We start from the raw sequence: 120,734 nt of genomic DNA on the forward strand, positions 1-120,734 counted from the left end.
GAAGATGTTATTTGTGAACTTTATTGTTAAAAAATTACGTTTCACAATTTTCGTGAACTAACGACATTAAAAAAACGACATTAAAAACTAATTAAAAGCACAACAGACGCTAATTCAATGAAAACGTAATCGTTAAATTCAACCTAGTAAGGACTTTAAATTTACCTGAACCTAACTGAACTTCGAAATCACCATATTTTGTAAGAAGTAGTAAAAATGTTGCAGCAATGTTCATTTGGATGGACAAAAGATACGAATGGTAAAACAGCGCATGTTCTAGTAAACATCAACTAACACTGGCCTCATATGAGGGTAAATCTGTAACAGTGTAGGACGGGGCTCTCAAAGGATTTGCCGCGTACAGCCATCGGCAAATATTTGTCACTCTTTGTTTCCATTCACCGAACATTCTTCACTCATCCCGCTTTTGTTGAACCTTTGTGACGGAGAAAATATTATCACAACGTTTATCAAATGTAGGTTATTGTCACCAGTATTTCTTACTCATACTAGAAATGAAAGTTTGGATGTTTGCGTTCATTTTCGTTACTCAATCTAGCTAAAATAACTCAACAAATTTTGATGAAGTTTTGCACAATGCTAGTTTTTAATCTGGATTAACGCATAGTATTTTCAAGCGGATAAAGTCGCAGGCACTTTGTTTGGTTATTAGTATTACTAAACCATCTTAACACATCTTATTATTAAACTGTTGATCTTGCTGCTTTTCCGTTGACTGTAAAAAGCAAGAAAATCAAATATAAACGTATTCTTCTTAATCTTTGAGCAGTCTATCTGGCAAAAAACAGCCGTGATACAAGAAAACTCAATTTGTTCGACAAAATACTCACAAGATTAGTAGAAACTGGTTTCTAGTATATTTACTAAGATAGGACTACATGTAGTGCACTTTGCTCCTTTGAATCACTGCAAATAAACTAAGTGCTTTGAAGAATGGATTCACTAGATGTTCACCTAGTTGTTGTTCACTACACGACACACATACTCCTTAACACCTGTACCGAAGATTGCACCTTTGTGTATGGTCTTTAAATCAAAATAGGACTAGCACTTATCCATAACTCGTGAATCTAGCTCGAGTTATGGATAACTCTCGGATAGCTCGATAGATAAAGTGACAGCCAATATGTGAATACAATAACTTACTTAAGTTAAGACAAAGATTCAGTACTTACAGTTATAACTTAAAAATAAAAATTTAGTGGTAGAGTCGGGATTTTGATTTCGGAAGGCTATTATCGGAAAATGGGTGTGAAAATAATGTATTTAGGAGCCACTGCTCGTTGAGGCGCTCATAGCCAGTTGTGCTCACCGGTCGGTGAACGATCTGTGGGTTAAGCAACCGTTGGCGCGGTCATTTCATAGATGGGTGACCGCATAGTGGTATTTGAACTGAACGTCTCCGTGCTTCAGAGGGCACGTAAAAAGTCGGTCCCGGTTGTTGTCAATTTAGATAATAGTCGTTAAGTCACTTCAAAGGCCTTTCGGGCGGCTTGAACAACTTTGACATTAGGTTAACCACTAACCATACGATAGATAGATAGACTGGTGGTGTAAAAATCTTTTTTTTTAATCCCTAAATCGTAAAACATATGCCATCAAAAACATCCTGTAAAAAACCTCAAGTCTCGCAGCTTAGTCTCTCTGCCGTAAAAAGTTGTGAGATCTATGTAATACCAAGTCGATTAATCTGTTTAGTCTTTACTTAAAGGACCTTCTGTCTTAAGTTATTACATAAGTTATTATCATGCCAATATTAAAAATATTTTACGTTTAAAACAAAAAAATTGACCTGGCCATCGCATGATTTGATTATTTGTATGTATCACTCTACACAGCACGACGGGCCAGCAACCGAATTCCTCACTAGAGTCCTTCCGAATATGATGATTGAGGTGAGTATCTTAAAGAAGTTAATGCTCCTGAAATTTGGTGGTGTAAAAATCTGTTTTTTTAATTCCTAAATCGTAAAACATATAAATAGTTTTATCCACATTATGTCATTCGTTGTGTGGCGCCTACAAGCGTTGTACCACATGATTCCCATGATATTAGCACGTAACTAAGTAACAGTAGTATGTTTACTGCACCTTGCAAAAGCTTAGAGTTTTAAGGGTGAATATTCTTCCTGTTTTTGTATGTTATCGACAGGCGGCGTTGGTGACGCGGCTAATGACCGCTGTCGACGTCTTGGTGTAACGTCACAGAGATTTATCGACACTAGCATAGGCATAGCATGACCAAGATATTTGGACGTAGTTTTACGCAAACTGCCAATTAATACGGTCATTCATTCATTTATTTAATGAGCTACATAGTCTCAGAGTTGTCTAGGCTGTCCTTGACTGGCTGTCTTTGACGTGGCTTTATGACAATTGCCATTATCATCCCTTTATCTAAATACTTAGATATCATAATCTTGTAAACAAGTTCTGCAAAATTTAAATATTATCCCTAATTAATTAAGAAAGAAAGCAATGGAGGGAAATTGTAATTACCTACACCAAAAGAAATAACTCTATCATTTTAATACTCATTTTTTATTAACGTCTTTGATAATAGTGTTCATTTTAAAAAGAAAACATTGAAATTAAACTTTTTTATACCCTTGACTCGCATATTATAATAGACAAAATTCTTTTTTACTTCAAACAAAACTAACGCTTTCCATTTTAGATAGGCTATTAAGAGCTTTTACAGCGTAACTACGAACACAAAATGAAATACATAAATCCAGTGAAATAGAATGATAAATAAAGTTTTATCTAAACATTTTGGAAATACAGACGACAGCTGTTTGCCATTACTATCATGAACAAAATATTAGGGACAGGTGTGGTATATTGATATAATTTTAACATACACGTTGATGTAGAACGCTAGAGGTGGCACGGAGTCGGTATGTTTGCTTAAACCGAAAAATTGGCGTCCCTTTCCCCACACCACATAAGCGTGGTTCCTCCGCGATATAAAGACACAACCCCTTCACTATTTGTATAAAAGAAAACAATGGCTTTTATGGCTGCATTGTTTTTTTTACACGCAAGGGTGTGGTTGCTAAGAGTTTCTCAACTTTCATCGCAGTCTAACGCTTTCTAACAAACTTCTGAGTGACTAGTATGTGAACCAAAGATAACTGTATTTTATAAGGCCTAAATTTATGTGGCTATTTCCTACCACTATCATCTAAAAATACAAAAAAAAACTTCTATAAAAGATTTGTCAGCGTTCCTAATTTGTGTCGAAGAAGTACTATTTTGGGGTGGGTCGATAATGGAATACAAATTTAATAATCCACGAGTTTCAAGTCGACTGAAATAGCAACTGCGTAGTACTTAATAGAAAGTAAATAGCACCGAATTACACATTACTCAAGCTTTTATCCCAAAGAGATTTAGCTCAAAAGCAGCGCCTAAGTAAACAGTGTCTAGAATGTTTACTATACTATCTTTTTAGGCTATGTGGTCTAGTTATATGGTTCAGTGTTTCTTAAACTGTGTGTCCACGGACCCATGAGGGTCTGTGAACATGTGAATGGGGTCCACTGTTTTATGTATGAACATTTGAATCTATACTAATATTATTAAGCTGAAGAGTTTGTTTGTTCGTTTGTTTGTTTGTTTGTTTGTTTGAACGCGATAATCTCAGGAACTACTGGTCCGATTTTAAAAATTATTTCAGTGTTAGATAGCCTATTTATCGAGGAAGGTTATATATCATCACGCTACGACCAATAGGAGCAGAGTACCAGTAAAAATGTTACAAAACGGGGAAAATTTTGACCCATTCTCTCTTATGTGACGCAAGCGAAGTTGCGCGGGTCAGCTAGTGAATAAATAAGTGCCTGCAAGTCTCGTAATGGTTACGCTTATTACTAACCTTTACGTAAAAAAAATGTTATTTTCAGATTAGATTTTTTATCGAATTTTTTGAGAACTATTTATACCTTTTTTACTAAGACTGCGATTACGATTTATTTTTAAGGGGTCAGTGTTCTGAAATATTTTTAGGGACGCTACTAGGTAATAGTATTAGTCCATTGAAATGTTACATGAGATTTACATTTCTTAGAGGACGCAATTTTATTTTTGGAACATGTAGGGGGGGTTAATAGAAGCTTAACTTGAAGTTTGTGGGGTCGCCACTCTTGTCCCCCGGCCGCCATCTTGGAAAAGGGGGTGGAAACACTTTTTGCGCTATATCTCGGAAACTATGCGTCTTACAATAAAATTGTAAAAGCATAATTTGTAGCAAATTATTTTCTTTACAAATATGTTACATAACTTTTTGTCCTAAATTAACAATTAAAGAAGTTATAAGCAAAAAAGGTGCAATTTTTTTTATAGTTATTTTCTTTATTGCTCTATAACTTTTTTTAGCAACAGCCGCGCGGATGGGTCTCTGAGGTTAAGCCACGCTTGCCGAGGTTGTTTGGTGGATGGGTGACCATCTTACACATATCGAGTTCCTCCCTGTTTCGGAAAGCACGTTAAATTGTGGGTCCAAGCTGTCATTTTCGAAGATATTTGACAGTCGTTAACAGTACTCAGAAGCTTGAAAGTCTGACAACCAGTCTTAACGAGGAGTATCGTTTTATATCCCAGGTAAATGGGTTGTGGAGGTCAGATAGGCAGTCGCTCCATGTAAAACACTGGTATTCAGCTGCATCTGGTGAGACTGGAAACGGACTCCAACATAGTTTGGAAAAAAGGCTTAGCTGATATGAATATTATAAAAAAAATAACTCAGACCAATCTTGTCGAGTATTTTTCGAGGAAAATTTTGCCCTAAATTTTTTTTTAATTTCATTAATTAGAAACTCAGTAACAGCGCTCCGAAATAGACCGGATTCGGAAAGAAAATTTTAGTAAAAAAAAATTCACTATTTTGCTTATAACTTCTTTAATTGTTAATTTAGGACAAAAAGTTATGTAACATATTTGTAGGCAAAATTATTTGCTACAAATTATGCTTTTACAATTTTATTGTAAGACGCATAGTTTCCGAGATATAGCGAAAAAAGTGTTTCCATCCCCTTTTCCAAGATGGCGGCCGGGGGACAAGGGTGGCGACCCCACAAACTTCAAGTTAAGCTTCTATTGAACCCCCCTACACGTCCCAAAAATAAAATTGCGTCCTCTAAGAAATGCAATATTCGGCCCTCAAATTGTAACATTTCAATGGACTATATCTAATTTGACAACTTCTTAGCGGCTGACATCTATCAGCATCAATTTTATTAGTTAAGAAAATAAGAATCAAACATGTTCAACTCGTAGTAGCCGTTGAAAACAACCCTAAGAACAAAAAAAGAAGTGAAGTACAGGATCAACACACTTTTATTAAAAACTTACAGTTATACAACAAATTAGTTTCATATAATTACTATTGTTTAAGGTTGGTCATCAACTTTTTCAGCCAGTTGGATACATTGCCGCATAAGTGAGATGTAGCCCGTCAAGATGGCCCGTTCTGAAACAAACAAGAAACATATTGAAACGATTCTATTTCAGTTAAGTATCTTTCGTAATATGATAAATAACTAAATAAATTAAACCCATTACTGTCCCACTGCTGGGCAGGGTCTCCTTCCGTAATAAGGGAGGAGTTAGGCATTTTCGTAACATGATGCAATTAAGCAATTTTTACTTCTCTAAATCTCTACTAACATTATAAAGGCGGAAGTTTGGGTTTTGTATAGGTATATAAATGTTTGTTACTAATAAACGCCAAAATTATTAAAAAACTTTTGGGGAAATGATGTACACTGGTAGATCATAGCTCATAATCTGGATTAACACATGGGACACTTTCGCCTTAAGTTAGTTTCATAATAATTTTATGCTAGCCATTGCATGATAATTTCAATATAAAACTCGCAGTTGAAAAGCGTATTCTTTGAAGGAGGTTTAAAACTGGAACTCCACGCTTTGTCTTCAGAATATCGAACAGTGAATGTAAAAGTACAAGTCAGGTAAAGTTTTGAAAACGTTTTACCGACTTCATGGATTTCACTAAAATTCTACACCACTTTTACAAAAGGTTTTCTCAGTAGTGTGCATACTTTATTATACTTCGAATAAAGGAAGGAATAACTTAATACCATCCAGAGAACTAGTTTTATTATCAAAGAAGGTTTATAGGTATATTAAACGGGCCGCGTGCTATTGATTAAACGACTTGTGCATCGTGCATGAAACATATTAACATATTATATACAATAAAATGTAATATTTTCTTATCAAATTTGAACAACTAATTATCTACATAATTATATTAATCATTCAGAGCGAAGAACTGACTGTTTCAGGATTTGATTGCTTTTTCCTCTTCAAAAAAATTCAAACAAATTCACAAAGTCTTACTTTCCTGTGCTATACCTGGCTATATGCCCCTGGAAGAACTCAGGTAAGAGATAAGATGGAATATTTCATAACCAAGATCGCGCGGCGAAATCCCCAAAAATATATTCCACGCAAGAATAACCACCAAAGAAAAAAATGTATAGGCATATTTGTAGACATATTCATATTCCAATAATAGTCGAGCTCGGCGCGAAAAATCGTGACATTTACGGATGTGGGTAAATCAATTCAGAGACGGGTGCAAACATTACCCATGTCAGCGAAGCGCGAAGGTCCCTCGTACATGCGATTGTTTTGCGTAAAATTGATTTCAACCCTATTCAAACGGCATAAATACTACGGCGCGGTGAGTTTACCGGGAATATTTCTGTGCGTTCATCGCGACAAGCCCCGAGCAGACTGTTGTCATAGATAACAGAACGGCCAACCCAACGACTCAGGTAAACATTGGCTTTGTCAAATATTATGCGGATGAAATTTCAAGCATTCTTTGTTTCCACCTCATGAAACGTCGCTTGGATGTCTGTTATTATATTCGCTTCCATATTTTTTCCTCTATTATTTTTGATTACAAAATTTCCCTACGTACATTATGTTCCCTTTATTGGATTTATTTATATTGTTAAGTGAAAAAGGTCGTGATTACAAAAAACAAATAGGTCTAATTAAATCCAAATAGGTTGTATTGTGTCTATTTTTAACGACTCAGTCATTTACGTCGGAATCATTGACTCAATCATGATTAAAGTACAGCTAAAAGCACTCTATTTCCATTGTCGGTCACTAGATTACGTTCAGTACATCGAGCACTGTTTACTCTCCGTTGAAAACAGTAGCGGCATATAATGCAAATGTCAATCTAGTCCACTTACACGCGGCCTAGTCCAGCAGCTCGTATTAGCGGGGTGTGAGATGAGGTGTGGCGAGGGGCGAGGGGCGCAGGGCGGGGGTAGTCCGTCAGTTGATCCGATCGCGCCGGGACGAGCTGATTGATGACGCCGATTAGTGATGCCCAACCCGCCCACGAATAAATTGTCGACCGATTTTTTGCTTCGTAAACTTAAGTCCGAGCCCGCCGTTTTATGTATGTGAACGTACGTGTGTAGGGAATTTCGTATCGTTGCCAAGAGCCTTGTACTGCTCGATATTCTATGCTAAAGGCCTTTCAATGTTGTTGTAGTCTCTAAATTGACCACGTACTTATTTGTAAATGTAACAAACGAATGACTGCTTAACCATTTTGCATTAAGTAACCTTAACATTTTCTTAGGGTTTTATTTTATTGTTCCTCCCAAAAAGTCGCCAAGGAATGTACAACGTGGACTTTTCTGAAGTTGTCAATTACCACCTAAATTATTTGTTGACGAACTTGATAATCAGTTAAAAATACATTGTTCATCAATACACTATAATTTAGAACTAAAACTCGAAAAACACACAAAACTTTTCAAATTTAACAACTAGATTAAAAGAATGTAAAAAGAACATTAATTTTAGAAATGCCGAATCATGAAATTACTGTACAAGTGCTCTCGCATTTTGAATACTTGCTAATCTACTTGAATCTTAGAAAAAGAAGTATAAATGAATGAACACCGAATTTACATCACCCTTAAATAAAAAATAAATAAAAACAAAATAGGGACGTCAAATAGGTTTTCAACAAGCACCTCTTAAAATCAAATAAAAATAAATATTTTATCGATGCAGTCAAATTTTTCAATATTTCTGGCAAAGTGACAACAAAATCTATTAGCGAATCCAATAACGTTATGCAGGTCAACATTTTCATTTAACCGTTTATAATTTATACAACAGATTGCTAAACGCTCAATTAGGTTAAGCTGACTTAGGCACGGTGAATTTATGGAACGGTCAATGGTCAGCGTTGTAAATGAAAATTCTGTTGCTTTGCTTTATACACAATATTATCCACTTTTGAATAATCGCGTAGTTACAACAGGTCTGTATTCAGGACTCAGGAGGTCCGAATTGGCCCAGCCCCACGGCTTATAAAACATTATTTAAAAAAATACCAGTCTCACGTTATCGATTTGTAGAAAATAATATTTCTCAACTATTGTTGAAATAATGCTTCGCTGATATTTGCAGAATCATCGCTGGCTATACGGCTACCTCCCTTGTGTTAAGAGTTGAAATAATTTCAGCTTTGCGCTTTATTTATTTTCCATAATCGAGAGTGATTCGACAGTTTTATACAGGTTAAACACAAACGGTGCCTTTATTTAAAATATGTTGGTCAGCTCACGAAATGTTGCTCATAATATTTGAGATGACATCAGGTTTTTGATAAGGCATAGTATACTTTTTCAGTTTTAAATAAGTAAATCTTATAAGGTGCTTCTCCGTATCTTACAATAAAAAGACAAGTTGGAACATTTTCCAATAACTTATGCTATAGCAACAAATCGATAACTAATTATTACATGGATTCATAGAAGAGCTATAAAATTTACTTGACGCTTCAATTCTTTATACCTGATCAGAAAGCACTTGGACATGAGCGTGGGATAGCCAACATTCAACAATGAAACATTTATTCAATCTCTTCGAAGTTTTTCGTCTACATAAACGAAATAACCGTTCAGACCCCGGCCATTTAACATTTGGTGGTTCAAAGCAATTCTTTATTCGCCCACCATCCCTTCCATGAGTATACAAACTATTGTGTACACTTGCACCTTCGGGAATAGGCTCAACGGTCCAGTCATTCAATAACACCGATGACTTTGATATTTTTCGTTCAATAAAACGTGTAGCTGTAAAAACATTTATCTGTATTCGCTGTACGCTCTCGATATTGGTTCTGGGAACTGTTCTGTTCTACATATTTTTAATTTTAACGAATGTAGAGCAACATAGTGGAGGGTAGTTTTATGTTTTGAATAAAGTAACGTCAATTTATAAGTACCTTTAAAGATAACCCAAATCATCATATTATATAGGTTTCGCTGTTTGCATTTTTTCTTCATGGAAAATTTTATAGTAGTAAAACGTAAAACTATTCACACTCACAGGCGCAGTAAACAGCTAAATTAGCTTCATTTCAACGCAAATGTTAATGCACATTTGCATAGGTTTGCATGGAGCCGCGTACCCAACTCCAAGTAGTGCGAGCAGTTGCGAAAACTATAAACTATCGCTTCCGACAGCGGCGTTGAAGTGAGTCGATAATAAATCGCTAACTTGCCGTGGAATTACACCTACCGTTGGCCTTAGGGTAAAGCTTTCTACTACCTGTGCATTCTTTGGAATATTTTCTTTAAATTGCCAAAAAATACAGAGACCGGTTACATAGACCTTGTACGCCAGTAAATTTGGAGTAAGTACATCGCACTATTCGATTATGTCTGGTCTGTTATTTTAATCATGAGACTCGTCTAGTATTATCATGATAAATAAACAATAATCACTCTCTCCTCACCGGATGACACGCTCCCAGTCTTCCCACTACCTTGAATGCAGTGTGCATTCTTCGTTAAATTTTAAAGGAATTTTCTACACCGAGAATCAGGATATTGATTTCTGAGAAACGTCGGAGTACCAGGACAACATAGTATATAAGTAGGTATTGGAAGAGGTTTTCCACTCACCACTATCGTTGCATCGCAAGGGCACGCACACGTCCGCCGCCCCCGCAGCCCGCGCCCCCTCGCGCCCGCCAACGGCATCCGCTGCAACAATGTTTTATTACACTAGATATTATTTACACTTTATTACGCCTCGTGAATTATGTACCTACCTTACGCTTGTTGCTCTAAGGCAAACGGGATTGGAAGACAAGTGAAATGTAGTTCTGTGGTTCTTACATTACATCTTCATATATCATTAACAATGAAGGATTATACAACTTTTATGAAAATAATTTATATATAAATAAATTTTGTTGTTAGAAAAATTAAAGTATGTCAGATTGATAGAAAGACTGTGTCAAATAGTTATAATTACATACTTTGTTTTTTTTTGCAATATTAAAATGTACCACAGAAAACTATCTACATAGCAAATAAGGCCTAATATCCTTTTACCCTTACCCCCCAGACACAAAGCACAATCAGAATCGAAACAATTATTTGTGGGTTGCACAAATTGACAAATTTAATTGCTCCAAGTGGGAATCGAACCCACGACCTCCTGCCGCAGTGGTGTTGGCGTGGTGACCTAAACCACTGCACCACGGAGGCAGTCGATCGTAGTCGGCTAATATATTATAAATTTTAAAATAAAAATGTATCTCACAGTTGACATTCCGGACCAGACCATCAATAACGTTTAATATCGCGTCACTATCAGTCATGTCGACGGCGTTGAAGATACTATTTAAGTTGTCCATGTTTTCCTCACAAAACTTTAGCAAACTTACAAAAATATTATATTTTGCTTGTATACTATATCTGTGTCATACTTACATTGATGTGACATTAATGACAGTATCGGGAAATAAGAAAAAATATTATGAAAAGGTTATAATAACATATTCCTTCATTTGGACGTAGTTTTGTCGGTAATATATTCACAAAATATGTATACAAAATATTTACCGTCTTTGCCTACCTCTGATGGTACTCATCATAAACTTAAATCAAACATATTTTTAATCGATAACTACTTTAATACGTTTTATCATATTTTATCGTATCTTTAAAACTAAGAAAGTGTATTTACGTGCGGCGTAACATGGCTGCTTGAGACAAAAATAATATTTAGAATTTTTACTTTCCCATTCAAATTGAATTAAAAATACAGTAGAGTTGGTAGAGCCACAAAATAATAAGTTTATTTATCAAAACGAATCCAGGAAACGTTATAAAACTTTTGATTTGTTAAGGCTTTCTTTTAAAGAAGTTTTCCACTTTGAAGAGAAAAACAAAACGGGACTTACAGAGGCAGCTTTGCAACAAAAACGACTGACGTTCTAGGGTTTGATCATTAAAATATCTGAATAACCGCGCTAAGGGTTGTCTACATTTTTTGTAAAATGTGTTTTTACAATATAACGCCTTTATACTTACCTACTTTTTTAGGATTGACTATCAGTGAATGTAGATAATGTAGTACGATCCGGCGAATTAGTCGAGAGATGTAGAGAACCTTGGTATGCACAGTTTATCTAGATTGTAACTAGCCGACCCGGCAAACGTTGTTTTGCCCTATAAATAAAAAAAAACACTTTGGGGGTATGAAAAAAAATGTTGGCCGATTCTTAGACCTACTCAATATGCTCACAAAATTTCATGACAATCGGTCAAGCAGTTTCGGAGGACTATGGTAACTAACATTGTGACATGGTGTAAGATTAATACTGGTATACGTATTCCTGACAAAAGTACATTCGATATCTTAAGTGCGATTATTATTATCATCGTCTTTAAATCAAAATAATTTCAACAGCATCAGTAAAATTCAACATAAGAAACGTGATTTACTTAAAGCTTAAAGCAATATTTCCTGCAGTAAATTAAATAATAAATTGCGAACAATTCCATCGTTTTAAAGATCAAAGTGAACGCTTTTGATATAGAATTTCGTGTAAAAGCCGGTGATAAAAGTTAATAAGCAGCATTGGCCAGCTACGGCACCTCGATTAATGAAATGATGGCCAATTAATTTCTGAACGATTGGGCGTAATCAAAAAGAAAATGAGGATATGTAATTGTAAAAGACGTGGACGTGGATTATATACGTTAAAAATTAAATTTCGTTTTAAGTCTCAGTAATATATTTTTTATTGCGATCAACAAAAAATCTGGAGCGCATACATAGTCCGCAACCCGCACTTGGTCAGCGTGATGGGTTCAAAGCCTAGCAAAAGGAGGCCTTCGCTCAGTTGTGAGTCGTACCACTTTTCGTCACATAAATCTATAGATACAAACATAAATTCAATTAAAACCAAAGCCGTACACGAAAAAAATCTATTTAAAATCACCACACTGTGATCTAAACTGAGTCAACAAAAAACTAGCAAGAGATACCAGAACAACATGCACCATCTATGTAGTACATAAAACTAAGACCATAATAAATTAGATTTAAAGATCGCATCGCTTACAAAGACCACACTAACCCGTTACTCGGAGTAAAGTCTTACAAACGGAGGGCCAAGATAAGCTGCACTCAGATACACGCCACATTTTCTACTATCATTCTTTAAGACTGGTTTAAAAAACTACTTCTTCTTGGAATAGTTGCTTGTATATTGCTGCATCGTTGCAAAGCACCTATAATCACAGTCCTAAACAACCGGCATTGCTTGCAGCTAAAATATTATTTTCTAGTACTTAAATGATTAAGCTTGTTGTTCGAATGACTGATAAACTAGTTTTTTTTTTTTTCAAGGAATAAATAAGTTTCCAAGAGCCTTCTTTTCACTGCCTGAGCTTGCATCATTTGTTACAAATCATTTTCTAATCACAAGAAAGACGTGTGTAATTCTTAAATATTTTTCATCAATGCTGAATAAACTTTGCTTTACATTCCGCAGTCAGTCACAAATCCACGCACGCACCATACATGACAAATATTAAAAATAAAAAGCGAAAATAAAACGAATATTTACGACATATTTTATGTTTCTCATTTTCCATTAATGAAATTTTTTCCATTCACATACATATATGAGGCAAAATGAACGTTATTTGAGTTGAAATATGACCCACCATATGGTCTCGGCGGCTTTACTCGTAATTGACTTCCCCCTAATGAAACGACGCTCAGTCACGCCGCGCTTAGCATTTCTGTAAATTCTTTTTATTCCACGTTTCAGGATTAACAGATACACCCAAATATACCCGTGTACATACTTGCATGTGCCTTTTTAATTCTCATTAAGTAATTATGTTAAGAACCGGGATTTTGATGATGTACTAAGTTTTCTCTGCATCCTTATAACATTTTTTTGTTGAATGGAAAAATCTACCATCGTCATCAACCTTTTGTATTAACTTCTTCAAATAGTCGTAAATAATTACGGGACATGCAACATCTATAAACAATGCTCATTTAAAATTAATGACAGTTACTAATGAGAAAATTATAATTTTATCATTGAGAAAGTTATCAGCTTATAGTACAAACTTATTTTATTACAAACTATTTTCACAGCTTTATGCTTTAAACTATAAAATTTTATTGGAAAGCTGACATTATTTTGCCACCCACCTCACAATTACATTCATATATGTATTGCTGGACATAAAACGTAAATGCGAAACGGGAAATGGTTGAAATTACATTAAAACGTTGTCTTTCTTTTGAAAATCTTTGTCTGGTTCATAATAATAACAAAAGGGCCAGGTGAGAGCTAATAAACAGAATGGCTTTGTCCTCTTAACGAGCTTTCACGGAAAGACTTAGCCGTGCAAATATAAATAAACTGCTATTGTTTCGTCCACTGCCGGATGAAACTGCTTTTAGCGATCCGTTGGAAAATACAGCGGGTGTACTGTTTATCTTCTTAATTACTGATTAGCCAATACAGACGTTTCCGATTCTTTGCAGCTCAGACGCTTGCTCTATGTTTCATTAGTTCGTAAATAGTAGCGCAACACGACTGTGTGTGGGTAATCATACAAAGAATTTTCTTGCTAACTCTTTAAAGTTAAGATTGCTCATTCACATGAGCAATAAAATTTCTGACATTGTTGATTGGCTCCGTTTTCTAGTTGATGGATATTTATTGTCTTGTTTTTATTCTATTAATTTATACCTACATTTTATATCATACTAGCTGAGCCGGCAAACGTTGTTTTGCCATATGAATAAAAAAAGTCACTTAGGGGTATGAAAAACAGATGTTGGCCGATTCTCAGACCTACTCAATATGCTCACAAAATTTCATTAGAATCAATCAAGCCGTTTCGGAGGAGTATGGCAACGAAAACTGTGACGCAAGAATTTTATACATTAGATTTTTTCTATGTAACCTAAGCAAGTAAGCAGTTTTTTGGTTTATCTCAGAAGTTTGAATGCAGAACCCTAACGATTTGCGAGAACTGATTTCTTTACTTCCGACACAGCCCTTAACTAGAAGTTTTTTTATATTTTAATCTCTTTATTTCTTGTTGCGTATTCAGTTGTTTTGCTTTGAAATGAAAAAAATCTAAACATCTTTCAATAAAATGACCCGGAAACAGTGAATGTTTTTGAACCAGACGGAAACCCGTTACATTTCTAATTAAATTGAAAAAAAGGGTCAAACATTTTAATTTACGAAGAAAGAAATAAAATTGTTTAACGTAATGTTTTTTGTATAAAATACGGTTTTCACTTCACTTTCCTTCAAAGTCGTACTCTAACTGATGAAGATTTGGTTATACCTAATCAAATGGTTTTATGTATTTCATGATTAAATAAACCACTTAAATTATCATAGTACCATAGAAAAAAATCATTGATTAGTTAGTCAGTTCAATAAGCAGTGAAATTCATTTACTCACATGGCAACGTCAATATTCAAATCGAAAACTACTTCGTCAATTTCATATCCAATAAAAAAATAAGCCCAAAATAAAATAGCAATAGGTATCTGTATTTGAAAATACTCGCACAAATCGTCTAACAAAAAATATTTTACACTTATCGTAATACTTTTAGTAAACAACCCATTTCGGCGCACTTAAGAGATATCGTATGACACACGCGTATAGTATACAAGACTTTATATAGAATACTAGCTGACCCGCGCAACTTCGCTTGCGTCACATAAGAGAGAATGAGTCATAATTTTCCCCGTTTTTGAAATATTTTTTACTGGTGCCTTGCTCTTATTGGTCGTAGCGTGATGTTATATAGCCTATAGCCTTCTTCGATAAATGGGCTATTTCACACTGAAATAATTTTTCAAATCGGACCAGTAGTTCGTGAGATTAGCGCGTTCAAACAAGCAAACAAATAAACAAACAAACAAACTCTTCAGCTTTATAATATTAGTAAGTATATTAGTATAGATATACATGCCGTACATGGAATATCTATTACATGGTGTATAAGCCTTGCCTGTTGGGCCATGTGATAGGGGCAGCCTGTCCGGACTGGTTTAGCTCTTAAGTACCTCTTACTGACGCTTTTAGTGAAGATAACTGCTCCACTATGTCGGATCCCTGCATGTGGATCTCTGAGAATGGTCAGGGCGGATTTTAGATTCGGTTTTTTAAATTAAATACTGAATTAGTGCTTGATGAATTAGTTAGTCTGTAATTTTAGACTGAAAGAATTTAAGTTGGTTATAATACATGGTTGATGATTGAGTGACTAATGTCCGGTTTCTGAGTACATTTAGCGATAATTTATCTTTTCAATAGCATTTTTTTTATATGACATTATAGGCTACTAAATAGATAAACTACCGCTAAACGTACCTCAGAAGGGGTAAGCTAGTTTCTTCGTTTGAGTTGCTTTGAGCATTTGTTTAGTCCCATCAGAGAAAAGAATGTCTTTCTATACATGGGTTAACAGATAAACGCAGGAATTTGGTTACAAGTTGCCAAGTATTAAGGTGCATTATTACTGTTCAGTGCAACGAGTGTCACATCTGATTATTTTCTAATTTCAATTTAGAAAGAAGAAAGCGATCACCATTATGATAAAGAAAACAAAATATTATTGCGTTCGCAGCGAATTGAGTTCTGGCCACAGTTTTTCTTTTCTATCACAATTTCATTTGGCATTTGGCCTCTTCCCCCGATCCCTATTGGTTTGTAATCATCTTTATGTACTTATGGTGTTATTGTTTTTACGAGGGCAAGTAGATAAGCAGAACATAACTATGTTTATCTTTGTTGGCAAGAACCGCACATCGAGCAGAATGGCTAATTAAAATATTTCTTTTCGACAATCATAACTCGAGATTATTTCTATCCTTCGTCTATATTTTTACTACCCTTGAAGAGTATATAATAATTTTACGTTGCGATATAAATTATAAGTAAAAGTTTTGCAAAACAAATCGTTCCGGACCTGTCATAAATCGAATTACTTGATAAATATTATTGCCTGAATGCAAAAACTTACTTTTCAACTGAATAATCAAGACTATATGGGAAAAATAATAATGAAAAAAAGAGCAATTAATGAAATAAATTGGAGGTCATTGCCAAATACATATATACAATAAAAATCTATAGGAGGCTAGATATAATTTGGGACATCCGCATATTGAGATCCCACAAATAAAATGTCCCTTTGTAATATCCTATGACGCGTGGGTGTCCTTTTAGAAATGTTTCCGTCCTTCTGCTGTAAGAATAAATTGGGAAAATGACTGTTACACCCACCAGAGTTTTTAGAAATATAGTACCTTTTGAATGAACGATGGTTAGCCAAGATGTAATTTTAAAAGAGTGATTTGATGCATGAATTGTATTCGCAATGGCATTTGTACCAGGTGGTAGTTTATTACAAGATGAATGGATGCGGATGAAGAAAAATCTATGACTATAAATGTTACATACAATATCTGTTTTCAGGGGCACTGTTCTGTGAGTCTGGTTAGTGTGTCAACCTTCAAAATAAATCATGCCGCCCGGGAGGCTTTTGACATAGCTTAACAACTGTTATTAAACAACCGGTGCCGCCTTTTTACATGCCCGGTCCATGCACGGAAACGCTCAGCTCAAACACCACTATGCGGTCACCCATGTATAGAATGACCGCGCTAAGGGTTGTTTAACCCACAGATCGTCTGCCACCGTGAAAATAGGGCGCACTTGGTTTCATAATTGTATGATTTGATGCAATATTTTGAGTATAAAGCTATTATTTTCGTCTGAGCTAATTTATTTCCATGAGTGTAATGCCTAGAGCAAATGCATTTATCGTGGCATCTTTGGGCTTACTCCGTGGTCGGGCATGCTCGGCTGCATGCTCAGCTTACAACGCAGTTACGTTGAGTGCCCACTTATGTTTAAACACTTACACAAGCTAATACTGCTTGCGTTTACATCTTGTAACGAGAACAAATCACGTAATTTTCGGTATGTTGTCTTCTTATTGTTAATGAATGTTATTGTTTGTTATAACAATAGAGATAGCTGAATATTATAGTATTTACCTCCTATGCATTGAACAAGATTTCAAAGGCAACACACCAAATCGTAGTCGCATTTCAGCATGTAACTTGTTTTGTACTAGGAAGAATGAAACTTACTATGTGGTCCAATGAAAGCTAAGTAATGCCAACATCTACTGTGATTGTAACATAACTTTCAATGTATACCTGGGAACGCTAAAAGACAAATATGAAAAAAAAGAAGAATTCAACTTAACCACCACCAAGGGTCACTTATTTCAGAACACCATCAGAGGGGCTATCTCGTATCTCAGTTGACAACTATTTGAAAGCCACTATGCTGTACATTGTTTTCTCTCTAAGATTATACTTATAAGCACGTTACGTCAAAGCAGCAATGTACTGAAAAGTTGGCAATTGGCATCAATTCGAACAGATACATGATACAGTACTTGAACCAAACTTATCTTCAGTTCTACTTGTAATAGAAGTTGATGATAGAAGTAAGCTCGCGGTGTTCTCGTATCCGATGCTCTCTCCGCTTACAATGCAGTTACTTTGAGTGCCCACTTATGTTTTACACACACTTGAATAGATAATACGACTTGCTTTACGTCTCAACGTGAGCCGAGTCTTAGTTTAATCAAGTGCTTATACTCTTAGTTTAGAGTTCAATAACTTACTGGAATTAGAATAGCTATGAGTCTTAGCAAAATTATTGTATAGCTATTTATATCACAATACATCGTTTGGGGCCAAGAAGTCGCCCTTTGGATATAATGAATGATTTTCAGGCTTTACATACTCACATGCTTATACTGCTCTGTGATGCGGTCGGTAGTGTATTCGACTGCTAATCATGAGGTTTCGTTCTCGGGTCGGACAAAGTACTATCGGTCTTTTCTAATTTATATTAGAACTAGCTTTTACCCGCGAGATCGTCCGCCACCTGAATTTTCCCTTGGAAATGCGTTATTTCCCCGGAGTAAAAAGTGGCCTATGTCCTTTCTCCGGTATCAAAATATCTCCATACCAAATTTCATGCAAATTGTTTAGGCGTGATTGAGTAACAGACAGACAGACAGAGTTACTTTCGCATTTATAATACATATTAGTATGGATACTTTTAATAGTAAAAAAGTGGCAATAGGCTCGCCCTCTATTACATGGAATTAACAATTCATATACTTTTGCCTAATTCTCCGATACAACAGACGCGACATTATATGTTTAAGTATGTAGTGCTAACATATTTTTCAAATGCTAGGCTAAATATCTACTAGAACTTTGTTATCTCATACTATCAATATTTGTTGAAATATTGAAGCAATCTGACTACAGCAAACTTTATTTCGTTGTTCGTGCTACTGGGGAATTGATGTGGAGATAAACATGAGTTTGCGTAATACATGGCTGTCTATTATGTAGCGGCAACATCGACATTTTACGTCCGACTTTCGACAGAGTCGATTTCGAAAAATGCTTCATCAATTTATCTGTTCCCGTTCAGTGCCTGTGATGGATGACAACACTCTGATATTTGTCAACGGCATCACATAAAATACGTTTTAAACTTTACAGTGTCTCTGGGAACTCGATTCCGAATGCCTCATTACCGATAGGATCGATATTTTATTCTGTTCTTTATCAAGACCATGCTAAACCATGGTGATATTTTAAGGGTCCGATGGCCTTACTGTGGCAGGTCTGAAATAGAGTGTTTACTGATTTCGAATAGTTTTGCCTTTAATCTTTGTGTAACATGAATACATTAGTATCACCTTCTTTTTTCCAGAATAGTTAGTTAAATCTACGGTGAATTATTAAACATTACAACCGCCATTGAGTTTGGAAACTAAGCTCTGTAAAGATAGTGTCATTTATTAGGAGCGTGTTATAATTAAACTAATCTATTGGACGCGTGTGTAGCAACATCTTCCATTATAACTTGAGCTGCGACTACCCGAGCTTCACATTACAGAATACGTTCTTTGTTCGTAATAGTTGAGACGTGAAGGATCTAGGTACTTTGGACGTGTGTTGTTGCTTGTCTGATCTCGTAGAAGCGCCTTCTTGTGCTGGCAGGCTCCTTTAATTAATGTCTCTGGAACTACACGAGCCACACGTATCCAATACTGGGTATAAACATGTAGGAAATTCTAAGTTGGGTAGTTTGATTGCGTCTTTCAAATATTGCGAATGAGGAAGACGTATTTATGTGCGGTGGCACGTGTTGTCGTTATTATTGAGGTTGAGTTATTGATGAATAACTGAAGATGAAACAACTTTAGATAATTACTTTGTACGGTTAGTAACGCTATTGGAGAGTCTTTCAAAGCATCGAAGTTGAGTGAATAACCATTCAGAAACTATCAAAGTATCTTAAGATTTGGAAATAGTAGTATCACTTGTACTTGTTATAACAAACATCACTGTTCCCTGCTGGACTGCCCTGTTTTAACTTATTGGCGACTTGAATCTATTGCTATCCAAACTCACGATGGACAACGTGAATGTATTTTTATTACAGAGGGATTACTTTACCTGAATACCTTAGCCTATAAGAGACTACTATATTTCCCTATACTTTATACTCCAGTCCTCAAATTCTTAAGCAATCCATTCAACATTCTACCACTTTCCTTATACCATGACACTAAAGCTTGCTAGTAATCTGATAGCAACACAAACATAACCGGTGATTATAATCGCGTTTCTATTTCCAATAAAACGAGGATTGATGGAGCACACTCGATTAATCTGCCAATGCCAAGGACAAAGCTGATAGATGGGTGACACGACATTACCTATGTACTGGGCCGATATCAATCAAACTCACCCGATTGGCCCCCGATATAATATTGACCAACATGTCATAGTAACGATGTAGTTACCGCACTATTATGATACATCGATATATGAGAAGTATGTTTATTTCGGAAGACGGAAAGTTCTTTACGTATCGTATTGCGATGATCTCTTTCTTTTTAGATCTAATGATTAACGCAATTTTTGTTATTGTGGATCTAAAAAGAAGGAAGGTTAATACGCCACCGACGCTATAACCTCTCGTCTGTAGGATGCCAAAATAAAACAAAACAAATTGAAGAAAAAAATCGTGTCTAATTTTATACTTTTCTGGAATTCTGGGAGATAACGCAAAGCTGTGAACTCTATCAGTTCACATTATGTTATGCAGATTTTCAAACTTTGAAACTAAAACCTGTTTAGCAGAAGTACATTAAATGACAAAAGTGCCGAATATTAATTTCGGGCTCTTTATATTCATTCAAACCGAGCCTAATATTACCTACTTACTTGTTAAATCTTTTGGCGATTGAAAAGAGTGGCTTTGAGTTTCTTGCTAGCTCTTCTCATAAGGCTCTGCCCCCTTTCCGAGCTAGTGGTAGATTCAGTAATTGTAACGACTATCATAAGTCATAACTTATAAACTCTCGCGTTGCATGTTTAATGTATAATAGAATACGGGAATTAACGCGAACACGCATTTTACCTTAAAATGCCTCGACTATCATAAGTGTCAATATTTTACCTAAATTAATAAATGATTTGATTTTGATTTACTACATTTATCTTCACAGGCGTCATTTTCAAGTCTTGTAACCTGAACAAAATCTTTTTAGACAAATCCAGCAAACAGATAATGCAAAACAAACATCACAGCTAATGTCTTTATCTTTACGACTCGACATTAAGGTGATGGGTGATAAAACAAAGTATGAACGAAGGCACGCCACTGAAAACTTGCTCATATCTCGCAAGTTAACTGAAAGTGCATTATAACTTCCACCTGCTCGACTCAACTTAGGGCTTAAATACGGACACGTCTGAAAGCTTCTGAATCTTTTGCACAGTTGAACAAATATGTGGGAATAATGAATTTAATTATAATATTTTGGTAGATGTTGGTAACTATGTTGTTGATGTATGGATGTGAATGAAGCAAAGGAAGTTTGTAAGGATCGTACCAAACGGCATTCTCTGGTCTCTGCCTACCCCTAGAAGGCGTGATTTTACGTTTGTATGTATGTATGTATATATTTTGGTTACTAAGCCCATTGCAGACCAGGATCTAGGCGTTTAAGTGTCTAGATAGATGCTAGTAGTTTTCGATCTTAAGATCATTGCATAATTGTCTGTTTAATATGACAGTTAGCTTTGCATCATTGTAAAAGGTTGTATCAAAAGTTATAGTTAATTTTGAACATAACAGCATAAATATTATTTTTTTATGTTTCTTATTGCTATGCAACAATTGCACGTTTGACGCAGTGGTTAACGTGGTCACCTCGCCGCAATAACCGTAGCGCCGCGTGTGGTGGTTTGAATCCCACCCGGGACAAATATTTGCGTGATGAGCACGAGACTGTTCTGAGCCTGATTGTTAATGCGCTTTTAGACGTTTATTAGTATGTTTATCAGTTACTTGGTTATGATAGTACAAGCTCTGCTTAGTTTAGAATCAAATGATCATGTGTGAGTTATCCAATCATGATATGATGATATGCCAAGCTATGCTATTAGTTAGTAACAACTAAGCTGACATAAAATGATGATCTAGTACAATGAAAAACGTGTTTGCCTACGTCAACTACCTACGTAATATACCAAATAACCTAATATCTAACGAGAAATTCACGTAACTACACGAACAGCCTAATATTAGCAAATTAGTGGTTTTATATAGAACACGACACCTACCCGCGGTTTTGTTTATTAAGCTAGCTGCTAATAATTTTGTAATCAGAACCTATTAAATACATACTAATAACAATACCACAGAGTATTTACCTTCTTACAGAGTAACTACAAGGTCGGTACATTATAGTACATAATGTATTTAAGCAAGCCGCCTTGCCTGTCGCCCACGCTTTAAAGGCGCCAGCCCATCGGTCAGGTAGCGTCTTTCTCTATAGACGGTACCAACAAATGTCGAGAATTTGACATTTAAAATGAACTGCACAAAATAGTTCTTATGGCGCCCGCTAGAGGCGCTGATCAGACTTTCATACAAAACTTCTCGATAGCTAACCGGCTGAAGATAGTATATAGTGGTAGGGAATGTGATACGATTCTGTCAGGGACAGAAATATTGCCACACTGCCACATTTTCAGAAGCATACGAATGAAATTGTGAAATTACTACTACACATAAAGTTCTAAGTAATTTTACAAGCGCTGCGCAATGTTTGGTGATGAATAGCAACAATAAAATAGACATTTTCATTAAATATAATACGATTGAAGATGTGACTGTGCTGTACCTATATATTTCTTTCTCCCTGGCTCTCTTTTAGCGCTGATGCGAACCAGGCCTTACACAATAAAAACAAAGGGCAGGTAAACACGCGTCCATATTTAAATGTCTCTCATAATTACTGTTTTTCGCCGTTTTTATTTAAGATGCAAACATTTTTAACCTTAATACGACCGCCGCCAATTAATATTTTTCAACAAAAACGACTCATTACCTGAAACATTTGGGATAATTTATTAACTTTGTAGGCAAGGAGGTTTGTTTGTGAATGCGAATTTGTAATAATACTAGCTGACCCGGCAAACGTCTTGCCATATAAATTTCTACTGTTCATGCTTGGGGCTCTGAAAAAATGTATGCCAAAATTGTCAATAGTTAACTGTTTGTCGATAGCTAGCCGTTTGTTGATAGCTAACCGTTTGTCGATAGTAGCAAAAAAACGCACTACTAATTGATAATACTTCAAACTAGATATTACATACAAACTCGTAATTGTAAAATTATCTCTATTGTACATAATACATGCATAAACCTGTTCGTATTATTTCAGTAACTTCGTCCACGAGCTCAGTACTAATTTGGCTTGAGTATTACAAGACTAGTATCAAGTATTTACTGAAATGGTACGTGTTAGGATCTGTTAGGATTTTCGTTATTAGCCGCGGTGTTAACACCTTTGCTGAGGGTTATTCGGTACCTAACTTCACACGTATTTCGAGAAACTTGTTGTTATAAGCCGAGGTCAAATGCTGGAATGATAATATGAAACATGAATTTTAGTATGACGAATATCTTCATTATAGTGTGCACTATGTATTGCCGATTAATATGAAGTATGTTTTACTTATAAGAGTAAAATAAAATATACCAAATATTTCTAAAACTACCTACCAGGAGAGTCGAAACTTATTTATATATTATTAACTTATAGCCGGGGACTATTGCAAGCAAGCAAACAACAGACATAAAGTACAACCAGACCCGCAACTACTATTTGTGGATCGCACCAATATTTGTGTGGGAATCGAACCCAGGACCTCCCGACGCACTGGTACTGGCGATGACCTTAACCGTTGCGCTACAAAAGCCGCAATAAATAAATAATAGAAATATATATAGTACTTGCAAACATACCTATACATGAGTCATATTTGATGCATCACACAACGTAGCGTCGAAAATGTAGACAGAATGCCTAGTCGACATGTATCACAATTCTATAGCTTGTTGTACACAGATAATCTCCATTAATTAGTGCTGATTACTCAAAATGAGCCGACACTGACGAATACACCTACTACATGCATGTGTAACTATGAAAGTACATATACATGTATCTGGTCGAATATGTACCAACAATACATGTAGCGTTTGTTAAAAATACATTGAAATAATGATTTTATTTACGAAAAATATAGACGACGTAACATTTCAAAGTGGAAACAACCATTAAAAACCAAACTTGAAACAACAAAATTCAGTTCAGTTACATATTTTGGCAACCGTTTGACTATCAAACTTACTTTAATTACGCATACATATTTAAACAAATAGGTAAAGCTGGTGTTTAAAACTACACATTCAACTTACGACAAATTAAACAATCAGAACAACAAAGGCAGAACATAAAACTTGACGGTACAAAGCTCAAAAATACTTGAACGGGCTGGATGTCAGTACCAACTGTGTATTTCCAGTCTATTTCCATTAGCCGGCAGACATCAACCGGCATCGGCACAATAGTAAGCAAGCTGTTAGGGCATAATGAAGGCATTGTACCCGTCCCGCGGACGACGTCATTATCTAGAGCCTCTCGCCGACTCAGCCGATCTGCCATCGTGATGTGATATATCGCCACCGAACTCGATTTATTGGTGTTTTGTGCTCAATGTACGCAGTCTCATTATTCGATTAGTCAGGCAGAAATAAGCATGAAAATCTTCGCAAAATTGTTAGTGAAAAGGTTTTTGTGGAGTAAAGTAACAATGGTCAGTGGCGTATAAATCTCTCTATTACTTTTTTATTTAAAAACCAGTCTTGTGAATGCAGTAATAGGCAAAAGGCCAAAAAACAAATGTCCAAAATAAACCTTGTCTCAATAAATCCGGTGTAATTCTAAAAACATGACTTGTTTTTCAGTTTTACTGATAGAAAATTTGTCAAATAAGGTTATAACTAGTTCCAGTTAATCTTTGATATAATACCTCCAATAATAAATCAGCTATCACCGTTCATATTATCTCTTAAAGTCTTAATTTGTACTTAGTAACGCCACAAAAAATTACAGAATGATTTATGTAAAATAAGATAATTACTGTGAAGAACTGTTATAAAGCTATGGAATGAATTAATTTATGATGAATACTTAAGACTTCACCTGATATTAAATATTAAACAATAAGATATAAAGTGCTTGCTTGCTTTTGGGGATGTCTCCCGGCTGATATGATGATGATGTTGAAGCAATATGTAGGTAAAGTAGACTATTATTATAGAGAGTAGTATTGCGTCTGATATCTGTCTAGATACCAATATTAATTTATTTAATAAGGGAAACAAAAAAGGTATATTCGCGAATGTTGATTTAACATTTATCCCTAGGATAAAGTTATCAGACTATAGAAAAAAGTACAGTACCCCGATTCTGTACCACTATCGACTACCGACAACCGGCTAGCTATCGAAATTTTGACATTTAGAATGTACTGCCAAAATGTTTCCTACGACACCCGTCAGAGGCGCTGATCAGATTTTCATACAAAATTTCTCGATGACAGTTCGGTAATATTTTGGCAGTACATTCTAAATGTCAAAAGAACAATGGCAAGTCTCCATACAAAGTTTTACCTGACATCGTTTTGGAGCGTCTATGAATGAAAAAATGTTAAAACTATAGAGTTTCTTTAACTTAAACAGAATCATTAAGATTTTTGGTTTGAGAGGGCCACAAGAAAAAAATATGACCAATTTTATATTTTGAGGTTATATCATGAAAAAACTTATGTAAATTGCTGTTCTACATTATTTATGTCTAAAAAACAGATTTAGATTACGTGAGAGCAAAGACAATGCATTATTTTACAATTTTGTATAAAAATCTGATGTATATGCAGCAAACAAATGGTAAGTAATGTTAAAAATAGATAGGTACTATACCTACCTACTTTAAAATTCTAATTATTCAATCATACAAAGGTACCATTGTATTCTTTGTGACTCACTCAGTATATATTATGATCTACCTACTTACTAATTCTATGATCATTTTTAAATCATTATCCCCGTTTGATAACTAAAGGGATACTAGAAGTGTTTAGAATGATATAAATGTCGCAGAATGAACAAAGTAAACAACTAGTGATGCTGATAATCAATCATCAATTAATCGATTATTGAAATAATTGAAGTCATAATCGATTATAGAATATAATCGAATTAATTATTTTTTAAACGATATTATTAAGATTAAAAACCAAAAAACTACTGTTATATTACGATTTACTATTAAAAATATTTTTGATTAAGGAAGTTTTTGTGGATGCTGTAATGATAACGTCAGTGATTACTGTAATGCTATTTGAGGTTTTATTTTATATATTTAAGTACATATTATTATTGCAAACAAATCAAATATGCTAATAAAATTGCTTAAAATAATAAGCTATTATAAATGGATTATTCTTTTCATATTATATATTTGTCATAATCGATCAATCGATTGTGAAAATAATTGATTATCAACATCACTGTAAACAACGGAAGGAAAAAAAATTTTTTTTAGTGCTGCCATTACACTTTCATCTAATAATACCTGACTATTAATCACAACATTAATAATAAAATATGTAACTAAAACACCTATCAATTATATTTGTTATTTTTTTTTAGCAAAACCTATGTGATTTGTTTTTAACGTTCACTTAATAATCGTTTTTTGATATTTAAAAACAAAATAATAATTTTGAAACATTTTGTAAGTGGTAATACTGACTAAAAGATTATGTCCACTGGATGTGGACGTATTCAAGTAAAAGTTTATTTTGTAAATAATTTAAGCTAGGCTTTTACCGAAAAAGTTAATTTCATCATAAAAAAGGGCTAAATTAATTACTAACTTTTGCACGTGTCCCATTTGTAGACGCTTCATATAACACTTAGGTAAAAACTTGCCATTGTTCTTTCGCTACTCGACCGTACAGATTGTACAGGATCGGGCTTCAGTTTAGTTCAACAAGTTTCATACTCGAGAAATAATACGTACAGAATGTACAGATATAACAAATTAATAATTTTATAATCGTCGGTACTTTCGCCATGTCCAGCATCGCGCTTCGGGCGCCGGAACGAAGTGGGTGTCAAGCTCTCAAGATAAATCACTTGGGTTACGATTTATTGGCACATGAGGGACTCGATTACAACGTTCAATTTAATGTAATATCGAAAATTTGGTGTTGATTGAAATAGATTCAAATATAGGAATTCTCGACTAGGGTTTGCCGGCGTAAAATTTTAGTCGTCAAATATGATTGTAGCACTCAGGGTAAATAAAAATTATGTGGGATAAAAATCGCATACGAAGAAGTTTTTTGAATATTAGCGCCTCTGAAAAGTCAGCACTAAAAAATTTAAACAGAAATCGAATCTAAAATGTCTCTACCACTGCTCGATAATTGCTTCGGTGTGAAAGAAAGGTTTTAGGCGTTGAGGTTGACATTTCGTCCACGTGCAGGTTTCTAACTTTAAATTCCTTAAAAACTATAAAACCTTTAATACATACTTCCTTAAGGCACAGCGGCAATAACTACGTTCAATTTTTTTGTCGATTCCTCCAACCCTGTTCAAATACACTGTGTTAATTTGAGTACATTTGTGCTCATTTCTCGCTAGATAGAGTAGCAGTTAGGCTGATTCTGTGAACTGTCATCATATTGCGCGCCGGCCGCTTGCCAATCGTAATAGTCAGCCTGATATCCCCAGAGGACTGCATTCTAAAGCGATCGATCAGATCTACTCATGTGTATTATTTCTGCCAATGCACTGCATGTGTATACCCCAAATAATCATTTTCTAACGCTTTATTGTTGCAGAAGAGAGAAACCACAATCTTTTTGAAACGTCTGTTAAACGTGGATTGACCAGTAAAATTTGACGATCGCAACATTGGCAAATGGTTTAAAAATAAATGAGGTTAGCTACTTTTGGTGCAGTAGACTTAAATATTGCAAGTAAACAAAAAAAGGTTAGGTGCGTAGTACTCGTAACTGGCGGTCCTGTATGACAAGATGTATGGATGTAAATGAGGCAAGGGAAGTTTGTAAGGATCGCACCAAGTGGCGTTCTTTGGTCTCTGCCTGCCCCAATGGAAAAAAGGTGTGATATTATGTATTAACAAAAAAGGTACGAGTCTCTTTTGTTATTACGGCGATAATTGAGGACTTCTGAGGTATCTTAGCTGTTTCCATCGAATTGGGTGTTCAAAATCAATATTAAATCATTAAGTCAAATATTGACACTTAAAATTGTCGTTATCATTCCTGAATCTACCACTAGTTCGGAAAAGGGGTGGAGCCATATGAGAAGAGCCATACGAGAAACATATTAAGAGCTATTAGTAATAAAAGAAAAATAACAGAGGTAAAATTTATTAAATTCGTGATCAACATTATGAATCTTAAACAACGAATACTGAACATTTCGTTTGATCAAGTTCACCAACATTTTTTATATTTCATAGTATTCATCATACACAGGGATACTTGCATGTTGATAATAATTTTATTCAGATACGTTGTCGAATACACAATTTATTGTAAAAAGATAGTTTGAATATAGACAATAATAAGCAGATAGATTACGTTGGTTCCCATTAGTTCTACTGAACAGTTCCACGATATAGCTAGTGGATTTTTTTTTCTCACTAGTTCTACGATATTTGGTGGAATGGGAACAAACGATAGATTCAATACGCTAACACAGTGTGTGATTTTGTGTAATAGTATGATTCAAATTACGAAACTATGCTGTAAAAGCTCGGAGTAAGTCTGGATGTTGAGAGATTAAAAAAAAATAGTATTTATTCTTGTTCCGAGAATATTGGACGTTGTCCCTATTGATAAGAACTACAACTGAGACAACAATTCTCTGAAACTAACGCCATATTTGTTGTAGGTAACTGTAGTTTTTTCTGAATTGTCCAATGTCCGTAACAATCCCAGTTCCTCTTATAATTTATCTACAACGATAACGTTTGTTGTTTCCTCAGTTTGAAGCTGTGGTAGTTTAGCCTTAATATTCTCATACATGTCTTGCCATTTACTGAACTCAGTACTCATTTGGGTGACCATGCTTTCTACTTCGGAGACGAATTTCTGCATCTCGATGCTTTCTTTTTCATTAGCAGAGTGCGCCGACTCCATGAGGTGAGCGAATTTCATGTGTTTCAAATCGTTATTCTTGCAATAATCTGTCTGCAATAACACGTGCAATTTATTACTCAAATGTGGTTTAGTCACATCTTTTACTTCATCTTTACGAAACTGTTCTTCAAGTTTCCGTCTTTTGGCTCTAATATCGAAGTTTCTCAACAATCTCTTGCTCTCAAAAACAACACTCAGAGATTTGTCACCATCTATCCTAGAGCCCATTTTGTAAAAAATATGGATCCGTTTTCACTACAATTTGAATTTGATGCGTGATTATTGTTGAGCCAATTTATATAAACATCACGTGAGGTGCATTTAGAATTTAATTAGAAAATAAATTTTATATCATCTGCAATTAATATCTAGCGGAACTACAACTATGACATTGTCACTGATGTCACTTTTGAATAAAAATAATATTTAATCTAACTACAAAATTCATATTTTATGGCGGTTCGTTATTTATATCACAATATAACATATTTTGGTATTTTTAATAGCTTAAGCACGAGATAAGGTATTTTTTTATTATTTGCTTTTTATTCTTGAATTTATAAAAAACGTTAAATTGATTTCAACGCCATCTACCCATTTAGACAATAACTAACTAGGATCGCAAAAATTCTGAGAGCCAAACAGGGCTCCGCCACGTGAAAACCTTTGCTACGTTTCGAATAGGGGTGTATTAAACATTTCCTTATGAAACCAGTAGATGGCGCTTTGGTCAAACAATAAAAAAAATATAGACTGGCTGAGAGTTTATTAACTGCCTATTTTTATTTAATTTTGTTTCCAGTATGTAACTAGGGAGCTTTTACAAATTATTTCTGTATTCCCTTTGATATATAGCTTTAAACAACGAGCTGAGCTATCTATATCTTAAGATACGTAGAATATAGTATTTCTGTTAAGCATTTTTCGAATAGCGGTCCTTTTACCAAATAATAGTTACTTTAGTAAAAAAACTGCTCGGGTATGAAATTCAACATTATACGTAGCTGAAATATTAACTTCCATTATAATACGCAAAAGATAAAATGCACTTAGCTAAGTCATCGATGTGGTATTGAGGACATCAATATTTAGTTGTAAAACTATAGGTAAAATGTTTCGCTGACTATTGCCAACGCAAGTAATCTAATTATTTTCCTGATAGTTCGTATATAGGTAAGAACAAATCACGTTTTGATAATATGCAAACGCAAGGTTACTAATCTTGTTCTCTACAGGGTGTGTTTTAGAGTGCACTAACAAATGCCACAAACGATGAACAAACTCATTTATTATGATTGTATATTCAATACTTAATGTACCGAAATTGTATATTATCGGTCGATGATTATGAACACCAAAGTACATGATTAACGATAGTAAAAATAATATTAACATTTTTATGAACAATAGTAAATATATGTATAACCAAAGCAAAAGTTAAACAATAAAACTGGTAATATCATAATATATGTTCAGACTATTTTCATAAATTCAGTCAGACATCCAGCGATTTTCCTTTCAAAAAATATAAATGACAACTAGATGACGAGTCTCAAGGGAATCGTAGTCGTTGCCCGAGTTCCAAGAACGATAACATAATATTAGATTGAAGCTCGATTCACAAAGATTTGAGGTACATGTATCCTTTCCTTTTATTTGTCTTGTATTTGTTCTGAGCCTGGATGTTAATGTATCTATATAAGTATGTATTAAGAAATATATAAGTATATTTATCAGTTATTTGGTTATCATAATACTATGCTTAGTTTGGAATCAAATGAACATGTGTGAGTTGTCCAATGATATTTATTATTTATTATAATTATTCCTTCCGACACCTACGACTGGATCTCTCATCTATAAAACGCGGATAATTTTCATCTCTACTCTCTTTACGCTATATAAACATTAATGAGGCGCCCACGCTGCCTGAACTGGCTAGAAAACTTATTTACCCCCAGTTTCTGAGTACATTTTTTTTTACAGCGGTACTTTATCTATTCAATAGCGTTTTTTTGTATGAGTTTTAACGCTATTGAGTAGATAAACTGCCGCTAAATGTACCTCAGAAACCGGGGATTAGAAGCTTGTTCACACGAAGACTAATCGTAATTTTTAACGAATTGTAATCGTATGACTGCCTCTGTAGCCCAGTGATTAAAGTTGTCACGCTTCGCTACCATTGCGTTGGGAGCTTGGTTCGATTTCCACGCGGAACAATTATTATGCGATCCAAAAATAGTTGTTTCGGATCTGGTTGCACTTTGTGTCCGCTGTCTGTTGCATGAGAAAGTACTAGTGCGGGAGGTGTCTTTTAAAAAAAAAGTCTTGTCGTTTTTTTTACAATTCGATATTTTATTGTAAAAAGACGGATAAAGGATACGTCTTTCAGAATCTTGAATATTTTATGACTAAGTATGACGGATCTGCTATCGTGAAAAAACTCGATTCTGTACCTATCTAATGTGATTGTACATCCGTCATGACGTATCGTGTTATTTGACGTACCGTGACGTATCCCGTGTGAATGGACCGTTATATCTACATTAGCTGACCCACGCAACTTTGCTTGCGTCATATAAGAGGGAATGCATCATAAATTTCCCCGTTTTTGTAACATTTCTCGTTGCTACTCCGCTCCTATTGGTCGTAGCTTGATGATATATAGCTTTCCTCGATAAATGGGCTATCTAACTATGAAAGAATTTTTCTCATCGGATCAGTAGTTCCTGAGATTAGCGCGTTCAAACAAACAAACAATTCTTCAGCTTTATAATATTAGTATAGATTACTTACACCTTCCAAATCGTCCGGATATTTGAGACCATAGTCCAACTGATGTAGGTAGTAATTATAATTACTCCCATTCAAAACTCATATAATGACTTATCAAGTAGGTCGCATAAAATGTTCTACGTAAAATTTGGGTCAAATCAGATCTCAAAGGTAATTCTTGGAAAATTACTTTGTTACTGTTTTATACTTAACCCTGTTATTTCATTAAAATATTCATAACTATTTTTTTTTAATGCTTACACAAACTTAAAAGAACTTATGTACACATTAAATAAATAAGTAGGTATACTTTAACTAATTAGGCCAACACAATATGAGCTTCGAAGACCGTATCTCAAAATTAAATTTACATGCTATACAAATAAAATTCATACTATGGTATGAAACATTGTCCTGGCATATAATCAAAATAGAAGCATGTACTATTGTATTCTGTCGTATGATTAGTGGTCAACCTGGTGTCAAAGTTGTTCAAGCCTCTGAGGCTGTTATCTTAGTAGACAACAACCGGGATCGACGATTTACGTGCCCTCCGAAGCACGAAGACGCTCAGTTCAAATACCACTATGCGGTCACCCATCTATAGATTGACCGGGCAAGGGTTTCCTTATTTTGTGAGAAAAGATATACTTACCCAATTACTACATTTACTAGCGGCTAAAATAATATATGCCTAGTAAATACCTAGAATTAGATATACATATCTTTTAAACTTGATAACTATTTAAAAAAAATATATTACTTTAGTTACCGGTCGTGACCACATGACAACAGAAGTTTGTATATCTCGGAGTTTCAGCAATAAGGATTTGGGAATACAATCCTGAACTACGAGAGCTACTGTACTTATTAGACTTTCTTTTGCCCAATTGCCACCAAATATCTACATGAAATAATTCATTCCAAATTGCCACTGTGCGATAAGGCCACCAGTTGTACTTTTATTTTATTTTGTTCTAGTTAATTCTAATGTGGAATAAAAAGGTTTTCATTCATTCATTTCACAACAACTAACAACAACCTGTATCTCTACACCTGTATTTATAAACATAAATAAACAACCAGAGACCGCAGTGTCTAATTCAGCTTTCTTAGTATTTCTCAAAAGTACTTAGGTAATAACATATTGTTGCCAAGTCAGCGTACATACAACCTACATACCTAAGTATTATATTAAAATGTCATGAGGAACGAGCCCGAAACAAGAGTCATTTGCATTTGCTGATGGTGTAATAAATACGCTGTACAATCAGTTCGAAGAAATGTGACGACTTGTTTACAATTTCAATACCGCTGTATGGCCAGAACTTGATATTGCAACACGATAATGAATACCAATAATATGCTGATTGTCCATAACAATTTGTAGAATACGAGGGTTTGTCTTTGGCGTTCAGTACAGTCGGTATGCGTCTGCCATGCAGAGGGGTTGAGTTCGAATGACGGTTCGGGCCAAACAACTCTGAGCATTTGAAAAAAACGAAAAGAGATGCTTTCAATTTGCCCGGAGTGAGGAAGTTGATGTTAGATCTTTGTGCCACGGAGAGCACGTGTAGGCAGCGGAAATACGCTTGTCCTCTCACTCCAACTATGAAAACTAGGAGCAAACTAAAAACCTGTTGTACCCGAAGGTGCAAAAGCTGTCAGAAATACACCCACTATACTCACGCTACTAACAATGCCAGTAAAATGGAATACAGGGCAAGCCAATTGCCACATACTGGGCACTTTACCAAACTCCGGGCTACAATTGAGAATTATTAGAAAATACCAATAGGTATTTGCCCAACTTGGGAATCGAACCCATGACCAGCAGTTGGATACACTAGGCAATCCTGTAGTAAAGTAGCTATGTTCCTAAATTGTTTTACTATTTATTATAACAATAGCCCTTGCTAGTTCCACTGTCTTCCTTCTTTGAAGTTACCGATTTGAGCACGCATAAAATCTGTCACGTCCATACAATTTTGATAGCTGTTGGAACACGCTCTGCATTACGCAGTAGCTTTATGTCTTGGTAGGACGTGCTAAACTCACACCTGTCTGTCGATACGAACAATTCCCTCGTAGCACACGTATTCGTAAAAATTTTACTACGTCTTCAACTGGTACACACCTTAAACTCAGTTTATAGTAAGAATTAACGTAATAAAAATTTATCCTCAGTTCAGAGAGCTTATCCCCGACAGAATCGAATTTATTCGATACAATCAGAATCGAGTTTATGTCAAATCTTATTTTAAAATTCAAAACTAGCGCGTAATCAAACACTAGTTTAAAATGATCTAAATCAAACAATCCAATTAGTTTCACTTTAAACCAGAGTTCAATCACGTACAAGTTTCGAATTTAAGAGTTGGATTTGACGTTACCTCGAATCGGATTTAATCGAATAAGAATTCGATTATGTCAAGAGTAAGCCAGCTGGCCTACACTCTACTACTATTTTTTTCTGCTTTAGACTCGTGTACCGCTGGTTGCCAAAGTTTGCGTTGAGAACTTCGTGGAAAGACTAACTTAAGGCTACGCTAGAGTAGCTGATCACCAAGTCGTGTAGTGTAGGCGAGTAGATATTAGTCTCGAAAGGGCGCTCTTCCAGTTGCTCGATTCTCTACTACTATCGACTACCGACAACCGACCTGTCATCGAGAAATTTTGTATGAAAATCTGATCAGCGCCTCTGACGGGCGTCGTAGGAAATATTTTGGCAGTACCTTTTAAATGTCAAACTTTCGAAAGCTGGCCTGTTGTCGGTAGTCGATAGCGGTAAAGAATCGAGCTACACAAGGTCTCGGGTGCTCTGCTTTTGCTCGACTCCTTTAGGTTAGAGACTCTAATGCCTTACGATGCCCCGGTCATCATCCTTTGACGAGTATGTATTCTACGAGCTTTAGTTTTAGCGTAGCAAGCTTTGTTCTTTAGCCGTTAGAAAGGCACATCATTATGCAGTTTCAAGTTGCTTTGACATATTTCTACGGCGTGCGAACTACGAGTACGGTGTGTCAAAGAACCCTGCATTTTCCCTCATAAAGCAAAATTACTCTTTGATTAAATCATGTCTAAGCAAAATATTTGTTCGTTTATTTTCAACTCGGAATATTAATTTATTGAATTTAAAAAGGATATCTTGTTTACAAATTTTTGAGAGGTATTATACTTAGTTTATAAATCGTTATTAATGGATATTTACTTTCAAACTGTTGATACTATTACTTCTTAACAGATAGTCTAGATCAAATAGTAGTAGGTATTCTACTGAAATACAGCTTGTTCTAACGACGGTGTAACTAAATATTGTAAGCATACGTATATCCTTTTAGAACACAATCAAATACTTTTACGTATCTAACCCATTTTTTCTAACTTACCTCAATTTCATGCCCAAAGTGGTTGATTACGTGTGCCGATATATTTATAGATGAAATTGAAAATATATTTTGGGGATCTTATTTTACTTCAACCAAACTATTTATATTAGGAACTAATAGAATGTTTGCCTAAAAATATAAAACTTATTTTATCTAGTGGGAAATTAGGAAAGTTAAAAAAGTAAGCTAAAACGTTATTTATTTCAGTTTTAGTAATTTCATATATTTTTACACACGTGAGCAATTGCTATAAACCTGTTCTAAGTAAAATATTATTTTGTAACTCTACAGTTTAGTTTCATTCATGCCGTTAACAGATTGATCAGACGTCGTAATAAAGACGTTTGTGCATTTTCAAGCTACGTTGGTATAATAGGCAGTAGGTATCTATATCAACCAGTACTAGAACAGATAGATAGAAATATTCATGTGATATATATATGTTACTGTAAAAGCCCGAACTGTGGTAAATCCTAAGATTTTCCGGTAAAACCTAAGATTTACCAACTCTCAGTGGTAAAAGTCCGATCAAGCCAGAATTTAAAAACTATGTTACGATATATAAAAAAATCCTCCTTCATAACTATGTTTATAACTATTTCAGGGTATAATTATATACTATGACATAGTTATAAAGAAGGAGTTTTGGGCATAGCGACATGGGTAGGTTAGGTTAGAAGGCTAAGGTGGGAGCGAGCGAAGCGAAGCTCCCACCTTAGCCTTCGTGGTTATTTTTTTTTAACCCCTAAGAAGGAGGAGCCCCGCGAAGCGGGGCTCCGGCGACATCTCGATATCATCAAGTGAATATAGGTAAAAGTTCGAAATAAAAGAATTATTCGGACTTTTACCATTGCGAGTTGGTAAATCTTAGGTTATACCGGAAAATCTTAGGATTTACCACCGTTCGGGCTTTTACAGTAACATATATACTATTAGAGTATCACATGAGTATTTCTATCTGGTGAAACCTGCCAACGACTCAAAAAATTACCCCTTTTAGACTGCTTTACTCTTTGCAATGAACAACACACACAACAAACCTCAGGCTATATATCAATGTTTTTGACGTAAATCGAAATTGTTTTACAAAGACAGAATGTATTACAGCAACTTCTGGAAAGTGTGTGGGTAGCAGATTTTTGTGGGAGGTGGTAAAAGCCAAGGAACACAGAGCAAACCGGGGGCGTGTCATGATGGGAGTTATTTTCGAATTCTTGGTATCTTTATGAAAAGGTGAAGCGTAAAACTAAAGCATTTTTGAAACATTCGCCTCGCCTCCGCTAGCGCTTGTGGGCATCGACTTTTTGCAAAAAAAAATACAATTTTTCTTTTACTAACGCTAAATATCCCACGCTGTTATTCTACCACTAATATCACTTGTATAAAAATGACAAGCTCTAGTTATTCTAACTCTTAGAGCTACCAAGCTTTTGTTATATTGTTTTCACGAAACAAAACATTCTCGTACAAACTTTAGCAATTTTCATGTTTTTAGTTACTCATTACGACCTCATTACTAGTTACCATTTATTTAGTTCCGAAAATTATTTTTTACCTCTGGAAGATAATTTTATAGAGATCGCACGTGTGACGCAATGGTTTATATTATCAAGCATTGTGAGTACCAAGTTTGGTTTGATGCGCCTGAAATTTTAGCATGGATACGAAAATTGACTGTGTCCGTGACGCCAGTGGTTAAAGTCGCCACGCCGCCGCGCCGCTACCATTGTGTCGGAAGGAAGGTTCGATTCCCACACGGAACAATTATTTGTGCGATCCACAAATAATTGTTTCGGGTCTTGTTGTACTTTATGTCCGTTGTTTGTATGTTTGAAAAAGCCCCCCTTGATTTCGTGACCAAATTTCGGGCTTTTGCAATAATAGCAATATAAACAGTATATTAATGGGAAAATAACTTATGTATTCTACACAAAGCTTTTGACATCATCCTCAGAAAATTGTCTCCTACCACACATTACAAGGAAATATTAATTCCTGAACGTAATTACTACACATAATAATGTAGGTACCGAGAAAATCGTATCAAAAATATCGCACAGTCTATTCTTTGGTAACATTTGACAGACTCATTATAAGATATAACACGTGTTACGTACTGACTTTCCGAATTACACGCGTATAATGTTCTATATAAATAACAATGATTCACCAAAATGTATGGACGCACACAACTTTGAACAACTAAACCAAATTGGATAATTCCTTCGGTATTTGGATCGATAGGATCAATATTCCCATGGGAAAAGAATCAAAGGGATAAAATTATACCTACTATAATGGGACGAAATCGGACCAGTCCACTAGTTAAAATATAAAAGGATTGAGAGGACCACCTACACTGTATCCAGCTTGAACTTTGTAACAATATATTAATAATGAATGTTCACTCATTATATTTGGCATTTTACAAAGAAACATTGCTTAGCAAAATAATAATTTAATATATAAACCCACACACAATTTCAATCTTATTCCCACAATCAGAATTACCTATTCACTTCGCCGCCACTAGCCATCCCTCTCATTGTGCTTTTCTCATTTTCTTTTCCAACAACCACCGCAATATAGTAGATATCTTTATAGATAACTCAATTTCCACGTGCCATCCCAAAGAACCGATTGCTCAATAGTAAAGCATTTAAGGGCAAAATAATAACATGATTGTTACGAACCCTTTGAAAAAACCCCTTACAACTTGTATTGTGGTAAAGAAATAATACGACTCATAACAAACGACAAGAAGCAGTACAATTTTCCTCAGTTCAACACACAAAAGAACCACCGAGCCAGTTGTAATTAAATTTCACCCTTTCAAGCTTTTGATAGGCTTGCCAACATTAACTACTTGCAAATTACCGTATTGATACAACCGTATTTTTATTGACAAAAACAATGTTTCAACTTGGCGTAAAGGCCAGTATGCTTATTAAATACTTTTCATTGAATTGTTCGTGCGAGTTAAAGTGGGTTGAGAGTTTTAATTTGTTGCACTTGTATGAACGGCCTCGGCTGAAGTATGTGTTCATATCTCTTAAAAGTATGATAAAACAGGCGATATGTATATTTATCGTGCATTCATCGTACGTTTCAGTACGGCCTATTGACCGAAAGCAAAAGCAGAAACACTATAGTAAGCCTCAAGAAAAACATATTTCTTTAATGTAACGAGTAAGTCAGATCATATCGGCGATGTCTCGCAAAAAGGTCTGGTGCGTAGTCCGGTCCGGCGGTCCTGTATGACAGATGTATGGATGTAAATGAGGCAAGGGGACTTGTAAGGATCGTACCAAGCGACGTTCTTTGCTCTCTGCCTACCCCTTTGGCGGAAAGGTGTGATATTATGTATACATATATGTATGTACGTATTTAATTATGTTATGAGCAAGTACCTATTGATCTCCATCTTAAAGAATGTTGTCTATAACCGCGAAATACAAAGGGTTGGTGTGGTGACAGACAATATGTGTAAAAACAAATTCAAATATTAACGTAGGCATGATTAAACCAAAGCAATGCTTCATTAAAACCTTTAGCATTTAGCACCTCCTTACCACAGAATGTAATATCAGAAGATATTTACCTTATAAGTAAGTTTCAAACATCTTAGATATCAATTACCTCTGAAATAAATACCTCTACTTCCTCATTCGGTACAGGCCACGAATTCCAATATTTGGCACGAAAACAAGAGCTTAGTAAGCGGGACAAAGTTTTTGAACAATATTCAACCACCCATAGCCAGTTGCGCTCACCGGTCGGTAAACTATCTGTTGGTTAAGCAACCCTTGGCGCGGTCATTCCATAGATGGGTGACTGCATAGTGGTATTTGTGGGCGTCGCCGTGCTTCGAAAGGCACGTAGAAAGTCGGTCCCGGCTGTAGTCTATTAAGATAACAGTCGTTAAGCCATGTCAAAGGCCTTGAGGGCGGCTAGAACAACTTCGACACTAGGTTGGCCACTAACCATACGACAAACAAACAACCTTGTTCGAATACAACATAGAAAGAGCATATTGGAATGTTTTACGTGTATTTTATTATGTCTTACCGAAATAAATTTGACCTTAGTACCAGTGTTTAAAGCTCTAAACTAAAACCTATCTTATAAATCTATGTGAAACCCGCATGAAAATTCGTTTAGTAGATTTTGAGTTTATTTGGAACAGATAAACGCTCAAGTTGGTTTAAGAAGTAACTGATCCTTTCAAAACTTATATACATATCTATTATGTAGGTGTGTACGGTTTTAATACAGGTCATCGTTGAAAGACAATTTGATCAGATAAATAATTAAGTAGTATATTCTTTGATTCAGTATCATATCCGGTACTTAACAAAATAATACGCCTCATCAAAAGAGTATTGAGTTTGTTGTTTTAGGTCTCATCAATTTTACCTTTCGAATTTATGTTTATGCTGTATTTATTAAGGTAACTTTTATTGTTTCTAGGAACTTGAACGATTCTGCTGATATATTCACTGTACAAGTGTACAGTAATGGCTGTTCTTCGGAAACGCTTTAAAGCGTGTCACCCGTATGACTAGAGCTGCCTGATCCAGGCTGAACATTTCCGGTACATTTCTGGGTCCAAGAACGAAATCAGAGTTTTGGTCATCGGTCCACGACTACATTAAGTAGGAATGGCCAAGTGATCAAAAAAAAAAGAAAAACGTCGTAGCATCGTAGCTTAGTAAAAACAAGCATTTTTTAATTCCGGGATAGCAGAGTAAAATTATGGGACAAGGGATAAATTCCTCCCGGAAATCCCGGCCATCTGGCAACCCTACGTATGACTGACGCATGGACACATCGCATTGAAATAATCTTGAGCTATCCCGAAAACTCCATTGAAGTATGTCCTTTAATAAACCATCTAAATTGATCTTAAAATGTCATAGCAAACAACAAATTGTCGAGTTGTCTTAACATTTTCCATAAGGTCGTCTTGATTTAAATTTGCAAAAGCGCTTTCATGTCTTTATAACATAAAGGTTACGCTTAGAAGCTCACTCAATCCATCCATTTGATATAACATTTTATACAAAAGCGCGCACTTTCTGCCTGTCAATTTCTCATAATATTTGCGAAAAGGTTTTGATAAAGGCCAGTCATACGATCGTAAAAGATTTTCTGGATTTATTAGTGCTTTGTATGTTTAGGAGTATTAGCACTGTATGATCGTGTAATATAGGTCAAGTGTAGATCGGGTCGAGCTCGTCAAGTGACTATTATAACAGAAGTTAATAATACGGGTAAAATGTAAACACTCGACAATATTGAATACGAAAATCCATAGACTTAGATCCATTTTCGATATTTGGCACTATTGAATAGGAATTATTTGACGTATAATATAGGTACAGAAGAAAGTCCAATTCGTAGGTACTCTTTGTGTATATTCAGCTTGAAGTTCTCACGTGTCCATAGATGTGACACCTCTCGAAATACTGGGAATTTACATGAAGTGGTTTATCGGAAGCTATTGAGATTAGTGTTTATATTAATGTGTTTGGTTAACATCGGATTCATCATAATCGCCTAAAGTCCTTTGAGGATTTATATGGAAATAACTGTTTATCAAGCTGATGACGGTATATATCGTCAGCTTATATTATCAACAACCTATTTATAAATGAATACTTAATGACCTATTTTGATGACTTATTTTGCTCTTGTATCTGAAGGACTTTAACAAACATATAAACAACGGACACAAGGTACCACCAGACCCGAAACAATTATTTGTGTATTGCACATAATTGTTCCGTGTGGGAATCGAGCCCACGACCTGCCGACGCAAAGGTAGCGGTGTAGCGACGTAAACTAAGTATTGTGCGAAGAATTATTCTGATTGCTCTATTACTTTTATGAAGTTTATATACATACTTATTTGTAAAGAGTATGACGGTCTTTAAAAGAATTCATTAATTAACAAATGACTGGAACAATGAATCTTGTTCCATGCGTGCTTTCATTTGAATCTTGTTTCATAATGCATTCTTTTATTTTGATACGATACGCATTTACTTACATCAAATTGTTCTTATCTCAGTTGTTCAATCCCATTTATTTTGATATCATAAAAAATACTGCACGGTTTATTCCACTACGATATCCCAAACATTGTCTGGGGACTAAACTCAATATATATTTTATTCTGTGAACAGTAAATCCATATGTATTCAACGTGTAATTCAGCCTTCGCCGTAACACAATAAGCTTGCTTCAATGCAATTTTACTGCGCGTCTTACTTTTACCTACAATAAGGTAGCTTGCTTATAAAAATCGTATAATTAACATCAAAGAAAATCTGCCTGCAACACATAAAAGATAGGATGTTCGAACCTCGCGCGTGTATCTGAGAGCGTTGAAAATGTAAGGTAAAATGTTTCAAGTTTCAAGCAGGTTTATTTAATTCGGCAATCTTAAGAACTCGTTGCAATTTACCCTCATTTTTTTTCAATAAGTCATTCTCATCTCCATTTAATAAATCCTCAATATCGTGTCATTATTTTGAAGGTAAATTAAATTGTTCGACGGAGACATTTTATTTTCTTCACGGGAATAAGGAATCCTGATTAAATTTTGATGAAATAATATCGAGACAACTTGATTAGACCGTTTACTAGACTTTCTGAATTAAGCATAAATCAGTTTCTATGGCAGTTTGTCTTATTATAACTTAAAATCGACAAAACGAATACCTGTGATTGCACGATGAACCGCCCTTGGCTGGTCCACCTGATGAACCACCTTTGGTCTCCTAATCTCGGGAATCGCTGTAAATACGTAAGTTTGTTCGAAACATTACCATTGCAATCCATTGCAACTAGTTTTGTCTTTAATAACGTTTCCACGATATCTAAATCACACGTATCGCCATCATAGAAAATCCTTCAAAACGTTTTAGTGAAAGCTCTGCCAGTTCGCCGATATTCTACCGCCTCCGTTTCTCTAATGGAGTCTGAGCAAATTCAATATACAACTGATATTCCAGATTGCTAGTAATATCGCTCCTTTCAGAACAAATTAATCAACATTTCCTCTACTTGAAAGTCTTTCTATTTGGTTACGTTCAATAATGCCGTGCCTTTATCCAATAAATAGTACCAGGAGGTAATAACATTACAGGAATGTAGAATATTGTAGAATGACACCGTTCCTAGAATAAGTACTGGCGTCTGTTATGTAAAATCGCTGAACTAAATCTTTAGATTCCAGTTAGTATATTATTATATGGAAAGGTAATTTACCAGCGTCTATTCAATACCTTAGTAGACTCAGATCTCAGATCAGACCTTTTGGAAAAATAAAGAAGAGTAAATATAATATTAAGCAGACATTAAATTTATGTGGCTTCAGTATCCTAACCGCTAAAACTTGAAGTGTATAGAATTTCAACTGAAACCTGATAACCAACACGCTGAAATGTGCAAAATTCACTGAAATTAGGTGGCAGTACATAATGTTGCTGCTAACTTAGAAATTATACACAATTACGAAAATGTCTACCTAGGATCGCCACACCATTGCGTCGGGAGGTCGTGGGTTCGATTCCCACACGGAACAATTATTGGTACGATCCACAATTAATAATTTTTTCGGCTCTGGTTGTACTTTGTGTCCGTTGTTTGAATGTTTGCTAAAGTCCCCACGACACAAGAGAAAAATAAGTAGGTAATTAAACAGTAATTATATAAACAGTTATCAAGTCAAATCAAACAGTTATATCAAGTTAAAAAGTAAAATTCTGGTATCCAATTGCATCTGGTAAAACTGGAAGCCGACTCCAACATAGTGGGAAGAAATGCTAGGCTGATAAATAAGCAACTTGCAAAGTCTAAACAAGATTTTATAACAGAATTTAAAACAAATTATTAAGCTTTAGACTGTAATTATAATTTTATGAAGAAACATTTCATGAAGTCAATAATAGAATGTTCTTTAGAAATTATTTCTAAAGACAGTGATAGCATCAGTACAGTTCACAGTGATATAAATATTGTAGAAGTTTTAACAAACATGTGATAGACAAACTTTGAATCATTTTGCAGACATCTTTGATCAAACTTCACTTGATTTGAACTACAAAAGATTTCTTACAATCCCTATCTCACACACACTATCACACGACTGAAACAACAAAGACCTTTATTCAGAACAAATATGAGACGAGGTTGGTGACCTTATTATTTCCTTAAACTACAATGAGCTATAGAAACGATAACAGCGAGTGCAGTTGTAAAAGTCAGGATATACACAATACGTTTTATAACCGTATTGTAAAATATTTTTGTAAAATCAGCTCCTAATAATAACACATTTATTCAAATTTTACTTACAAATATTTACTTGTAAAATTACTTTTAATGAGCGTTTGTATCGGGGCTTGTCTGAATTACCCGATGAGGAAGTAAAAAGAAAAAACAAATATCTATTTCAAATGATATGAATACCAAAGAATATTAAATTTACGAAAACATAGAAATTATTTTCTAACACGGTATTTCCTTTTGTATTTTTTATCGGAAAATGATATCTGTTTATGAAATCTCAGCTTTCTGCAAGCAAAGCTGTCGTGGTTTTATAAAGATAGAAATGTAAAGAAACAACTATGAAACGAGGACGAGATTGAATAAAACCTGCTTTTTACCTCGACGCGCAAAAAGAGCAAGAGTTTTAGTTAAACATTCATCTGAAAGTTTTGTGCGGCGTAACTTTGTCCATTATAATCAGACAAATATTTGTCATTCATGAATAAATTATAAAATGAATGAAGTCCTTGTCCTTAACCCACAGCCAACGACAACATATTTAATTTTACGATAAACAAGGAAATTAAGCATGAAATAAGTATACATATCTTTTTTTGACATAATAAGATATTTTATCGCTTTGAGTTTATTCATAAAATTCGCCCATTCTTGGCAAATGGTGCCTAGGCGTCGTTCGTAGTGTAAAAATTTCGTTTATTAAAATGTATCCTACTAATATTATAAATGCGAAAGCTGGTAAATGTAGATGAATGCACGGATGTATGCTATGTATGCTTGTTACTCTTGCACGAAACACTACTGGATGGGTTATAATTAAATTTGGCACCCTTACCCTGGGAAATTTTATCACGCGGCTAGAATTATGTTATAAATATACTATTTTGATATAAATGGCGAACGATATTCTACATGAATTTATAAATATTTGGTACCTACACATTATTTTCTTGTAAACTTAATTCCCTACTTTAGACCCTAGTGTTCGATAATTAATCATGCTAAAATGAAACTGTGTATAATTAGAACATTCTGAACAGAAACAATATTCTATCTTTCAAAGCGCAATATTACCGAAGACCAAACAAAAAAGACTTGAACAAGCTTATCATGTTCGTAATAGGTCAAAGAGTTCATAACATGGGCCGTGTCGCCATGAACTTTATTGTTCATATGATGCCTTTGTGTTTTAATTGGCAATCATTTTAGAAGTCGCCATTTACTTTTTGAGACTAATTAGAACTTTACACACGAATGATAATGAAACAGCCTAACGTTTCGCATTTATTTCGCACTAGCGGCCCAACTCTGTTCGGGTTTTTAGCAAGTTGATCCCATTCCCGTGGGAATTTAGATCCCATCGATACAAACCTTGTCCCGCCAGTTTAAAACATACAAAAAAAATCCAAATAAATATATAGGTTGTTGGTTATGCACGTATGTACATACATTTCAATTATTCATTTTTATTTATATAAATTTATTATCCAGGTATATTTTTTTATTTGTATAGATATAAAGCGGCCCGGCCCTACCCTGTTTGGGTTTTTAGTATGCTGATTCGATTGTCGAGGGAATTTAGATCCCATCGATGCAAGCCCTGCGGATTCAAACATATTATAAAAATATCCTATTTAGTGCAGTTGTTCTAAAGTTACGCGTTCATTACATTTGAATGATTGATTCTGGTTTATATACATAGATTGAGTATCATTAGGTATGGTCCGGCAACTTAGTAGAGAGCCTTGGTATGCCATATGAGGAGTAACAGATCATTGTGTATTAACTCCATCAATCTAACTTTTGAGATAAAGGCATAATTCATAATATTTTTATACTAATATTTTTATATATAACCAGGATATAATATAGTTTGAAACGATGTATACATTTGATTCTTTTTTTAAATAGAAAGTAATACAGTTTGATGCGTCATAATTTGACATGGGTTACAAGTTTCGGAACAGATAAAAAATACGTTCTGTACAATTTTTTGGGGTGACTGGAGTTAATACACTTTGATCTGTTACTCCTCATATAATTTGCTATGTATTTTTGGGTTTGGTGTTTAGGTATATTTCAAACACCACTGTCTACACCTTCGAGAATTAAAAGCGTGTTGTTATGTATTTATTTACATTAAACATTTGTCAGTTAGTACTTAGTGGATGCATAATATTTGTACGATACATGTGGCAATAAGTGAACAGTTAAAATCATAACTTTAAAGTGTGTGGCGGTTGAAAAAATCAAAATATGAGGGTGAATGAACATTCGTCCGCCTCATATACACGAAGTCCTGTCATCGCTGCTCCAGTCAGCCTGCGACCACGGCGAGTACAACCTGCGAGACGTTAGGCATTTTAAGGTAAAATGCGTGTTCGCGTTAATTCCCGTATTCTATTATACATTAAACAGTTAAAATGACATGTAAATTTATTTGATTTGTTGTAAATAAAATAGTATTTCAATTTTCGCCGAAATCTGTGTGCGTTGTTTTTCCGCACCTTGTTATATTCGACTGTGGTCTAGGGCGGCCTAATTGGCGTTACTGTGAAGCGCCCACTTTTGTTTTGTGGCGAGAAACTTGGCCAAAGTACTTCAGCCGGAAAACTTCTGTGAGTTGAACAAAAACACAATGTTTCCTTAATAAATATGACTTTGAAAGTACTTAGTTTTAGTTTTTACGCGAAAAATATTCATTATGTAATAATAAATATATGTTATTAAGGTTTTATTTTTACGTTACGTCTGACTTTGTAAATGCTTCTACTGTGTTCTGTATAACAGTCTTTTTTTAATAAAGAGAATAAAATAATGTCTGTTACATCAGTGAAAACATAACAATATTATTGGGATTCAGTAGTTTCAGATTATAAATAAGAGCATAAATGCTGTATGAAATCGTTTTGCGGTCGAAATCACGGACGGATATTAGTAACATATACATCTTAAATATAAAAATGAAGCACCAAATATGTTGCTAAGCGAAAAACTCAAAAAAAAATCATGAGCGAAGCTGCGCAGGTCAGCTAGTTTTATAAAAATTGAACTTTATCGTATCAAACTTAACACCACATCACAAAATCGATAGACTTATTACTAGATATTAACTTCAATGTACCCAAAGGAAATCCTAGCTACGAGCTAAAAAAATATAACTTACGAAAGAAATGTAATATCGTCGATTTATAAACTACGTTGATAATAATATTATGGTCCAATAAAAGTCCATTATAAAGCAACTCATCTACATAATATACTAGACTCACGCAACTTCGCTTGCGTCACATAAGAGAGAATGGGTTTATATTTTCCCGTGTTTTGTAACATTTTCCACTGGTACTCTGCTCGTATTGGTCGTAGCGTGATGATATATAGCCTATATCCTTCCTCGATAAATTGACTATCTAACACTGAAATATTTTTTCAAATTGGACCCGTAATCCCTGAGATTAGCGCGTTCAAACAAACAAACAAACTCTTCAGCTTTGTAATATTAGTATAGATACTTACTTACTTTTATATACCATTTTCGCAGCTGTTTGGAAGGCATCGGTCTTCAGACTATATTATATTAATATCTTTTTGAAAGAATTATTCTCAAAAATAGTTATTGAATTTCTATATCCCAAAAGAGTTTTCTGTGTCATTGAAATATTAATTAAAAGTTTATTTAAAAAACTGAGTTGTCATATGAACCTAACTAAATATTGTATAACATAATATTGTATAACATAACGTATACAAAATCAATAATCAAAGTTCTAGAACTTTAGTTCAGAAAACTATTTCAAAAATTATAATTTAGATAAAGTTCAGACGAACTAATTAATTGTTACTAAACTCTACCGAAACAAAATACCTATGACTACACGAATAGTTAAATAAAACAAGCTTTTGTATTTCAATTTCAAGTTTATTTTATTAATTTTCCATAACGTTGAATTTGATAAAATTGACCTACTATTTTATTTTTAAGGTAGTATTGAAGACAGCCACGGTAATTTTCCCGTCGTTTTGAAATTGTGCCAGTCGTAAATAAATCTACCTACGACTATAATAATCAAAGCTAGTAATACTAAGTTGACAATATTAATGGGGCTAATAGGTAGTTCCACGTCATCTGAACAAATGTGACCGAGCGGTATTGTACTGATCTGTAACAAACGTATAACATTATAACATACAAACCTCTTTTTAGTATTATTACGTCGAGGAAAAAGTCTTTTCGCATTATAGTATGTATGAACTTGTAATAAAATCTTTTCTCTACAAAAAAAGTTCGATATTTGGGACCTCACGAGCTCATTGAAAGAAACCTTAATAAACCGTGTACTCATTTCTGACTCCTGAAGCCAAAGAGATTTTATTACAAGTCCATACATACTACAATGGGAAAAGACTTTCTCCTCGACCTAATATATGACTATAAAATGTTACATCCAATATCTGTTTTGAACGAAACCCTCATACGGTCACACCACATGAGTAAGAATTATAATCAGTTTACGCAAGCGATTTACACTAGGGGACAATTACATTGAATGACAATCAGTTCAGCGCCTCTAGCGGGCACTGTAAAAACTATAAACATAGTACAAATGCTGTACATTTTTAATGTCAAACTCTCGATACTCAAAAGTAGGTACCGACTGAAAGTTATATCACCGTTCGCCACGCTACTGGTGACGTCGGGTCAAGGGGTGCGACGCGACGCAGACGGACTTTACTAAACAACACATATGAGGAGTAACAGATCAAAGTGTATTAACTCCAGTCACCCCAAAAAAAATTGTACAGAACGTATTTTTTATCTGTTCCGAAACTTGTAACCCATGTCAAATTATGACGCATCAAACTGTATTACTTTCTATTTAAAAAAAGAATCAAATGTAAGTATACATCGTTTCAAACTATATTATATCCAGGTTATACATAAAAATATTAGGTATAAAAATATTATGAATTATGCCTTTATCTCAAAAGTTAGATTAATGGAGTTAATACACATTGATCTGTTACTCCTCATATGTATTATAATATGTCGTGAATCATATTTATTCACGCAATGATCCCTAGCTTCTATGACAAAATTATTTCATTCTCCTGCCCAAATTAATTTTATAAAACATTTATCTAAAGTAAAATATCAATGTTCTCTTGAGTATTCCGAGAATTAATTCTAAAAAGAATATTATTATGTGCAAAAAACACTTTCAGTTTAACATCAAAGCCGGGAACACAAATGACGACCCCTAAAGAGTTTCAATAGGGTTTCGTTCAAATTACGTTTACAAATTAAATTACATCAAATGTTACGGAATGTTTTATCATTTTACGAATAAGAAGATTATAACTACGATTGAAAAGTATTAATTGTAATTAGACATTTTTAAATATTTGATTATGAATTATCTATTAATTAAATTTATAACTTTTCCACTACTAAGTCCTTACTTAGTAGTGGGTCTGGGAATGGTGGAGGGGTTAGAACTTGTGTCCAAGGATAAAATATTAGTAACGGCTTGAATATAAACATTATAAAAACCCCTGAACCTTTTAACGTAAAAACAGTCAATAATATCGTAACTTATTTCTCGTCCGTGATATTTCAAATTTTCCTGAATGCCTTAAGTTTAGAACCCGAAAATCTGTTTTCATTCGTGATTCATACTGACCTGCGCAAGCGAAGTCTTTTTATCATTCGATTTGGAGCACCGTATGTCAGCAATGTCTCGAATGACGCGGTGATACTTGAGCAACAAGCTCTGGAAGCGTGGGATGTAGTGACAGTCACATCGCCAAGGATTGTTCCCCAGGTACACGTTCATTATATTGTTGTTGGCTTGAAACGCTTTGTCGAACACGTACATTGGGATCTATGGAAGAAAATACGAAATGAGAATGAGATATCAAACGCTAATTGTAATGTTGAGTAAGATACTTGCAATGAACACTATTGTGATGTTTATTTACAAAAAAATATTAAAAAAAATACAAGAGACGTGACAACGTAATAAAGGCCAGTTACCTCGTATAAATCTAAAGTAACTGCTAAAGCCACTGAATTATACTTCACATTTGTTTCTTAAACTATCAGTAAAAGCGTGAAGAAACTTTCAATGCCATTTTTACTCTATTCCTATACTTTGGCTGTTACTTTTGATAAAGAAACTCGCTGTTAAAGAAACTCAAGGCCACAAGTGCCTTAAAAAATAAATTTATTTGATAGAGTTACTAAGTTCTACTGCGAAGAAGAATAGTGTTCCTGCTCGATGTGAAAGTAATACTTACTCTTATTATCACAACTTATTTCTGAATATATTTACAAGGCATTGCTATAAGAATAATAATTATTTCAGTCAATTTTCCCTTTCTTAGCTACAACCTACACGTGCCCTATGATTCCGGAAAACGCTTAGTTTAATTACCATATGACCACGTGTACAGTCAGCTTCTTATATAAAGTGACAGATAACATATCCAGTTATAAAGGGACTCCTAAAGTGATCAATAATAATAATACAACCAAAGTCATCTAATTATGTAAGTCATTCATCTTGCACAATGATATCGGAACATGGACATCGTCAAATATATGAGTTCGTTCAAAGTGCCATAATCATAGTAACAAACACGGCGCCAATGGTTTCTAAGCATCCAAAGTATTCAAAAATATGGAACACTAGATGAAAATGAACTCTATCGCTGAATATTTAAGGTACCTTTTGAAATTTAAAAACAAAATGAATGAGATAAAGCATTGGTTGTTCCTTTCATTATGAACGTGACGTCATTGGCATGTGTTTTGTTTATTCTATCCTCAATTTTATCATATTTTCATGATTTATAATTCGCGTTAGATATCAAAGAGTAATTAATACTAATTTGCATAAATACTCGAAAGATTTCATAGATAATGTACATCATTGTTTACATATCAATGTCATGTGTCATTCATATAAATGCAAATAAATTAATATAATAAAGTAATTATTACAATTTAATTGGAAAAACATGGCCTCATTTCGAATTAATGATGGAATGAAACACAAAATCATTCACTTGCAACAAGAAGGTGTTTCTGTAACAGACATTGCGAACGAACTTGGAATATCCGTAAGTTGACTTCTCTTTATGTTGTATGTTATTTTATTTTTTTGTATTTTGTACTGCATAAATTCTTTCATGTTATAATAATTCAGTTTCTTTCTTACAGAGGAACACAGTTTATCGATGGACGGATAGATGGAATACAGAGGGTATTCTCCGTTACCATGTAACAACTGGTCGTCCACGCCGGACAAACACTGATCAAGATACGCGAATAGTGCAGAAAGCTCGAAGCGATCGTTTTTTAAACACGCGTAATTTGGCATTTGAGTTTCAAGTATCACAGACCACAATAAGGAGACGATTACACGAGAAAGGTTTACATAATAGAATACCCGCCAAGAAACCTGCACTTACGCCGAGGCACAAAGCACAAAGATTAGAGTTCGCACGACGTTATTTAGATTTTAATTTTGAAAATGTCGTTTTTGTAGACGAAAAAGTATTTTGTTCTACTGCTCGTGGTCGTCTATCTTTATGGAGGTTAAACAACACCAGATACGAAGAAAGAAATGTGTTACCTGGTAACAGGAGTGGACGTATCACACTCGGATTCTGGGGTTGGATGTCCCAAAGCGGTCCGGGAGAATTAGTCGAGGTTGGCGGCAGACTTAATGGCCAAAGATATAAAGATATCCTTAATGATGTTTTGTTGCCCACGGCCCGAGTATTTTATCCAAACGAAAGAATCCGTTTCATACAGGACAACAGCTCTGTTCATAATTCTAGGGTAGTATCAAATTATTTAAATGAAACAAGAGATTTGGAACGAATAATTTTTCCTGCACGTAGTCCTGACTTAAACCCAATAGAAAACTTGTGGGGTAAAATGATTCAACTATGGGATAATACTACGATAAGAAGTACGGAAAACTTGAGGAGACACGTTGAAAATGTATGGGAGTCGTTAAGGGGAGACAGATTTTGTTTTAACGCAGTGCAATCCATGCGTCAGCGACTTAGCGATGTTATTATTGCTGAAGGTGGATATACACGTTTTTGATATTTTTTTGTTATATATTTTAAGATAATAAACAACCATTTCAATTGAAGTAAAACCTTGTTATTTTACGAGTTATTATTTTGACCTGGAATTATGTGATGATACGTAGAATGCAGGAAGAGTTTAAATCACATACATTTAGAAGAAGGTTGTTTAGGTCTCATCTCTTATTTTAGGATCGTGGGTAATTGGCGAGCATAATTTAGCTTTTAAGTCAAATAGACATTAAAAAAAATACTTATTAAACAAGTAAGATTCCCGGGATACGACCCGGTGACCTTACGTACGGCGGACACTCTAATGCCCAGACACCAATCAGACATGCATAGTGACATAGTTCATTTTCATGTACCTAATGTTTGTTCCATATTTTTGAATACTTTGGATGCTTAGAAACCATTGGCGCCGTGTTTGTTACTATGATTATGGCACTTTGAACGAACTCATATATTTGACGATGTCCATGTTCCGATATCATTGTGCAAGATGAATGACTTACATAATTAGATGACTTTGGTTGTATTATTATTATTGATCACTTTAGGAGTCCCTTTATAACTGGATATGTTATCTGTCACTTTATATAAGAAGCTGACTGTACCTAATCAAGAACAATTCGGAAGTAACTGGCAAGTTAATACGTATTGCTAAAATACTTCAAGCGAAGACAACTGGTCCAAAGATCAAAGAATATGTACGTTTCTCAGGACAGGTCGGGTCCCGAACATTTAGGTAATAGCCAAACTAACAACACTGCGGTATAAACAATTAAACAAGCCCGTAGCTATATACGGGGACAGTTACCGCACAAACTTGACTTTAGCAAACCCACAATACTGGCTAATTTTAGACTGCGTTCACACGGAATTGTGTCTTACTCTGTCTGATCAGACCTTTTGCAGGATCTGGATCAGTGGCAACTGTATTTCTATGGAAGAGTTTCACGAACATTCGGTTTTAAGATTTGTAAATATGTTTTGAGATCCGACAGAGTAAGACGCGACTCCGTGTGAACGCAGCATTAGAGAACATTCATAAACGTATGTATAATGTATATTCATACAATAAAGTGAAAGCCACGATGCGTAAAATTGTTTAGAAATAATATGAAACAATTCAAATGTTTAATATAAGTTGTAACAACGGACCGACCACGGGCATCGCACGAGGCACGGGTTTAAAACTTCAGAAACATGAAGTATCCTTTTATCATCATAGACTAAATATACCATTATTTAGACAGGTACATATTTACATCGTGTGTTGCCTAGTGAGGCAATGACTAGTTTCTTATTGTGACATGACTTACATTACAGGTTGTCTAGTCTGCAGAAGAATTAGGGAACTGACTATTCTAAGCATGTTGTAGTTAGCTAATAGTGCTGTATCTGTGACAGTCTACTTAGAGAGCTATGAAGATTATAAGAAAAATTAGATGGTAGATGTATGAAACATTTATTTTACAAATAGGCTTTGCTATCTCAATAGCCGCTTTTACGCACACAATCTATCGCACGTTCTTAGGAGCGTACAGGATTAGGCGCGGGAAAGCAGCGCGGTCTTCGCTCGCGATTTATTTCGCAAGCTTGACAGATGAACACGGCGCGTGATCTTTCCTTTCCCTTACACGCGCGCTCTTTCACGCGCGATTGTTGTTTCATGCGCGATAGAGTGTGTATGTAAAGAGGGCTATTAACCTCAAACAAAAAATGTCACATACTGCTTGGAATGCTTCAGGCATCATTGTATGTATGAACTCAAAGGCAAAGCTTTCCACTTGATTAATTGACAAAGGTAAACCTGATGGCACTTTGCGAGATTAAAAACGGTTCTGTAAACTTCAAAAGGTTATGATTTTTTAGTCCGCTTCTATTAGAGTTACGGCTGTGATTTTATATATACTGTTAGAAATGTTTGTAACGATACTAAATAAATGTGTTATGTTAAGCGTATGCTAATCATGGGACGTCTTATGGCTAACCAGATGAAAATGATGAATGAAGAATGATTTTTTCGTAAATAATGTTGAAATTGTAATGATTACAGACTGAAACATGTTATTAGACACTCATTCAAATTCATTCACCTACAAAAATACAAATCTGTGACGTCACTTCACTGTATTTCTAGACTAAAATGTTTTTTTGACACTTCATAAAGAGTAGCTGATTTGACTAAAGTCAAGTTTAACCCAATTACAGTTCACATAGAGCCAGTCTAGCCTTATTTTCTTCATCGTCAACTGTTAATTTTTTAAGAGAGGTGTTATAAGTTTGACGTGTCTATCTGTCTGTGTGTCTGTCTGTGGCACCATAACTCCCGAACGGATGCAGTGATTTCATTTTGTTTTTTTTTTGCATTAAAGGTGACTTATGTGCGAGTGTGTTTAGGCATGTTTGATAAAATTCGATTGAGCCGTTTAAAAGTTGTAGGGGTAAAAGTGGGGAGGTTAACCGAATGTCTGCAAATTTACTCGGATGGGGTCTGAAATAGTTTCGTATGATGAGAAAGTTGGTGGTTGGAAAATTAGAATGGCTTAGCCTGACTGGCTAGGTCAGGTTAAGCCTATAAAAGCCTAAATCCTATAAAAAGTATGAAATATAAATAAAATCGGGGATTTTTTAATTTGTAGTTGTTACACTAAGTGGTACCTGTTTAAGCATGTTCCCTCGCAGGCTCAGCACTCGGAACGTGGAGAACCACTCGGTGCCCTCCAGCTCCTTAACAGCCGATATACTGTTATTGTCCAAGTACAAGTCTGCTAGCTTTCTATAGTGCGGATTATCCACTATCGCCTTAATAGTGTTCAACTGCAACAATTACATACATTTACTTCTATTATTTAATACTCTTTATTCCAATTCAGATACCTGGGTCAAATATGGCCAAACGAAAAATATGGCCACATAACATTACTCCAAGCCTTATACATGTTTCACTTTTACCGGCACTAGGCGACTAGCCGGGTTCTGGAAGGCTTGACAGGTACGCCGTTTGGATACATGCGACACTAAAGACAATTTATTGTCGCGTTACAATATTTCGTGTTTGGAATGACGGTATGTGGCCATATTTTTCGGCTGGCCATATTTGACCCAGGTACGTTAGTATACCTTAACTTTTACATTTTCAATTATATTATTTAAAAAAATGACAGATGATCAGCGAGGAATCTCCTGACTTTACACACCGAGCCGAGAAAAACTGTCTCCTGCGTCAAACTCTTGATCTTATTATAATTATCATTATGATTTATGATGACTGCCTCCGTGGCTTAGTGCTTTAGATCCCCACGCTGCTACCAATGCGTCGGGTGGTCGTGGGTTCGATTCCCACACGGAACAATTATTTGTGCGATCCACAAATAATTGTTTTAGGTCTAGTTGTACGTTGTGCCCGTTATATGCATGTTTGTTCCCGCGATACGAGAGCAATTCTTAACACGGGAGTGGTCTTTTCTAAAATAAAAATATATACACTCACTGCACAGCTTTCATCATCGCTCTACAATCATAACTTAACATCGACAACTTTTATTTAGTACAAGTATTCCAAACTTTTCGTTCTCCACTTTTTGTAAATCGTAAAAATGTTTCATTATTTATAACATCACATGAATAAAATTGAATCAAAAAGCTCAAACAAGAAGTAGACTATTTCATTGCATAATTACACTACATAGAAATAGCACGCTAATTATTTACCTATGTTCGCTCGTGGAAACACCAAGCAAATAAGTAAGTTATAATGCATGATCGCACGTATTCCCAATATTAAACCAACATAAACGCGAGGCAATAGTACAATAAAGAAAATTAAATGTGCGGTGTAACTAAGTATCTACTTTAGTATTATTATCAAATAATCAATGTTATATTCAACTTGACAATTTGTATTTGTATATATGAGGCGCTAGTAGCGTGCACCGGTCGTTAAACGACCTGTGGGTTAAGCAAACCTTGTCACGGTCATTCCATAGATGGGTGACCGCATAGTGGTATTTGAACTCGGCGTCTCCGTGCTTCGGAGGGCACGTAAAAAGTCAGTACCCGTTGTGGTCAATTAAGATAACATTCGTTAAGCTTCATCAAAAGCCTTTCGAGCGGCTTGAACAATTTTGACACTAGGTTGACGACCAACCTTTGATAAGAAGAAGAAAAAGAAAATTGTATTTGAACTTGAATCGTTAACACAAGTCACAACCAAAAACGACAGTAGATATTAAGGTATGTTTCGCTTAGGGAATGGAACCCCTCTTGATTTATTGTTCGATACTACGAAATAAACCATAGGTACTTCCAACGTAAGAAATAGCAAATAAGAATAACCCCTTTGTTAAACGAAAACTCAGTATTTTCCAAACTATATTTTCGTATAACTTCAATCAGAAAGGAAATCGTAGCAAAGTTACCGAAAATATTACTTTTCACATCGACGATTGGTTTTCTAAACGAAAAAATATGGCAACAAGAAAAATACGAACCAAATTTTTCTTTGTTAAAATAAAAAGCAATTAATTTTATTAATATAGAAAAACTAAGAAGACGCTTAACACCACTTAAAATAATTGAATGAAAACATTGACGTTTAATGGAGCAGGCAAGGACGGGCTTCTGTCAATACTTTTTTACGTATCTCATACGACATGAAGTTGTTTTCAACACCTCACAAAACTACACACGCACAGTATAATATTAGATCGGGGAAAAAGTCTTTTTGCATTATACTATGTATGAACTTGTAATAAAATCTTGTAATAAATTATGCTTCAAGAATCACAAATAAGTACACAGTTCATTAGGTTTCTGTCAGTGAGCTCGTGAGGTACCCAAATATCGAGCTTTTTTGTGTAGAGAAAAGATTTTATTACAAGTTCATACATACTATAATGCGAAAAGACTTTTTCCCCGACCTAATAATACTAAAAAGAGGTTTGTATGTTATCATATTATTCGTTTGTTACAGATCAGTACAATACCGCTCGGTCACATTTGTTCAGATGACGTGGAACTATGTACCTATCAGCCCTATTAATATTGTCAACTTAGTATTACTAGCTTTGATTTTGATACGTACGTATTTTGATGCGAAAAGAATTTTTCCCCGACCTAATATACCAACTACAAAATTATCATGTCTGGCAAAGTTTTAGATAACCAAGCTTCCATAATTCTTCATCGGGACTGTGTAAAAACTTGATGCAATGTTGAAAGTCTTCGCCGCGAGCTTTGTTGAAAGATGTCTCAAACAGCATATCAATACTCCAGTTAGAGTGAGGATCAAAAATATTTGCTCACTTCAATGGTTAAATACAAAACGTCAGAAACATAACATAGTTTGAAGCTAGCGTACGTACCGTACGGACCGTTAGGGCCTTGTATTAATCAAAATCAAATCATTTATTCATTTATGTCAAACACTGATACATAATAATATGATGGAACATAATACAGAGAGTAAATTTATCGCCAGTTTGAAAGGTCGGGCCAATGAGAAGAACTCCTGGACAATATTAGTGTTTGGTATAAATCATTGATGATGTAAGGAGCTCCTACCAACAAACAATACCGATAATTTATGTGGCACCGGAATATCGAACCAGTGGACGCAATACCATAGAAACCAATAAAAAGCAACAAAACCTTAAGGTCCGTAGTAATAATAAGATCCGCAGTCGACGCACATCTTTAGTTCTATTTAAAATCAGATGTTTAACGTTCCACTATTTAATTAAATTTGTTCGTATATTTTCGCACACGATTTCACTTTAATGTCCAAATCTATTTCAACATATAACTACTTTTGGTTAAGACGATTCTACGAATAACGTAACAATTTGTTTAGAAGTAAATCGTTTTTCATGGTGAAACTGTGAGCTTTTAACAACGTTAAATGTGCAGTGGGTAAAGCTTGTAAAATACACAAGACTGGAGAGAAATCCTTGACGGTTTTCATTGAATATTTTTTATTTCTTTAAAAAAGCCAACACCACACTAACAATTGCTCTTAAGTCGCAGGAACTTTTTTACAAACATACGTACAACGGACACAAAGTACAACCAGACCCAAAAAAATATTTGTGAATCGCACAAATATTTGTTCGTTGAGGGAATCGAACCCAAGCCGAAAATCGAAATTGTGGTTTCTAATTTCGCCTTGCAAGCAAAATACGGTTTTTCAATCCGTAGCGGGGCTATGCATTGAGAGTTTGATGCTTTAAATCTATTTAAAAAATGTTCCATGGGAACACGCAATAGGCGCGGTACTTATTAGTAGCAGAAAAGGTCAATTTGGCGTTCTGACAATTCTTAGAACGCTGTTTAACTCTCTAAAAAAAACAGAAAACTTAATTAATTATTTTCTTGAACTGGGAAGTCCCTTGTACGTCGTTTTGCTTCCAAAGGTATAATCTTCTTTTGTGTAAATGGTAATGTAAATGTCCTTCGAGTGTAACGCTATAGAAACCATCGCCACTAAGCGTCTCAACTTGCACTGTATTTTATTTCATCGTCACCATAACATAAGTCAATAACAACTCTATTTACACTTCAAAGACTTCTTAGAAAGAATTGCGACTCAAATACACGCGTATAACATAACATACCTACTATACTTTGTCCCTTTCTCTCACCATGTATAAGAAAGGGAGAACGAATGGTATAATCACGGATCACGTGTCATAATTCATGACGATAAGCTAAATATTAGCCAGACGTCTCATGTAACTGCTGAACGCTGTAATTTGATCTTATTAATATGTTTAACATAACATACTGGCCAGTAATAGTTAGAGAAAAAAATAGATGAGCATATTATACCATTCAATTATGTATTGTTCGCCTTAGCTCCATTTTTATGTTAAATACAATAGGACTGGAAGGACGTTTGTACAAAGAAGTAAATAAATGTGGAAGAACTTGAAGAATGATAAGAAATTTCGCAGTTTACAGTAAGAAACGTTTTCTCATCTCTGTCTACACGAGAACAAAGTGTGATCTAATAAAAAGGAAGGCTTGCTACACGTAATAATATGTATCGACATATTAATATAACGAATATGAACGTTCGGGAAAAATGCCGCTCGACATCACCGCGCCTGAATGTTTAAACCAAACTATGGCGGTTAGACTCGAAAGAGAAGATCCTTCTTATCGTCTCAAGTCGACGAGATTGAAGCAAGCCGAACAAGTGCAGTAATTTCTTCGAGTCGGTTTTGTTGTTCGATAAATACTAAAGAACATGCCAAAACGTATATGTGTAAAGCAAGATTAAAAATAGCAGATGCACAAACTTAAATAATAATATTGTCCTAGCCGTTATCCGGCTACGGCGGTCAGTCTCATTGAAACTGGCTATCAGTGCAGGACTTTAAACTTAAGTAGACACCCATTAAAAACATTACCTGACATTGCGTAGTTAAAGTGTATAAATTATTGTGTGCTCACATTTATTTTCTAGAAAAAATCTTTTTTAAAATCCTTGTGTTAGTACGCCTCGGGAGGAATCATTATTACAAAAGAATCAGAGAGGTTCTACTGCGTCTGAAGCGAGCTTCAGTAGTATAATTTACTTTGTAAAACTAATATTAAATGAACAATACACTTTGTTTAATTAATAAAGAAGTAGTTTATTCTTCTATTAATAATAAGTAGAAATCATTCTCTATGGTTTGGGCGGTAGTGTATATCAGCAGTGGCTATTAATAAGAGGTCTGGGATTCGATTTTCGGATCAGGCTAAGCTATATTACGCTTTAAAAAAAAATACTGGAATATTTTCTATAGGAGCCCCGATTGAGTGGGATTATAGTAATATTATTTTATTCATATATTTTTGATTGTGAGTCCCACTTCGTAACCCGTAATTCTCAAAAACAATAAAATAATTTCAAAGAGCCATCATTTATTTATTTATTTATTTAAAATGATTATCTTCGCATACAAACCGATACATCTCAGAGGTGTAATGTAATTACAGTTTACCAAGTATTAAGTGCACAAACTACGAAATTCCTAAACTGTTGTCAGTTCGTGTAACTCCCCAGTTACCTGTTAGTTTGCAAATGGCAAACTAAGCTTCTAATTGAACTTATGATGTTTGATGCACAAATATTTGTAGTATATAATTTAAAACTTTAAAAATATTATTTATCTTTTTACAAATACATCTCTATGAGTCCAACAGCTTAACTACGCAAAACTATTCATTCTACATTCGTATTCTATTAAACATTAAATACGCAAAACTGTTTAACACAGAGAGAAATACACGCTTAATACAGATTATAATATTATGATGTTATCAAAACCTACCCAAACTAAATAAAATTGAACCTATTTTCAAAAATGTAGTGAAGATAATTGATTTTAATAAATAAGTAACAAATCAATCGGCTTCAATATTGAATTAAACGAAAGGAAATTTATTTGAATAATTGCGAATTCTAATCCAATATTTACTCAACCCTACGCTTAAAATGTTAATCAACAGTTATAAGGTTTTCGTGGAAAACAAACACTTTCGGTGGTTTCCTTTCACAAGTTCTACAGTCGAAATTTCTACGATATCTCAAAGTGACTTTGGTAAATTCTCATGAGACAAACGATTGTGAAATCTGATAATAATTGCTACCCAATACTTCGCTTACAATTCTACGTTTAGAAGAAACATATCTAAAGGGAATTCGCCGTAGCTTTATCGGTATACGTAGCTACATATGTATATACATACCAATATTAATATTAGGAACAATTATAATAAAGTATACTTAAATAAATTTTTATTAAACTTTTATATTATTATTTATTATAAGTTAGTAATAGTTTTGTAAAATCTTTTAAATCAATGCCACTACTGTAGCTACTGCCATATTTAGACCCACTCCTGTCAGTAGTTTTAATATACCTTAAAAACAGTATCCGAGATAATTTTATTCAACGTTAAGAACACCTTCAATTTTAACTTCATTTAAAAACTAAAATAAGTCTTTGCTAAAAATGATTTTAAACTGTTTATCGTGAGTCTCCAACGTGAAACTTCTTTGAATAAGTGTACACAAAAGGCAAGATGGGATTAGAAATAATCCCTGAGCTATTCTGAAGACTCTTATCCCATTGATCACGCAGTCATAGACGTAAGATCTTTATTTTTAATGTTACTTACTTTCATTTTTAATAAAATATTTTATTATTAAAAATAGTTAAATAGTTAGGTCTGAGTTCGATTCTCTATTACTAACGACTACCAACAACCGAGCTGTCATCGAGTTTGTATGAAAATCTGATCATCGCCTCTGATGGGCGTCGTAGGAAATATTTTGGCAGTACATTCTAAGTGTCAAAATTTCGATACTCGTCAGTACCGACTGTACAGAAAATAGCGCTAGATATCGGTAGTGTTTTGCAAAAAGATCAGTTGCGTAGTACTTGTAGCAGTCCTGTATGACAATATGTATGGATGTGAACGCAACGTGAAAGCAAAGGAAGTTTGTTAGGATCGTACAAAGTGGCATTCTCTGGTCTCTACTTACCCCTATGGTAAAGAGGCGTGATTTTGATGTATTTATTTCGTTATTTAAATCCTTTATTTTACTTGTGAGTTTGAATAAATATTTACAAGTATTACTGAACTTTGCAAACCTTACTTAAATTTTCAATTACTTAGTTGACAAGTCTTATTTCTGTATTGATTCCAAACTTCGATTGAGTTCATTAAATTGCTGTACCAAGTCTTTTTGTATTAAAATAAAATTAATAACATTTTTTGTAAATCTGTGACATGCTAAACAAAAATTATAAATATGTAGTAATTTTGAATAGACATCAGAAAAAAGTGCAAAAGCAGATAGTACAATATAATTATATGAACGTTATCTAATTATTACTAACAATAAAATTATAGCTTATATTATGTACAAACTAAAATAGAACCTACGCAAATATTTAGTTACGTAGTATTTAATCGTTTAGTTTTCCGTAATGAGTGGGAGTAACAAAATCAACAGAAATATTTTCGCCGCCGCATGCTTTGCCTACAATCTTACATGAAACATCAAAAATGTTCGTACCATTTTACCTTGTTGCCCTCCAGTCGAAGCGTGGTGGTGCCGGGGGGGAGTGTGGCGGGGGGTGAGTCCAGTTGCCTGTGGGCGCAGTCTACTGTGATGATGGGGATCACCGCGCCCGCAACGTCAGCAACCACGTGGGTCATCGTGCACACGCAAGGATCTGGACACGTCTCCAGCATCGTCTACAAAAAAAACCCTTTTTTCATCATGTTATCCTGGTACCTCGCTATACATAGCGACAATTGGTACATGTCCTAACGTCGTGCACTCTCTATGCTTGAGACACATCCAAAGGATCGTCTATATATAATTCTTTTTTTATCATGTTATCCTGGTACCTCGGTATCCATAGTGACAATTATTACGTCTTCTAACTTCACAGACTTTCGCAACAAATTCAATACAACTAGACCTGAAGCAACTTTTAGCATACTTTGGTTTTTATTCAAATTAATCTGTAAACGTACTGAATGTATGTATAACCAATACAGATGCACGAATTTGCTACAAAGGCGGTAATCCGTAAAGACGAATTCACGACAACGGGATTTACTAACTAAGGATTGCCATTTCTGCCAATCTATTCAGGCAGTTAACGAGAACATCGTTAGAATATCGATCGATAGAATTTTATCCAGTCTTTCCTTTTTTTCAGTAGGAGGGTCTAGTCATTGTCATTTAGTTCACCGAGTGCGATCCCAAGTTTTATGTTCTGAATTTGGAAACTTCGAGCTAAGTAAAAAAAAGCAGAGTAACTTTTTTAAGCGAATATACAATCGTTCTGAACCACTGACCAAGGCGTTGGAAAGTTGTTTGGTGTAGTTTACTTACAAACTCGTAAAAGCTTAAATTATTCTAGAACAGCAAATATTCAATTGTCTAAGATACCTCATTTTTAACCTATGGTGAAATTCAGCGGAGTGTTAGTTCCGTTCCGACAGTCAAACATGGAAGAGAGCATCAGAATACTGGAATTATTGGATTTATCCGACCGAGGTTCACCGACATCTTTAGTTACATTTACTGTGGCTGTGGCTGACAAAATGTTACATCCATTGACTTTTGCAAATTGTTTAAAATTTGTGCTACAGAAATGCCTTTCTAGATGTTCATATTATGCTCTTACATGCTTACATGGCAACAAAGAAGGCAAATACATTAGTAAACAATGATATCCGCAAGGAATGCACACGTTATCTCCTTTCAGAATTGTTTCCAAACAAATAAATAATAGAAGGTAATAGATGCTGTAAACCGAAAACTGTTGACAAACGTTGACGTTGGCCAAGCAAACAGATTACGAGATAAATGGATTATATAGTCAAAAGAACAAAGGATTCGACTGTTTACATCAATATAGCCATAATGAAACGTGTATTTTTAGAGCACAGAGTAGTTCAACAAGAAAACTTTTATACCTACATTCGTCCAGTCTGTTTCGTAATCTGACAAAAATAATTCACCATTTTCGCATAGGGGTAGGCAGAAACCCAAGAATGTTCACTTGAAAATTTAATCTAATCACAGCAGATTGACTAATACCGCTTTATCGAAACATATGGATTAAAAATATACGGCTTGATCAAGTTATTTGCACGATTGTAGCCGATGATCTCAAAACAATGCACATGTTAAACTCTTACTAACCCCAATACTTGAAGATAGCTAAGATTTTTTAGAAAACAAGGACAAAAAATAACCTTTAAGTACAAGCATTTAGAATAATAGGCAAAAAAAATAATTTACATTTTGACACACTATTAACTTTTACTTAAAGTAGAACACACTTCATTTGTTTTATCGTCTGACAAAAGTTGTTGCATCCTAAAACTGTTTTTTTTTTGGTACCTGCTAACACCACTTAAATATTTATGTAACCAATTGAACACACGAAGAAGTCCTCAAATATCAATTTTATGTTAACTTAAGTCCAAAAGTGTGCGCTTCAAACTGTGAAGTGTTATTTATTGCTATTTCTTGTAAGAAATATTTTTCTTCTTAGATAATATTTTACGAGACGCCATTAAGATAAAAAACTAAACTCACCCGAATGATGTCCATGACTTTGTGTAAAGGCTTTCCTCTGTACAGTTGATGATGACATACAAGTTCGTAGTAGTCGGCTATTTTCCCTCGGACCGTGCCGTTATCTGGCTCCATTGCCAACCAGTCTAGACCACCATCGCTGCAGTCCCAGCTATTATCTTAAAAAAAGATAGCCTTTTTAGTAGAACAATATAAGCAACAATAGTTTTTATTTTGTCAATCTTCAAGCCCTGATGAGAGGGAACCTTACTACGAGATGAGACCCTTGCCCAGCAGTGAGACTTTTAGTTAGTAAATTTTTTTCATCCATTAATCGAAATCCTTGCAAACACAGGTCTGCTTAATCCGTAAGCTTTTATATAAAACGTAAGTTCCAAAAATCTAAATCAGAATTTAATTCCATCTTGAGATGAGCCGTTAGTTATTCAATAAATTAACTGATAATAAACTTAAACTCTAAAGAATTGAAGTGTATAAAGTCCATGTTGACACACAGTTATGTTAATATTCCCCGTAATAAGAACATTGCAATATTATAACACTAGCTGACTCGCGCTGCTTCGCTTGCGTCACAAAAGATAGAATAGGTCATAATATTTTCCGTTTTTGTAACATTTTTCACTAGTACTCTGTTTCTTTTGGTCGTAGCGCGATGGTATATAGCCTACAGCCTTCCTCAATAAATGGGCTATCCAACAGTAAAATAATTATTCTATTCGCTCCAGTAGTTCCTGAGATAAGCGCGTTCAAACAAACAGTCAAACAAATTATTCAGCTTTATAATATTAGTATCGATATAGATCATAGCACTTTGAAGCTATATATATGTAAGTATAATCGTTAAGTTTGTAGCCCAACAAAAAGCCAGTCTGTTTTTATGGAGACCGAAAACAGTAAAATATAATGAATTATTTGACAAGTTTCAATGAACATACTAAATATTGCTTAAGAATTACGCCATGCTTTCATACAAAGGGACTTATTGTTCAGAGTGAACCCAAACAGAGAATAAGCATTGCGTTCATCCCAATGCCAATGCTTGTGCTTTTAAATTAAGACTTTATAGTAATAGTCATTGGGTTGAGTTTGTATCAGCAGGCAGGTCTAATCAATCAAGTGACTTAAGCACTCGGTATGGCATTCCTTCAATGCGGTTTCCATTTATTTTTTCCTAAAGTGGATAGGATTATTTCTGTGATTTATATTTTTTCTACTAGAAAACTTTTTTAGGTTATGTTTTATATCATTTTTTGCAGTTAAGGAAGATATAAGTAATAATTCAGAACCGTAACCATTTAACAATTCAATTTATTAACATTGAACGAACCTCAATTCAAAAATATTCGAGATAAAAACTTATCTTATGATATCATAGCAAATCACACGAAAATATTAAAAGTTACTTTATCTTTCGACAAACATTTTAATAAACAGCATTCAACATTTTTATTTTTCTATTTAATGTAGAAAACGAATAAGAGTACATTTACTTCTCTCTCAAATATTTTTCAGTAAAGGTTTCACACAATATTTGCCGTAACCCGTGACCGTAGTTTTCCTCTTACTCAAACGACTCAAAGTGTATAAAGGAAGACCTAAAGTGTATTTGCTCTATAAAATGTACAACCAAATTAATTAACCCAGGTTATATAAATTAGCGGGAAACGTTTTATCATTCCGTGCACCGTAACAGCAATTTAGTTAAAATTCAAAGGGGGTGAAATGGTGGAATTTACCCTTTCTCGATAGTTAAAATTTAATTAGAAGCTTCAAAGTAATGTTAGTTTATTAGTCGGATTCAGTGTAACAACGTTTGATTCATACGAATGTTTTAAACCACGGATTTCGCAGTAACGGGTGAAATAGCTCGACGTTAGCGGTCTTCGTTCGCGCTACGTACCTATTATAATAACATTTATTATTATATAAGTCCCGCGATGTTGGCAGAATTGTTGAGCGAAATCGAAAAGCGAAAACCAACGAAAAAGATGTATTATATATTATTAATTCAAGTCTATTTATTAGTATATTTCTTATGTATTAATTATAGTTAGCTTATTAATTTACATATTTTAAAATAATAATACGCTGTAAATATGTAGTGAGACATTATAGTTGGATAAAAGTAATTTCGAAACTCACAAAGTATATTATTTACCCACTAAAACTCTATCACCACGGGCTAAAATAAAGACGGAGTATTTTTCCGAATCGATGATCCTATATCCCGATATAATAATATTATGTTGTACGAACGTGATAATTTATAAGACGTATTTATTCAAGCGTGAATATTACTAGTATATGACACATTCCTTTGGGAAATAGCACCTGTTAATGATCCGACGGTAAGAAACGTAAATAATAATCTATACTTATATTATAAAGCTGAAGAGTTTGTTTGTTTGTTTGAACGCGCTAATCTCAGGAACTACTGATCCGATTTAAAAAAAAATCTGTGTTAGATAGCCCATTTATCGAGGAAGGCTATAGGCTATATATCATCACGCTACGACCAATAGGAGCTGACTACCAGTAAAAAAATTATACAAAAACGGGGAAAATTATGACCCATTCTCTCTTATGTGACGCAAGCGAAGTTGCGCGGTTCAGATCAAATGTGTGGTATATATTATGTTAGAGTCTTTAATCATTTTAATTATCACATTATTTAGGAAAAAAAAAATTATAGCATGAACATTGTGGATACACGTTGTACGAGTAAAAGTTTCATATTTTTTCATTATCTACTAAAGACATCAAAGCCAGTTTCGCTCATCGGTCGGTAAACGATCTGTGGGTTAAGCAACCCTTGGTGGTATTATGGCATAGTGGTATTTGAGCTGGGCGTCTCCGTGTTTTGGAGGGCACGTAAAAAGTCGGTCCCGGCTGTTGTCTACTAAGATAATAGTCGTTAAGCCATGTCAAAGGCCTCTCGGGCGGCTTGAACCACTTTCACACCAGGTTGGCCACTAACCATACGACAAACAAACAAACAGTCAACTACCTAACTCGAAACCTAAGTACATAATGCTTACCTCCTAAAAAGGCTTTCTCCAGTCGTTTCGGTCCTGTCAACAACTCTGATTTGATATGCCTCAGCATGTTGTCACGCAAGTCAATCTCTCGCAGCTCTCCCATTTGCATCACCATCTCCGGTGGAATTTCCCACAAAACTGAAGTCCCGTGTATTGTGATTTTCTGTTGGAAAAAACAAAAACTTAATTTCTATGGTCCGATAACTTGTAGAGAGAGTTGGAGTTGCATTATAGTTTGTATGAACTTGTAATAAAATCTTTTCTCTACACAAAGCTCGCTATTTGGGTACCTCACGTGCTCACTGAAAAAACTAATGAACCGTCTACTAAGTTCATACATACTATAATGCGAAAAGACTTATTCCCCGACCTAATAGTATGTAATTCATTCAATATAAAGCAGCTTAATCCAACCGGCCACCGTCTGCTATATAAGCTTTGTTAGCCGGTAAACTAGCATACAAAGCTTCATGCTAAGTCGTTGGACTGTGTAACAATCTATCGATTTATGAAAACTCGTCCACCATTTTTTTTTTTTTTTATGAAGTAAGAACTTTTATCGACATTTGATCTTTCTCCTCTTAGTAGTTAACAAATCTATGACAATTTTCGAAACGTAATCCAACTCACTTGGAATTTAATGAAGAATTTTTACAAAAATAGTAGTTGTACCCTTTTTTTCAAAGGTAATTTTTTGTGTTAAAGGGATCCACTCAATCATAGTCAAAACTTATTTTCATACTTTTATATTTCTTTAGATGAAAAAGTAGTCACTCGTAGAATATTTGAATTGGCAGATTTTATTAGAACTACGGTACACTTCACACGTTTCGTAGAAATCGTAGACATATTAGTAATTTACAAAACCTATAGGTATAATACAAACAGTCACACCGACTGCAAACAAATACTTATTTGACCAGCATCAGCATTATTTTTTAGATCGAATCTTAGTTTGTATGCCCTTTACAAGATCTGTTAACTTTTTCCATTAAAGAGATTGGATGACAATTGTTTCATTATCTGATATTTTTAATAGCCCAATTGGATTATAATAATTTGCTAAAAGCCCATTGTAAATCACCACAAAAGGTCCGAGACGAAGATTGTAAACGTTCTGACCTCATGACCTACTAAATAATTTTAAGGCAACAATCATTTTGTATCTCTTTAATTTTCTTCCAGGTGCTATAATGAGGGAAACCAATTATTACATGAATACGGAGACTGATTCACAGTTGAGCTATATTTTACCAAATAAACCATTTTGCCAATTCAAACGTAGGTTTAATACATCACGAATGTTTAATCGTAAATATCTTGTAGTATTTTACATAAATAAAAAGTAAAATTAATTTTTTTTTCGTTTAGTAGCAGTGCATCATGATTCACGAACAATTTTAACGTTCCATCCCTAACAACATTGTAAATTAGGTCGGGGAAAAAGTTTTTTCACATTATAGTATGTATGAACTTGTAATTAAATCTCTTTGGCTTCAAGAATCACAAATGAGTACACGGTTCATTAGGTTTCTTTCAGTGACCTCGTGAGGTACCCAAATATCGAGTTTTTTTGTGTAGAGAATTTTTTTTATTACAAGTTCATACATTCTATAATGTGAAAAGACTTTTTCCCCGACCTAATATTTTCCATGCAGATAACAGTATCTGTTCCTAAAATGTTTGCATACGTCTGCGGATAGTGCCGGATACCCGTCCATCATATTTTCATCGACCTCGGTAGCGTTTTGGCAGCTTTAACATAACATTATCGGCAAATTCGATATTACGATAAGATTAGCATTTTTTATATTACTATTGTAATGGGCTTGTCAATGATAGTGATCGCGGAATTTCTAATTCGGTAGCTTATCTGTACTGTCAATTGTGTTTCAAATTGATAAATAAAAACCTACCTATATATTTTATTTCCTTTTTAATAACACTTTATTCTTCCAGGTCGTCAGTACGTACCTACTCATACTCATACTATTCTGAGCACCATTTCTGGACAGAGACCGCTAAAGGCTGCTCGTCGTATTAATCGTTCATATAAAAATTAAATTGTGTTAAATTTCAACGAAATACAAACAATTTCTCGTTTATCGAATAATAGGAAGAATATTTGTTTTTTTTTTTATTGTAATCAACATCCTCATCTGCCAGCCATCAGGTAACTTCAACAAAATAGTACAGGGGTTTCCGTGAGAAAAAATGTCACAAATAACTAAGTTTTCTGCTTAGACACTAAGTCGATGTGTAGACCTAAGCTTTAAGTTCCACATACCTGTATTTTACTTGCACCACCGAACCGACCCTTAAAATGCTTGAGACTTGTAGAGTTAATAAGTTCGAGGAACATGAGCTCGGGGTAGTGATGCTGCAGACGTCCTACATCCAGGCACTCTCTCGGCCAATCCACCAACCTCAAGTGAGTTATCTCCCGTCTAAAATAGAAAAAAATGCATTAATAAAAAATACGAAAAATAAGAATAAATGCTGTACTTATACAGACGCTAATGGAATAAAAAGTACAATCGGATTCGTTCCGGAAGCAATTATTTATCATCAATAAATAATTATTTCCCATTCGATTCCGATAGATATTTTCTCCGTATCGATATCAAACGAATCACCGCATTTAGATGCAGTTATTAATCAGACGCGAAATATAATAAATGACGATGAAAAAAGATCACCAACAGGTACATACAATCACGAAATCAAAATGCGGCTTCACTACATATTGAAGAAATTCTAAAAATGTATTCTAAAAATCTAACGCTGAAGAATTTGTATTGAATAGTCCATTTATTGAGGAAGGCTATGGAGCATATAACAACGCGCTATGACCAATACAAGCGGTGCACGGTGCTGAAAATGAAAGCCCACGCGGACGAAGTCGCGAACGACCGCTAGTTTACTACATATATGCATACGTTGCAAATTCACGACCCTATGACAGACGTATAAGTGAAATTACTAACAATTCTGTTATTTTTGTTACCTTCAAGGATACCTTATAGACTAACCCTCTGATTCATAAACACAATAAAAAACTATTTAACTAAAACACTACTAAAATATGTTTTCTCTTTTTCACTTCGCTAAGGAGTGATAAGGAGTTAAAGAAACAAAACTCTTTATAAGCCTTTCATAACTTCATATATTTTTATGAATAAGAGGCGTAATCTGTAACTTTAATTTCTGACTCTCATCTGTTTACAAACTCGTTTGCGCTTCGAAACAAACTTGTTCTACAAAAAAATCGAACTAAACTCTTTATTAAACAAACTACGTGGCAACGTTCAGAGATTGTTATAAGTTTTTTGCATCTAAAGTTTGTCGGCAAACTAAACGAAAGCCTGTGGTTCATATTTCAGATATTTTTGTAACAAAAATTTATAAAAAACTAGCTTTTCGCCTCCGATGGCAAGGATTTTATCAATTAATACTTATAGCCTATATCCTTCTCCAAGATATAAATTTTTACGTAGTTTCAAATCATAAATATCGGGTATTTTTTCTGATTTTGTAAATATTCTTGGAAATGTTATCTATAAGTGACATTAATATTAAATAATAGATATAACATGTATTAAAGTTATATTTAACTTTTCTTTTTCTTTTATTTAATATATTTCTTTCACCAAGACAGACATTTTGAAATAATAACAATAGCCATTGAATAAATAAACACATCAGGTTTTAAGTCCAATTAGATTCAACAACAGTTTCTCTTTCAGTCGGCTCCGTAACAAACAGCAAAAACTTGTAAGTATTTGATTTACGGTTTACAAGTCGGTGATTGTACTCCGTAATTAAATTATTGAAGTGACTAGAGCACTCTCCTGTACAAACATTGAGAAGGAATTGAATGAAGCCTTGACCTTTCCTACTGTTAGTCCATTGTACCGATAGTTCGTAGCAACAGACCTTTACACCACAAAGTGATGAACGCGAGAGCACTTTACTGCAACTTTCAGTGAAGATCAATAGAATTTACTAAGTCTTGTATAAATCTATTTTAATCGACGTATAACATATTTTTCGATATTTTTTCGAAATATGTAGCTACAAAAAACAAGGTAATAAATAATTTATATGTCATGTTTCTGCTTTAAGTATATCGATAGTCGCTAAAAGTCATTTATTAAAAACTTTTATACATATATTTAGTTATATATTTACTTCCGTACCGCAAAGTATTGTAGTTCGTGAATATATTTGCGTATAAATAGAGTTTGGTAAGATATTCGAGGAGCGAAATACCTAATGAAGTTCAAGGGTACGTATGTAAGGATGTAACACATATTTGTGGTCATCCCAAATTTTCAATGGTGAACCTTTTCGTTCTGAAAATTAGACTTTATAAAGCATTATTTTTCAATGATTCAAAATTTGATCCCAAAGTTGTGTGTTTGTTATTTTAACTTAAATGTCAAAGTAAAATATACATAAAGAATACAATCTGCAAACTGGGATTCGAACTACATTTCATCCAAATACTTATTGGGTTAATAGCATAGAATAACAACAAAGCATGATTGTGTTCAAAGCCTAAAGCTTATCTTTACCTTTCGAGAAAGGGAGAATAAGAAAATCTGTCATTACATCGATCCTCTGGCAATACAAACCGTCACATGAAATAAAATACAATGTAAAAGAAATGGAAACATGTCGGAGTAATTTTATTCTGACTAACCTGTCTGATACAGACTCCATGGCGTAAATTTTCTAAGAATCTAATTGCGTCTGAATTTAACGTTATATAATTACTCAGACTAATTACTTATGTATTTTACATCCAGTTAAAGGTTACGTGCATTACATAACGACGTAGCTTATTGTTAGCTTAAATCGAATTACGACAATTACTCCTTCTTCAAACCCGCAGGATATTCTCAAATCCTTATTCAGCGGGCTTTTTATAAAAGACCCTGTGGTATAAAAGATACTCAGCTCGTTACAGCCTCCGGGACTCTGTGTTGAATTAAATCGGTAACTAACTCAGGCACTTATATGTTTTTGTTTACCAAAACCCTGAATAAATGATGGGTACTTTGGTCAGAATTGCACTTTTGCTTGGTTTTAATCGCGAATACCAAGGGAAATACAATTTTCTGAGCAATTAATAACTTTGCGATAATGATCTGGTGATATCTTTTAAAAAATGCCAGGTTCGTAATGCCCGTAACTGATGGTTTTGTATAACGAGATGTATGGATGTTTATGAAGCGAAATAAGTTTGTATTGAAGCATAAAGTGGCGTTCTCTGCTTTTTACTCACCCCCATGGGATATATTATGTGTGATTTTATGTATGTAAGCAAGACATTTATTTTTAAAGATATACATATCTATGTATCAAAATGGTACTTAGTTAAACTGGCTCATAGCTAGTGGACTACCATTAGACCGTAGCCAAAAATATTCCACGTTCTAAAAAACCGGTGTCGAATATTGTAAATCGTAGCGTGATTCTGTTCAAGCGGTAGGTACTGTCCAGTATCGAAAGTTTGACACATAGAATGTACTGTCAAAATAGTTCCTACGACACCCGTCAGAGGCGCTGATCAGATTTTAAACTATGTCAAGTCACATTCGAGTTAAAATCTATACGTATGTTTAGTGGCAGGGTGTCCTCGAAGCTAGTAATATCAAAATTACATTTGCTGACGATTAGTTTCACAGTCGTAAATAATATAATTAGAAAAGAAGAAACTTTCACGGCTAAAAATCCATTGTTCATAAATATAAGTACCTAATAGTTAAAGTGCAAAGCGCAGTTCTTCGCCTTACATAATTTATTCCTGATTCACCTTTAATCGTTTTGCTTCGAACCGGGAATACTCAAGTAACGTTAGACACTTTGATACAATATTCCAATAAATTGATGTAATGTATGTATCAGAGTTCCAGCTTTATTAAAAGTACCTAGCTTAAACTATATTTCGTGTAGATAGCCTCGGTATGGTTGATTTACATATTTAGATTATAATTAATAATTATGTGTATTTCCTAAATAGCTGTATCAAACACTGTCAGCTGCATAGCTGATGTCTTAAACTCTTTCTAATTTTGTATATCTCCTCCAAACGCGAACCTTCTATACATTCTTTTAAATTGTTTGACTATAATAACCATATTTTTATTGAATTTTTACTTCTAAATGTCCTATTTTCTATTCAGCCCTGAGTCAGCCACTGATGAATAAATTGTAGGTATGAGCTGACCATTATGCAGTGCATTACACTACATTATTACTAAAAATGCAACCCCTTCCGTTTTAGAGTTGCTGTTGCATTAAATAAATTAAAAAAGATATTTTCCCGTTTAAAAAGTACAAAACAATTTAAGCGGCGAATTTATGCACGAATTTTGAAAGACGACCCCGTATCAGTAGAGTTGATAGAAAAGGTGAAATGACCTGTGAGATCACTATATAATATTACTTATTAATGAAACATGTACTGTAGATACCCCACATTTGACTTTCGCCAAAGAATTTCCCAGCTGATATGTATTTAATACAACTAACAAATACACAATAAAACGCCTTGTTACTTCGATCCGTACATATCTTTGATATCTTTTCACATTCACCACACATTTTTCGAAGAACGTCACCGATACGATCTTACAATGTCCTTTTATGGCGCTTCCGACATATCCGTTTAGATTCACAGAAGGAATCTTATACACATTTGCCGTTATAATATGTTTAATGATCTAAAATAGATGTGTATAAAAATACCAGTGCATTTAATTGTGTCGATTAAAAAAGCTTAGAATACGTATCAATAGCTCGCATATATATGGGCCTGATGTTATCTGCAAATGTAAATAACATTTGTCTATCGTAAAAGTATGGTGTATAAACTCCATTTGTACTATTACGTCGGGGAAAATCTGTTTGGCTTCAAGAATCACAAATGAGTACACGGTTCATTAGGTTTCTTTCTCGCTCGTGAGGTACCTAAATATCGAGCTTTTTTGTGCAGAGAAAAGATTTTATTACAAGTTCATACATACTATAATGCGAAAAGACTTTTTCCCCGACCTAATATAAAATTACAGTAATAGTAATGCAGACCTTTGCCCAGTAGTGGGATAGTAAGTAACGGGTTAAAATAAAACACTAGAATATATATAAAATCTGCTGACATTCCTCTTAAAAAGTACAGGGGTTTTGGGATTTATATTGGAATATTCTCAATAGTAGCCCAGATTTGGTAACGTACCGGTATATAGCATTAGGAGTCCAGTTTTGTAAAAATGTTTAATGGAGACGCTACACGTACGGCGTGTTGAAAAACCAAATAAAATAAAATGTATATGTATACCGCAAGTTGTACATACCTGACTCCCTTTAGCCATTGAGCAGTTAATCCATTTGCGCAGATGAGTCGACTCTGTGACTGACTGTCGCAATGTGCCTTTAGCACATATTCTTCTAGTGAACACGGCTTGATCGGTACCGTGTCAGACACGTTTCTATTACGCAACTGGAAGCCAGGCGTCACCACCGTGATCACGCTGAACAAAAGAACGACTTGCGGCAACACTGTTAACAAAGATAATATTTTCACATTAACATATTTATTGCTATCTAGCGTTTGCCCACGACTTCGTCCGCGTGGTTTGTGACTAAGGACAGAATTTTCATACAAACTTATCTCTTATTATATCCCCCTGGGAGTAAAATTGATCAAAATCCTACTTAACGGATGCCTACGTAATAACTCTCTCTCTCTAATCTTTCTGCATGCCAAATTTCAGGTCGATCCGTCCAGTGGTTTGGACTGTGCGTCAGTCACCTTTAATTTTTATATAAAAGATAGATAGATAGATAGATGTATGATTAATGTAATTTATGGCTCAAGATCCTTCTAATATTATAAATTCCAAAGTTTGTGAGGATGGTTCATGTATGTTTTGTCACATACAATAATACGGAACGGATTTTCACTTTAGTTAACAGATTAAGTTAGTCTGTTACCTGGATTTACTCATAACCTACAGTCCCAGGAAACCTTTCCACGCAGATGAAGTCGCGAGCCAGTTGAAAATACTATCTGAATACTTTCGGAACGGGTTTTTTTTTTGCATAATACCAGTTACCAATATGTCGTAAAAGATTCATCATGAACTTAGTGTTCGGTACTTGTCGTATACTTAGTAGGTAGGTGAGACGTCCATAGCCAGTTGCGCTCACCGTTCGGTAAAACGATCTGTGGGTTAAGCAAACGTTGGCGCGGTCATTCTATAGATGGGTGACCGCATAGTGGTTATTGAACTGGGCGTCTCCGTGCTTCGGAGGGCACGTAAAAAGTCGGTCCCGGTTGTTGTCAATTAAGATAACAGTCGTTAAGCCATGTCAAAGGCCTCTCGGGTGGCTTGAACAACTTTGACACTAGGCTGACCACTAACCATACGATGAGAGAGAGAGAGAGTAGGTACTCATTTAGCATAGTGTTATTGTTTTGAAGGCATAACGTCCACAAATGTCTCAGCGACGACACGACGTTAATTTGTCCTAAAATATTGTTCCCGACTTGATAAATTACTGTTAATTAGCCTCGTGTAAAATACCCAAAAGTCATTAATTACGTGGAGCGATGGGGCAGAAAACTTTAATATGTCACTACGTAGGCCGCTCCTAGGCGATCAAATATATTGCACAATAATTTTGACTATAATTATTTTCAGCTTAGCCTTTCTTCCTTACTAGCTCTATATAATAGTTTAAGTTACGAGTCAGCTTTAACATTATGATTATGATAAAATTATATTTGGCAGAAATATTTCGTAGTGTCAATTTATAAACATCCCAATGTTAGCGGTGTCTCTAAATGACTATCGAAAAATGTCGGTGTTCTAGTTTCATGAGGACAATGGAAATATACTACATACTTTGAGGCTTTATATTTGACAGATGAGTGTGACATATGATGTTTACTCGAGTACTAAAAATTTACAAAAGTCATAAAATATCAGTCCATTTTCTCTAAATTTAAAATAACTTTACTTTTGGCATGTTCATTTAAACGGAAGTAATACGATTCAGCAAAATCAAACATGATCAGTCGCCAAGAATTGCCACATTGTTACAATCTTTATTTGTCACTGTTCGATTAAATTTCAATTGGTCAACAAACAGAGAACTCATTTCGCCAAACAAATTACAAACATCGATGCTTTTGTAAAATCTAAATGTAGCAATATTCATGTTATTTCCAGTATTTTGTAGAAGGAAACTCTAACTCGCGGCAATAATGTTCTTCTTTATTCATGTCATGTTAAAATAACTTAGATCTAAGAAACTATTTATGGAAATTGTTTAACACTTACGTGATAATGTCGGTGTTTTCTCATAACATTATGTTCGTGACATATCAATTCACAATCAGTCGACCGGCTCGACCTTCCGAGCATTCATACACATATTTAGCACCGCTCTTATAACACCCCAATAATACCAGTAAATACGTCGCCATTTGGACCTTCTACATAACAAAGAAATAATATAAAACATTTCTAGATTACATAGACCTATTTTGAGAAATTGATATATTTTCCATTATTCGAATCTTATTATTGAGGTCTCATTGTTGTTTTAAAAATAGAAAATCGAATAACATGATAATATCCCACGCATATACGAGAACAGTGAGAAAAACATGCGAAATGTAACCTTGATACAAATCATTTACGCGATAATACATCACACAGCTGAAATCTGTCGACAGCTACAGACATCTGTCTAATCTCACCAAGACACGTGAAAAATATATAGCAACTGATTGACATCGACCAAAATATTTTCTTAGTTTCCTGTAATCAACACAAATCGAGTAAGATTAGAAACAAGATTCTGAATCGAACCAATCACTGGTTTTACAAATTTATACTACTGGATAGATTATCCAAAAGAATGAGTTGTAGTTTCAGTGAACGACATAGGCATTTAACGCTTACTCATTTTTAAATCCGATTTTTATAGATAGTTAGGTCTCAAATTTAAATTATTCATTATTCTTATTTATACAAGAATATTTACATTTATACGGATAAAATTAAATTTCTTACAGTTACAATATTGGTTTGAAATATTCAAACGTGTATCTAACTTATTGGGATATAGAATTTCAAATTGAAAACAATTATTGAAATAAACGTTAATTTATTTTCAAGTTAATTTTACACACAAATCTCTTAAACGAATGAGTGGACGCGAACACAAATAAATGTAGAACATTTGGATTAATTTTAATGGAGAGTTTGCTTTTCTGATAGAAAACAAATTTGGAATCACTCAAGTAAGTAATAGATAAGAAAATTCAGTAAGTTTTTAACTTAAAATACTATTATGAAAGTACTTTTAATACCTTTAGGTATCCTAAATACTGGAATTTGACTTCAAATAATAGGTGAGATTGTATAATATTAGATCATTGGCTTTTGATTAATTAAACATTAGCAATCATTCAAAACGGGAATCGTTTGTGACTTAACCTCTTAGAGACTGCCCGATAGCGAATAGAAAAATAGTTACTATCGACCAACAGTATATATGATACATTGATAATACTTTCTCTCATCTTTCATTAAATATCTATTTATATAGTCTTCCCAGTTTTGTAGTCGGCAATATAAAAGCCATTCTCTTATCTAGGCGTTGTATAATCCAGTAAAGAGATAACACATAGTTCAAAATCCGGCGGCCTTTGCCAATATTGGATTCATTATTTCGTGCGAGGACGATGTCAGAGCTTAAATAAACGGCTATTCAATTATCGGTTACTATGATAATAGTATATTTACACTATCTAGACCAATAGGGTCGTAAATAATTTAGAAGTTAGTTTTTCGATTAAACTGGTAAGTGAAATTTTTGACTGCCTCCGTGGCGCAGTGGTTTAGGTCACCACGCCGCTATCATTGCATTGGTCGTGGGGTCGATTCCCACACGGGACAATTATTTGTGCAATCCACAAATAATTGTTTCTGGTTATACTTTGTGTCCGTTATTTTTATGTTTGTAAAAGCCCCCGCGACACAAGAGGAATTCTTAGTGTGGGAGTTGTCTTTTTTATTCAAAATGACCCGCGCAACGTCGCTTGCGTCACATAAAAGAGAATGGGTGAAATTTTTCCCCGTTTTTGTAACATTTTTCGATGATATATGATGATATATAGCCTATAGCCTTCCTCAATAAATGGGCTATCTAACACTGAAAGAATTTTTCAAATCGAACCAGTACTTCCTGAGATTAGCGCGTTCAAACAAACAAACAAACTCTTCAGCTTTATAATATTAGTATAGATTAGTATGGATAAATAAGTTAAAAATAACACATGAACTTGGTTATATTTTACGCGATTACATTAATGTTTTGATACGGAGTCATGTTTGAACTCACTATTCCAGATGTCAACAACTTTTTTATGCATAAGAATCGGATCAGTTTCTAAGATAATGTAAGGAAAGAGCTTGATGACACATATAAACATATTGTGTAATCTTCCGGCCAATCAATCAGTTCATTCTTAGAAACATTATCTCTCCAACTGAGTCATTATTGTAAATTTACTTACTATAACAACTACTATTGAATTACAAATGATAATATTTGTTTAAACTACCTTTGTAAAGTAACTTTATTTTTCGTGTGCCTTAAGGAATTAAGGAATAGTAATTCGCGAGCAAATAAATAGCCCACCAGGTATTTAGCTCTTGTGCTTATTACAACTATTTATAACACACCAAAATTGGTACAGCAAGAGAACGTAATATTCAACGTAACAATATGTTATGTTATTCCCAAAACTGGGAATTCAATTGAATTTTGTAAAACAATAGCACATTACTATCAAACTGAAACATGATGGGTAACATAATATATATTTCTCGGAAATATACCTCTGTTTGAGATCGGCACAAGAAATATTGTGAACTACATATATTATGTAGGCGGTACGAATTAAAGGTTTCAGCTTTGATCAGTCAATGGGCGACGAGTACTAATAATATACGTTATACGAATAAATTCATTGATAGATAAGCCTATTTCTGAATGAAATCCTTTTACGGCAAATACACAATTGAAATAGAAGGGGTTTCTTAAGACGTATATAACTAAATACATACGCAGAAGGAATCGCTACTGATATGAATACGTTATTCGTCTGAACTTGAAGTCTAGACTTTATTTTCAATAGATATAGGCCTCATCTATACTAATATTATAAAGCTGAAGAGTTTGTTTGTTTGTTTGAACGCGCTAATCTCAGAAACTACTGGTCCGATTTGAAAAATTCTTTCAGTGTTAGATAGCCAATTTATCGAGGAAGGTTATAGGCTACATATCATCACGCTACGACCAATAGGAGCAGAGTACCAGTAAAAAATGTTACAAGAATGGGGAAAATTTTAACCCATTCTATCTTATGTGACGCAAACGAAGTTGCGCGGGTGAGCTAGTTTTTCATAATGGCAATGTACACCCAATGTCTTACGTTTGGTGCAGTGATTCAAGGGGTCACCTCGCCGCAATAATCATAGCGCCGCTTGTTTTGGATTCGAATCCCACCCGGGACAAATGTTTGTGTCATGGGCACGAGTATTTTGTTCTGAGCCTGGTAGTCAATTTATCTATATAATATATACTTAGAAGTATAAGTATGTTTATTAGTTATTTGGTTACCACAGTACAAGCTTTGCTTAGGTTGGACCGTGTGTGACAAAAGGTTGACCATTAGCCATGCGATAGATAGATAGTTGTCCGATGATATTTATTTATTGTAATTTTAATATTTATGTAGAATTGTAAGAATAAGCTGCAGGCTAATCTAGTTGTATTTTTAGTATTCGAGTGCATCTTTTCATGACGTTAAGGGTTTTGGGGGGTGTCATAAGGTTGGAGTAAATGTTTTTCAAGCATGCTGAGGACATATGTTTTGACTGATAGATAATATTTTTATATTATATGTACACTTAAAGTATTTGTAAAAGGAATATGAAGGGTTGAAGGTTTTGCGCTTTATTGTTGTTTCCAAAGCATGACTGAGTGGGGCTAGAAACCCAAAAATACTAGGTAGAATAATTATAAGAAATGGTCCGATGGAGGACAATCTCTTACTTGAATTGTAAAAATAAATGTATCTACTGACAATATTTTCGTGTGGTTTAATATTTCTCAGGTCATATTTGTTTTTTTTTAATAAGTTTTTCGATATAATTAAAAGCGGTATTTATAGTTACTCACCTTTTTTCATTTTTCTTCGCTTGACTCAATACGTAGAAACCACTTCTAAGAACACTGTTATAGTATGTTTTATGTTACCGATACATATAATGATTCAAAGCAACAAGTTTACTCGGAATACACGGGCAAAAGGGTGCTGAAACTTTTGTAATAAAATGCGATGTAAATTTTCAAAGCTGGCTGTTTTATTAACAACATGTTCACATTATAATGGATGTCCTGTAGCCACACGGCTAAAATATTGGGTTTCTTATTGGTACCTAGCCGCCTCTCGAAAGCCTTCTCCATACACAAGCATTTAAGCTTATGATTAGATGTCAGTGGAATCATTATTAGAAAATAATTGTGATCACTATCTGCACTGTGAAATTTCACGTGACGGGAAAATATTTAAATGCATCAGTATGAATATTTAAAGAGTAGAGTGTGCGAAAATTGTTGAAAATTGGGTATTCAGTTAACAATAAATAAATATATGTTTTTTGAATCTACTTATGCTTATTTGTTCTGCAGATTTTCTCTACAAACAAATTAAACTCAGGGGCACCTTCACTGTAGGAGTAAAAGCAATAACTTTATAACGATGTCCTCAAGACTAATTAGTAGACATCAAATAGATGACTGACATTGCCGAGAAATGAAATATACCTATTAAGAGCGAGACAAATACTTTGTTTTAACGAATAAGCATTTATAAGAAAAATGTCAGAGATCGGTGTTAATTTAAACATATTTGAAAAAGCCATGTAGCATAATCAACATACATGAATACTTATTCTTCATAATTTCGGATTATATCATCATACAACTTAAAAACAATAAAAAGAATCGATAATGAACCGCTTAAGTTCTTTTTTTAACACATTCTGTCCCACTTTTGGGCACGGGTCTCCTCCAGAGCGAAGGAGGGATTAGGCCTTGCGAAGTGCGGTTCAGAGACTATTTGTGATAAAGATCTTTTAAGGATGCAAAGTTTCAGAACGATATATTCCTCCATCGTTAATGATTATTGGTATTTATTGTTCATAAAAATATTTAGGAATATTTTTTTCTCAAATCTTTGTCTCTATTTAAATAACTGGAACTGAAGCGCGCTGAGGTTACCTTTAATTAAGACCACACTACGAAAATGTACAGTCAAAGTTTATGTGTGAAGCAATTTAAGGTATGTTGGTCCTAAATAAATAAATTCCAATTTTGCTAAACATCCGTCGTTATTAGACTATTTATCTTGTTGTTTATTTACATTGATATAAAATATCTGTCGTTTTATAAGTGGTCTTCATTCTGTCAATTGTAGTTAGTTAAGAATTGTACGTGATATTAACAATGTTTGAAATCTGTCTTTGAATCATTAAATGCTTTTAAAAATGTTGAAATAACTTAATATATTCTTCTTCGGTTAAATAAACTACACTTCGAAAGAGCACACCTTTCTTTTACACTCTGTATTACAAGTACGAACGCGGAAAATTGGCGCGCTTTTCCTCAAAACCGTGATAACCGTGTCTCGCGCCCGACGCCCGGATAACGACTGAAAGCCTGAAACATCAAATGAAAATGTAACACCTCCACCTTTGCTCAATACCCTCTAATCTTTAAGTAAAATACAAATGCTACACATGTTATCTACACACATCTTATTAGCGAGACATCGTGAATTGATATAACTAGTGTTTTTTTTTGTCATATAGGAGGTTCCTTAGAAAATTCGTAACCGTGCTACGTCGGTCTAACTACAGTATTAAGTTATTTCACAGTTCAGTTTTCAACGTTCATTAGATAATGAGTTTACGGTAATGTTAATTCACTTACGTCCGCGTAGGTGATCCCCGAGTAATCGGAGCTTAGCTTAGGAGCTTCTTATAAACCAAATGTAGTAACTATAGGGCTCCAACGTCGTCTACATCCAAATGGTCTTTGAACGTTTTTAGTAACAACAGCAACATACAGTGTAACTTTAGTTAAAAGTTAAAGTTCGTGTGGTACCCAAATTCTATAAACCTCTTAAAAGAATGTATCTTTCAATCTCTGAACCAGACGTGCAAGGAAGGTCTGATTGGTAAAAGGGAACAGCGTTTGCTCCGTGACATTAAAATTTTAGCTGAAAAGTCTTGATAGAATACTTGACTACCAGTAAAATCAGCTACTCTTTTAAATGTCCAGAACACATTAAGTATGGAAAACGGTGCAGTGACGTCACAGTTTCGTTGGTATCAAATGAGTGCCTATTAAAATAATTCCGTCAGTAATAATTACAATTTGAACATTATTCACAAAGAAATTAGATAGCCGAGGCCTTTTAGATAGTCCTTTTACGAGTACAAGTTTAATAATTTTAACTCGTACTGATTTCCTGAAGATCATACCTTTCGCTCTAATGGGTTAACATCGAACTTAAGCTTTATGAAGTGACCATTTATGTGTTTATTGCCAATTCACCTTTTAGAAGACGTGGAGAGTTTTTTTTAATATTTAATTATGCATTTTTGAAAGTAGAGAACTAATATGCGGCCGTGCGTCATTGAGTACACAATATGGGCTGGCCGAAGAAATGTGATCTATTTGTCCATTGATTTAATCTTCGTAATGGACGTAATGGTACCGTCAAAACAGATAATCACGTGGCACAACACTTAGTTAATTGTCCCAGGCAATATTTATAGCGATACGTATAAAATAGACAATTAAAAAATTATAGGATATCGTGTTAGAACCCAGTGTTATAATAGCATATAAGTCATACATTGTAGTATTACATAAGACATATTAATACATAAATCCTTGTAACCTAGTATATAACTATAAAGTCCTCATATTTTAACATCATCTAAATCAAAACATATAATCATTATGTTATCTTGTATTTAATAATCATCATCTTAATGTATCCTGTTTACTATAATTACTAATCACTTTGTTATTGTCTTTTCTCAGGACTCGCTTATCATATTTACTTTAGCCCTAAAACCATTAGCTAATAAGTTTACGTTTCACATATTGTATTAGTATATAAGCTCGTCCTCGATGTACGAACAGTCAGTTCATAGTTAGTTCTAAACATAGTCAGTTCTAAATCAATTCCAAATCTTAGTCGTAAATCAGGAACTGACTGTTCGTACATCGAGGACGAGCTTATATACTAATACAATATGTGAAACGTAAACTTATTAGCTAATGGTTTTAGGGCTAAAGTAAATATGATAAGCGAGTCCTGAGAAAAGACAATAACAAAGTGATTAGTAATTATAGTAAACAGGATACATTAAGATGATGATTATTAAATACAAGATAACATAATGATTATATGTTTTGATTTAGATGATGTTAAAATATGAGGACTTTATAGTTATATACTAGGTTACAAGGATTTATGTATTAATATGTCTTATGTAATACTACAATGTATGACTTATATGCTATTATAACACCAGGTAATTGGATTGTGGAGGTCCGATAATCATTCGCTGAATGTAAAACTCTGATATTCAGCTGCATCCGGTGATACTGGTAGCCGACTCCATTATAGCTGGAAGAAAGAATAGGTTAAAAAAGATAAAAAAAACAATTGCTTACTAACTGAGGTGATTCAACATTAAGATGTACCATAATTATAAAGTACGTTGCGCTCACCGTGCGGCTAAGCATCCTCGGCGCAGACATTTAGTAGATGGGAGACCGCATTTTAGTAGAGCGACTCCGCGCTTCAGTGGTCACGAGCTTTGTCAAATGCCTTCTAGCGGGTTGAACATCTTTAACAGGTGGTTGACGATTTACCATACGTGATATAAATGAATTGATCGTTAGTGATAACAGGGGTTAGTGATAAATTTTACTAAAAATAAAAGTATCCTATAATAACACTTTACACTCGAAATGCTTAAGCATTTTAAATTATTACAGGCAAAGACAGAATAATTATGTCTTAATTTTGATCACTATAAAATGCTTTACTTGTGCCGTCATCGCGTATGTATTTCTGTAATAAAGATGTTTTAAAATTAAAGTGCATTGACCAGTCAGGAATGTCTTTCTATCTATGGATCCTCCCGATTATGAAATAAAAACATGGGCATGCGATCCCGACCGACCACGTTACTTTTCTTTCTTATCAGCAGCGCTATTATTAAATGAAAATATGTAAGTGTATAATTTGCGAACTTCGTACCGCATAATAGTCAATTCCTTTTGTTGCATTATTTTTATTTTTCCTTCCATAAGAATCATCCTCGTATTTCAAGGGGTATTACAAAAAAGAATTTGCGAAATCGGTTCGACTGCTCTCGAGAGTTAGCAACACATTTATATATTGATTTTTATATTATAGATTAAAATGTTAATTAGTATGTAGTACATATTGTGTTTATGAATATAATGTGATAGAGGTCTTTATCTTAAAGGCGACGCTAACATGAATCACAAGGCTCCCACCACTGTGTGTGCTTTAAACTTTTATACATATTAGTTGCTGCTATTGCTTAGCTATACGGAAATTGTCTCTCGCTCACTTCTACTCAGTGCTCCAGTGACGCTTACGCGCGAACGTTCTTCCGCTTTCTTTAAATAAATACGGTTGTTTTGATTTCAATTAGTGACTTGATCGATATTCTTTAATTTATGTTGAAAACTATAAAGGAGTGAAAAACTTAATAAGTGCAGTTATCTGGAACAATGTGGTTTTTTTTATAATCAATATAATATTATACAGATATAAGACTTGTGGTGCTTTAATAGGTGTTTGTTAATTTATGTTGAGTTTGTCATCGTTGTTTCTCCTTGACAATAATGTAAGTATTCTGTACTTGGGACACTGTATTCTTTGTCGAATGATTCGCGTAATTATCATTAACCTAGTTTGTATCAAATAACAAAACTGAAACGAACTAACCAATTTTGTCTTTTTTGCTAAATTACTGATCTAGCGACAAGAAAATTCATTAAAAATTGAGAAAAGAGCAACGTAAAAAGTTCGTTTAGTTAGCGTTCATATGATCCCGGTTTCGATCCCCGGGACGGTCAAAGTGCTAAAGATGTTCTCAAATATATAATAACTATATGAAAATATTTCCCAATAGTAATCCGGAGTTTGGTAACGATGCTCGGTAAATCGCAAAAGACTCGCCCCCTATTACATGGGACTAACAATGTATAAATCGAAAAATTCACAGCTCGAAGTCACCTGAAAAAAATTATTTGATCCAGCCATCACTTTGAGTAAAACTATGTGTTAGTACGGAGCACTACTAGAGTAGTCTCAGAAATGTAATAGATATTAGAATTTTGTTATCACTTGTTACAGCGGTGAAAACGACAACATTATAAAATCTTAGCCTCTTAAAAAGCGTACTTTGAACAGTTTAAATGAAAAAAAAAATACCCAAAAATAAATAACGCTATCCTACCTACACCTACTTCTAAAATCTAGTTTTCAATAGGATAATTGCGCTTAATACTAATCGTACATTTATTGTTAAATGTTTATATTTACAGATCAAGACTCGGGCTGAACAGAACTTACAAGAGTAAAAATGGATGCAGGTATACACCTATATATTTTTTTTATCTAACCTATTTCTGTGTCCCACCGCTGAGCAAAGGCCTCTCCCCTAGACTTCCAGTCCCCTCGGTCGCTTGCTGCTTCCGGCCAACCGTCTAGGAACGCGTCCAAGTCGTCCTATAATAATACTTCCTACATTTATTTAAAACACGATGATGTCGAAGAAAGCCAAAATAAAGTTTGCGTGTCAATTTGAGCACCTATCTGATAGCTGGCAGATAATGGCTTAGGATAGAGACCTGTTAAAAAGTTTGGGGAGACCTTTGTCCAACAGTGAGATAAGCTAGGAGAAAAGAAGTCTAAAACTACATGACGTATATCAATAATACAGAGCACGAAACAAGTCTACTTTTGATGTGAAAAAGATCGATTGTATTATTTAAACAGCAAAAGACAAATTACCGTTTAAATCAAAATCAAATCATTTATTAATTAAGGTAAAATATTGACACTTATGATAGTCGTTACAATTACTGAACAACAAACAAGTGATCTTAATTAATGATACATTTATGTATCAGTTATGTACGCTATTTCATAAAAGTAGGCACTTGTTTTATTTTCTTTGCATTTGGGCTTTACCTAATACTATGATATTGCCAGGTTGCACTTAACAGTGACACAGCCCACATTTTCTGTTTGTCGTTAGTCAAAAGTTATGACGTACACATCCTGCGCAGCATCGACTGCAGCGTATACGCTCTTATAATAAAAAGTAACGTATTTTCTGTTCCAGTAAACATATTCAATCAAATGGCAAAATACGACTTCAGTACACCAATCAACGCTACTGTGATATTCGAAGATAGTGATGAAGACGCTCCTCTCATAGATGAAGATCAAATTGAAATTAATGAGAAAAATCCCAGTCTGCAACTTAACGTTCAAGCTTATACTGAAAAAGAACAAGCAAACCATATGTCTGACGTTAGAAAACCGGTTCTATTGAAGAAAGAAACTATAGACGAAGTGTTAGAACAAAACCCAACCCCTCCAGCAAAAAATATTAACTACTCATCAGCAATTACGGAGAGTACACAAACCCTTAATAATCCAGGATCAACGGAGATTACCAGCCCACATAAGACTAATGAAAATGTTAACAGAACCTCAACGCACAATATTGGTTCTGGAGAAACTTACGATAAATCTCACTATCAGTCTGATACATTTCAACAGATAAGTGATACAGAGGAACTCACCACCTACGTAAAAGATTTGTTAAACACATTATCTGAGCATCTAATATTAGTCATTAAATATCACTACTATTACCAAAATTTATATCAACAAAGTAAAGTGACTCAACAGTTAGCGACTTATTTAAATAAACTTAAAAGCCATTTTTTCAACTTATCATACAGCATATTAGTGTCAATAATATTACCCCAAGAGAAAAATGAGATATTCATAGAAACTTTCATTGATAAGACAGTGTCTGATGCCAATAAGACATTGTTATGGAAATGTGATCGAACTCTAGTAGAAAGATTTTACAAAGAAATGGTTCAGTGGGCTAAAGTAAAAAGAGATATCATCAAAGCTTTACGATATAAAAACTCAAATGATAATCCGTTATTAAAGAAACGTCTGGCGACTCCAGTGCAACCACCACCTAATTTTCCAAATCTAACAACTGTATTCAATCAACATAACGGACACATTTCAAACACTCAAAACAGCTTTTGTCTATTTTCAACTGGACCTCCTGGTGGAGAAGTTAGCATCAATATAGATCCTGAAACGTTACAAAAACATACTGGCAACAGGTCTCATATTCAAAGAACATCGGAACAAAGCAATAATCAAATATGTTCACCGAATACTCAAGCTGCTCCGACGGAAACGCATCATGAATATACTCGTACCAATCATTTGCAACAGAGTGATTACCCACAGATTAATAACACATTGCTGCAAAGACCGCCGCCACCGGCGTATCCCCAAAACTTACCTTCAAATTTACACAAGTTTCAAGAAAATATCGCTCAAGCCCTACAGCAGCAACGACAGGCTCAATTCCAAAGGAATGTAAGCGCTCCTTTCACGACTACTGTATGTAATAATTCCATGAATCTAAGCTGTGCTCAGGGATCACCTCCATACTATTTTAACTCACAAATCACAGCCGGACAAAGGGTAAGAATCTACTAACAACTATTTTAAAAGTTCCCTGTAGGTTCAAATTTTACAACACAATATTTTAATTGCAGTACAGTGAACAGAGCGCAGGGGCGTTAAACTTACCAGTAATAAATGATGTCAGGTCACTAAATCATATGACATGTCCTTTATACGCACCAAATGGTCGTTGTTGCATATGTGGAAAGAAAAGTGACTATGGATGCCCAAAATGTGTTAAACACTACTGTAGTTCTCTGTGTCAGGTAATTATATTATTACTAGCTGAACCGGCAAACGTTGTTTAGCCATATACATAAAAATAAAAATAAAGTGTTACTGAGGGCTATGAAGTATGGATGTTGACCGATTCTCAGACCTACTCAATATGCTCACAAAATTTAATGACAATCGGTCAAGCCGTTTCGGAGGAGTAAGGAAACTAACATTGTGACATGGAAATTTGATATATTATAAGATTGGTTTGCATTTTTGTATAAGGTGGGATTTCCTCTGAAGTCGCATTAAATAATCATTTTAGCAATATCCTTAATTATGCTTTATCAAGTATACTACACATATTATAATATTAGTATAGATTCATTGGTATACTTACCTGTAAATTTGCTTTAAACTTGATTTTTTAATCTAAGCCATTTTTATAATCATCAAAAACTGAGTTAATGTGTCTCTGTCTTTTCTAAATGATAACTTTTGTTTCAGGAATTGGATGCTGATAGTCATAGAACTGTTTGCAAATAGATCCACTACAACATATTTTGTACTATAAGAATTTTATCAATAAAAAATCCAGTAAAACAAATCGTAATTTATTTAGTTTTAGAACTCGTCACGACGCATAACTACTTTGGAGTGTCTGATCCATACTAATATTATAAATGCGAAAGTAACTCTGTCTGCTACTCAATCACGTCTAAACTACTGAACCAATTTGCATTAAATTTGGTATAAAGGTATTTTGATACCCGAGAAAGGACATAGGCTATATATCATCACGCTACGACCAAAAGGAGCAGAGTACCAGTAATTAATGTTACAAAAACGGGGAAAAATATCACCCATTCTCTCTTATTGGACGCAAGCGAAGTTGCGCGGGTTAGCTAGTTGGAAATAAAAGTATTTTGATTTTAACAAAAATACTATTATTTTCAGACATTTAGAAATATTAATCTGCAATATAGTAAATCATTATTTAAATAATAATATTTACATCAAGACTTAATTTTTTTTAAATTACCGCCATGATCCAATTATAAATATTATGAGGTATATCGTATATGGCCACACTGGCTTTAAATGGCACAACCTGAGAGCTAACTAAACGTCGATGGTAAATAATTGACTGGTAATTACAACATAGACGGGAACCATTTCCAGTATTAAATCACTAGTAAAAATTCGATTCATAAAAATACCAATGAGTGATTCCTAATTTTTTACTACTAGTTGTTTGCTACTACAAAAAAACTAGTTTTGAGTTGTTCATAAAATTAATGTTGCACAAAAAAGACGAATTGTTCCGTAAAATAAACTCTATCTCCCGGCAACATTACTATATTATTATATGTCTGCCTGCCACTTTTTACTCGTGTGACCTTCCCTATTCTATGACCCCATTCCGTTACTGGCGAACCAAAGCGAAACTCAATACTGAAAAAAATGAGCCGAATAGTTGTACAATTTAAAGACGTATTATTGTTAACATTGTATTGATAGTCGAGTAATCTGTTTCTTATCACTAAACGCAATTGAATGTCAATTTATCAAACTTTTGTCATCTGTCAAACGTCACAACAGTTTAGTGTCGTTCCTCAAACTTTCCTAATTTCTTTTGATTCCAAATGATTACGTCTGATTTGCAATATTTGTACGAAGCGTTTTATTCGCGGTAGACTAATGTCTACATTCTTAATATCAAGAAACCCAAGAAGTATATTTCGACCTAATTAACTTCACACATGTAGAATTAGATTGTTAAAGATGTACTCGGAGAAAGTATTGTTTAGTACACTGCATTCTTATGCCTGAAAATGTTATTATTTTTCGACACATTTCCGTATTATTGTAATCGGTTTCACAGACTAAGTCTTAATTCCAAATATAAAATGTGGTATGCCGCTTTGGTGCGATTTATAAGGAGACGTTTAGTGTTGGGTATCATATTTGCGTCTTCACTCACCTATTGTATTGTCAGCTTTCTTAGAGAGGTCAGTATCTATTCTAATGTATCAGAAATACATAGATGAAGTAATATTTTGTATACCACTTAAAACTTATTTGTGATACTTAGTCCCAATTGCAGCAATTAGCAACAAACACTTGTTATGTTTACAGGGCAGTAGCAGAAGCATGATATACCAAGATGTATCATTTGAGAGGAAACCGTTTGTTTGGAGAACACTTCAAGAACATAATGATACTAATGATAATATAATATGTAGAAATTCTGTTCAAGGAAAACAATTACTGGTTGATGATAGAGGTAAATTGAGCATTCCTTTTTATAATATCACTGACTCCTGTTTGTAACTCCTTATGAGGACTATAGTTATAAACCCACTACTAATGTGAAGATGCTGGAATCAGACTAATCTCGAACACAAAAATATGTTCCCAAAAAGATGTAAGAAATGATATACATACACTATACAAAACGCACAGATTCTATAGTGAGATGTTGTGATTCCTTCAGGAGTAGGTACTAGGAAGTAATATGATTATTGTGGCCTGAAAGAATCATGACTTTTCTATTTTGTCCCAGACACAAACCCCATGAAAAGGATATAGATTACGCTGTTTTTAACCCATTCCTGTCCCAATGTTAGGCAAGGGTCTCCTAATAAAGGATGAGTTGGGCCTTCAGTCCATCATGTTGGCCAATTGTGAGATAGGGACTTCACTTGACTTAGCCCTTAAAAAAAGAATGTGAATCACTTATTTGGTAGTTACAAAGTTAGATTATAACTCAATATATACTTACTTAAATAGTAGTATATAACATATAATAACAATTTAACATTTAAAAAATACAAACACACTTATGATATTAAATACTCATTTTTCAGGCTTTTTATTTTGAAATATATGATTTGAAATTCACTATTTTAATTTCAGGTTATGTATGCCAAAGGATGGATGTGTTGAAGAATGGTTGCTGCGACCCTGAGGCTGACTTCACAGACAGATACAGCTGTGAAACGTGTTCAGGCAGTAACTGTTGTGTTATTTATGAGTTCTGTGTTTCTTGCTGCTTGGATCCGGGAAAGGTACGAGCTACTGATTATTAAGTTAACCAATTATTTACCTACAATTCGATAACAGGTTTATCATTTAGAAAAAATATTGTTAAATTTTATCGAAATGCATTCAATAGTTTTGTTGCAACAAAAAAAAAACAAACACAAATAGGTGTCTCTTCCATCCTGTGTTGATATATTTTCATTTTGTTATCCTTAACCCCGGTTTCTGAGTACATTTAGCGGTAGTTTATCTATTCAATATTGTTTAAACTCATATAAAAACCCTATTGAACAAAAAACTACCGCTAAATGTACTCCGAAACTGGGCATTAGTAATATTCGGCTTTATAAAGCTGCGCGGCCACTGGTGGTGGCGTGGTCGTTAGTTGCTTTGTATTATTTGCTATGGTACTGCGTCTGCTGAAACAGCATTTTGAGCGCCACAAAAAGTATTTCAAAGTGGCAGATCTTTACGGCCCATTTGACTGTAGACGCGCATCTTAAAGAGTAACTAGTCTGACTCAAGCTGAACGATAGTTTAACGTTATAACATAATAATGGTTGTTTAACTGACCTAAAAAATATATGTGACCAGGGTAACAGTATTTTTAAAAGTTGAACTGAGGTTTGGAACAATGAATATTAATTAATTATATTAAAGTCAATGAAAGTTGATAACAATTACGCTTGTTTATAAACATATCAAATTGAAAACAATTACCTATTGAGTTTAAATATTCATCAGTGTACGATAATTACTTTCTTATTTCTTACAGAGGGACATGCTAGAAGTTGTGTTGTCTAAACTCTCGACGGAAAAGAATGTGTTGTTCCGTTCCCTGAGTGACGACTATGAACTGTGCCTCACAAAATGTCGTACTAGTTCTCATAGTGTTCTACATGAGAACTCGTACAAGGACCCAATACACAAACACTGCTTCGGCGATGAACCCACAAGAGCCAGAACACCCGACTAACGAAAACTTAATGATTAGCATAAGATTTTTTTACGTTTTATATTCTTTTAAAAGTAAATAGGATAATTCAATGATATATTTTCTTGAACGTTACATGTTTTGACTGATTGAAGATACATTAAAATGTCTTTTTATAGCTGACTATGCACTTGTGAACTAATAATTAATAATAAGGAATCACTTTCTTCCGATAGAGGCGCCACCGAAATACTTTATAATCATTGGAGTGTCGTATAGTTGTCTGTGATATATATTTTCTTAAGTGTCCTCACTGATAAGCATATTAACCATCTCTTTTATATGTATTTTAATAGTAAGGCAGGCACCCAACTAAGTAATATGAGAATATTGTTTTATTATTGCTTATATTTTAATATCATGGAGACAGCTATATAGAACTTTTTTCCTTGTGTTTTGGTGGCGGCATCTACGATTGCCTAAGTGATATTCCTTGTTAGGTTTTCAGTGTGTAATACTACTGATTTTTTATTTAATATTTTTTTAGCTCTTCCAAAGTGTAACTACTGAATGCAAATTAAAGTATCTTCTGTTATTTATAGTAATTATGTGACTTATCGAGTTTTGTCTTACATTCGCAATTCGGACGTTCAGACATACATAATGATAAGGAACCTAAGGCTTGCTACACGCATAATCGGTTCGGAATCAATTGGCCTAGCCGGGGGGCAAAGCTGAATATGTGTAATTAAATGTTAAGAAAAATACCGTTCGACATCGCCGCGTCTGAATCTTTATTAGTATTGTGACGATTGGACCCGAAAGAACTACCCAATCGGCATAAGCCGAACAAGTCAGTCATTGCTTCGAGTCGGTTTTGTTGTTCGATAAATACTGCCGAACCGTACGTGCCGACCTGAATATGTATATAGCAAGCTTCATTTATAATAAACTATAACAATAGTTACAGATAGTAATATTTCCCCAGTCAATCAATAGGAATGAAAAATTAATAGAAGATCGGTTACTTATTACTTGTTACTTGTATATAAAATACTTGCTGCAAAATATCAAAGATAAATATTTCACAAAATGAGTGTAAGTACTACTAAATAAATAATAATTAACAGCCTTAATTTTTGTATAATGTGTAAAATGTTTATATTTATAATGATGGTATAGGAAAATAATGTAAATGAGTGAGTAAGTATGCATAAGCTATATGACATGTTCTAAGAACTATCCACGTCGTCAAATAATCCTAGTACAAGGTAAGTTACGCGTTATGGCTGTGTTTACTTAGATGCGTATTGTAACGAAGCACTAGAACAAACATAGACAAGAACGCATATATGCCTATAATATATACTCCCTGTGGTTTGTTTAGGGATCTCCCGAGATTCAAAATGCCGTCAACCTTGCACCGACCAATATCATTTGTTGCCACTTTATTGCATTCGAATAAATACTAAATTAATCATTCCGTAATAAAAAGCAGCAATATACCGGGGGTGTCATGCAGACGGTTGTCCAAACGAAATAGACACCGGGCCCGAAATGCTGCCGACACCTTCCTTTAAAAAAATATTCACCACTTGGGAAATACCTACAATAATGATATGTGATACTTTAAATGCTTGAAATTAACCTTTTTTTGTTCTAGACCAGGCAGACATAATGTGCAATTTTAACATATTTACTTACTTAAAGTTTTGTATTGCATTTGGCACATTATTTAAAAGGGTACGAACTATAGAAGTTTTAAAGAAAGTTGAATAACTCTATGTGATTTAATGTATAACTTAGATAATAGTATCATTTTCTTTTATATTTGAAATAAACAGTCGGAACCTACCTTATAACTGAGAAGCCAAACATTATTTATTGTGTTAACCGATATTATCGAAAAAATATAGTGTTGTTCCTTTTAATTATTATTTAATGACCAAATGGTAAGAATACACATTTTTCTTTTATTTAAACAGAGATAGAGTTCTTGAACTTTTCTGGCTACGTACCCACATTTTATTTTATACACCTATATTAAGTGGTTCTGATCTAAATATCTCTGCGCAATCTGTGCACGCAATATTTATGAACTATTAAAGAAACGCATCATTTTTCTAGTGTCTGCACTGGGTATGAATACACTTGAATAAATTGTTAAGTAAAAAAGTCCACTTAATGGAATTTGAACATAATTGCTACCCAGAGTTTGATGTTTTTAATGAACTTACATAAACGTTTTATTATATTTCATCTTCCGTAAAACTGTTTTATGACATACAGGGTGATATTTTAATGGATGCGCGAAATTTTATTACATAATTTTAACAATTTCTTTAAGAGTGCTAATATGAAAAAGTAAGAAGAAAGAATATGTTGAAAGTAATGCAAGATAAATACTATTAGACCTTGTAAAAAGACTGTACGTCGATAACAAAGTCAATAGTATTTTGGGTGAGACTTTACTTGAATTGCAATTCGTATTATTGTTTTATTGAAATACCAAATTTCCGTGTTTACCTCATGATAATTCCTCTCTGTAATTTAGGCAAAGTATAAAAATAGTAAATTGTCTTATACCGAAAGCATTCAATTCGTTTCGCGCAAGTTTTAAAAATCGTCCTGTATATATAATATCTAAATGGTAACACTTATCAACAGTTATTTAAGTTACCAGAATCTGTACCTTTAACAACACTCATAAAATTATATAACATAATGTTACACATTCTATTGAGGCTACCGTGAATTATTACATGAACTATGTATATTATAAAAAATACTTATTTTTCTGTAAATTGTACAATTTTATTTTATGATAACAAATTACCTACCTTCCCTGTGATAAATCGAGCCTACGACCTCTGGCGCAGTGGCAAGGAGCACAACACTGCAAATAGTTAACTGAAATATGAAAATTCTCTCAAAGCAATCTTTTCAATTCCGAATCCAGGTCAATTGCTAGTAGACAGAAGGTTGATTTTCTACATTAAAATCTGGAGTCATAGTAAGTGTTACACTACAAATAGTCTTACTTTATTATAGTACATATCTGATACGGCATACACACCAGTAGAGCCTACCTAATAACTCGGATTAGCAGATAGTATTCTCAATGTTTTGTGTCAATTGTCAAATCATAGCTTAGTGACTTTACAGAAAATCGTATGTAATCAAATCAAGCATTGCACATTGTGTTGTAATCAAAGAGGTAATCTTCTTTATCTAAATAAACTTTGATAAGTAGAGAAGTAACATAGGCAAATCATTGTCTTTCATATTATTACGTAGTAGCAGGAAAGCAATCGACCTCAGAGGCTGAAACAATCCTGCGCTCGCGCAGTCCGTGGCAGTCAGTGAGTGACTGTGAGTGCGTGCCGTCGTCACCAAACGCAACATGTGGTGAGAATATCAACATTACCGTCTAACCATACTGCTCTTAATGACATAAAATACTACGTGTGACTAACAATACTAGTACCTGTGTGTGATATTAATTAACTTTTTTATTAGTTTAGGCTGATCACTATTTTTAAACGCGTATAACTCGATAACAGTTTTTCACAACAATGTCAAGCCTATTTCGCAAATGCAATGTTCTCACGAACCGGTTTAAAATCAATCATAACGACATCATTCGTAAAATGTTACCGATAGGGTTAATAACAACGTGAATGTCATGAATATTGGCTAAAGGACCAACACATAATAACGTAGCTAAGATACAAGGTACCAATTAAATAATCTAGGTGCAATAAAGATGAATAGACGTAGGTAAACAATGTCAGTTAAGTACTTATTAAGAAGGTTTAAGAAATGATTGAGTACCTAGTAATTTAAGTCCAGTATGCACGCATGTAATTTACTTAGTCGAACGTTCAATTTGTTTTTAGATACAAAAATCTACAATAATTATTCAGATATTTAAATAAATACTTGTACTTAGGTACATAACAAGTTTGATAGATAAATTCTGGTCTGCTTTTTTGATTTTTCTTAAATACTACTATTACTGAAAAAATAACAGGTTCTAAATTGGCTAGTGGAAAACAAATACGTAGACTTATGAGTCTTAAGTAACAATAGGTAATAACTAACTAACTTATAACGCTCGAACAGATTTTCGCAATAAATTGTGCCTTGGCCGTAGTTCACGTCAAACTATTGTCATTGACCGTTTCTTCCTCATAAAGAAATTCAAGATCGCACCTTGTGTCTTGCCTAACCGAATGCTTATCCATCTTAGAAATAAACGTGTGTACAAAATGGAAAACCACATTAAAAACCATAAAGCTTAGAGTAATTCATTGTACATACTGATAATGTGATAATGATAAATATGATAATGATTGTAATCTATGATAAATAATATTTTTGTTAGCACCCGCGCCGTGTTACATTAGCATGATACTAAATAAAATGAATAAATAAATTTAACCCATTACTGTCCCACTGCTGAGCAAGGGTCTCCTCCCGTAATGAGGGAGGGGCTAGGCCTTGAGTCCACCACGCTGGCCAAGTGCGTGTTGGCCACTATGGTTCGTGACAACGTATGTTCTTGTACCATAGTTCAACCGACATTTTATAACGGATATAATTCAGTTAAAAAACAAACGAAACGTTTTTCTTGATTACAGTAAGGTTTTAATATTAGGTCCGAACGAGACAATCTGATGTTGACCGACCCATAGAACCACAGAAGCAGGACACACTAATTTAAGTGTTCTGTATTTTTTATAATTATTGAAAGGACTGTTTACTAAGTTGAATTTGCAATTTTATAAGAATTGAAAGTACTGTTTACTGTATATTAAGTACTGCAAGTACATACTATACCAGAGTTCATCATTCGGCTATTTAATATTAAGATATGGCACATTCATAATCTTGCTTTCTCATACCTAGACTTACAAACATAATATCACGCCTGTTATACCCGAAGGTGTAGGCAGAGGTGTTTAAAATACACTCACGTTTCGTCATTATCAAGTGGTCCCATGTAACAGAGGCGAGCCTATTGCCATATACCGGTTATGTTACCAAACTCTGCTTAGTATATCATAAGGTACACATAATATATATCTGCTGTTTCTATACACCATGATCTAATGGTTTGTAAACAAAATACCAGTGTGATAATAGCCGTATTTTCCTACGTGTTGTTTAGAATAACAGGGATTTTATTTTTCTGAAGTGACGAGTCATATGCACTCATTTACTAGTAGGTGAATAGAGATTTTACACCTGTATTTCCCCATTCAACTACGTCAGTGTCTGATCTTCGCTGTATCAGATCTTAATGGCCCTTAAGGAAAAATATGTACAGGTATTAAGGTTTTTCCTCTATTTTAAGCAAATAATTGTTTATTCTATGGTATTTTCAAACCATATCAGGTATGAACACTTAATAATAGTTTAATACCTACAACAGTATCACACCGCTTAGAAATTGTAGTTAATTATTTTTGTACCGATGTTAAAATTATGCAGGCACATATACTCGCTTCACATAAAAAGGTAAACCTGTTTTTCGCTAACAAATAACCTAAGTTAATTGGAAAATAAACGAATGAACAAATTCGGTATAGGTACCTGGTTTATTTATCGCTTGGGTAAACTACAAAATAACACTATAAATTATTTATTAAAATATTACGGAGGAAGCAATAAATATAGTTTAATAGGAACAAACGTGTATGTATGTCAAACATATTTACATAATATTATGTTTCTGATACCTTTATTAATTCCAACTCATCTTCTTATTATAATCGTACAGGCACCAGTAATATTTTTGATAATCTATGCCTAATTATCAAGTTTAATGTAAAAACAAACTCTAGATTTTGTTTTATATAGTCCACGAAAACTAGCGAGTGGCGTAGGAATTAAAATGGTCATCAGTAGATACAATACTATGTACCTACTTAGGTATAGTCAAACAACTTAGTAGAAGCCCTTGTGTGCAAGGTTCGGGGCTGATGGAAGTAACTTAAAACATCAGTGACTGGTTTATGCAGCTGACGGTGGCCTGGTTGATACAGCTACTTTGATAGTCGGGTTGTTAATTCTCATTTTACTTTACTTAATAGTCAGTAAGCGACCAGTGGGTTAAGCAACCTTGGCGCGGACATTATATAAGTAGATGCATGGCGTGGCGTCTCCTTGCTTCGGAGGGCATGTGAAAAGTCGGTCCCGGTTTGTTGTCAATAACATAACAGTCGTTAAGCCACGCCAAAGGCCTTCCGGCTGCTATAACAACTTTGACACTAGGTTAACCACTAACCATATGACGAATAAATTCTATGTTGTTGTATATAGAGGTATATTAGAGCACACTGAACTGAAACACGAAATTGATACTGACATTATCGACCGACACAATTTTTCCCACATCGGAACTAAATTTGGATATCGATAAGCCAATCAAACGATAAGACATTAAAGAAATAACTTAATATTTCCTTACATAATCTTATTTTTTGGTTTACACTTCATTCATGGTCCGAGTATCGCGATTTTCGCGCATCGCAAAGATATAATAAACTTGTATGATAATAAATATAGTGTATTAGAGATAAAGACATCAATTTCTACCAGTCATCATTATCTGATAAACGACAGTTGTCAGATGTTGAGTTAAAAGTATTAGTTTCTTCAGAATACGTTATGAGCACCAGTTTATTTATATTATTTTCGTGTTGTGAATGTGTGTTTAGTTGTGTCTACCTATCCTATACCTTGGCTGACACCGTCTCCAAAAAAACAATTTTGGAATTTTTGAAGTTTTTTGTTTTAAAAATATTTTTTTTTGGGTTTTCGTACCCGAAGGGTAAAAACGGAATCCTATTACTAAGCCTCCGTTGTCTGTCCGGACGTCACCAGGCCGTAACAACTAATGTACGTACTACCGTTGCCATACACATTCAAATACTAAAAATTAAAAAAAAAATAAGGGGGGGTCCCCATAGAGCAAATCTTGTTTTTATTGGAACGGAACCCTTCGCGCGCGATTTCGACTCGCAGTTGGCCAGTTTTTTTTATAAATTATATATTTACCTACTTTAGAAAATGGCATTCCCAATATTTATATTCACGTCAATTAGATACATATTATCATGGTTAAATGAGCCGGAGTGAGTACTTAATATAACCGGAGCAATTATCATGAGTATTCCTAACCTATTAACTATTTGAACTGTTAAGCATAGTTAGGTAGTAGTAGGTTACCTTGGTTTACGTAACCATAGGCACATATAATGAAAATTGAACCTTATAATGGAAATGAGTTCAAATGAGACTGGTTTCGAACATGCTCGACATAATTGCAGCCATGATTTCAACAATAGTCAACAGTAGATGGTGATTGTAAATGTTAGGTACATAATAATAACATATTTACGTGTAGGCATCATATAATGCATATATCATAATACCTTGAAATGACCCAGATGATTATTTTAAGTAGGTACGTCGTTTAGTATGAAAACAAACTAATAGTTCTAGCATTGAATAATTTTATACGTCACTCTTTTATATTTGATTATAAATGCCCTATTTTACTATTGGAAAAACATACAGTACATACTATACCTATATGAGACCAAGCACGTCAGATAAAAAATGTACAAACTATCCTTTATGTAAAGGTAATAAATGGGTTTTACTTTTGTTCACTACTGCAGCAATGCAATCAATTTCCTTTGAAACCCTAGAAGTATAGATGACTAGAAATTGTTGTGACACGGGAATTAACGCGAACGAGATGTTATTTTCCTTTAGGTAGGTGTACAGTGCGAACTTTAGGTCAACGATGTAGGTACCTATGATCAGTTTTTATTAACGAAAACTTATTAAAAACTTTGATGAAAACTCTTAGACTATTTTTACGTTATATTTCGACGCGGGCGAAATTGCGTATAAAAGGTAGTAAATAAATATTATAATTACGACGGCGACCACTAATAGTCCAGTCTAAATGCATGTGCAGCAGGTGCCTACGTACTCTGAGCAGCACATAATATATCTAATTAAGTAGCGGCACGAACAGAAGTTGTAAATATTAGGTTGGGGAAAAAGGCTTTTGCGCATTATAGTATGTATGAACTTGTAATAAAATCTCTCTGGCTTCAAGAATCACAAATGAGTACACGGTCCATTAGGTTTCTTTCAGTGAGCTCGTGAGGTACCCAAGTATCGAGCTTTTTGTGTCTAGAGAAAAGTTTTTATTACAAGTTCATCCATACTATAATGCGAAAAGACTTTTTCCCCAACCTAATATTTATAACTTCTGTTCGTGCTGCTACTTCATCTGTCTAAATTAGTTCGACAAGGAATGTTATTTAACAACCCAATGATAGTAACTGATACGACATACGTGCTGTTTAGCGATGATTATCCTCTAACAATCATTATGCATGACATGAGTGTATCTACTTAGGTATACTGATGTCCTACGATCATAGGAAATTCCTATTTCCCGCGGTTTTGCCGCATATCAGGTAAAGCAACGCATTATACGGTGTACATGCATGTTTTTGTTAATTCCCTGTTTTTTGATAATAAAATATAGAGCCGTAAATTTAAAACAATGCATAAATTAAAAATAACTAATTTTACAATAGTGTTATTAAGTCGATACTCAAACACAATTTACATAAGGAATTAATCAAAATTATCTTTTATTAAGGCTCGTCAATACGTATTAGTATTCCCTTAATGTTCCATTCATCACCATAGTTAAAAATAATGTCAGATGGCTAATTGTAATAGGTAAAAGATAAAAAAAATATTTCCAAAAAAAGTACAATATTCCTTCGTTTTAGAGTTCCATACGAAACGCACGTTATTAAAATCTGAACCCTCTTTGCTCTTTGCATGGCTCTACATTCTATACCTACGTCTACTTTCAGAAATATCATAGGGTTCAATTACTATTTTGCAATCAAATAATTTTGCCCATAGTTAAGTAGGTACCTAACTCCGTCCCATATACAGCTGATTTTCCCGTTATGTTATTAACGGGAATAAACAGTTGCTAAATACAACTTTAAAATACCTACTCGATCATAATCGTATAATGAGAATCTACCTACGTAGTATGACGTACAGAGATTCCAAAACGAATATACAAGCATTAACAAACAGTAATTACTTATTGGCGAGGGACGTCTGATAATAATTTAAGTAAAGTATTTAATTATGATAAAACAAAAGACAGAAAATACCAGTATTGTTCGGGTAATTGTCGCTTTATTAGGCTATTAAAGTATTTCTTATCTGTGAGATATATTTTATCTATCGTCACGTTAATAATGACATATTTTTCAATTTAAAATTGTGTTCGCAATTCGTTATTCTGATATAAAATAAGTCTAGGTCTAGATTGTCCAGATATTTGGGGATAGGCAGTTTCTTCTTCAGGAAGTATAAACCTTGAACGTAGAATTAGGCATACAATCGCACGTTGTATCCGTCAGGCTAGACCTAGACTAGTCTGTATAAACTGTATAACTCTCATATGCGTCTAAATAAGTTTCGAATTCTTTCATTATTGTATTCATAAGTTAATATATCAATAATTCTAGTTGTCATTTTCCACTCATGTCGACCTCGACAAAAAGGCGGCATAATAAAGACAGTAGCAATAATCGGAAGTAATTGTTATCAATTATGTCCTAATTAAGGTAATTTGTCAACGTCGTATCAAATCGTAATGAGAAAAGTGCAATTATTACCTACAACTTTTCCGCTATTATCATTTGTTATCTAAATCTTTTAATAAGATAAAAAATACCTGTTTTGAATTTGAATAAATTATCCATATCTTAGTCGCTTTATTCCCCATAAGTTGCTCCATAAAGATATACATATCTTCCAAAGTAATTTTTATTCATCAAATAAAATTAGTAGTCTAGGTAAATGTTGAATGATTAAGTCGACACGTTAAAAACATGAAAAGACTTACTTACGTTTCTTAACTATCGCGACAACTTGTTGTATTTACAATTTAGATAGGTAAGTTCAGTAGGTACTTATGAATGAAAATTTTAATTTGGTAAGGTTCATATCTTTATGCATGGTGATATCACTCAGGTGAGGCCAGGTGACATTATTCCAAGGTGATATGAGGAAACCAAAAGTTTTCTTTAATCAGTCAGGTAGAATATAACCTATAATGGGACAGGTACTTTTTTATCGGTGTTCGTCAATCGCAGGAACAAAAGCCTAGGCGCTTCGAATAGAGACGTTATGTTACAAAGCAGATTTAAATGTTGTTACATTAGTCCCTAGGTACAAATCCCTAAAGAGCTAAGTTAATATCAACAAACCCTTGAGAATCTATTGTCAGACAGTTTCACTCTGAGCGTCTGACGTACCTATCTCACGACAATTGGGGGCACTGTGATTCGCACACACGCATTCGCAATACATATATCTGCGTATCTATACCTGTCTAAAACAGTCTGCAATCAATTTCTTGAAATTAATTAATTAATTATTATCAAAATATACCTAGACACTCCTACTCTCCAAATAATTAATAATATCGTATAAACCAGGTAGTTTTACTCCAAAAGTAATAAAATCCAATGTGCGGAGTACGAAAGTAACAACTGGAAGGTCGTTTGTATTTATTATATCTTGATTCGATCAAGATTATATCTTGCGATTAAAAAGTAGCTCAATATAACTAGAAACGTGAATATTTGAAGTATTTATCTACAAAGGATAATATTTCTAGCCATAACTATGCCATGATAAGTCCCAGACTTAAGTCCAAGGTACATTGAACACGTAAATCATGACAGATTTTTGTTTATGTACATGTTCTATATAATATACTGTGGATGATATAACACAATGTGTAGGCATTTTTCCTGGGTCGCAAGGAAGTTTCGGACCTTGCTTTATCGCGCAATGAACACAAAAACAATTGACAGGCGCCAGATTTTTTTAAATAGGTTTCTGAAAGCCAGGGTACTACCTGATTGTACGATCTTAGAACACTACTATTTCCACTACCATAATGTGCTATTTTTTCAAAGGAATAACTCATTCCAGGTAATTAAATTATCCATCGGAATATAATCCCCATAGTCAGTCATATAGTTACTACTCTTTCTTTCTTTTGCCGTCGCAAATTAACGGGCTCTCGACAACTGAGTTATTTTTAATTTAAACTTATAGTCATAAGAACATAGGCAGTAGAAGTACCTACCTATCTTCTGTTTAAAACAACGAAATATCACGCTTCGTCCTAATTATTAGCTAGATAAATGTACGCACGTTTTTATGTCAAAGGTTCACTAGTTCACGCTTGTCATCTTACGCACCGGTGATGTCCACTTGACCTTATGCTAAATGGTTTTTGGGTGTACTACGATTGCAACAAATAGTTGAATGTTATGCTAGTTATATAACGCTTAACTGTGCACTCCCATCATGAAAGATTTATTCAAGACAAAGTTTGTTTGTGGTATCTGACAATAGCTTTATCTATTCAATAAACTTATACAAAAAAAATCGCTATTGAATATATAAAGTACCGTTAAATGTACTCAGAAACCGGGGGTTAGTCTAGGCGAAGATAATTATATTCAGGACGCCTGATACATATGAACGATCTATAATGATTCAAAAGTTTTGCGACAAACCAATCAATCTAACAATGCAATGATATAATCTAGAGGACCTACTTACACGTACTCACGAAAGTCCTCATTTTGAGAGTACGCAGGTAAATATAATGATTGATTCCTATGTGTTTAGAGTCCAAACACAATAGAAATTAATAATTATCTAATCAGTCCAAACTTTGGACACGTGCGGCCCATTACTTCACGATTAAGTGTGACACTTCAAGACTCATTGACTTCTTTAAATAGACGCAGTTTAGTCTTAAGATAAACACATTGTAAAGTCGAGTACCTATGTTCATATTTATTATTAAGAGCCTTTACTTGTATGTTAACCAATGTTATTAGGTAATTTATAGGTTATAGATACATTTACGTGCGTCTAGGTAATGCTGGTTAAGACTGAGTTTTATTTTGCTGTAAATACAAATAGAAATACGAACAAAAGCTTTATCTACAATGAATCAGGCAAACGATAATTAGGTAAAGTTTATTAATCACACCTACATTAACTACAAGTATTATAACTGGTTCTATAATAATATAACAGATTCCTAATTTTTCAAGTGATTTGCAAATATTTATTTTCTTGTTATTATTAGGTAGTTATATTATATACATCATAATTATTATCACATCACGTATTACTTAGTTACTTAACATTTAATCGAAATTAAGACTAGCACATATACTATCCTTTTTACTACTTCATAACTGATCTCATTAAAAAGAAAAAGAACTGACATTTTGTTAATCAAAATCATCAGGCCGACTTCCCGTCAAGCAATTCCTTGACATTTGAACTAAATTAAAAACTGGTTATTCGCACTGAAATAGTAAAAATACGCTGAAATTAGCATAGAGAAAGAGATGTTATTAAGATTAGTATCGTGGTGTTGACAAGGGTTGTGTTCTGAGGTAGGGTTTGCAAGTCGAAGCGGTGGTGTTTGGTGGGCAGCGTGTTGGCGGCGCTGTTCGCGGGCGCGTTGGTGGCCGTGCTGGTGCTGCAGCCGTGGGCCGGCCCCGACCACCTGCGTTTCCCGCGTGCGACTGTCGCCGCCAATGGCCACGAGTGTGCTTCGATTGGACGGTATGTATTCCACACGAAAATTATCCATTAGTTGCGTTCATAAAAGTACTTGGAATGTATCATTATTTGCAGTTTCTTACGCAGCAATTCTTTGCCGACAGCAATCAATTGATTTGTCATGCCATTCTTACGAAGCGTTTAGACTAGTTTAGAGCTTATAATGAAATTACTAAATTAGATGACATTTTCATTTCATCCACCGCTGCGCCGCTAGCATCCCTTACTGTCTGGAAAGATGGGTAGTAAATAGTACTAGATCTAGTACTGTCGTCGCTTCTGCGCTTCACCATATTAACGACAAGACGAGGTCTACGTTGTTTCGGTCATTTTTTCACACACAGACAGATTCAATGATGGACGCAGGACATTAGATTAACCTATATACCTGTACTGATAAATAAAAATAGTACCTAAGTATAGATTAATTATAGATGAGTTGGAACCTATTTGGTTCCAACTCATCTCACCAACTCACTTACTATGTTAATATTTTAGAGGAATCTTGGAGAGGAATGGTTCTGCTGTGGACGCGGCGATAGCCACGCTATTCTGTGAGGGAATCGCCTGTGCGCAATGTATGGGGCTCGGCGGCGGCTTCCTGGCAACGGTGTACGACGCGAAGACGGGACGGGTGCGCGTGCTGAACGCGCGCGAGAGAGCGCCGGCGGCAACCGACGAGAACATGTACGCCAACGCGTCTTCCACCGTGGGAGGCCTCGCCATCGCCGTGCCAGGAGAGCTCCGCGGCTACGGAGCCCTGTATCGGGAGTATGGACACCTACCCTGGCGGGAGCTAGTCGCGCCAACAGCAGACCTTTGCCGCCGCGGACATCTCGTCAATGCTTACATGGCGCGGGTGCTCAAGTCGTACAGCGACCGAATCAAAGCCGAGCCCTCCATGCGGTAAAATAATATTTATCTCTTATTTTTTATTTATTTCTGCCTTGTATGGTCACGTTTCTAATATGTATGTCAACTGACAGGGAGGTATACGTGAACGAGGCGACGGGCGAGGTTTGGAACGAGGGCGATTACATCAAAGAACCGACGTTGGCGCGCACGCTGGACATCATCGGCGAGGAGGGCCCCGAGGCGATACACAATGGCACCCTCACGGCGCGGCTCGTACAAGATATCCAGAACCACGGCGGTATTATTACCGAAGAAGACCTCAGGAACTTCAGGTGATACTAGACTATAAGAGCATTTAAAAAATTCTAAATCGCTGACAGTCTTTGTGATTTTTTTGACATATTAAGCGTTAATATCATAAATTCATTCATAAGAAATATTAGAATATGAGAAGTTCACACGAGTTCAAGAACACATGGTCTGCCTGGTCACGAAGTACTTACATGATAGGTTAACCGTCTTCCATCATTTTTTAGGGTGGAATGGCAAGAGCCGATCGAAGTGCCGCTGACAGACGACTACACGTTGTATTCAGTCCCGCTGCCAGGCTCCGGGTCGGTGCTGGGCTTCATCCTGAACATGCTTCGAGACTGGGTGGGAGACGGCACAGTCGCGCCCACTGGCTCACACCTGTACTGGCACCGCATCGTAGAAACCTTCAAGTACGCGTACGCAAAGCGAACCGGCCTCGGCGACCCTTCACGCTCTAACGTCAACTACGACATCAGAGAGGTACATGTGCTTATTTGTTTAATTTATTTGTCACATAATTATAAACTTTTCTATATACGTATTTATTTTATACTAGCTTTCTAGAAAACATTTCCCAGGGGAAAAGCACAGCAAAAAGACCTCAAAAATTAAGTTTGTTTTATTGTGTTTTGCTCAATAATAGGATGAAACATAACAATTTTTGTTACCCGTATATAATATGTACATAAGTTCGACATTTTTGGCGGTCTAATTATTCGCCACTTAAATATGTGTACCAAAGATAAAAAATAATTTCCAAGATAAATTATTGGCAATCGAAAATCGTCTCCTGCATAAAATCTCACTACCTCTAGCCAGATTATTATTGACTTTCGTATACTTATTGGCTTAACTTATGAAATTACTGATATGTTTTTACTCAAATTGTAGATATGTTTAGCAATTTCTATTTCGTTAATAATTTATCTGTCCTAATAAACAAAATTAATGTAACGATATATTATGTAGACAACGTACAAACAAGGTATATTCCGTCGTATATTATTTTGCCGCTTCACCTTCATGTTTCAGTGTTGGCATTGACTTGTAGCAAATAACTACATTTATTTATCTTTGTGTCGATAAACTGAGTACTTACATTGTTAACAACGTCATAATATTGATGTTTAACTGATACGCCAACAAAACAGAACCATGTGAAACGTTGATTCATGGTTAATATAAATATTATAAACTAGGTACTATCGTAATAAACAACATTGTAATAGAACTTATGCTATAATTTACATTCGTTCCAACTGTTCCAAGCATTTACGTATCAGAAGGATCCGAGAAATAATTTTTGTAGAAGTTTTGAATTTTGTTTTAATCATATTTAACATATTTTCCTTCTATATTTTTCAGTTGGAACGTAATCTCTCCGACCCTGCCTGGGCGAGAACGTTCCGAGCTCGGGTGAACGATTCCATGACGTATTCTGACTGGCAGCACTATGGGGCGTCGTTCGAAGGTGCAGATGACCACGGCACTGCCCACATAGTCGTCATAGCCCCCGATGGTAGCGTTGTCTCTGCTACGAGTACCATTAACTATATGTATGTATACCAAGATACCTAACTATGTATCCTATTCGCCACGATGCAAGAGCTTGTGGCAGTCATCGGCTGCTGTCATGCAGGCTTGTTAAGGTTAAATATTAACTATCAAAAAAGTATCTATACTAATCAATACTTATACTAATATTATAAAGCTGAAGAGTTTGTTTGTTTGTTTGTTTGTTTGTTTGAACGCGCTAATCTCGGGAACTACTGATCCGATTTGAAAAATTCTTTCAGTGTTAGATAGCCCATTTATCGAGGAAGGCTATCCATACTAATATTATAAATGCGAAAGTAACTCTGTCTGTCTGTCTGTCTGTCTGTCTGTCTGTCTGTCTGTCTGTCTGCTACTTAATCACGCCTAAACTACTGAACCAATTTGCATGAAATTTGGTATGGAGATAGTTTGATACCCGAGAAAGGACATAGGCTACTTTTTACCCCGGGAAAATGACGCATTTCCCGGGAAAATTCAGGTTTCGCCACTGAAGTCGCGAATAATCAATATTATAATGACATTGAATTAACAAAATTCCGTTGTCATGGCAACAATTTTAATGGCAGATATGCTTTAGCGCGAGTTATATGAGATATAAATAATTTTGAGAATATTTTTCGTGAAAAAAAGCATATTTTGTTGTCAAGGAATAATTAAGCTTTGTATTAGTAAAAAAAATCATTCACGCGAGCGGAGCCGCACGGGTCAGCTAGTAGGCTATATATCATCACGCTACGACTAATAGGAGCAGAGCAGCAGTAAAAAATGTTACAAAAACGGGGACAATTTTGACCCATTCTCTCTTATGTGACGCAAGCGAAGTTGCGCGGGTCAGCTAGTTAATCCTATAAGTGAAAGATGATTTGCCAGATCGCAGATTATAATATTTTACTATCACTGAAGCATTTTAGATGAACCATTTACGAGTACAAAATTAATAAATTTTTCGTTAACCCAGTCAACTACCCAATGTGTAAGTTAAATATGTTTCAAGCGTATCAGCTTGATCAGCAGTGATTCTTGTTAAGTTGACGAAGACATTTGTTTTATCAAACGAACCATTATCTGTCTAACTACATTTTCTTGCATTTACAGTTGGGGCTCTCAAAGGCGCTCCCAAGGCCTAGGTATTATGTTGAACAATGAAATGGATGACTTTGCTATACCTAATCGTGAATCAGCTTACGGTCTGCCGCCATCCCCTGCCAACTTTCTATCTCCGGGACTGCAACCACTTAGCTCAATGGTGCCAAGCATCGTAAGGAATAAAAACGGCAGGGTCGATTTAGTGCTCGGGGCTGCCGGCGGCACTAAAATTACAACTCAAGTTGCCCTGGTATGTTTGTATTTTGTTTAAGATTTTAGTACAGTAGCTCAAATCCCTACCACTATCGACTACACAACCGGCTTGCTATCAAGAGATTTTGTATGAAAATCTGATCAGCGCCTCTAACGGGCGTCGTGTAGGAATTATTTTGGCAGTACATTTTAAATGTCAGACTTTCGATACCGATTGAAGAGAATCGTGTCACAGGCCGCATGCTCCACTTATATTTTTTGTGTTTGTATGCATGATCCATCACGCTTGGACATTAGGAGGTGCAACCCGGTATGAGTATAAAGAAGGTTATCCGATTCTGTAAACAGAAAAGTCTGATAGAATTACTTCCTTCGCTTTGCCTGGACACAACTAAACTCTCTACCTCCTGCTAAAGAATAGCCTTACGGGTTAAATGATTGTTGCTTTATACTCATTATTCAAAACTGGTTTTAAGTTAGTCCATTTACTCGATTTTTTTCAGTAGCTTCGTGGTAGTTTTCTTAACAAAAAGATTGTGTTTGTAAACGTCTGTCATGTGTACTTGTTTTTTTTTTTCAGTTAACACGACACACGATTCTAGAGGGAGCCGTTCTTCAGGATATAGTTCAACAACCGCGGCTTCATCATCAGCTACTGCCTATGGAAGTACAGCACGAGGCCGATTTCGACGCGGTATTAATTTCACTATTAATAGTAAATAGTAATACGTTGAAGTTTAAAGATCAACTCGTTCACTCCCAGCGAGTTCAGATGTAGTAACTTTAGAGTTCTACTCACTTCTACTTCTACACTTTCTAGTCACTGCTAGGTCTGTTAGATATTTTTTATCCAATTCAATTGGCAATATTTTACAAAAATTTATCACCAGTCCCGTCTACCTTCCTTGCATGTGGACCTATAGAATATAGGATAAGATAGATAAGGAAATAAGATTATATATCAACAATATAGTAGAGAGAGAGTCGGGGTACGTAGGGTTGTAGAGTTATGCATAGTCGGTAAGAAAGGTGACTGACTGACTGACATATTGATCTATTAACGCACAGCCCAAACCAATGGACGGATCGGGTTGAAATTTGGCATGCAGGTAGATGTTTTGACGTAGGCATCCGCTAAGAAGAAGAAGGATTTTGATCAATTCTACCCCCAAAGGGATAAAATAGGGGACGAAATTTTGTATGAAAATTCTGTCCTAAGTCACAAATCACGCGGTCGAGGTCATGGCCAACAACAAGTTTTAAATTATAAACGTTGGACCTGTCTACGATCGTGTTGAAGAATAAATCTTATATTCATATTATTCCAAATTGTTAATTTTCTGGGCAGGAATCGATACCAAATTTTTCATTGAACTAGATATATTCGACACGGAGTGCTTGTGAATTTTTAAATTATTACCCATTCTCTCTTATGTGACGCAAGCGAAGTTGCGCGGGCCAGTTAGTTTGTTATAAATGAAGACCGAATCTATATGCAACTTTATTTGATCAATGGACCGAGTGGCGAACGAGTCGGCCGAACGACCGTGACAAGAGTGACAAGTGCCTCGGTACAGGTTACGCAATTAGCGTGACTGACAACTGTTTGCAACGGCTTACAATGAATACTTTTGTACTGAATACAATAGGTCTCTGCTTGTATTGACAATAAAAATATCTGAAAAGGTAGTTACAATAACAGTATTAACTCAGTTCATACTAAAATGACTAATAAAATATACATATTTAATGCAAATTAAAGAGTGGATATAAAATACCTACATTATAGTAGCTATTATAGCTATAGTGTTATAAAACATGAATAACAATAAAAATAATCTCTTCAGCCAATGAACATACCTATGTGTTTAAAACATCTTCCACTATTATGTAGGTAGGTATGCCCAACTTAAATTAACTCAAGCCTGGGTTGGTTTTATTCTCAATATAAATAAGTAAGTATGCTCTAATTTTTTATTTTCTCCGCAGTCGGTCATAGCATCTCTTCAAGCAAAAGGCCACGCCACTACGGAGTTGGGTCCTACGGCTGGATTCGCCGCTATGGTGGCTGCGGCACGAGATTCCTCAGGATACTACGTACCCGTGACGGACCGTAGGCGCCCGGGCAGCATAGATGGATTCTAAATCTAAATTTACTAGTCTCTACTTTAATGTTCAACTTCCGCGTTAGGTACACATCAAAATTGTTACAATTTTTTTTAATTTTATGTTTTTTAAAAGGACGTGAGGTAAGCATAGATTGGCCCGTATCTAATCAAAGTCCTCTCTTTTACACTTATGTGTGTTGATTGTTACGCGTAGGTATATTGTTTATCGTAGTTGTACCTTCGACATTTGGCTGTGTATCGAAATAAAAATCAAATGTGATATTACCTATATATTGTTATACAACGTGTAATACATATACTATATAATATAACGCATGAATATGAAAATAGAAACAAAATTAAAGTGTAAATAATTATAATTGTACCTACTTAGTATTCTATTGAATGGTTTTCATTCAGGCGTTTCGAAATAAGGAGCTGTAAATTAAAACTTAATACAGTGGCAGGCTGATATTGAAGAAATTATAATATCAATAAGTTGCAGAAGCATTAGAACAGTACAAGTGCAGTGTTGCGCGGTTTAACTAGGGTTTGCTCGGGAGCACTGGATTTCAAAATTATCGCTTAATAGTTTATATCAACTTCGCCCGCATGAAGAGAACTCAAATTTTCGCATTTATAATATTAATAGGACAAAAGGTTTCTGTAGCGTTAGACACTGTTTGGAGTTGTAGAGCAATTTTCTACAACTAACGATTAGCGACGATCGGCTATTTAAGTATTTAAGTATGAAAAATTGATCAGCGCCTCTGGCAAGTATCTACAGTGACCAATCTCTGCAATCGGTACTAGATATATAGTATCGAGATTTGACATTTAAAATATACTGCAATAGTTTATATGCTAGAGACCATGATTGGATTTCCAAACAACATTTCTCGATAGCAATCCGATTGTCGATAGTCAATAGTGTTAGAAAATCGGGCTACAAGTAGAAATTAATAACCAGTACATTATCGCGATTTACCAACTACTGGCAGCCTAATCGCAGTCCAATGTTCATTTATTTTCGTTAATACTTTTAGAATGAGAACTTGTAGAAGATTAATTATTTTATTTCCATTCGAAAACATTATTTATAAATGACTGTGTGAGTTTATCTCAGAAGAAATTGGCACAGAGAGTACCACTTTGTATGATCACGAAAATTAAGTTTAAATTGAATTGAGATCGTGAAATGTTACTCTGAAATATTTCCGTGTTACTCGTTGTAGAGCAAAATATTTTCTGCTTGTAAGTATTATTTTGTTATAAAGCATTATGTAAGTTACTGTGATGTTTAATAATGTTATTAAATGAATAAATGGTTTTGATAGTAAATTATGATGACTTTTTCAATAATATGATGATTTTCTTTATCTAAAATTTATTGATGTGCACCACTAAGTAGCCTCATAAGCAATATTCACAAGAATCTTTGTGAAAAATAGAAATACTCAGACAGACCTTAGACTCGATCAGACTTGATGAACGAAAAAAATATTACAATAAATTATGACCAGTTTTACTGTCCTAGTTGTGATTAACTCTGATCATTAATAAATTAAAAATGAATTTTGTTTAAAGAAAATACGGAGATCATATTTTTTGGTTGAGAATTTCTTCACACTTGTAAACGTATAATTCTTTTATCCATACTAATATTATATTTGCGAAAGTAACTCTGTCTGTCTGTTACTCAATCACGCCTAAATTACTGAACTAATTCGCATGTAGTATGGAAATATTTTGATACCCGAGAAAGGACTTAAGCTACTTTTTACCCTGGGAAAATGACGCATTCCTATGGGTAAATTCAGGTGGCGGTCGAAGTCGCGGGTGAAAGCTTGTTCTAAATATAGTCTTATAACTAGAAATCCATACACAGATCATATTGGTGGGCTGTCTTATAAAAAAGGTTAATCGATCTACGTTAATAGTTACGGTAATTTATAACAAGATGTGCGTGTTGATGAAGATGTGTCGGGGTGCGACTGTAGCGAATGAAGTTTGTAGAGATCGTAATATGTTGTGCTGCGGACCTTACTGTCGTTAACAGTATTCAGAAGCTTTAAAGTCTGACAACCAGTCTTACCGAAGGGTATTGTGCTATAACCCAGGTAACTGGGTTGTGGAGGTCAGATAGGCAGTCGCTCCATATAAAACACTGGTATTCAGCTGCATACGGTGAGACTGGAAGCCGACTCCAACATAGTTTGCAAGAAAGGCTAGGCTCATATATGTAGGTATATTGCTTACTGTAACCCATAACAATTAAGTAGCAACGAGTAAGTACCTTCGTAGGGAAAAAAATAGAAAATTGTAAATAAAATGAATTGATGTACTTACTTATACAATAATCACAGTTAACGAATATACGCAGCATAGGTTTGGTTTAATCTATTACTAAGCATGTGGAATAAGTCCATGTAGGGTAAGTAAATTATATTTCTATAAACGAAACAAACATATCTTGGCAATTGTACAGTTGTCCACAAGATTTTATATGGAAAATTTTGGCTGATCCTAGTCACCGGGAACAAATAAAAAATAATAATAAACCCGTAATAATAATAAAGCGACTGGAACCCTCAATTAAGCATCATTTGAAGAGGAAAATTCGGTAGTGTTACGTTATCAAAGGTTATAAATAAATGCATAAGTACGTACCTACCACGAATAATGCTTCTGGTAATATAGTTTACTGGTTTTATAGCGTTGTTTAGTGCGAGTAAACTATCATTATTATTCAAAACTGAGAAATCCTGTTTTAATTTACCTACTTATGTGTGCATTGGGCCCGCTAGTGTCCCCCACGAAGGCCACAGCGCCTACTAGAAGGCACGTATATCGCTGCCGGCGTAGGGAACCTACGATGAAACTCCCAGGAGAAGAAATCTCTAGTGTCGTTAGACAAAGACATTCTAAATGTCAAACTCTTGATACTCGGCACTCTCGACAGTACAGAATTGCGCTACAAGTCTGCTTCTACAAAATGTTGTATAGATTACTCATCATAATTAGCTAAGGATATAGATTCCGACCAATACTAAACGGCTGTACTTAAACAACTGCAATTAAAGATGCTTTGGATTTTTGGAAATATAAAAAGATACCCAGGCTACTTTTGGTAAGATATTAACAATTAGATTTATTTCTGTTTACATTTCCCTACTCCCCTTCCACTTCTTCGTCCTATTGTCTTCTGTTCCTCCTCTTATGTTTTCTCACCATAAGAATATTATTAATTAAATAACAGCATAAATGGGGCAACTTTGTTTTTTTTGTAATATGTTACAAAACTGACTGAAATAATGTGATAGTAATTGTAAATTCAAAAATTTACATTATTTTTATGCTCGATACTCAAAAGTTCCTACCGAGTGTACAGAATCGAGATACCGCAAAAACAAATTACCCACTTATTTTGCCCACTGCTGGACAAGCGTCCCCTCACGTAATAAGGGAGGCTTTAGGCCTTGAGGCCACCACTTAACATACACACACCAATAAAATACAGGTGTAGCATACAATATTATTAAAAACAAAGCCAAAATTTTAAAAACTAACAAGCTCCCTGAACAATAAATCTGTAGAGGTGTCAATTCTGTACACTGAATATTATTATTAGATAAAAGAGATTGGGAGATTTATTATCACATAAGTACAAATTCTTACATTTGAAAATTTGAAAATTTTAAATAAATTAAACAGATAACATTTTATAGATAATTTTTGATAGTGCAATTGAGATTGCATATGACTATTAGTGTACCACCTACTTTGGCAAAATATCAGCAGGATTGGGATTTACGCGGGAAAACGGTATTTTATAAATAAAGTCCGTGCGGACGGATATGCGGCCTCCAACTGGTATTAAAAAAATGTACATGATCATCAGACAAGTGAAATAGGTAGGTACTTACCCACAATTCTTCACAGTAGTGTTTGTAGGTACCTAAAACGTTTGTAAATACCATAGATTTTTTGTAGTAATTGGTGACTTCATCGAGAATAATGATTGAATTTTTCAAATATAAATTCACTTTAATCGACTCTTTGGTTTTGGTCCATACATTTTTGATACCTATTATATTATTTTCCTTTGCCTTTATTACAGCAAATGTAATATTTATCTCTTTTGGCAGCACTGAAGCTTACTAATGTCATGTCAATGTCAAGTTGTCTGTCAAGTGCCATAATCATAAACGTAGTGAATTCGCGGGAAATCCGGCCAGTAATCCTGGTATAACTAAAACAGCTAAGCTTCCGTTGTTAAGATTATTGTTTAAAAAATCTACCACTACTTATCAATATGACACATAAATTATCAGAAGGGTCTCTTGAGGTATGTATTCATAACTTTTACCCCACATAAAACGTTACACCACATAATTTTCCTCTTCGAATGGTCGTTTAAAAATTGTGTGTGGTATGGACAGGTTTCAACGTGTAGGAACTAACAGATACAATTATTATCTAGGTACTCAAGTCTTCTTTTGTTTAGAGACACTTGAAATTTCTAGTATGAATCTGGTTGTTGAATACCATGGTCTACTACACTTTTAACTTTATGTAATGTAGCCGTACTAGCAGTCTAGCAAACATTTTTGGCTAAACAATTGCTATGTAAGCATCATATTTTTAATTAACATATTAATATTGTTCATAGGCTCTACACTACACACTTAAAATGTTTGCTACAAGTATACCTTGGTATTTACATTAAATGCATGTGTCTCAAAACAACTTAAACAAAAGTTGCTGTAATACAAACAAACAGAACATAGACCCAGTGTAGAGAACACTTGATTGACTGTTCTACTGACCAGGCAATCAAAATGCAATTACCCTTGCCTCTGCACCCTGACATTGTTCAAATTGTTTGGCAGCACCTGTGGCCACAGTGTTCTTTGAATTTTTGAGGGTATTTGATATGTTTCTCTATTATATATATTAGTTATGATCTCTATCTAGCCAATTAACAAACTACAGCAACAATTATATAGAGCAGGGTTTGGTTTAATGAATAATTTGTTTAATTACAGGTGATCATGAATGGTGGTCACTATGACAAACCAATTATGCAGGTATTGGGTAGTAAAAAAATTCAAGGCAGTGGAGCAAATGAAAGGTTTAGACTTCTAGTGTCTGATGGAAAGCACTCGCACAGCTTTGCTATGCTTGCAACTCAGCTAAATGACAGGTTAATATCTGGAGAACTGTCCGATTACTCTGTGGTCCAGATTGACCGCTTTGTAACATCACTGCTGAAAAATACTGGCAAAGGAGAGAAGTATGTTTCAATACTTATATTAATTTATGAAATAGATATTTATCTGTTGAAAATAGAAGGTAGATTCTATTTTTTTTTTCAGACGGGTCATGATTATATTAGATATCACAATTGTGGCGCCTGGTAGTGAGGTGGGTAAAAAGCTGGGCAACCCTGAAACTTGGACAGAAGAGTCTGGTAGTTCAGCACCCGCTCCCGCCGCGCCTTCACCTGCACCGCGCAATGCCGCCCCAGCGTTAAAGCCACAGATCACGTCTGTCGCTCCTGCAAACCTTGATTCCAGCATGTTATCGTCCCAAATGACTCATCCTATTGCCAGCCTCAGCCCTTACCAAAACAAGTAAGTATAATTCATAAATCTACAATAAATATTAATACTAAGCCATGAAATATTACATTTTTTAGGCCTTAGTATTAAGTAGAAGTTTAAGGTCAAGATTGTGGCCAGGACAAGGGTGGCCACCCTAGAAACTTGAGCTTAAACATTTACTGACAACTCAATTAAAATATAAAACTGTTTCTTCTAAAAAATACCACCCTAGATGCACCTACTTAATGGACCAAAATGGTTCCAACAACTGTAACTAAATTTTGAAACAGTCTATTACAACAGTAATTTTTTCATATTTAAATCACATAGTACATAGCTACATAGTACACTATGTAGCCTTCAACATTCATAACATTAGAATTCATATGAACTTTTTTTGAGAAATTACCAAATGTTGTTTTTTTTTAGTTTGTTTGTCTGTTTAGACATAATGTCTGTTTAATAAGTAACTATTCTAGTTTAATAATAATAAGTATTATTATTATGTAAATGTTAATATTAAAAAAAAAGTTAGAATTGTCTGAATCTAAAATATAATAAATTACTTCAGATGGGTCATAAAAGCTCGTGTGATGAACAAATCTGCTATACGCACCTGGAATAATGCCCGCGGAGAAGGCAAACTGTTCAGCATGGACTTATGTGACGAAAGCGGTGAGATCAGAGCGACAGCATTCAAAAATGAGTGTGATAAGTTTTATGATATGATACAGGTAAGCTTAAATACCTAGTTCTGCAAAGTTTTCAAAATGTTTGTAACCAATAATGTTTTTGAGTTCTATTGCTTGTCACAATTTGACTGTCATTACACCCAACTTTCTTTAATTACATGTGCGTTTTTCAGATTGATAAGGTATACTACATAAGTCGATGTCAACTTAAGACAGCAAATAAACAGTATACTTCTTTGAAGAATGATTACGAGATGACATTTACAGCCAATACTGTAGTTGCAGAGTGTATGGATGACGACTCTTCCATGCCTACCGTCAAATACGACTTCATGCCTATTAATGATATTGGTGGCAAGAGCCCTGACACCCTGCTTGGTAAGTAGTTTGGGCAGTACAAATCCTCCAACATGCTACTCATAAATTTCCTCAGCGAAGTACCAACTCTAGGAACAGCCAAAGTTGGATGTGCGAAACTTTGCTACAAGCTCATTCGTTCTGAGGTCCGCTAGCCTTTGTTTGCGTAGTGCAACAAGCCATTTGCCATTGAGGTCCCATAATAGCATTAGTAGATATAACAACACAAAACTGCACCCAAAGATATGTTTGATTATGTATATGAATGATATGTATTATGTTTGAATTTTAGATGTTGTGGGAGTTTGCAAATCAGCCGCTGATCTCCATGAATTAACTGCAAAGAATACAGGAAAATTACTGAAAAAAAGAGAAGTTACACTTGTGGATAATTCAGGGGGTGCAGTAAGTGTGATTTACATCATTTTAAAATGAAAATAATATCAATAGTAATGTATCTTTTATATTCCTATGTTTATTTACAGATTGTTCTTACAATGTGGGGGGATGAAGCAGAGAGATTTGAAGGCACAACACACCCTGTTATAGCCGTCAAAGTATGTTATAATATTTGGTGATAATATATAAAGCCTTCTAGAACCTATCATGTATTTAATTCAGACATAAACATGGTGTAATATATATGAAATGTCGTATATTACGAAATATAGGCCATTACTATTATCAATAATGAATATATAATAATAACATGCCACCAATATTGACAATGGAAAAACGTTTTGTAGGGAGCGCGTTTGGCTGAGTTTAATGGCAGCAAGTCTTTGTCGTGTCTCGCCAGTACCATGATACGAATGAACCCCGACCTGCCCGAAGCCCACAAACTAAGAGGCTGGTATGACAACGGCGGTGCTGATATGGAGATTGTTAATATTTCAGCCAGGTACCAAGATGGCATTTCACTTACTTATTTGTGTTTTTAACCACACGAATATATCAATGCTATAACTATTGCTATGTATTTTTTTTATCAAATGTATGAAAATAAATCAAGTGTGACCAAAATTTTGTTAATATCTGTACTAACGTGTGCTATTCAGCTATCTTTAAAGAGTGTCTACCTAAACTGATAGTTTAAAAAATATGTTGGCTTTTCAGAGCTGGAGGTTACTCAGGCGGCAGTAACGAATGGATAACGTTCTCGGACGCGGAGGCGAGACAGCTGGGGTCTGGGGACAAGGGTGACTACTTCAGTCTACTCGGGGTACTCACTCTTACATACAGCGATAATGCTGTGTACAAAGCTTGTCCACAGGAACAGTGCAATAAGAAACTTGTAGACAATGAAAATGGTACTTTCCGATGTGAGAAATGCAATAGAGAGTACCCTAATTACAAATACAGAATATTACTTGCGGTAAGTTGAGCAAGAAAAATATTTATCTCGGTATTTTACAATTTTGTTTAAGTTTAAACTAGAGAAATAAAATAGAAATATATCTATGATATTCATACATGTACTAAATAATGGCATGTCTACAGGCAAATGTGTCGGATCCGACTGGTGACCAACGCGTCACAGCGTTCAACGAATCCGCAGAAATGATGTTAGGCTTGAAAGCCGAAGAGATTGGCCGCATGTTTGAATACGACAAGACTGCTTACACACAAGCTTTTGAGGAAATCAAATTCAAAACCTTTGTGTTCAAATTCCGCACTAAGATGGAGACCTACAATGTAAGGAAAACTGAACATTATCTCTAACTAACCGTCATTACTAGCATACGGAGTCATGCTCTATTTTAGTCAATAAAGTGAATTTTGAAAGAAAGTGTGTTCCCGGATCTTAAACTATATTTCGCGTCAAAAAGATGACGAAATTCTATATTTATTTAATCATATATTTTTTTTTTATGTCTAACAAGAGTATACATAATATACCACTAAATGTTTCTTACGTAACTTTAATTTTGCTGAAATATCTTAACTTAAATACTACTTTAGTATGATTGTTTTTTTCCTCATCATTCTATTCATCGAACGCAACAATAACCTGACCTCTATCTAACGCTAATATATTTTGCGGCTGTTTAGCCGTGAAAGCGTAATAATAAAATGCAAGCAATCTTGTAGTAATAAATCATTTATTTGCTTGTTTACAGGATGAAGCTCGCTTGAAAACTACTGTTATGAATCTTCAACCCATTGATTACAAAGATGCAAACGCAAAATTGATTGCAAATATTAAATCTATGACGGGAATAGAAGTCTAATAAGTATATATTCATATTTTTACACGATAAGTACTTCCGACTCGGAGACCAATGCATAGCAACATAGAGTTAAGATACATTTAGACATATAAAAGCTCGATGCGCCCGATGCGAGACGTGAAAAAATAATGTTGGAACAATTGGATCGATGATCTTCGGGCTGCGTAGTGCTCGCGGAGCCGACAGTGTGCTACCACACACCTGCTTGCACGTCTACAATCTTAGCTCCGTGCGTTTTCACTTTACTTAGCTCACCAAGCCGATTAATTAATGGATAATATACTCGCATCCAAGCATAATATATGCATCATCAGGAGCGCCTGTGTGGAAAAATTATCTTAAGTTGGTCAGTGTGAATGGAGTAACACTGTATCCCCCACCCAATAGTTACAGCCAAGCTACAATCGATACTTCTTTATATGATTGATAAAATTGATCATGTTATAATGTTGTTTTTTGTATTCAAAATAAATTGCTTTCAATAATAAATGTTCAAGTCGATAATAAGCTTCAGTAGTTTTATTTTTATATACCCTATCTGCCAAATAAAGTGAAAGCTAATGTATGTACTGTCAAACTACCTGATACTTCTATTAGATCTAGAATTGAAACTGGGCTCTAATGTCTGTCTTTTCTATATCAGTAGACAATAATCTAGGGTTTGATAAATTGTACAGTCAGCTCCAAAAGAAGCTATTCAATCTTTTGAAACCCTATGTAAGTACTGAAGTGTGCACATTATTCCATGGAAAAATCATTTGCCATTGATTGAAATGTTTAATTCTAACTCACTCTACCTGATTTTGATCAGTTATTTATCAAAAGTTACGTAAAACATAGGTTTTGAAAATATGAAGTTGTTCAGCTACTTTTAGAGCTGACTGAAACACACTCCTTACAGTGAAAATAATTTTTCGATCTATTGATTATTGTAGACTGTCGTCAATTGGGCAAGCTAAGCCAAGCCTGTTGCGGTGCTGTAAGAACATTAGGACGCCGTACTGCTCGTG

The 120,734-nt window shown here is 34.6% G+C and overlaps 5 protein-coding genes across 11 annotated transcripts; 4 read left to right on the forward strand and 1 right to left on the reverse strand.

The window, feature by feature from the left end:
• Positions 1-47,506: 47,506 nt before the first annotated feature.
• Positions 47,507-81,668, reverse strand: swi2 (Protein singed wings 2). 6 transcript variants are annotated; one of them, XM_076121928.1, is made up of 10 exons: positions 81,535-81,668; positions 80,103-80,244; positions 74,195-74,399; positions 69,121-69,280; positions 66,834-66,996; positions 63,796-63,953; positions 61,758-61,931; positions 54,336-54,494; positions 49,247-49,447; positions 47,507-47,725 (listed from the first exon to the last, which is right to left on the reverse strand). In XM_076121928.1, the coding sequence occupies exons 2-10, from the start codon at positions 80,110-80,112 to the stop codon at positions 47,543-47,545; spliced, it is 1,413 nt and encodes a 470-aa protein (XP_075978043.1). In that variant the 5' UTR covers positions 80,113-80,244; positions 81,535-81,668; the 3' UTR covers positions 47,507-47,542. The 6 variants fall into 6 exon arrangements, with proteins under 6 accessions (XP_075978043.1, XP_075978045.1, XP_075978047.1 ...); XM_076121930.1 differs by having other exon boundaries at positions 80,103-80,156; positions 81,535-81,628; XM_076121932.1 differs by having other exon boundaries at positions 80,103-80,147; positions 81,535-81,622.
• A 2,932-nt stretch (positions 81,669-84,600) lies between these two features.
• On the forward strand, positions 84,601-88,604 carry LOC142977669 (uncharacterized). The gene is made up of 5 exons (XM_076121736.1): positions 84,601-84,889; positions 85,593-85,640; positions 86,396-87,798; positions 87,873-88,046; positions 88,504-88,604. The coding sequence occupies exons 2-5, from the start codon at positions 85,631-85,633 to the stop codon at positions 88,540-88,542; spliced, it is 1,626 nt and encodes a 541-aa protein (XP_075977851.1). The 5' UTR covers positions 84,601-84,889; positions 85,593-85,630; the 3' UTR covers positions 88,543-88,604.
• A 983-nt stretch (positions 88,605-89,587) lies between these two features.
• On the forward strand, positions 89,588-92,088 carry LOC142977769 (SREBP regulating gene protein). Its single transcript, XM_076121856.1, has 4 exons — positions 89,588-90,008; positions 90,136-90,283; positions 90,916-91,067; positions 91,817-92,088. Exons 1-4 carry the CDS (start codon positions 89,832-89,834, stop codon positions 92,015-92,017), a joined length of 678 nt encoding a protein of 225 aa, XP_075977971.1. The 5' UTR covers positions 89,588-89,831; the 3' UTR covers positions 92,018-92,088.
• Positions 92,089-95,272: 3,184 nt separating this feature from the next.
• On the forward strand, positions 95,273-112,182 carry LOC142977640 (glutathione hydrolase 1 proenzyme-like). 2 transcript variants are annotated; one of them, XM_076121692.1, is made up of 9 exons: positions 95,273-95,383; positions 104,543-104,710; positions 105,206-105,613; positions 105,694-105,894; positions 106,099-106,354; positions 107,240-107,430; positions 108,527-108,767; positions 109,311-109,424; positions 110,720-112,182. In XM_076121692.1, the coding sequence occupies exons 1-9, from the start codon at positions 95,379-95,381 to the stop codon at positions 110,873-110,875; spliced, it is 1,740 nt and encodes a 579-aa protein (XP_075977807.1). In that variant the 5' UTR covers positions 95,273-95,378; the 3' UTR covers positions 110,876-112,182. The 2 variants fall into 2 exon arrangements, with proteins under 2 accessions (XP_075977807.1, XP_075977808.1); XM_076121693.1 differs by having other exon boundaries at positions 95,277-95,383; positions 104,539-104,710.
• A 2,830-nt stretch (positions 112,183-115,012) lies between these two features.
• RPA1 (replication protein A 70) lies at positions 115,013-120,232 on the forward strand. Its single transcript, XM_076121864.1, has 11 exons — positions 115,013-115,186; positions 115,887-116,134; positions 116,217-116,474; positions 117,016-117,178; positions 117,310-117,514; positions 117,786-117,898; positions 117,979-118,050; positions 118,240-118,394; positions 118,610-118,868; positions 118,994-119,188; positions 119,614-120,232. Exons 1-11 carry the CDS (start codon positions 115,154-115,156, stop codon positions 119,722-119,724), a joined length of 1,812 nt encoding a protein of 603 aa, XP_075977979.1. The 5' UTR covers positions 115,013-115,153; the 3' UTR covers positions 119,725-120,232.
• Positions 120,233-120,734: the final 502 nt, after the last annotated feature.

This window comes from Anticarsia gemmatalis, chromosome 13, assembly GCF_050436995.1.
Source record: "Anticarsia gemmatalis isolate Benzon Research Colony breed Stoneville strain chromosome 13, ilAntGemm2 primary, whole genome shotgun sequence".
Classification (NCBI taxonomy): Eukaryota; Metazoa; Arthropoda; class Insecta; order Lepidoptera; family Erebidae; genus Anticarsia; species Anticarsia gemmatalis.

Excerpts from the sequence above, each read along its gene's own strand:
- swi2 (XM_076121928.1), bottom strand. Across the intron at positions 69,281-74,194 it reads CAATGGCTAAAGGGAGTCAG|ACGGGAGATAACTCACTTGA; the intron begins GTATGTACAACT and ends TTTCTATTTTAG. Across the intron at positions 49,448-54,335 it reads GAGGGAACATGCTTAAACAG|ATCCCAATGTACGTGTTCGA; the intron begins GTACCACTTAGT and ends TTTCTTCCATAG.
- LOC142977669 (XM_076121736.1), top strand. Across the intron at positions 87,799-87,872 it reads AAATCACAGCCGGACAAAGG|TACAGTGAACAGAGCGCAGG; the intron begins GTAAGAATCTAC and ends TTTTAATTGCAG. Across the intron at positions 88,047-88,503 it reads ACTGTAGTTCTCTGTGTCAG|GAATTGGATGCTGATAGTCA; the intron begins GTAATTATATTA and ends CTTTTGTTTCAG.
- LOC142977769 (XM_076121856.1), top strand. The coding sequence starts at position 89,832 with ATGTTATTATTTTTCGACACATTTCCGTATTATTGTAATCGGTTTCAC. Across the intron at positions 90,009-90,135 it reads TTGTCAGCTTTCTTAGAGAG|GGCAGTAGCAGAAGCATGAT; the intron begins GTCAGTATCTAT and ends TTATGTTTACAG. Across the intron at positions 91,068-91,816 it reads GCTGCTTGGATCCGGGAAAG|AGGGACATGCTAGAAGTTGT; the intron begins GTACGAGCTACT and ends TATTTCTTACAG.
- LOC142977640 (XM_076121692.1), top strand. Across the intron at positions 105,614-105,693 it reads AAAGCCGAGCCCTCCATGCG|GGAGGTATACGTGAACGAGG; the intron begins GTAAAATAATAT and ends GTCAACTGACAG. Across the intron at positions 106,355-107,239 it reads TCAACTACGACATCAGAGAG|TTGGAACGTAATCTCTCCGA; the intron begins GTACATGTGCTT and ends TATATTTTTCAG.
- RPA1 (XM_076121864.1), top strand. The coding sequence starts at position 115,154 with ATGACACATAAATTATCAGAAGGGTCTCTTGAG. Across the intron at positions 116,135-116,216 it reads AATACTGGCAAAGGAGAGAA|ACGGGTCATGATTATATTAG; the intron begins GTATGTTTCAAT and ends TTTTTTTTTCAG. Across the intron at positions 116,475-117,015 it reads CTCAGCCCTTACCAAAACAA|ATGGGTCATAAAAGCTCGTG; the intron begins GTAAGTATAATT and ends AAATTACTTCAG.